This window comes from Perissodus microlepis, chromosome 19, assembly GCF_051167445.1.
Source record: "Perissodus microlepis isolate ML-2025 ecotype Zambia chromosome 19, ASM5116744v1, whole genome shotgun sequence".
In the NCBI taxonomy this organism is placed as follows: domain Eukaryota; kingdom Metazoa; phylum Chordata; class Actinopteri; order Cichliformes; family Cichlidae; genus Perissodus; species Perissodus microlepis.
Window position 1 is genome coordinate 30,203,541 of NC_140479.1, and position 142,082 is coordinate 30,345,622.

Consider the following 142,082-nt stretch of genomic DNA (forward strand, 5'->3'; position numbering starts at 1 on the left):
TAAATATACAAGTTTGTGTCCTTTTTTTTTTTTTTTTTTTCTCCTTCCCCCCCCCCCCCCCCCCCCTTGATGCAGTGCTGAAACACTTTTGTGCAGGATCTCACGTCAGCTGAATCGTGCAATAAAAAGTGGTTGAACATGTATCCGCCGTCTGCTTTTTTGTTTCTGTGTAACTGAGAGAAATAAATGTACGTCTGTTTTCACCGAGACACCAGTGTGAGATGGCACGCCTCCACAGAATTCAGTCAGGAGCCAGAATAATTGCTTTATACAGCATAAAGTCAGTTGTGGTTTTGTTTTTAATAAAGACGTTCAAATCACAAATCATCTTTGGAATTTTCTAGTTGTGATGGAATTTTTTTTTTTTTTTTAAGCTGCCAACGAGATGAGTCAAATTTCCTCAGTGTCCAGTGTTAACGAGGAGGTTCAAAGGAATTTTGAGGTTCTCATCATGGGCTCGTCCAGTCAGAATGTGAATGAACAGTCATCTGTTGCTGTAAAGGACACACGTGGGCTGCTAACTCTCAGCTGCTGCCCCATGTGGGAGTAAAAAGAGTAAGTGCAGTCCTTATGTGACAGGTGAATGCGATTAAGGGCGAACTCCAAAGGTGAGAAAAGGAAACGAGGTGAATCAGGTGAGGGATAGTGAGGAGAAAAGAATCTTGACAACATCCAGGTATTACAATGCTACATCCCAGTGCTGCAAGATGATTTGCATTAACAAGCCTCTGATGACTCTACATGGACCATGTTGACCTTCATTCACAGAACCACACTGAACTCCACTGTAGTCTGTGGACCAAGAGATAAGTAATCTGATTACTGGCTTAGTTCTCTCCCTCCACCAAAATGAAGATGAGATGCCTTTGATGCCTCTTTGAAATCAGCTGTTTGTCACTTTGAAACTTATGAAGCACCTTTAGCAGCGATAACTTGACATAATGTTTTTCAGTGACTTTGTCAGTTTCTCACATCATTGTGGAGGAAGTTTTGGCCCACTCTTCTTGCTTCAGTTCACTGAGGTTATGCACAGCTCTAAGATCCTAATCACCTCTCCCTCAACAGCCATCATGACGTGTTTGTGCTGATGTGGATGTGATTGGTTTTCACCAAACGTGGCGCTGACTCATTACTGAACATCTCCTCTTTGGTCACCTGTTCAGGGGACGTTGTTCCAGAAGTCTCGTGGTGTGTTAGATGCAGCTTTGCAAACATAAAGCTCAGCAGTCCTCAGTCTTTAATGGTATTGTCATAAACTTGCTGAGACCTGTAGAGTCTGAGCTGTACCACACAGAGTTCTGTGTGACCCTACAAGGACATCCTCCTAAAACCAGCTCTGACCAGTCACACTGGAGGACGTTTGAAGGCAGCCTAACATTTGCCAGTGTCTACAGACTCTTCCACACCTGTAACCTGCATTCAGGGCACCCATAAGTGGACCTGGCACTCCTGATGTTCTCAGTCAAGCTGCAAAGCGAGTAGAAGTCCCTCTGCAGGGCAACAGGCCCTCATGGAGTCAGACATGCACGCAGGTCCTCCTCACACATGAACCAACTACTCACACCAGAAAAAAAGTTAATGTATTTTATTTTATAAAGAGATCTTCAAGATGAGAGCATTTTAACATATACCTTGAATGACTGATCAGTTACTGTATCTCTACAACTCATCAATGAGACACAGAAACCATTTTTCAGTCCAGCAGAGTTTTTATTCCTCTTTAAGACAACAACAAAAAAATAATATTTTGCATAACAGTAGTACAGCAGCGGCCAAGGGTACAAAACGCTTTCTTTTTTTGTTTGTTTTAATTATTCAGTGTAAAAATAACTCTACTCACACCTGTGCCGTCCTCTCGTAGTGCAAACGCTTCAAATAAAAGTTAGGCACATGATGGATACGATCGCAGTTCAAATTACACTTAAGTGCTGATGACGAGTAAAACATCATTCTGAATTCCTGTTTCAGTTTGCCAACCCACCCCCACCCGGCGTCATCGCGTAGGACAACCACAGACTGAAGAAGTACTCCGTTTAAACAGCGTTAAAAGGGCAGTTTGACCTCCTCTTTGAAGCGGTCGAGGTCCGATGAAGCCTGATTAATTAAAAAGAAGACCTACGCAGTCCTGATCACTGACAGTATGACTGAGGATTACCTGCTTCTGATTCTTCCACTAAGTGCAACTGACTCATGGCCGAGTTTAATACTAGAGACGAAAAGAAAAGACATAGCAAGCTTATGGTCCCAAGCAACAATCCCAACTTTGATGCTATTGCTTGTTTATATCTGAGCGAGCGATTAAGTGGCAACTTGACATCTTTCTATTCTGAGGAAAGGAAAAAAAAAGAACTAGCACAAAATAAAATAAAATATTTCCCAGTTTTACATATGTTACAAATAAAAAATAAATATCAGCTCTGTTTTTACTCTAGCCTTTTTTGTTTTGTTTAGGATTTAGAGAAAAATAAAGGTACAAAGAGCGGCTGTCGTTCTTCTCCGAACAACACAGTGCAGCTTAATTTCTAAGACTTGTTCCGTCATCAGGACGCCAGGACGCCCCGGCGAATGATGTCAGAGACGTAGCGGCGGCTGAGTGACGAGTCGCCTCTCAGCTGGTGTGAGTGGCATCGTTTCAGGCAGGGCTCCAGCTCGCCGTCGCCCGCCTTGGAGTCAGACGTGTAGTCCTCGTTTTCCGTCCCCGTGCGCAGTCGGGTCCTGGGGTATGACGGCTTGGGCGTGTTGGTCAGTGGCCTGAGCAGGGGCTTGTGTAGCTCCGCCTGCTTTTGCTCCATTATACTTGCGGGTTTCTCGCTCCTCTTTGGGATCCTGAACTTCCCCCAGCTTCTCAGCTGTGCAGCCTCGGGCCCGTTAGATGCGTGGGAGCTGTCGGCCGAGGCTCTCCTCAGCCAGCCGTTGGTCTTGGCGCTGGGAGCGGTGTCTGACACCGTGCTGGCTTTGTTAAATTTAGTGTTGCTCGTCACATCCGGAGAGCTTCTTTTGATCCCTTCATCTATGAAGTAGTTGTCTGAGTCAGAGTTTCTGATGTCTACCAGTCTGATGGACACAGTTTTCTCCAGATGCTTTGACCCAAACCTGTTCTTCCCCTGGCTGGTGAAGCTTTCTGTGGAATCATTCCCCTTTTTCCTCCTCCTGTCCTCCTGCTCATGCTCAATATCCCGTTTTCGTCTCGCTTCCAGTTCAGGCTCCGCAGCCTCCCTTCTCGGGCCTTTCCGGCTCTCATGCTTGGGCAGTTTGACGACGGCTGGTTCCTGAATGACCTCTGGCTTTGGGAGTTTTTTAAACAGTGTCTCCTGGCTGATGTGTTGGATTCTGGCCTCCATGGCTGCGGCCTCTTTGATCTGGGAGCTTTTGCTATCCCTCGTCTCCGATGCCTTGCTCAGATTGTCTTTCTTTTGAGTGTGCGGTGAGTTGGGCAGGCTTTTTCTCTCGCTGCTTTTCCTTTTTTCCTTTCGTTTGGTCTTCAGTCCAGAGGGGCTCCAGGAGGAGCTAGACTGGGAGCCCTGAGACGATAACCAGCCCAGAGAGAACAGCTTTTCCAGATCCTTTGCTGAAGGATCGCCTGAAACACACAAAAAACATACAGGTTTATTAAAACATGAAATTTGTTGCTTTTTCTAATATTTCTATCCTCATGTAAAGGCCAACAGCAGAACGCAGAGCTTTGCTGTGAGCACCAGTTCAATTTTTTTAGTATGTAGCAAACATTTGTAGTCTTTTGATACAGGAAGTAGCTTTAACATTGTGCTGACTTATTACTGAGCACGAATCAGACCTGGGAATAGGATGAGGAACATGACCTGTGTGCAAGTCACATCTTAATTTCTGCCCTTCTCTCGCTAAAGTTTCCACGTGCGATCAGCGACACCATCAAGGAAATCCAGAAAGATCTACTTGACGTAGCCTGTAACACGTCGCCTACTGATGGCCTTTCAATCAGCTCAGCAAATAGTTGCTGGGTGCAAATATACAGAAATGACCAAACCCCACATCAGAAGTCGTGTGTGCAGAAACACACTTTTATAATTCAATACAAAATATCTCAACACGTTACAAACTGCAGGCGGTTGCAGTTTAACGTGCAGCTTTCTCACCTGCAGACCTGAGAAAGCTGATGGGACACACCGTCTACTAGCTAGGTTTACTAACATGAATGGAAAGTTCATGTGGAAGCTACCACATGCAAACCTATTACAGTTTGTTGATCTCATGGACTCACCGCTGAGCAGCTCGTGGTCAAGCAGTCGGACCTGGTGCTGGAAGATCTGCTCCTGGACTTTCCACAACGACCGCTTCATCTTCTCTCTCCGAGTCACCATGTAGGTCAGGTTACGAACCTGTGGAGCATTAGCAGCTTCTTTAGTCACGCTTTTATCAGATTGCATCCTACAACTCTGCAACTACGGCTCGTGCTGTCTTTTCACTTCTGCTGACTTAATTGTCGTGAGCAAGTGCCTCATTTCTGCATTTCTACAAACAAACCTGATATCCCAACTTCAGAAACCTGGATAAGATTTCACAATTACAGAAGAAGAGGAAAACAAAAACAGGAAACTTGACCAAGTTCAGTCAAGTTATGTGATAGTAACACAAAATATATCTTTAATCCATTTTAGAATGATGGGATTAACCAGTTAAATATACTTTATCATTTTAGACGGAGACGTCAACCTGGTCATTTGTGTAAACAGGTTTCCCGACAGAGTGACTCATCCACAGCACTCTGTAACAGAGACTCTGGTATTTGTAACGTAACCTAAGACGTGTTGAACCAGATGTTTTGTGTTCGTGATAATGTAATCTGGGATCAACCTCACAGCACACAGCTAACTAACCAGACAGACTGTCAATATAAACACTGGAGCCATAACCAGCTTTCCTTTCCCTGACACAACTGAGTACCCCTGCAGAAAAGTACTAATGTCTCACCTGGGCCCCACCTGGCCCACAGAGAGCATAAACTTCTTGAATGTCTCACTTAAACTTGTCTTTGTTTCAAGGTCAAACAGCAACTAGCTTGTGTGTGTCTACCAGGACAGTTTTTAGGCTCAGCACTACTGGCTGGGCTAATGTAACACTAGCCAGTCCAAAAGTCTCAACAGCAGAGGGCAAGAGGGTGAGAAGGATTTACCCTGCTGTGTTTAGAAAATATAAGAGGACAGATATCAGCAGAGCAACTGAAGATAAACTATTTTAAGTCACGACACTTGAACTGTTTGTTTGTTTTTACTCTTTAGTGTGACTTACTCTGTCAGGCTGGATTTGAAATACAGCAGGATAATTACATCCATCAGCTTAGTGATTGTATTTGGTTTTCTAAAAATTAATGCTTCAATGTTTGGAGACCTGCAGGAGGTCGATTTAGGGCTGGAATATTTCACCACCAAACGTGGTAAAGATGGCAGCTCTCACAACCAAACTCAGCACCGAGAGCACATTTGTTCATTTAAAGCCTCATACAGTAATACTGTGGATCACAGTCAGTAGGCAAACCTGCTGATTAGATGTTGAAGAAGTATTATAAACCGCTCGTGATCGTGTAGTTTCATGCAGCGCAGGTCAGTGATGGTAAAGATTGTTGTTCCATGTTTTTTACCACAGAGCTGGCTCACAGTGCCAGAGATCCATTCTATATAACATCAATCATCTTAGAAGAGTTTTGTCCAGCTTTTAAAAGATGGTTATGTTAGAATAAATGTACCTATGCAAGCAGTTATGTCTGCTGTACTACTGAAAGGCCCTCTTGTGGACTTTATCAAGCCTGTTTGTTTTGGTTTTTAAATAAATAAATGACCAGCAGCCCTCCTCTCCTCTATAAGCAGCAGACTTTTATGTTGCACTGAGAATTTATTGAACTGCATTTAAGCGTTTCTCTCATCATCCCCTGCTCTTCATAACATTTCTCTTCTTGCCTCCGCTGTTGTCTTAGCGCCTGTGAGTCCTGCTGCAGGTGGAGTCAAAACCTACCCGCTCCAGATCTTGTCGGAGGTGTGTGAAGAGCTGCAGGCGGCGCAGCAGCACCTCCTGCTCACGCCGTGCCAGGCTCTCCTCTTCGTCTTTTTTGGGCGTGAGAAGCGGCTGGTTGAAGTTGGCTTTGCGTTTCAGTTTCCAGTACTGATAGAGAAAGTCCACCACCTCAGGCACCAGCTTCAAGTTACTAGTTACCTCCTCCACGTCTACAAACTGGTAGAACTCTTCTTCCATCTCTTGCAGCTTCAGTTTGCGGAGGTTGACTCTCTTCTCTTCCTTGCTGAGTGCCTCTGGGTTGGTCAGTGCTCTATCGATGAGCTGAGGGGCCACACAGGAAGATGAAGAGGGGGAGGCAGCATCTTCCTCCTCTAACACCTTCACTCTCCTCCTGCCCTTCTTGTCTCTGGCACTCTCCTTCTCCTCGTCACCCGAGTCACGGTCCCTGGACTCGTCACCCTCAAGCCCAGAATGTTTGGGGCAGTAAGACTTGAACTTGACCTCATCATCATCTGTGAGGATAGTGTTCATTTCAAGGTTGGCGTGGAGGCCGCACGTCACGTGGAAGGCAGTCCGGCAATTTTTTGCTGAACACTAAAGAAACAAACAGAAAAATGTTTACTGAAGTTCGTTTTTTGTCCCCCATTCCTACAGGAAATATAACATATAATTTAAAACAAACAAACAAAAAAAACTTATTACTTAAAAATGCCAAAACTGAAATGCTGTCAAAGATGTCAAATTCACCAAAGCACAGCCTGAGACACAAACCAAAAAGAATCTCTAGCATCAGAAACATCAAATTTCTTCTCTAGTTATTCTTTAAACCTGCAATTCTGTATTTTGCCATTTGGGGGCAGCAAAAACAACATACAGGTGTTTAATTGATCAAAATAAACCAATCAAATACCAAAGTAACACTCCAGCCCTCTACTTGCTGTGACTCAGGCTCTCATACAAACCCACTTCAAAGAAACAGAACTACCTTCAGCTTAATAAGAAGTGAAAACAGTCAAACAGTCTGGACTATCAAAATGTCATGAATGACATCACTAAGGTTTCTGAAAATAGTATCAGAAAGAATTTTGATGATTGTGCTATCTCACAGTGTGATGTACTTTCAGCTGCCCTCGTATTTCCTAAGGGGTTGCCACAGCGGGTGGATCCGCATATTTGATTTGGCACAGTTTTTAGGGCGTATGCCCATCCACACAGCGCTGATATCTCACACTACCAACACATATATCATGCACCAACATTCAGCCTAAATATACACAGAGATCATTTCTTTCTCCATATCACTCAGTCCAGATCTGCTGTGTGTCAAATTGTCTTCCTGCCTTACTTTTATGTTGTTACTGTTGTGAATTTAACATGTTTAACACAAAAGCTAAAACCACACACTAAAACATTTCACTGCTGGGTGATCTGCTGTGCCTTTACTCCTCCACCCTGCTGAGGTGTGAAGTCACTGCCTTGATTTCCAGTACATGTAAACTGAAGAACACTGACGCATCCTTTCACCCGGTGTGGATCAATAATGCCCACACTGTGGAAATCTCCTCCCGTAGTCTGAGTTACTGACACGTGCTGGGTGAGCTTTTCACATTAAATGAACCGTGTAACGTTAATAACCTGAATGCATGCGCCAGTCTTCTCTTTGCAGAGGCAGCAGATCAGAGCCCATCTGTTGCTGGGAATATGGGACACATTGGTGATCGGCTCCATCTTCTCTGGATTCCCAATGCTCACCTGCACAGAGGATTTAACACACAAAGAGGACACGAGTTGCTCAAACGTCAGTGCACATGGTGTTGACAAATGCAAGTACATGCAGAGTGGTCTTAGACACAGTGTCACTGCCATGTGTGTCAAAACGGTTACCAACATTTTAAACAAGTGGGATCAAAACCTCTTAACAAGACAAGCAGCTGTCAGGAGCAGCCAATCAGAAGAAGAGTGGAGGCTACTAGAGTCCCAGAATGACAATTTGATTAAAAAACAGAAATTGTGACTGATCTTCACCTCTGGAATCCACAAGGCACAGCTGACGTGGACCCACTTAGTTCCACTTCGGGTGGGCTTCATGGCTCCGCCCTTTTTGGGACACAACTGGCACTTTGGCAGGATGCCGAGGGCACAGATCCGACACAACCAGCTGCCCTTAGGGACTTTCTGGATGCCGTAACACGCCTGAAAAGAAACCCAAACAGCGGCTCAGTTTCCAGAAAGCAAGCAGAAATGACGACGCAGACAGGAAGTAGGTGTGTCACATGAAAAGCAAACCTAAAATGTAAGACAAGTCGCTTTTTTTGCCTCAGTGAGACGAATCTCTAAAGTCTTGCAACTTTCTTTTTTCTTTGAACAAGTTAACAAAATCCATCTTTTTCCCCTACAGGAAACATTAAAACTAGAAGAATTTTATTTTGAGTCCTTTCATGTACAAAAAGCTAAATAACTGTGTTGACGTTAGCAATACGCAGCCAGTTTATTCAATGGGAGTGACTTCATATATTTTTACTAGACAGGGAAAAGTTTAAAACTGACAAAAGAAAACAGATTTGACTTCATATCACACATTAACAGATTTAGAACAATATTCTGTGGGAATTATGACAGATTTGTCCTCTGTCTGCTTTGTTTTTTTCTCATTTTAAAGGGAGATGATCGCCGACCTGGTGAACGCAGATGTTGCACTTGTCACAGAACACCATCTCGTTGTTGTCCTCCCCGTCAGGTGACTGGCAAACATCGCACACCACATCCTCGTCATACTCGATGCCTAACCCCTCCTCGGTCTCCATGGCGTGCGTCATGTTTTCGTGGCAGCAGCGCTCAAACTCTTCCATCACACGCTCCATGGTGATTTCATCCAGTGGCGGAATAGCTGGGGAAAAAAAATATACATGAATAAAGATGTCCTGATCTATTATAAAGTTACCTTATTTGTTGATGCTCTCTTACACTTTTGGTTAGACAATATGATCAGACTGCAGTGATAAAAAAAAAAATCTGCCTCCTGCAGGAGAGTCTGGGTTTTATCATCTTCAATTTCACTATAATGTAAGCATCAATATTTCTCTGTGGGCTGAGTAAATGCTTTTTGTTTGGCTTTTAATTTGTAATTACACCTACATTTTCCATCCATCTAAAAGCAGACAGAAAACACAAAATGCTCAATAACACATACAACACAGAGTTATCAAAAAGAAACTGGAAACAGCAGTGCAGTACAGTAACACAAGAAGCCTAAAATAAAGCCGGACTCTTTACTCAAAATACAAACTGGACCCAAAAACCAAGTCTGTATATAAACACAGCTTGCAGCTGAAGGAGCACAGGAGAAGTTATGAGGGTGTCAAGGACAAGAAAGATGAACAGGACAGATTTCGCTGGCTCTCTGCGTCTCTCAGCTCACGCTCCTTCTGAAGAAAATAGCTTTGTGACTGCAAACCTGTACTGCACGTCTGTTTATACAACAAGGATTTATAATAAATACATACATAATAATAGTAATCTTTCAGTGAACTTCACTGAATACTGATGGCAAACAAGCAGGCTGACAGAGTGTAAAGCTTGATGTCAACATCTCAGACCTTGCAGCTGTGGACACAGCTTTAAAATGCTTTCATCTGCTCCGTTTCATTTCATTTGATACAACAAAAAACAAAAAAAACAACTATATTCAGTTCCTGAGCCTAAAAATAACTTACAGATTTAATCATCAAACAAGCAGCTACAGAACAAATATGTACTCAGTGACTCACCCATATCTGTAAACTCTTCATTTATGACCTGCAGCCAGGCCACGTCTTCCTCGTTCAGGTCGTAGCGACACATCCCCTCCGCCAGCGTGCGGATGTCCACGTAGCCGAGCGCTTCTGTGCCTGATGTCCGGATCAACTTCTTTGGCCTACCAAACATCGTCTCCTTTCCTTTCTCGGACAGCACCCTGCACAACCGAGACCTTCACATTCACTATCGTGCACATGCAGTACAATATGGTAACATGTTTAATCAAACTATACATTATTAACCAACAACTGGTGGTCTACTACAGCGGTCTCCAACCTTTTTTGCGCCACGGACCGGTTCATGCCCGACAATATTTTCACGGACCGGCCTTTAAGGTGTCGCGGATAAATACAACAAAATAAAACCAGTACCGGTACCGAGAAAAAGAAGCTTTATTCATAACACACGTGAAAAGACCCAGGAAAACAGAGTAAACGATCAAAACGATAACAAAATAACGCTGAAAACTGATAAAAACCCTGAAAACCATACATTTCACACCTGAGCCTCAACTCTCGTGGCCCGGTACCAAACGACTCACGGACCGGTACCGGTCCGAGGCCCGGGGGTTGGGGGCTCCTGGTCTAACATGTACGGCAGGCTTTACAGTAGCTCCTAGCCTACCCAAAAACACCTCTGGACTTTTTAAGGCATTCAAGGACTTTTCTTTTCAATGACACTTTCAAAAAGGTTGCGATTTCCTGAAATGCACTTAAACAGCCCTCAAATTTATAAAACATGTAATATTTACAATTCTGATACTGATGAACAGTAGACGGGATGGTAAAAGTCAGATTATCTTTCATGGTCATGTTACTAAATTAGTAACACTGTAACATTTCTCTGCTGTAATTTTGTTAGAAGGGTATTTCCTGCACGGCGGGATTTCTGGTGTCCCCTCAAAGAGGCTTTAACCAGAAACTCACCAGCATTCTAAAAATGTTTTGTTAATAAGGGTTTCGTTTACTCATGTTTTCTTGAAATGCATCAATGTCTGTTAGGCAGGATGATACAGACTCACTGCCTTTATCATACACGGACTGTGTTTGCTCACTGACATCCCCTAAAGGCAAATTCTGAACCACGAAAACCCTTCAGCAGTCAGTGGTTGACAGATAAAACAATACAGGTTTCCAAGGTGATATTTTAGCACCATCAGCTTGATATTTTGATCTACCTCTACCAGTGTTGGGTAAGTTACTTTAAATTAGTAACTTAGTTACATTACTAGTTACTTCCATCAAAAGTAACTCAGTTACTTCAAGTTACTCGTTACTTTCAGAGTAACTAGTTACTAGGGAAAGTAACTTTGGTTTTACTCAGACTTCTCTTGTTAATGTGTTGCTAACTGGATACCCAGCCAGCGTGCCAGTCTTCTAGCTTTCTTACTTGCCACAGTGCACTGTGCCACCTACCAAAGGAAAAAATAATGTGCATATTTCCACGAGAGAAATCCCACGCCTGGACCGCCGTTGACCGCCGCCATGATTCTAGCCTACGTCACAGCGTCATGTGCGCTTTTTACATCCAACACAAAAACTGCAGTCGTGGTGCTTTGATTGTACTCAGAACTCAGAAATTCTGCCTTCTGAATAGGAAGATGTAGGTAACAGGCTGCAGATGAGCTGCTTACAGAGCTGGACTGGGACACAAAATCAGCCCGGGCGTTTTGACTAAAGACCGGCCGCCATTATAGCAAATATCATAAAGGCTTTGAATGAAAACAAACGCTGTTGTGACAGTGATGTACACTGTTCTGATGGTATATATGTATCAATCTATCAATCGTTTGTTGTAAGACTCAGATAATTATTTATTAAAAGCTAGACATTTGAAATGAGAATAAGAAAGTATTTCTTTGTGCCCCCCTCTCCCTGTTAATGCCCTACCTGCCCCCCTGGCAACACTTTGCTAGACCCGCCCCTGCACAGTTATCAGCTGTCAGCTACTTAGAAAAGGATCCTGGTGTTATTTGTCTCTCAGAAACAGTTCATAACTTCCCTTCAACTCATTCATGTCACCTAAAAGGTAAACCTGTTTCTCCATCACAGCTCTGATGATCCAGTAAGGACATCTCCTGGTTTCATCTGCATGTTTCCCTCTCATCACATATCCAAACCGATATCATGACCAGCAGCTTTACAGCTGTGGCTCCAGCCAACATCAGCTGTACTAGAAAGTAATATTAAATAAATTCTAACAACAGCTGATCAAGCTTAAACGTGCTGCTGTTGTTTAGCGCGACATCCGCTGGTTTCCTCTTTCTGGCGCAAAGTGGGCGATAAATAAACAAGAGAGAAAAGCCGATCAGCTGATCATTGATCAGTTTCATGATTGAAGTAGAAACAGGAGAGGGAGGGGAGAGGATGAGAGAAGAAGAGGCAGCTGTGCAGCGTAAACACAGAATAACTCCAGCTTTGTGTCTTTTTCATTGTAGCTGAAGTCCGGGACAAACTGTTCCTTTTCACCTCAACACGAAACCCGTAATAGTTTCTCTGAATACGAGACGATTCCGTTTTTTACGGGACGGTTGGCAACTCTAATAATTAACCGTATGAACAAAATAAAGTTCAACATCATTAACATCATAGCACCACCCAGCTGTATAGAAACTCCGTCATGCTAGCTAGCACGCAGTACGAAAAAGTCAGCATAATGAAAATAAACTCCACCTAAACTTGGTTCATATCTGACCCAGATAGACTGCAGGTCATAACTTCTTACCTGAAGTTCAGTTCACCTGACACTCTCGGACCAGCGGCCGCTTCGGGTCTCTCCTCCTGCCTCCCTTTTCCTTCATCCACCTGCTGCCTCCACCACTTGCTAATGTTATTGAATCTGTGGAAGCTCCGCGATGCCACCACACGAAGTAACGAATAACGAGCCTATCTAAATCCCAGTAACGAGTAACGCGTTCCCGGTTTTGGCATAATAACTAGTTACCGTGCTCGTTACCACAATAATAACGTAGTTACTGTAACGCGTTACTTAATAACGCGTTAGTCCCAACACTGACCTCTACACAGGCTGTGCTAAATCACTTGGAGCCTCAGCTTGACTCGACTCGGTTTCAGACGTTTTCCGTTACAGCCGAGTACCACCTAATGCTGGGTTGTTATAGCAACGTGGTCTCGTGACTTCATTGTACGTCACACAAACACCACAGCAATGGAGAACGTCAAGGCGATGGCATACCTGCTGCTCGGTGTATAGCTTTTTGTCACTCTGGGACCACTGTGGTTTTTTTGTGTAGCCATTTCATTTGTTGCTCGGTTTCAAAAATGGCAGTTTTGATTTTCGTAAAGGCGTGCACTCATGACTCATTGAGTTACACCACTGACTAGCCAATTGACGCGTTTTTGCACTGCTCAGAAGCCCAGTCAAGTAGGTATTTAAAACATTTTTTTTTTAAGTACCCAGTTTCAGGTTCTACCACCTAATCGAAAACCATAAAAACCGAGGCAAGTCGAGCCAACCCAAGTGGGTACAAGTGGGAAAGGGCTACAAGTGTCAAAGACTCCGTCAGCTACGCTGCCTCTTATTCACTGAAGTGAACTATGAGTGAGATTCAATGTGTTACTTTTATTTCCTACCTCACAACAGGCTGTGGGATGGAGTGGGGGCTGACGGGGACCTGGACGCCCTTCTCCCACTCCTGCCTCCATGGGTCAGCTAGGACGTAGTAGTCCTCGGTGTTCAGCTGATATGAGTCGTGCACTTTCATGGCCGTGATCAGGTCCGTCCTGAAAACCTGCAGCACATAACATGAACATTGCTAAGTGTATAATGAGATTTCAGAGAAAACTGCTGCAAAACAAAGCTCGTCTCTGCAACAGCATCAAGAACTTCAATCAGCTTAAAGAAGAAAGCTGAAGGTTCGCTAAATTACATTTTTGCAAAGCAACTGATAAATAAATATAGAATGTATGAAGACGTATATCACTGTTTGAACAGGTTAAAAAAAAAGACAGGGAAAAAAGAATCGACCACATTGACCCTCACAGCTAAAGACAGCAAATTAGGATCCTGCATTGGCTCAAGTCATTGTTTTGCTTTAATTTGATTGGCTCTCTAATGAAAGGGAGGACACAGTGGACTGCAGGGACCAAGTCCACAGACTGTACAGTAGATAACAGCAAACGTGCTTTCATCTCAAGGACACACTATCGAGTGTGGGTCCAAGATAGCACGTCTTTTCTTACACGTATAAACAACCACATAAACATTTATTTTACAGATGTGCTGCCAGCTGGTCCTTTCATTTTCACATTCATTTGTCAGCCACATATACACGTCTTTAGTTTAAATCTAAAGTACGATCTCAGAGCACAAGACTGACAAAAAAGAAGGGCCATTAATTATAATCTACACATTTCAAGTTTTACAGCAACCTTTTAAAAACCACAATAAATAGTTTGAGACCAAATGCGTACCTCAGAGGGTTTCTGCCCAGTCCACCTCCTGTGCTGCGATGAATGCTGGGACCAGCAGGTGGAATTACCTGAAACAGAAACGCCACAAACTGTTGTACAGACCCACATTTCTTCTTTGAGCATCAGCCCAAGTCTGCTGATTTTCTAATAAACAACTTCACACCATTAAATGCGTCTGGATTTCCCCCAATGAGGGGAAACTTGAGAGAAACGCAAGCGTGGCTCATTTGGATAGTCAAACTGGGGCAACTGACATTTTCTGTTTTCAATTTCATTTTATCAGCTAGAGTCGCCAATTTGACTTTGGGCCAGGTATGAAATTGATGACAAAAAGAAGAATCAAAATGGGGTTTTTTTGTTCTGATTTTTTAATCAACTGCAAGAACCACAATAAAAAGTGCTTGATCAGTGTGGTGTGCTTTATGGCATTAAATATTTTAACTTGTCTGTCTCATAAAACCCTAAAACAGACCAGGCTAAAAGCAATTTCCAGTAAGCGCTTGGGGTTTGTTTTTATAACAGATGGCAAAATGATACGAATGCTCAGTTATAATGAAGCATGTACTTTGCTTTCTGTAATTTACAGCTCTGGGCAGCATTTTAAACAATGTGGTAAAAGTCCAACCTCTGAGGGAAACCAACAACTGCAAGCTGTTCCCAGATTTGAGACCATCTGCCTGACCTGCCAGGATGTCTTTAAAGGTCCAAACATGCCTCCTGTCCCTACTCTGTCTCCTGTTTCTCGGACTACAGGACTTCTTTTGCTTTTCCTTTATGTTTGTCCATCTACTGCACTTGTTTCTCTTTCTTTTCTTCTTTCCTGAACATGAAAGTACAGACTTACTCTCACTGACACCAACAACATTAGAGATACATTTTCAAGTCTAACTGCAAAGCAAAACTGTCATGGTTATCAAGGAAGCTGTCAAAAGACTTTACTTTTACTTCTAAAAATAGCCAAACTTCATGAAGTCATTCGCTTTGTCTGAACTTATCTCGGTGCTTGGCACTTGTGCTGGCAGGGTTGTGCCAGCCCTCGTTCCCATCTATATGTGGACTTGGTATGAATGAGTCAGCAGAGACAATATTTTTGCTTACTTCCATTGTCCGAGTCATCGCTGCTGCTGGGGTGTCTGCTTCTCTTCATTGTCACCTGTCTGCGGAGCTCCGGCATAAGGGCACTTCACAAACAAGAAATGAGGTAGAGATACAGAATGGGAGGATGAAAAGGTACACGATAAACAACTGTGGAAAAGATTTGGTAGTAAGAATAATAAGCTGCCTTAAAAACCCTCACACAAAGAAAGTCGAGTCAGTTAGTAAATGCTACTTGTGGTGAGTGGCTTTGCACAATGCTGTAACCAAATCATGCTCAGTTACACCATTACCAAAAGCAAACATGTTGACCAAAAATATTCTTCTAGGTATTATCAATTAGCTGCAATTCACTGCAGCTAAACACGGTGGTATGATGTATTGATTATGCAAAATCTGGGAAAACGATCATGTTGTGGTGAAATATGTTCCCAACAGTAGTGGGGGGGAGGAGAGCAAAAGTGGATCAATCAATATTTACATCACCGCCATGCTAGTGCTAAATTATCACTTCTACCACATGAGAACGAAGCACAACAACAGTCCAAGAAGTTGTCACTATCCCACCGGTTTCCGTCCTGATCAGCCAGCAAGGCTGTGTAAACACACACGCACCAGTCACTGCTCGAGAAGAAGTTACCGCATGCTGCACTGACAGGAAGCAACGCTGTTATAAGACCAGGCTGCCCGTGCACGGAGTCTCAACTCCCAAGAGCACAGGAGGAAATTTCCCGGAATCCGCCGCCAACCCGCATAGGGAGAAAGGTGCTAACCCTAATTTAGCTGGCTAGGCTAAAAGCAGACTAGCCAGGGTCTGTGCGACGCCCCTCCTTTCCAGCAAGCAGGCTGCAGAAAGTACGAGCTAAATTACGAGAAACTAGCTCAAGCCACCAGCTGATCAAAACAACTGCTCCCCGGTGCTATTCAGGCAGCCTTGTGTTATAAGGATGCGGATGCAAGTTCTAAGCAGACCACAGAGCGTTGCATTTTTTAAGTCACATTGCAACTCTACATGGCTAATGTTAGCCTGGTTGCTAATCTCCTATTTCCGTTATGTAACATAAGGGCCCATCCCTAACCGGCGCCTCAAATTGGCATGTTTATATTTTTTAAGTTAGCAACAACATTCGCTATATACAAATAAGTTAATTTAATAAACAGAACATATGGAGGCTAATTCGTATCACGAATATTTAATTGTGTTGTCTAAAGTCATTGTACACCTTATGTTTCGCTGACGTTGTTGGTTAGCACACCGGCTAACTAGTTAGCTGGAGGCTACACGTAATGTAGATTGTGTTTAGCATTATTAGCCGATGTTGCTAACATAACACAGGGTTCTACGGTGCCACTCAGTAAATCCCACGGCACAGACAGCGCGCTGTCAAAGGTTAGGGGTCAATTCTTGTGCAAAACAAACTACACCAAATCAAAAAGAACACGTGAATTTAAACTCGACGTTAATACAACACTGCCTTTTCGCTACTATGCAGCTAACCAGCAGGGCACAGTGTGGTAGGTTTACCAGCGGTCCACTGGTTGAGGTTAATCTTTGGCGCCATTTTAAATGACGATGTCGTGTTTTCCTAGCGGACTGCTAGTACGTCCATACTAGAAATATAAACTCGCTCAAATGTCTAGATAAAATAATTCTGGTACATATGCACCTGAATTAAAACAGCGTAGAGTTTAAATAAATTGCATAGTACGTACAGAGCACGTCAGGCCGATGCGAGCCGCTGTTTTGAGTTTGAAGCGAAGCGCAGTTTTTGCCTTGAGTTCCGCTTGACCCGCATTCCACATACACAAACACAGTGGCGGCTGGGGAGGAGATTACTCTGCACACACGCAGCTATGTGCATCGGCCGCTAGAGGGCAGCAAAACCGAAACTGGTAGCACTAATCCGAAAGATCACTGCAGGAAAAAACAAGAAGTTTCCACAGCCTCGGTAACAACCCACGTTGTCCGGTTGCCAGTTTGAGTGTCAACAAACCATAATAATGTGTGCATAATTCTTTCCCAAGTGTGTACGACGGAGGGTTTCTACTGACAACAAAGTCTCTGCTTTCTGTCAAGGACACCACACACTACAGGGACAGACTATCAGCAACATAAAAACAAACATTTAGTGAGAAAAGGACACATTTTCTTCCCTTCGTAAAGGTTTCCTAGATCGATATAATCACTATGGATCCTTTCTTTACTGATACGCCCCTTTTTGTGTTTCTTTCTGTGCTCTTCGATATTATTTACAACATACTGTATCAGCTCATTTATGAAAGCAGTTTGATAATATCTGATTATTTATCCCAGAAGCTAGGAAACTTGCAAGTTACAGCAAGCAAAACACTGAAAATAGCCTTTAATAAAATAGTCCCGTTAACGCAGAATAGGTGAATAAAAGGCAAAAGAAAATATCTCAGTGAAATGAAGTATTTTATTATACTTTGCATAGTTTGCTCATGGATACACCATATTATAAATAAAAAAAAAAAACTGTAAGACTCATTATCTATAATTCTTGGATCCTCGTAATTTTTGCCAGGAGAAACCGAGACAAATGATCACATTACATATTGGATATTACTTCTTAAAATTGCTGCTTTGATAACAAAGAACAATTTAACACAATAGTAATACAATAACTAATGTGCAAACTGTGTAAAGTCCAGGCAAAAATTCAGGGAGGCTGTAAAAACATCAACTAATAAATATTTAAGACTAAAGAACTGTCACAGTATCAGCTACAAGGACAAACTCCCAACACCCCGTGGCTGTGTTTACATGCAAGACTTTTAATACAAAAAATTATAAACATAATATTTTTTGTTCAAATGAACTTTTTGTACAGAATATCCAAGATGTGTGTCTGAAGGATGCATGCTTACAGGAATGAGCAGGACGAGGAGGGTCCAGTGACTCAAATGCTCCATTTCTATTGCACATGTTGTTATTCTACATTTACATGTCATCAGTGACACACATGCTAATAAAACATAATCTCACAGCTCCATTAACACGTTTTAATTCACGTGTGAACTTATCAGCAGCTATGAGGAGCCGATTTGATGCGAGTCGGCTTCTGATGTGAACAAGAGCTTCAGTAACATCATAAAAAAATAAAACATAAAACGACAAAATGCACCAGACATCAACAAAGAGGGTTTTTTAAACAGCACCCAAGTGATTATTTTTTCTTCAACCAGCCAACACAGTGAGAACTTCATAATCATAATAGCAGCAGAGGAATGATGAAGGTAAACAGAGGTGATCATAATGGGTTAAATACAGTTGAGTCTCATCTTCCACTCGTCACAGTGAACAGGAAAGCTGGGAACACGCGCACGTTCACACACATCACATCACTTTTTTTAAGTTTAAAGGTCAGTATTTTTCCTATTTGAACTTTATTAGTCTGATGTGTCTTCCTGTGAGTGAAACAGAATCATTAAATACATGAAGACACACACATCTAGCACAGACTTGGTAAGATCTACAAGACAGACAAAACTGACTTTTCTACAGAGACTGAGAAATGACAGACAAATTGCAAGATAGACACAACTGAGAAAATATTGTGTAGAACAATGAAAGCAATGATGGCAGCAGGTTTACAGTCTGATTTTTGCATGAACAAATATTATAGGCTCAGTTTTCCCAACAGTGTGAAAATGACTTTTTTCTTTATCTGGTTAAAAACTGTTTATGATCAGATTATATCTGAAGTCTTGATGTAATTCAAAATTATAAAAATAACTTTGTGCAAAAATGTTTAAAAAGGTTTTGGGGTGCATATGCAGTGCCCACTATGATATACTGGTCTAATATTCTGGTTGAATAGGCATAAAAAATTGTCATAAAAGAGAAGAGAAACGTAGAGAAGCGAGCGTCAGTGTTGACATCAAATCGTCCACCAATTTGGATGTGTGATGATCACAGTGATAATGTAGGATCAAGTAAATAAAGCCCCAGTCACACAAGCCAGTGAAATGGCCTGTGATCATTTGGCAACCACTGACTCTGAGGGAAGTGAGTATACCCCAACCAGTTTCTTGAAGTTGATAGTAGTCGCTGGGACGTAGACAAGGAGCTTCTAAATGCCATAGGTACGAGTTCAACCAACTGGTGAGAACCTCTCGGTCATTGCTTTGGTTGCTAGCATGTTGCTGCTGTCCTAGTTTGACTGGAAGTGACAGAGTTGACTACAAACACTTCCCAGCCACTCTCCAAACTTTAGTGAAACTGCAAAAAGTCCAACACAAGCTAGAAATAAAGACTGTTCACCTTCAAAGTAAAAGTTGCAACTTGTGAAACATGTTTGGCTCCAGTGGTAAGGCACGGCTTCTCCATTTCCACTTTGCGTAACATTTTTACAAATTGTACAAATTTTTACAAATTGTAAAAATGTACTAGTTCTCAGCTAGATGAGTATTTGCAGACAACCACGAAAAACTACAAGCAATGTGCTAGCAACCAAAGCAATTTTGGTCCTGCACCATTTTCACCCAGCGAGAGCCAACCCATTGGGGAACACACATTTCCCATGCAAACACTTGTTGTGTCATCTTCAATATGGTGAACAACTCTTGAGCAATGAATTCATGTCAGAAGCCTCAACACTGAGCTAACCAGTTCCTTATTAGCTTAGTGTATTTATTTAGTTAAGGTAAATTAAACATATCTGCAGGTTAACCTAGTTTTGTCTTTATGCTAACTATGCTAAACAGTTACTTGTTAGCTTAGCTTAGCTTAGCTTAATGTTAAGTTATCAAGCTTCTGCTGGTGGTAGTAGCTTCATATTTAGCATACAACCATAAGAGTGGTATCAAGAGAGAAAATCTTCATCAAATGTTAAATTTGTTTTTTAATCTGAACCCATTTTTGAATCTTATTTTGCTTGGTGTAAGGTGAGAACATTACTTATAAAAGATATTATCTATCACAGCAGCAACCTCTATCCAGAGGTGTGGTCGAAAGACAAGGTGAACTGTAAGAAAAATTTTAAAAATAATAAATAATTGGTGTTGACGATAACATAAACTGGAGATCCATGTGGACAACTTTTTTTTTTCTCCCCACAGTTTACAGTTTGATGTTGACATCTGTTCCTTATCGAGGCCTTGAAGTTTCCACTTAACCTTTCTCTAATTTCCCAGACTTTTGACAGATGCTTTCTAAGCATCCCGCTGTCTGTCTGAGCTCATCTGATGGCCAATATGGCATCATAAGATTTGCCCGTGCGGCAGACCTGAATGTTCTTGAAGCCGGTCTTGTTGAACATGTGTGTGTACTCGGACGGTGGGCGCTCCCTGCCCTTCGTCTGCACCAGCATGTTGAGGGAGAAAAGCTGAGTCATGATGGGCCCTCGTCTGTTCTCAAACAGCATCGCTTCTACCAGCAGGACGCCGCCGCCTGGCAGGAGGACAAACACAGATACTGAAAGCAGTTTTTGTTTCAAATAGAAACAAAAACTGCTATAAGTATAATAGTCAAATGAAAAGAAAATATAGCAACAATGTGTACTGTACTGAGTGAAATAAGTGTTTGATGCCCTCAAAACACATGATTTAGTACTTGGTGGAGTAAACTAGTGTTGGCCAGCAGGTTTGTGAACATCTTACAGTGCAGCAGATAAAATACAGGTCAAATCATTAACAAATGGAAACAATTACTAAAACTGTTATTTATGCTGTGTTCCAGATACCACGGAAGTCGTAACTTGGGAGTGTCGGCAGTAAAGTTGCAAAAGCGAAAAAAAATGGGATTTGTTTTCATTATTACCAAGGTAGAGCTATTCATGTGTCACTAGAAAAACAATGTAATACTTGTTTTTTGTGCTTAAAAACACTGCTGCAGGGCATTCAAAGACAGAGCATGATGAGTGGGCTGAGTTACAAATACACAACAATGGCAGTACAGATGACAAGTTTTGCAGTTTTACTACTGTTTACATCTCAGCCACCATCTATGGCTGTGATTGTGATTACCTCGGGATTGGTGGGGTTGCTCTGACTCTGAGTTGAGGAGACGTTCCAGATGAAAATCGGAAATGTCAACTTCAAACTTGATCGCTCAATAATATACTCATATTATTCTTATTCTTTTGATTAAGCTCATTAGCAATGTGAAATGTAATAACAGTGGCTATTTTCAAGCTGGCCACTAACTCCGGTAAGAAAATGTCTGAACATAACTTGTCCGTTTTTGAAGCTTCTTCTCTATTTTCCCAGACTTGACAGATCTCACATTCAGTGGTTTGTCGCTAAAACAACAAACCCCCACATGTACCTGGTGTACTGACCTGGTGCACACATGTCATAGATCTTCTTCAGCAGCGTCAGGCACTTCTCTTCAGGCCAGTCATGAATGATTCTGGCCAGAACGTACAAGTCCGCAGTGGGGATTTCACCAGTGAAGAAATCTCCTGCACATAGAGGGTGCAGCAGTAATAAAGACGTATTTACCAGTTTATTTGTTACAGTGAAGAAAAAAAATGCTTTTTTCCTAACTAATCTCATAGGGGACCTATTATATCTACTTCCAATGTCATCTTTTTTTTATCATTGGTGTATACAACAGCAGCTATGCATGATTCAGATTTCAAAATAACCAAAACAAGATGTTTAAGCTCCTTTCCTCCTCTTTTTTAACCCAGCTTTTTTCTGATTGGCTGCACCTTGCAAACAGGAGGTTTTGAACATTTTTCTATGCTCTTTCTAGGGAAGTACTTTCTATCTAACATTCACACACATTCATACTCAGACGCAAGCATTGGAGAGCAACCTGGGGTTAGTAGCAGAGGATCATGAACCTACCAACCTTCTGATTAGTAGGTGACTTACAGCCACCCCCATGTATGTTTTTTCTTAAACATTTAAGGTGTTTTAAATCATCCATAGCAGACTTACCGGACTGAAATACAATAGCATCATTCTCCTGAGAGAAATGCTTCTGAGCCGCTTCCACGACCTGCTGGAGATCAAACACTGTGACGGTGGATGAGGGATACGCCTTTGCCATCTCACGGGCCAAAGCACCAGTACAACCTAGCAATCGTTCATAAACAGCGATCAACATTTATCAGAGGGAAACGATACAAGGAAGCCACGTTGGTCCTGTTCGGAACAACAATCCTTCAAAATGTTCATTTTTGGTATACATGAGTTTGAGGTATCTACACCAATCAGGTATAACGTTACGAGCACTGACAGGTGAAGTGAATAACACTGATTATCTCCTCTTCATGGCACCTATTTGGGTGAGATATATCTGGGACCAAGTGGACATTTGTCCTCAAAGTTGATGTGTTAGAAGCAGGAAAAAAAGGTGAGTTTAAGGAGATGAACGAGTCTGACGAGGACCAAATTGTGATAGCTAGACGACTGGGTCAGAGCATCTCCAAAACTGCAGCTCTTGTGGGGTGTTCCCAGTCTGCAGAGGTCGGTATCTGTCAAAAGTGGTCGAACGAAGGAGCAGTGGTGAGCCAGCGACAGGATGATGAGTAACCAAGAGACACTGATGCATGTGGGGGAGTGAAGGCTGGATAATGTGCCCTGCCACAAAGCAAAAATGGTTCAGGGAGCACAACAACGAGACTGAGATGTTAACTTGTCTCCGGTTTCCCCAGAGCTCAATCCAATTGAGCATGTGTGGAATGTACTGGACAAACAGACAAAGGTGGACATAATGTTATGTCTGATAGGTGTGTGTATATCTATTTGCCTTCTTGGGAAGGATAACAGGCCCTCTCAGATGTCAGAGCATCCCTGACAGCCTCTTACCTCCAAGATCTACTACGTTCTGGAAGCCGGAGAGATTGAACGCTGTCACAACGTCATGTCCATCCAGAACCCATGACGAGTTCATCAGACCCATGAATTTCAGCATGTCCTCTTCTGATCTGTGCGGTACAGTTTAGGTTCATATACTGAATCCTAACAAGCTCAAAGCCACACTTGAAGCAGCGGGATCAACACCAACCTGTAAATGGCTTGGAAGACCTCCTCTGCTGGAAGGCCGAATGTCTTTTCATTCTGATTCTTCCCCTCCCTGCATGATGACAGAGGATAAGGAACAATTCTTTGTGCTCATGAAAACAACACAAAGTGAAAGAGAATGGTTGCTTTACGTCTGCAAACATTTCTAAAAGCCCTGTTAAATCAGCTCATTTTGTGTGGTATTTTAGCCTGATGTGGTCCCATGTGAATACACAGACCTGACAGCATCCACCAAGTTGCTCCACAGTGGGTAGATGGTTTGGGATTGGTAGACGATCATGTCATGGAGAGATTTGGCGCTGCCTTTGGCCAGATAAAGATTTGCCACGTCGGTGCTGCTGTACAAAGCTGTTTTAATAGAAGAGAAAGAGCAATAAATTAAAATGAAAGCCTTAGAAGAGCAGCTAAATGTAACTGTTACACAATTATATACAATTTAATTATACCTTTTTTTATTATAATATTATTATGATTATAAATCAACCCTGATGTAGCTTAAATTTGACATGTTGGCTTTTTGGAATGATCACACTGGAGATCATTTTCATGCCCAGGGAGAAACCATCATATTTTTGTAGTTTCCTTCTCTCTGTACATCAAAAACTACTTTTGGTCACCACAGCGGGTAGCTCTGCAGATTTCCACCCCTTGTGCCCTTACTGACACAACCCCGAGGGGTTTGCATCTCTGCCCAGAAACAAAGCAGGGATCTTTTTCTTGCTACACAATACCCGCCTCCTCCTATTCCTCACCTGTTCCATCTGTCTTCTCAACCTCCAGGATCTCAATGCCCACCAATGCGTCCAGCAGCCTCTCCATCCCATCCAAGCTGGTGCCCAGCTCCTGAGCAACATGCTGGGCACTCAAAGGCTCCTGGGACCTGAGCAGCAGGTCAAATACTCCCAGCTCACAGGCTGAAAATATCACCTGCGGAAAGACTGTCAAGTTAACAACTTTGCACTGGTAGGCAGACTTTTAGTTAAAAAACTATGACTATAGGCAGATCCACCACCTCAGTCCAGTTTGTAATATTTCAACAGTTCCTGCATATAGTGGAGAAAATCTGAATCTACACACATTAAACCAGACTGACACTTCCCGAAGATAAACCCTGAAATGTTTACCTTGGACACTCTGAAGCCGTTAAAATACTCCAGAAGTTTGAACGGGTAATCCAGCTCACTCTGGGACATATGCTCTGCCATTACTGCGCTCCTGGTGGGGAAACATACCGACACAACGCCATCAGAGCCGGAGGAAAAACTCGCGCTTAACGTGGACAAACACTCTCCACGGGATCACCACTTACCGTCCGGAAAGCAGCCAGAAGAATCCGAGTCTGGTGAAGGCGGATGATTTTTATGATGATGGTTTTAGAGGGTGTAAGTGCAGCACGGTTAGTTTGGGTTTTAGATAAAACAGCCAAAATGTCGGCGGTGTGTGATGGAGCTGCAGCTGGGAAATGGTCGGCAGAGAATCAGCTAAGATGCATCCGTGATCCGTGATCTTGCTGAAAGCAATGGGAGAAACCCGCTTTGGCTTTACACAACGGCGACAGTGCATGAGCCACAACAGCCAACATCAAACTCACACTCACTCACACACGTTGTGATGAAGTTCCCGAATCAATCAGCGGCGGAGGGAGGCGCAGCTGAGTTGTTGATGTCAGAGATTTACGCTCCACGTGAATGAATAAATGCAGCTCTGAAATATGGATTAATGTTTATTATTGGTATTACATGTACCTAAAATGTTCCAGTGTCTCTGGATATGACAGCGAACCCGGGAGAAATTAATTAGCAAGCACAAATAATATTTACTCATTCTTTGTGGCTATGAAGGACAAGGGGGGTTGGGGGGGGAGCAAAGTGTTACCTTGTTACAACCAGCTGTCACAAAAACACACTTGTTCCGATTTCTTGACTTGAACCTATGAACAGTGTTGGGACTAACGCGTTATTAAGTAACGCGTTACAGTAACTACGTTATTATTGTGGTAACGAGCACGGTAACTAGTTATTATGCCAAAATCAGGAACGCGTTACTCGTTACTGGGATTTAGATGGGCTCGTTATTCGTTACTTCGTGTGGAGGCATCGCGGAGCTTCCACAGATTCAATAACATTAGCAAGTGGTGGAGGCAGCAGGTGGATGAAGGAAAAGGGAGGCAGGAGGAGAGACCCGAAGCGGCCGCTGGTCCGAGAGTGTCAGGTGAACTGAACTTCAGGTAAGAAGTTATGACCTGCAGTCTATCTGGGTCAGATATGAACCAAGTTTAGGTGGAGTTTATTTTCGTTATGCTGACTTTTTCGTACTGCGTGCTAGCTAGCATGACGGAGTTTCTATACAGCTGGGTGGTGCTATGATGTTAATGATGTTGAACTTTATTTTGTTCATACGGTTAATTATTAGAGTTGCCAACCGTCCCGTAAAAAACAGAATCGTCTCGTATTTAGAGAAAATATCACGCGTTTCGTGTTGAGGTGAAAAGGAACAGTTTGTCCCGGATTTCAGCTACAATGAAAAAGACACAAAGCTGGAGTTATTCTGTGTCTTTGCTGCACAGCTGCCTCTTCTTCTCTCATCCTCTCCTCTCCTGTTTCTACTTCAATCATGAAACTGATCAATGATCAGCTGATCGGCTTTTCTCTCTTGTTTATTTATCGCCCACTTTGCGCCAGAAAGAGGAAACCACCGGGTGTCGCGCTAAACAACAGCAGCACGTTTAAGCTTGATCAGCTGTTGTTGGAATTTATTTAATATTAATTTCTAGTACAGCTGATGTTTGCTGGAGCCACAGCTGTAAAGCTGCTGGTCATGATATCGGTTTGGATATGTGATGAGAGGGAAACATGCAGATGAAACCAGGAGATGTCCTTACTGGATCATCAGAGCTGTGATGGAGAAACAGGTTTACCTTTTAGGTGACATGAATGAGTTGAAGGGAAGTTATGAACTGTTTCTGAGAGACAAATAACACCAGGATCCTTTTCTAAGTAGCTGACAGCTGGTAACTGTGCAGGGGCGGGTCTAGCAAAGTGTTGCCAGGGGGGCAGGTAGGGCATTAACAGGGAGAGGGGGGCACAAAGAAATACTTTCTTATTCTCATTTCAAATGTCTAGCTTTTAATAAATAATTATCTGAGTCTTGCAACAAACGATTGATAGATTGATACATATATACCATCAGAACAGTGTACATCACTGTCACAACAGCGTTTGTTTTCATTCAAAGCCTTTATGATATTTGCTATAATGGCGGCCGGTCTTTAGTCAAAACGCCCGGGCTGATTTTGTGTCCCAGTCCAGCTCTGTAAGCAGCTCATCTGCAGCCTGTTACCTACATCTTCCTATTCAGAAGGCAGAATTTCTGAGTTCTGAGTACAATCAAAGCACCACGACTGCAGTTTTTGTGTTGGATGTAAAAAGCGCACATGACGCTGTGACGTAGGCTAGAATCATGGCGGCGGTCAACGGCGGTCCAGGCGTGGGATTTCTCTCGTGGAAATATGCACATTATTTTTTCCTTTGGTAGGTGGCACAGTGCACTGTGGCAAGTAAGAAAGCTAGAAGACTGGCACGCTGGCTGGGTATCCAGTTAGCAACACATTAACAAGAGAAGTCTGAGTAAAACCAAAGTTACTTTCCCTAGTAACTAGTTACTTTGAAAGTAACGAGTAACTTGAAGTAACTGAGTTAGTTACATTACTAGTTACTTCCATCAAAAGTAACTAGTAATGTAACTAAGTTACTAATTTAAAGTAACTTACCCAACACTGCCTATGAAAACTCACTAATTGTCAAGATGTCAAAATCTTTGACCTGTAAATTTGCAATTTTGTACATTTATATACAACATAATACAACGTCATACAATATAAACAATTTTAATATTACATATTCTATATTACCACTGTGACAGTTCTTACTACACCCACACATAAGCTACATAAGCACTTGTTTACTTTATTATTTTCTGTGCTCAGAGTTAAGTCTATTCTTTATTTTAGTTATTTGTTTATTTAATGTGAAGGGAACCTGCAAAGTAAGAATTTAATTGCTCTGCGTATCCACTTGTGTTTTGTGGTGTGTATGACAATAAACTTTCAGTTTGACAGGTTTTTGGTAAAAACAAGGTGATTCCAAAAGAGCTATCAGCTGTAACCTTGGCATGTCTCAGCATGATGTGCAATGTGTCCTTAAGAAATAAATGAAAATAAAGAAGTGGAGGAGAAAAGACGTGGCAGACCTAAAAATGATCTTTAACAAACGGACAGTATCTTAAAGTCTGTAAGAAACTGGAAAAATCATGATAAGTGCATCTGGACTATTAGATGATCAATCAGCTGTTTGCTAAAGACAATCAGAAATATTCTCTATGGAGGGGTTAATGTCAGGAAGGCGTTTTTAGAGAAAGGAAACAGGAAGAAAAGGCTGAAGTAGAGGAAATTACACAAGAAGTGGAGTAAAAATCACTAAAAACACTCATTCATGGATTGGCCTCCCCAGAGCCTGGACCTCAACATTATTGAAGCAGTGTGGGATCAGCTTGATAGAGATCAGAACGATATGCATCCAACATCCAAAGAAGAGCTTTGAAAGTCCTTCAAAAAGCCTGGAGAATTATTCCTGACCATTCCTATTCCTACTTAATGAAATCACAAGAAAGCTTGTCTAAGAGATTTCAGCTTCTGTTGAAGAAAAAAGGTCCTCATGCAAAACACCGACTTTCAAAGCTCATTAGAACTGTACAAACTGTTTTTCCTCCGATACAGGATCCAAAGGATGTTTCAAAACTTTTGCTCAGTACTGCAAATGTTTGCATACACAAGTCTATTAATCCAGTATGTTTATATATGCGTAGATTTCCAGTATGTGCAGAGGGTGCAGCAATGGGAGGCCGAATTTCAGTCTTTGCAAAGATTTGCATGTTATAAATGTTGATGCTAATGTACCAGCGAGCTACGGTATCCAAATATTAGTGTTGTTAACCCAAGTCATGTTTCAGTTTTATGCAAACACATTTTAACTACTTAGGATATCTTATGTATGGGTTGTCTTACGCAAGCAAATCAAACCTGTCCTGATGAGGCTGAGTGATTCATTCAAATCCTATGAAGTAAAAAATATTCTGTTATTTGCTCATTATTAACGTCACCCTAAGTATTTCCTACAACATATAGATTTTTAAAAATTATTGCAGTATCGAACAGTAATTTTAATTCCTAGTTAAACACAAAGGTTTTTACTCTTAAACTAGAGGCAGCTTCACATTTTGTCAAACTCTTAGCACATTTTTTTCTTCTTCTTAGTTACATTACAGAACTTCTAATTACTGCATGTGTGTGCCACCCAGCATGACTGTTCCCCCACCATCGCTGTCTGAAGAAAGCAAACAGGACTGATGGAAAGACAGTGATAAAACACGGGAAAACTGTGTTCCTGCTAGCGATCCAATCACGCATCTCAAATAAATTCCAGACATCTTCAATTATTAACCAAATTGATTTATTATGCATGAACAAATCCCTTCCTGCTTCTGTCACGCAGACACGCACACACACACGCCCAACATTTAAATACATGATGTGGTGGGAATTCAGCATAGCTCACTTTGTTGTTGCACATGCTTTAATAAAATGATAGATATATTTACAGGATAAGCAACGGCTCTGAAAAAATTTTTCTGCAATAACAGCTCCCGGTCCCACCCTGCAGCACACTGCAACGCTCCTTGTATTTTATTTTCCCCCCCGTTTGGAAATTCATCCACATTTAAAAAGAAGTTTAGAACGCAAAGAAGGAAATACAAAAAAACAAACCAAAAAACAAACAATGGAGGGGGGGTTTGGCCAATACGACATAGCATTATACGTATATGGAGTTCATCAACTACATAAATATGGCAGTAACACTGAGTAATTCATACGGACTATTTACAAAGTTTGTGAAGTGGGGAAATATTACAGTCTGTGCATGGACGACTGATAGAACATATGCCTTCTTAAAAGTCTGGGGGACCGAGTCTAGGAAAAGCCTACACCTCCATCCTTCTGCTTGCCTCCTCTGTTAGACCGGTCAGGACTGACACAACAAACAAAATAAGGCACAATTAATACTTGGACCATTTTCAGGGGAATCTACAGACTTGCAGCTGGCTTGTGAGGCATGTAAACAATTGAGTCGATTGATTAGGACTGCCCTGTCATCTTCCCTTTGTATTCCCGATCACTGATTCAGTCCGTCTGATGTGATTCAAAACAAGTTTCATATGGCGAGGACCTCTGACCCCTCCACCCCCTCCCATCCAAAATAAAAAGGAAACAAAAAAAAGAGAAAAAACAAAACAAAAATTTGCCCTCCCTCTATGCTACTCAACAATTACAATCACATGGTGACAAACAAAGAAAACTAGTAGTGCATACACTACAAACAACAGGAAAATGCGACGCCCTGCCAATTGCCTTTGGTTAGGCCACAGCACTGCCCTCTGAACAAGGGGAGACAATGACTTAAACACAAAAAACAAAAGAAAAAAAAATAAATCAAATGTTTGATTGATAAGCTGTCCGAAGCTGAAGCAGTTTCAGTTGCAATGTGACTAAACCAAAGATAAAAAGAGAGAGAAATCCGCTTCCCCATCCCAGTCCACTGATCATCTCAGACCAATGTGTTTCTCTGACTACCTCGGACCAGCCTCCACCCATGCCCTGCGGCGACCATGACGACCACACTTTACCCCTCCCCCAGACAAATGATTAAAATATTTTAGGGTTTTTGTTTCAGATACATCTAATGTCACGAGGCCTGTCGCCGCCCCCAGACGTGTTTGCTGTCAATAAAAAAAAAGCTCCTCGAAGGTTTTTGCGGTCAATCGCTTTCTGTTGGTGGTGATCTCTGTGGGATGGAGAGAAGAAGGAGGTCTGGGTGTTTACACTTGAATTCTGCCCTTCCAGAGCAGCCATGTCACCGGGCAGAATCAGGAGTGAAGATTTTGCCCAGTGGGGCAGGAGAAGGGAGTGGCAGGTAGGCCAATAGGGCAGGAGGAAATGGAGGAAGTGGTCTAGGGGGGCCTGGGGGGGCCCTGTCACAGCTGTTTGGGGCTCCTGGCTTTGGTCGGAGTGATGGAACCTCTCAGTCGTGTTTCAGGTGGTCCTTGATGTCCTCCTCGTCTGTGTACTCTGACGGCTCGTCGCCCGGCTTCAGTAACCTTCCGACGTAGTCATATTTTTCTGGAAGAAAGTGCAGAACAGGTTTAAAGCTCAAACAAAGGGCTGAGTGATCAATAAAATCACCTGACAGACGGCTAACCTACAAGTAACCGGACAATGGAAGAATTGTTTGGCTGGGTTTCCAAGTAAATTGTCAGACAGCTGGTGAATCCGACTTCTCAAATATGACGTCAGGGTACATTCAATTGTCTTACGTGGTCAATACATTTTGGAGATAAGGGATTGCATGTCTGATAAAGATTTGGCTTTGATTTGCTTTGCTAATTTTCTCTGGATTTATAAATGACTGTAGGGCAGAAACAGAAATCTGGACCTGCATGTCTGCTGGCTGCCCTAAAAGCCACACACACAAAAAGTGACCGTTGAACCCCCGAGGCTGAATCAGCAGACTGGTTTTGGCTGGTAAAAGCAAGACATCTGACCCATGTGTGAGACAATCAGCAACAGTCCAAAAATCAAAGATGCTCAGTTTTTAGGCTTAGTTTGGGAAGGCTTAAGTGTTTGAGGCTGGAACCAAAATTATTTGTTTTATGTCAGTAAATTAATCAACTCGTGATTTAAGCTCCCAAACCTCTCTCTCAATACTTAAGCAAATACATTTGCCCTCAATGTCAAGATACAACTTTGGGCTGGAACAGTGCTGAGCGTAAATGACATGCTGTCATCCTCTTATAAGAGTCAATCAACTGCAGTTTGGGATTCACCAACTCAGCCAAAGCTGCTCAGTCCTGCTTTAAAGTGTTATTTAAGCAAGCAGAAGCCCGGCAGTACTTCAGACGAGTTCCAGTCCAAAATTAGACACTAATACAGTAGATCTGAGGTAAATCACACGAGGAAAGTTTTAAAATGACAGACTGTAATAGGATCCAACACTGTGCTGCATGTACAGCGAGCACAGAATAATCCTTGGATTATGACGTGTCAGAAAATGAAGGCCTTTGTTTCCTTCCAGTTTCAGTGCTTCCTGTTGGTAACTGCTCTGCTGCAGATGTGGTGGCGGGAGATATTTTCAGGGTTTTTTATGTTTTTGTTTTTTTGCATGTCTCTTTCAAGTTCACTCCAAAGTTTCTTTCAACTCCAGACAACCAACAAACATTCAGAGCTGAAATGACTGAAATGACTTCAAGTCTATGGATAATCAATGAATAACAATAGTATAAATAATTTTGTAGCTTCAAATCCTTCAACACCTCCCTTTCTTAAAAAAAGATTTTAATTAACTGCAGGTTTTTAACTACAGACTGCAAATAGTCCATAGTGAAAATAACTGCTGATATAATTTGACAGTGTACTACTTCTGATCTTTATATCACACACAGTAATTTGTCTGTTTCCAGAGTAAATAAGACACTTTATGGCAGCACCGTAGGTGTATGGCAAAAAGCAAAAAAACCGCCCATATGGCATAAACAGTAGGTCACTTCATTAGCAGATTAATGAGTTATGAAAAGAGCTCTTAGCTACAGCTGCTTCTTCATATTTTCTACAAGAAGGGGCAAACTGAAGCTGCTGACCCATTTGGTCCACTGATGGTTTTTCCACCACTGACTCACCTTTAAAAGCCTAATAAGTCACTAACGAGTATTTAGTGAGGGTCTACTTACATAATGACTGCAAGTAGTGTTTTTTTTCCCCAAAATGACAGGCATGAGGGTCCAGTCGAGGAAAAACAAACAAAGCAAAAAAAACCTTGCTTTTTTTGGACAGTGAAGTAAACTTGAAATCAATACAAACAGAAGATTAAAACTCAGTCAGTGCTGTCTAGCTATTTGGATCCTCACTTAATGTGATGGGTGCTGTTGTGAAATCTGAGCTAAATCAATACGAGTGTATTTTCTCTTCATAAGCGTACCCATAAATTGCATCTCCCACTCTCTAACACTCTCCATCTGTACAGCACTGAGATCTGACAAGTCGTCGTACTCGTCCCTCAGGATGTCTTTCTCCAGGCAGAAGGTGGCCAGGCCTCTCGAAGCATCCCGGCCAGCGAAAATGCCGTAAGGACCATCTGAGAAACAAACAACAGCAAGAATGAGTAAGAGTTAAAGTACTTTCATATCTCCTTTAACTAATCAAATAACCAACAAAGTGTTTGAGCTCCACTGTGTGTGCAGCGCAAAAGCATCACATGGTTTTACTGAGAATAAGGGAAAGTATACAGATGAAGTTGCAGTAAAGCAACAAGTTAACCTTTTAACTCAGACTTGCATCTTGTGACTATAGCAGCTGCTGCACATTAAACGTTTTCGAGAACAGTAAATACGCATGAACGTGTTCATTAAGCTGCTAAATAAATACATTAAAAATAGTTTGTTTTTAAAATCATCCACATTGTAGATGCTGAATGAGCACTACTGATGTTTTTATTAGAGTCTGGAGATAGATTAGTATGATCACATTGTAATCTGAAACTCAATATCAGCAACCTAAGGAGTACATTTCCTGAGTTGCACAAGAGTTTAACTGGGGCTGCAACACTCTGTCAATTAATCAGTTACTCAAGCAGAAATTTAATCATGTCAACAGGCACTTTTCAAGCAGAAATGCCAAACATTCACCCGTTCACACCACTCAAAAGGAATGAGTCCTTCAAACTCTTCTGATTAGAAAGAAAAAATCATATCATGCAAATCTTCAGAGTTGCAATGAATAGGCAGTTGTTAGAAAAAGAACGAATTTTTTGTCCTGTAGAAATGTCACAGAAATGACAGGTCCCTGTTGTCACCTATGACAATTTGTTACTCTAAACCCGACCTGCAACAAAACTCACCACATTATTAGCACTGAGGGCTTTAGTCAAACAAACATTGTAATCTAATCAGATCACATCCAGTATTTTCCTGCCTTTGTTACAGCCCAGTCTTGTAACATCTGCCAGCAAGATTAATTTTTATAACCCTTTGACTGCCTGCTCAACCATTTGGTTTAGCATATTTTTAGAGACTATATATAATGAACTGGAGTACTTAGCTTAACTCAACCTTATTGAGCCATCTCTACCACTTGGTTGAGTTATGTTATCCTAAAAAAAAAAAAAAAAAAAAAAAAACACTAGATGGCACTGTGTCAGGATATGGCAGGCCTCATCTGCCACCCTCCAACCAGGAAATCAGAAAGCAAAAAAAATCACTCTGGACACATGGACTGTTTTGGCTAAAAATTTTAAAGGTAAGTACATTTTTCTGCAGTATAAACATGTCAGTCTTTACTGAACATGATTATGTCATTTGATACCAGAAAATAGCTGTAATAAATCCATAATATTTTTTTTAAAAACATGCTCAACCAAACGGTTGATTTGTCAATTGATGGTAAGAGTAGCAAAACTTAGCTAATGTTTAGAACTGTTGTTTTAACATATGAAATTGACTATTTACTATTGAATATAAATAATTTAATGATCTATACATGTAAATATGACATGTTTAAATTTTTCCATGACAAATACTGTATGTTACAAAATGTTCTAATGTTTAAAGATTTACTCACTTTCTGTGATTATTTTTTAAAGTACAGTTTTAAATGACACATGGAAATCAAACCAACTATATTTCTACAATTTTTTTTTTTTTTAATGTTTATTAGATGGATTGCAAATCCTTTTATGGAGCAAGACAACGCACCTACCTGGCCCTTGTACCTGAAAATTCTCAGGACTCCGATGGTGAACTGAGTGATGATGACCCAATAGAGGATCCAGATTTTCAACCCAATTTTGCAGATGATGGTGATGAAAGCTGCTTTGATGTTTCCCTGGATGAAGATGCTCCTTCAACAAGTAGATCTAATAAACTTTCGCGTAAAATGAGCAAAAAAGGGAAACCTATCCTAAAAACAGTTCCCTTGGATGAAGCAGAGGATACATTAGACCCATCTTCCTCTTTAGTCCCAAAAAAAGACACAAGAAGAATCTGGAAGCACGAGGACATTGAAGAATTTCAAATCCCATGCCCATCACTCATCCCTGCATACAATGAGCATATGGGAGGGATAGATCTCTCTGACATGCTGGTACACCTGTACAAGACCCCAGCCAAGTCTACAAGATGGTACCTGCCACTCTTTGGTTACATGCTTGATCTGTCCATTGCAAATTCCTGGCTGGTCTACAAGAGGGAATGTGGACAACTAAACCAGAAACCAATCACACTCAAAAGATTCCACCTGGCAGTTGCGCATAGCTTGAAACAAGTCAACAAGCCAGCATCCAAAGTTGGCCGACCATCATCCAGCTCTCCACCACCACCAAAGAAACGATACACCCCAAGACCCTCACAACCACAGCCAGATGTGCGATATGACTGCTTTGGGCATTGGCCACTTCACTGTGACAAGCGAGGCCGATGCAATTACTGTCCAAAGGGCGTCTCAAGATGGAAATGCCAAAAATGCAATGTTTTCTTGTGCTTGAATGCCAGTCAGGAATGCTTTGCAGTGTACCACCAGAAGATCTAATCATCAAGGGGTATTGGTGAAGTTGCATGAACGGCAAAAGAAAAGAGCCAGAACTGTTTCAGTGTGTTCTGAAATTTTTCAGTGCAAAATGGCAATGGTATATAATATACCACCAGAATTTTCTGGAAAATAAAATAAAAAATGTTAGTGCTGTTCCAACACTACAGTGAAAAGTTTATGTTAACAACAGGTCAAAAGTGAATTTGTATGTTTATGAATTTTCGGTAATTGCATATCAAGTTTTTGATCAAATTTACAATATTTTTGTGTTTTATACATTTTGTGGTTTGTTATTATAACGCCCACTGTTGAAATGGAATCCAACAATGTTTGATGTTTTACTACCACAATAAAGTGGGTCAAACACAAAATTGGGTAGTTATTGTTTTGCAAAATGAGTATAACCTTTACTTTTTTCTACTAGTTATGTCTGTAGAACTTTATGTAGTTGTACCATAGAGAGACATCTCAACCGTTTGGTAGAGGGTAATATTTAAAAAACTATAAGGTGTGTATAAATTTTTTTTTTTTGATTGTGATCATTATTGACCTAAAGGAATAGAAAATATGAACAAATAATTTTTTCATTGTATTTTTCTTGGTGAGGCAGTCAAAGGGATAAAGACATGTGTTACACTAAGGGACTTCTGCTTCTGATATCTGAGTTTATTATCACTCGAAAGGGACCAGTGATATACAGTCTCATGAAACTCCTGAAGTTTTTCTCCACGTTTTGAATCCTTCATCATCTTCCAAGAGGACAATCATCTGACTTGCATGTGAAAACTCTGCAGGCTCATATAACGGTGCAACCCAACACAGATCAATCCTCACTCTGGCACCGCTTAAGAGTTTATGAAGCAGAGCTAATCAGCTCAAAGATAAGGAGTACTCTTTACCTTTCACAACCAACCACGAGAATTAGAGATAAAACTCCAGCTTGCACTTCACACGAAACGTCAGTGTGCAACATAGACATTTACTAAATTTCAATCATGCTGTTTTTTTCATGTTGACTTGATGTGTAACAAAAAAGAAACGCTCACTGAACCACATTAGTGCCTGAATGACAGAGCAACAGCTGTGAGTGACAGCTACAACTGCAGGGATACAAGTGACTTAATATAATTTCTGATTAAAGGGTGGATCTATTTAATGCCACAATGAATGACAAATGCATCAGATCTGACAAGGAAGGTGGTGATGGAACAGCAGAAAACACCACCATTACCAAGTTGCACATCTTTATTAATTTTAATTTAGTATCGATTATGCCTTGTTTTACTTTTCTATCAACTGTTTCTCCAGCATTAAATCCAGTGTGACTAATATACACTACAGTTTATGTCACGGTCCTGCCAGCTCCACTGAGCCTCTGGTAGTGTGTCATAACTTGGTGAGGTGGACAGATTCAGGGCCTGCTTGGCTCGGTCCTCTCAGTGTGAAGTAGCAGACTGACACATGAGACTGCTGTTTGAATAATTATAGTTTATTGCAGAGTTGACGGCTGACTCAGCCTAGCCAGAGAAAATGCAGAGTAGCACGTTAGATGGCTGTGGGCCCGTCACATTCGTTTTGTCTAAGTGAAAGACGTGTCATATCTTCTTTTCGTGTTTTGCCATTCTCTTCCCTATAACTCCATTTAACTTCACACAGTGGCGCCCAAACTTGCTTTTCCCAATCGCAAATAAACATACAGTACGAGTACAGTAGTGCTGAGGTCATTTGAGGTGAAAATATTCATGCAAACTGTCCAGAATTGATGCATTGTGAGTCCCATCACTGTAAACAAGCGACGGGTCCAGTCCAGACACTCGCACATTGTGCACGTCGACAAGCTAACAGGCTAGCGTTAGCAGACTAGCATGCTAAAACGTAATAATCATCTCCCGGCTGCATAATTTAACCAGAAAGTGTCACAGGTTTACGGTACATTAATATATATATAAGGTTCAAACGTCTGCAACTTTAGTTGCAGTCACAACCCCAAAGGAAAAGTCGTGCTAGCGGCTAGCTAACAGCTAGCACTCCATTCAAAAACATAGACAAAGCCGAAGAGCTAGGCTAACCCCGACGGTTTGCGCCCAAATTTTGGTTCGGGACAACTCACCCCAAGCAGGGACACCTCAGCTTACTCACCCAATCGTAAAGATTGTCGTTTTCCCACTGCTCACTCACCTTTACCGTAAAACTTTTTTCCGCTGGTCACGTCGAAAACTTTCATGTTGACGGCCATCAGGATGCGGGGGTTCTGGATACCGTCGTACTCCCGCAGCTGCTCCAGAGTGAAGTCCCGTCTCCTCATCTTGGGAAGCGCCGAGGCCTCGTCGCCCTGGGCCGCGTATGAGTATAGCCGTTTGCCCCACCGTCGGTAGACCACCAGACAGACCACCGCTACTAGAACTAAAATACTGATATTCAGCAACATCCCTCCGAGGCCAAGCCCGTCCGACTCCTCCGCTGCCCCCTGCCCACCGCTTGTGTCAACTGGTCCGCTCGAACTGTCTCCATCGTCCGCCATACTGCACGGTTAGCGCCTACCCGCCCCTGGCCAATGCCGCGTTCACGTCCTGTCGGGAACCACTAGTTGAGCGAGGGTTCAGCGTTGCTGCTGCTACGGCTAGGCAAAAATGAAAGCGACTGCTCCACAGGAGCCCCAAGATCTTCAGTCTCCTTGTGTCAGCGGATTCGCCTTACACTGATAGAAAATATGTTTGAAAATAGTACAAAATTATCTATATGTATGTGTGTATAACAAAAAAAAGACAAAAACAACCATATATATATATATATATATATATATACACACACACACAAATTATAAGGCAACAGCAGAGCTTGTACAATTTTCATGAGCTTTAAACAGTACCTTTGCACAATGATTGAAACCAGCCCACTGAATGAACAATGGGCTGTGAGGTCAGTTCTCTCTTAGGCAGCTTTCTTGTCATTTCTTTAAGTAGTCTTCAGGAATAGTTCTCCTGGCTTCTTGAAGAACATTCAAAGCTCATATTTAAATGCTGTATGTCAATAAGCTAGAGATCCAGACTGTGGGGAGGCCTATCCATGACTGTTAGCAGTCGAAACTGCATGGGAAATGATTTCTGACAATAATTCCTCAATATTGGACTTTCTGACGTTAAGTCACAGGGTGTCTTTGGATTCCTTTGGAGCTGTTCTGTTTTTGCTTTTTCCTGAACCCATGCACACACTTTTCAGTATGAATTGCTTCTTTAGGCTGTTAAAAGGTGCGAGCTGTGATTTGACAACAAAAACTAGCTTATCAGGATAGACGACTTGGCAGTGGAGAAAAAAAAAAAAAAAGAAAAAAAAAAAAAAAAGCACAAACCCAATAGAGGTAGGGGAGTCGGAGAGAAAGTAGGACAGATCACACAAACACAATTTTGTACAATCAGTATTTTATATTTTTTTGCATTTTACAATTCATCAACATGCACTGCTTTACCCTAAAAACACACTCAACACCACACTACCAATAAAACAAATCACTTCTCAAAAATCAAATGAATAATGGCAAAATGATTTTTTATAGTATTTACATTTTTTTCCCGTTAAAGTCAGCTCTAAAACACATTTTAAGTTCATTGGTGAAATAAAAGGAAAGTGCTCTAGAGCACCAAGCCTCAAACAAAATATAAACTTCAAGCTAAAATATACTGTAGTTTTATGATGCTAGCTCACACCCATTATTCCAGCAGAAACTTATTTATTTTTTTTACATTTTTTTAAAACATTTTTATTTTATTCAATACCAAAAAGCAATTAAGAACTGCAATGCTTACCTAAGACTATTCCATCCATCAAATACATGGAAAAATAAAAATAAATTATACTACTTCTGGTTGTAAAATGGGACGTCAAGTGTCCCAGATGAATTTTTGCAGGCTGTAAATTAAACAAAAACTAAAACATTGTAGTTTAGCTGCAATGTCTGTCAGAGAGAAAAAACATTGTTATGGAGCAGCAGCTTTGGTGCAAGTCCTTCACTAATTTTAAGTGCCCCTATTATGTTTTTTTTTTTTTTTTTGGTTTGTCCTCTATCCTTTAGTCTGTAATAGTCCTCACTCCTGATGAACTACTTGAAATGCCTCTTTTACAGTCTAGGCTTTTTTCCATGACTTGTAACAATGTCCACCTTGTAGCTGTAGTCAGTCAACCCCCTCCCCCCAGTTTCCATTAATCTGACAGTATCTGAACATGTTAGCTTCATGTGTGAAAGAGCACCTTTTCACTTCTCAGTAAAATCTCAGACTAAAATCTTACAGGCGTAATGTGACCACACATGAGTAGCGGTCACTTTTAACGGACAGGCACGCACAGGTTATGACTGTGCACGGCGTTAGTGCATCTTTGTGAGTCACTGAGCACACAGTCAATGCCCTAAACGGCAATAGCATGAACACAACAACAGCATGAACACAACAACATTTGATCTCAGCCACTCCCTTTCTCAATTGCGATAACAATAAACATTTCTCCATGATGAATTTTTGCTATCAGAGCCTGTGTGGGAGGGGTACGAGCTCTCTCAGCAGCACCATGCAGCACAAACACAGACTGATGCCAATGAAAGACAGAGCTGAACATTCACAAGTATGATTACACTTTGCCAAACATCTCCCCAGAAAAGCAACAGTTCTTTTTAGCAGGTTTAATGTGGCTCTTTTGTCATTGTTGTGGAAGAGTATGAAGGAAGCCAGAAGAAAAGAATTCTAAGGGGACCTGAGTGTGAATGACTAACAGCCTGATGAAGCAAGCAATATTACTATGTGCACTGTGATGTCACCTACAAGTGAGCAAACCCTGGATAATCCTCCTTTCTGAAACGTAGCACCACCAAAATGTACAACAGTGGTTTACCTCATTTAACTAATAAGTGGAAGATCTCAGTTTCAATTGTGAGAGGAGACAAATCTCTTTGCGGTCGCTTCAGGAACGGCACCCGGTTTAAATATCTGTCAAATCAAACATTTGGAACGACCCGCTGTGGTGACACCTTGTGAATGAGTGAGTAACTTTATCACCTAATTTTGTATTCAACATGACCCAAAATAAACAACTGACACTGTGAGCTCGTCAGGAAAGTCCTAGAAAGTTGATTATCTTCATTCATCCAAGTGACTTTCTCAGTCCTGGATGAGACATTTTTCCCACAGAAAAAAATGCTACCTCCAGATGAACACATTCAACCTTCTGGGATTTCTTTAACTGGGTGACTGAGGAAAGTGTTTTCACTGGTCAAATCCAAGGGCTCTTTTCCATTAGACTTCTATAGGACCATATGTTTTTGCAGCCACAGGTATCGCCCCCCTGGTGGCTATTTAAAACAAATAGTTTTAGCTCTTTTCCTCATAAAGACAACATTTATCCACTTTCATTGTATCCTTAATGACGAGGTTTGATACCTCAGTACATATCAATAAAGACGTGGTTTGACGATCATTACAATAGTTTGCGGGTTTCTCCGAGGGTAGCTGCATAGGCAGAGACCAACCTCACTACCGTCTATTGCACACCCAGTCATCTTGTTCTATAAGCAGGCATGAAATATGATAGGAACCACTGGGCTCCGACAAGAGCATCAAGGGTTACTTCTAGTAGGCTTTAAAGGGGTAAAGAGATAAAACACTTCCACACTGGCTTCACTCTTTAGAGCTAAAAGTTGCATCCTTCTCTTATACTGTCTATGGTTTAGTGTTAGCATGGTGTATGTTACGATCACGCTTGTTTCTTTAACTCTCCATGATCACATGTACTGCATTAATGGAGCCAAATTCCCAGAGACTGTGCTTTTCCGGACAGAAAGGAGCTAAAAGCAGAGCCTTACAGACAGACGGTGCTGCAATAATGGACAGAATGGGGGAAAACATGTAAACCTAATCTAGCAGACCCCCCAAAATAAAATGATAATATGGGCACTTTAAGACTCAACTTTGATTGTCATGATAAAAACAGAAGTTTACATCCTCAGAAAAGAAAAGAAACAAACAAACCTGCAACTGTTTTCAATTTTAAACACATCTGAATCCCAAATAGTCAATTAGGAAGACTTTTAAAAAAGCAGAATGCCGACTATTTTACTTAATGAGAAAACGCCCGACATCCTGCTGTATCCGATTAGTTACACTGTGTGCAGTGTCTGTTATCTTGGCAAACTAGAATCACAGTTTAACAGCCCTATATAGACCAGCGCGGCTTACATATTGTTGAAATCAAAGTATTTGTTGAATAGTTTGGCATCTGAAAAGGCAAAATGCAGGGAATGCATTTATTTTTGTAAACGTTATGAGCTGTCAGGTGAACACATTCAAGCTCGCTGCCTATGCTTGCTTTTAAATGAAATGCACTGATAAAAACAATCAAATTGGATCAACCACGCTCAGTCTCTCTTCACACCCAAGCAGTTTGCCTCTGAAATGAATGAGCGCTGCAGCCGCCCCACTTTGCTTCTTTTCAAACCCACGCTTACGGGAGGGGAGCTTCATTTATTTGGTGCACCGCTTTCCTTCTTCCCAGCTCTGGCTTCTGTCTTCTTGCCCTGTGCAGATGTTGTCGCTGCCGCTTTCTGGGCTTTGTCTTTGGGTGTGGTCTGTGCAGCGGCGGAGGCTGAGGCAGACTCAGCTGAAGTGCTGGAGGATTTGGAGGCCTGCGCGGGCTTTGAGGTAGTGTTGGAAGGATGTCTCCGACGCCTCCCTTCATCCCCAGCCGAGGACGAGGTACGCCTCCTCCTGCTGCCATCGTCTCCTATCGGGGGCTGCAGAGAGTCATCACAGGAAAACAAAGCGTAACTACGCGTGGGACAATAGATCACTCACGAGAATTGTTTATTTTTGCTGAGACCAGATGATACAGTTCTATGACTGCAGGCGCAGACTGAGCAGCTCCGAGTCTGTTAGTGTTTCAGTATGAAATAATGATGTTAGAATAATTTTATATGAGGATATACTAGCTTCTCTTTTCGTTAATAATTCATTTAGCCCAATAAAACTTGCAGGTAAAGAGCACTCTAGTGTGGAGATAACATGAAGCATCCTTTCAAACTTGTAGCCAGCAGACACTCACCACCACCCTGAAGTCCTCCAAGTTCTTGAACTGCGAGAGGTGTTCCTGCAGCTTCGGATCAATAGGCTGGTTCTTTATCTTTGAATATTTCAAAAAGGCCCAGAACTTCTCTAGTCCATACAGCTGACCTGGAAAGGGTAATGCAAGGAAGAGCAGTTTCATTCAGTGTTGAATTCTAGGTAAAATTCAAATGCCTAAATGTAGGAGACATTTTTCTAGTCAACTTGTATCAAAAGAAGAAAAACAAAGGGGGGCCTAGCAAAAAAAAGTTTGGGAACCACTGGATTAACTGCTTTTCCATTCCAATTTTGTACCTCCTAATGTGCATGGTCATTGTCATAGCAATGCGTCCGAGTGTCCTGTGACATAATTAAATGCAACGTAAGTGCTACAATAAAAGTGGACGTCGAGGCAAGGATGTATCTGTATATATACTCTGTGTCTGTGGCTTTTCATCAGAATCGAGGACCATGCTGCCGGGTTGGAAAAATGGCGGTTTTGAGTTTCATGAACGAGGCGCTCTCATGATGCCACTGACCAGCCAATTGGTGACACGCGGTCCTGCTTGGATCGCTTGGCTGAGCAGGTACTAAAGAAGTACCAGGTACTATGACCTAATGCAAAACCCTTAAAAAACCATGGTGAACTGTGGTGAGGCGATCTGAGTAGGTACTAATGCAAAAGGGGCTTAAGAATTGGAGCCCTATTCTAACGCTATGTATAGCGTTTACTGCTACACTGTGAGTAGAGCAGTCACAGGAAATGGAGGGGGAGAAAAAACAGACTTAACAGTGAGATATCAGTTGGGTCTTTAACCTCCTTGCTATGTGGTTCCATCAGATATTTGATGGGTAAAGACGGCATGTAGGTTTTAGATTTTCATTCTGTATCTGTCTGTATGCAGACATGCTTGCACGCTCAGTGTAGCTTTTTAAACAAGGGCTTCTCTCATTAAATGTGTTGGAAACATGCTGCAGGTAAACTCATTTGTAATCACATTAAAAATTAAAAACTCTCTAAAAGACTCCAAAAGTCTTTGAGTAAAACTGAAGTCAATCTTGAGTGCTTGCAAGATTCGGAATCCAAACTAGCAGATTTAAACAGCTCAGATCTACTTTGATCTGAAAGCCAGCTCTTTTAATTTAGTCTGCTAATACCGGATACTTGCATTTTCATAAAATTAATATAACAAATACTATTAGGGGTTAGGTAAGAGGGAATACACGCCACATGTACTGTAGCAGAATGTTTTTCAAAGATTGGTTGAGTCTAAACAAAAACAACCACAGTTTGTTTGCTTCACTGAGTCAGTGTTGAAATGGACTGAGAGAACTACATTAATGCCCTCTTCTCTTTACACACTTCCACATTAAACTGAGAGGGTCAAGTGAACCAAAGCTAAGTCACATGTTGGCCTTCTTTAGCATTTTTATATTTAATTATATGTAAATACTGAATATATTAATAGAATATTTAGAATTTTGGTGTTTTTATGAAGCATTTATTAACCTGCTGGGGGTTTACAGTGGGAAGAACGGCAAAAACGGCGTTTTCTACGGACAGCGCTAGCAAACACTCTCCGCTTGCTAGTGAAAAAAGAAAAAGAAAAAACACCCCTTCCCTATTGGTGTTAAAGTTTATAATGTCAGCCAATCAAAAAAAGGTTTGGCAACATGTGGCACTTGGTTGTTTAGGGAGAAGGGGACGGGCGAGCGAAAGAAAGAGAGAGAGAGAGTTTTCATATGTGAGACATTAGTGACGTTTCGCGTGTTTGGAGGCTAGAGTTAGTGTGTTGTGTAGTTATTGTTTTGTATTGTGTGTCAGTTAGACTGCTGAATGTCACATTTGCTCCAAAAAAGCCACTAAAGGCAAATTCCAGTGTAAACGCTGTCTCCACATGGAAAACTGGACTGATGCACCTCCTGGCCTCCTAGGCCTGTGGTGTTCTCTTCTGTCTTATACTGAACAAAAACTATTTTTTTGGACTGGCACAAATAATTTGTGTATCTTCTTATTTGATGCAGAACACCTGATTGTTCTGTAAATAGTTTTAAATGGTTATATAAAAAGCGCCTGAGGCCTTGGCTGCATTTTTAGGTAAATAGTAGCATATAACTTTGTTGTTTGCAAAACTTGTGCATAATTTTTAGAAATGTACAATTTCTATTTGCATTTCAAGTTATGAAAATGATTCATTAAACATGTTTGTGGGTTTTACAGTAAAAAATAACTTTTTTCTACTCGGATTTTGAAATTTTTGTCTGAATTTAGATCAATTGTGCTAATATAGTATACCAAAATGAAAAAATAACTCAAATTTCAGATATTTGAGGTTGTGCTGAAAATAATGATACCAAACAAGGCAAGATAAACAGTTTTTAAAGGTGAAATATAGAGGTAAAATCAAAAGTACAAAAAAACGGCCAATTATACCCTGGACCCCAGAGGGTTAACTTCCCACACTCATACACTCGATCACTGAATATGGGATTTATTCAGAAGAATCTGCTACATTAGTGAAAGCAGCAGCTGACATTTGGGAGAGCCTGTTTACATTTCATGTTTATTACCTTTCTCAAAGTCTCTGAGGGTCTCTTCTTGAAAGTCTTTGAACAGATCTAATCTGAATCTCTTCTCCAAACCGTAGCTGTAGTATCTGAACAGACACTCCAATCCGTACCTGCAGGGACACAACAAACACTTCCTTTCACTCTGAGTTACAAGAAAACAAATATCACCGCGCTTCAAACCGTGCTTATAGACGTTAGTGTGTGCACATAATAATGCAACTGCTTCGCTGTCAGCGCTGCATTTTCACCCAGCCATTTTCTCACAGTGCATCTCCAACATTTCACATCAATGGATTCCATTCTCCCGTGGATTATTTACAGCTGTCAGAGGAACCAGACAGACAAGTATACTGGTTTCTGGTTCAGACAGGGTGAGCTCCAGCAGGAAGAGACATTGAGGCTGCTACACTCTTACACTACAGGCACTTTCACTTCAACAGGCAGGGCTGAGCTACCCACGTCTTTAAACAAGAATTTAGGTTTGACTGGTGTATAAAAAGCCCTTTAGAGTCACAACAGAAGCAGTGTTCACCTTTAACCTCATGCTATCGAACAATGACACTGCTTAAACCTGCAAGCGCTCCAATTCTGAAAGACTTATTGATGTTATTCAAATCTGTGGAAGTGGCTTGTTATTCCAGAGTCACTATCACCACTATGTGAGACAAACACAAAAAACGCTTCAGGGCGTTTTTTAGGGTGTGGTTGTAATTGTGGATAAGTGACACAAACAAAGCAGTCTGTGTCTGCTGTTTGCTTCATTAATGAATGACATTTACTTCTTATCCCTAGGGCACAGACACAGAGCTCAGGATTTAAATGTCCGCCTCACCTGTAGTTATCTTTGGCATCTTCCACAGCATACTGTTTGAACTCCTCATACATCTTCCTGTTGAAGTTGTCCCTGAGGAAGAAGGACCAGAACCTGAACAGAGTGTTCATCTCCTGAGATTGGCCGATCCCCAACCGTTTTCGCTCTGAAGGGAAAAATTCAAGAACAGGAAACAGAGAAGGTGACCATTTCATCTTGTTTTCGGTACTTCTTTCTCAAAGCTTTGAGTATGTGATGGTGTACTAGAGCTGAGGAGTACTTAGAAGCAGTATTTGTGGAGGTTTTTAGAGGTCTCTGTACCATTAAGGCACCGTCGGCGGTACTTGTGGTATCCCTGTTGAGTGAAGCCATTGTCCCTCAGCAGCTCATGGGATGGATGCCAAAATTTGGGCAATGACTGAGGGGTACAGCCGTAACTTCCTGATAGCGGGACTCCTTCTGATGGAGAGGCATTGGAGCTGCTGTGGAAGGATGGAGGAAAAAAAGATGTTTGAGAGGCAACGGGGAAACATTTAGTTGCCAGTTTATTAGATAAACCTTACAAAAACAAATCTAGACTAACAAAACAAAAAGCAGGATTTTTGTCTCATTTCTGTTTGAAGTGATAATGAGCCAATGGCAACAAAACCCCCAAAACAAAGTGTGGAATTAGGCTCGAACATTCCCCACCAAAAGTTGATTTTTTAAAAAACTGTGTAAATCACATTAGCACCAACTTCTTTTCATAAAAAGGATTATATGTCAAGCAGAACAACTGCTTGACATATAATGGAGAATGACTGGCAGGGCAAAATGAGGAAGTGCTCCTTGTGGGTTCTACTTTTTGCTCGACACCATCAATGCAGCCATAAAAAAGAAAATGTCACGAACATGGCAGCTCATCCGGCTCATGAAACACTTCTCTATTTAATTCCCACAAAACAACAAACGTGACTTTGACCTGGAGACCCATCAGGTGGCGATTGTAAATGGTAATGGACTGATTCTTATATAGCGCTTTTCTACTCTCCCGGAGTACTCAAAGCGCTCTATACAACATGCCTCATTCACCCATTCACACCCACTCATTCTAAACACAAGTGCAAACTAAACTACATTCATACTCCGATGAACACATCGGAGGGCAAACTGGGGTTAGTATCTTGCCCAAGGATATTTGGCATGCAGACTGGGGAAGCCAAGGATCGAACCACCAACCTTCCGATCAGTAGCTGATCTGCTCTACCACCTGAGCCACAGCCACCCCACGTTTGACTCAACTCTGACCGTAGGAGGAGCAGCGATCCTTGTATTGGGATGCTAACTGGTCCGTCGGCCAAATGAGCAAAAAACCAAATTACACTCAAATGAAAAAGTCAGACCTGATGGACGCAGAGCGCGGTCGGTGTTCGCGAGAGTCCATCACCCAGCCTATGTGAGCCTCCTGGGGAGGGTTCGAACTGTGGCTCGTCTTCTTCTTCCTGGGCGTCTGGAACAAACATCAGGACAGGACACTGGTTAAATGAGGCACAGGGCGGCTGTGCTGCCTGACGTTTTTAGTTTACTTTGTATGTTTCAGGAATGATATATTCATTCAGTATTTACATATTTGATCTTTTAAACCAATGTGATACCACAAATGGAAAACCGGCAGCCACTGTTTGTATTTGTAGGAGTGGCCACACTCTTACTGTTATGCACATGTGAAAAAAAAAAAAGAGTTGGGACAAACAAACAAACAAACAAACAAGGGAAAGGAAAAGTTTCACCAGCAGGCCTGCTGACAGACATCAATCCATCTGTTGATCTGTAGTCTGGCAGATAAAGAGGAGCTTTGCTACACCTTGTATGTACGGACACAGAGAGCTTACCTGTCCATCGATGGTGCCGGTCTCCTTCATCACGGGGTAGAAACGTGGTGTCTTGCTGGGGTCCTGGCGTCCGGGGGTGCGAGGGGTTCTGGGGGTCCGGGGTTGGTGAGCTCTGGGCGACTGTGGGACCGTTGTGGGCACAGAACGAGCCAACTCTGCTCCACTGTCTGCTGAGGAGCCCATCATTCCCCCAAAAAGTTATTAATTTATATTTACTGTCAGGCAATTATCTGAATATCTACCATCTTTATGTCTACAATGCACAAAAAAAGCCCATAATACAAACAAAAATCACATCCTACACTAGCACCGCAGTGTGAGAGGGGTGTGGTTTAAACTGCAGAAGGTAGCAGGATGCTCGCTCATATGAAACCTGCTTCACCACAACTCTACAAACCCCACCTGGCATGGGAAGAGATGGGACTTCCTGGTTTGGGTCAACGGGCGCTTTGGGGGTGAGAGTGTCGAACTCATCTTTACTGATGACGTTCAGCTTCTTGAAGTTCTCCACTTCCTGCTGGGGAGCAGAAATGTGACAAAAGGGGAAAAAAAGGAAAAGAAGAAGAGTTAGATGACCACTGATCATTACCATTTGCACTCCTTTAACATGGCCTTGAGATCATCATCTTTTATCCAAGCAGAAAAACAACAATAAATGCTGCAGTTTGAACTGAACACAGATAAAACAAATGATCCTGTTGATAAGGTAACAAAAAGCATAAGAGATGAGCTGGAGGCTGATATTTTTTAAGCTCTTAAACTAAGTAATATAATTACTGATCCAACACGAAGCAATTCACTGCAGCCCTGAAAACAATCTTCTTATTTAGTTGATTTCCTAGTGACAAATCTCAATTTTAAGTCAAATTAATCAATAAAAGGATTTCTGCACTTCCCCTCAGATACTACATTTGGACGTTACAGGCTGTTTAAACTGAGAACACTTCACTATGGTGGTAAAAAACACTCACACACCAGCAGCTGCAGCCATGCAGGCCTGTGTGACACACAGCACATGTGTCGCAGACTTTGTACTTTACACGTCAGCACCAGACAGAGGGGGAAGAAAAATATGCATGTGTCCTTGGTGCATGTGTGCTCAGGCAAAACATTTCCCACATGCTTTATTTATTGACCAACCCTTGAGCCCATGAATGAGCTGACCCCGTTGAAAACGTCTTCACAGAGCAGCTTGAATAAAGATTCTTATAGTTGATTCTGCTTTTGTGGTTGGCTTCATTTGTCATTTTGGTCACCGTTATACCAGCAAGCTTTCACTTCTGCTCTGATTTTACAGCCCCAGTTTGTTGACAGATGCAGGATTAAATGATTCTTGCTGAGTGTAACAGATATGTTTTTGTCTTTGTGAGTTGTAGACGGCTCTGACGCTGCCAGTGATGAGGTGGCAGTGTGTGAGAGTTCTTGATGTTTAACCTGCTGCTCTAACTTTTTGGTATTAAAGGTCAACTAATGACTCCTACTCTCTCCTTTCAGTTCCCCTTTGTAGACCTTCTGACCCAACACTTCTCCACAGCCCGTGCATCAACTCCTCATCGTGCTCTTTCTGTCCTGTTACTAATACTACACAAAGACTTTTCTCCACTAATAGAAATGTTGACATCAGTTTTTCTTGTAAGTGATTACAGAAAAGTCAATGATAATTTAATGCTCATTTAATTCAAATTTTACATACGCATGCACACAAATCATAGACCCACTTTCTAACATGCATCTCAAATTTATTTGGAACAGTTGACCTGATAAAATAAGCCTTTTAAACCCCCCTTACGCTCCAGGAAAGTGGCCGTGTCTCTTAATAGGCAAAACATCCAATCAAATAATGTATCAGTTCACCAAAATAACATTAACAAGCCTACTTCTTGCAAATTACAAACTAAATTACTTTGACCAGCATGCATTTTATATGGATTTAAGAAAACAATCGCACTTCTGAGTACAACAAGCTATTAATTAAGATTTTTTTAATGTGTTTCCACACTAAACATCTTCAAGTGATTTAAGTCTGCTTCTGTTTTTTTCTTCCACTACGAGAACACCCTTCATATGCTGGTAAAACACAAGCAGACATTTCTGTTCTGTTCTGAATCCATAAAAGTCTCTTTTCACCTACTGATCCACTTCCATGTAACTGAAGGTTACATCATCTATGCTGATGAATGGGATCAAAGTGTTTTAAACTGATGATGTGATTTATGGTGACCTGCTACTGAGGTTTGGCCATCAACATTATACGATGCTGTAGTGTTGTAAAACCTGAATATACACTGGTGCTGTGCTATAGTTCTGTTCTAATGTAAGGCTTACATAATGCTGTGTGACCTATAGTCAGAGTTTGTACATGCACTGTATCCACAGAAGAGGCAGCTTTCAAAAGGAGGTCGCTGAGCTCTGGAAGCAACTGTAGTCTGGAGGCTTGTATAGTGGACAGTAAATGGTGCATTTATTTTTGTCCCTCCTCTGCAGGGTGTGAGGTTTAACAGCTCTGTCACAATGTCTTCATGTCAAAGTGGCATGAGTGCCAGTAGTGCTTACGCTTTAAAGGAAACCTACAGTTGAAAGCAACCAAGGGCTACCCCAATGCTCCGGAGCATCATTCAATCATATACCGTCTATATATCCACTCTAGTATGTGCAATTGTGTTTCCTGCTGTATAAGAAAGAAATGTAAGACAATGCAACATCACAATGATCATCACTGAAGAGGTGGTGCAGACAGTAATGGTTATGAGATATGAGCACTAATGCAACCATAGCAGAGTGCTTTGTGTGGTTTTAAGGACCCTGGTCAAATGGTTACAATACAAGACTACACAGACTCATTTTTCAGCCCAGCATTAGATTTCTGATCCATCATGTGGCAGTCTGCTGTGTCATCTAGTACATTTGTTAGTGATTTCCATATCAGTGATCTGATCACAATACAATTTAAAACACAATTTAAAAGAACAATATGGTACATGTATATTGTGCTAAATGTCAGGTGTAGCTGTAACACTGATATAACTGCTAGAATTAGAACACAATGCATAAAACTCAAAAGTTAAAGCAGGACTTGTGAGCTGTGGAAACACAAGAAAACTCCCCTGGATAAATTCTTCAAAATCAAATCTGGCGGAAACGGAGGATTCGCTGATAATACAAACGTTTATGGTGATTTTCTGAGCCAGCACTTTGGACCAATAAAAACACTTCTGATCTCTTTAACTTATTTCTTCTTTGACAACTCCTCACCTATTTAAAAAATATAAAGGCTGGAAGTTAACAGAAGGATGCTGACACAGTTGTTTGTGCCTTTCGGGGTATTTTTGCTCCAACTACCTAACAGTTTATATCAAAGAAATCTGGGCTCCAGGTTTGCTGAGTCTATCGCTGGCCGCTGGCTGTGCATACGTAGTATAGCCTGATCTGTATTAACTTCTCAAAGACCCTTCTATTCCACAGAGCAGGGTGGGCGTACGTAGATAGCCTTCAATAATGCATAAATATGTCGAATTCCAAGCCATGAAACATTGTGACAGTGATGGTGACTGAATAACTGGATGGGATGGTGATGGCTTGATGCACACCAGGTTTTCTTACCCTTTAAAATTTGTAAATATTACAATAAAAGTTCTTATTTAATAGGGGTGGGGGAAAAAAATCGATACTGTGTAGTATCGTGATATTTTGTTTGCTAATAATGTATCGATACAGGGACAGCAGAAATCGATATTTTGTTACAAAAAAGGTTTTTGTGGACTGGAACATGCTCCGACTTCAGAGCATGTTGATCCTTTTTCTGAGCAAGAATCCTGACATTCCTTCACTGTCCAAATGTGTTTAACTTTTTTTTGGCAGCAATAAACATGACAGTTTACTTATTTTAATTTAAGACATGTTTTATTTTAATTAAGTTTAAAACTTTTTTATTTAATGTAAAATTATATTTTGTTTTAATTTACTTTCAAATTCTTCAGTTGCTGAAGGGGCTGCATAGTTTTCACAAATTTCATAGTTCAGAATAGCTATAATTGTACCAGATGGTAAGTTGGACTAGACTGTAATACAAACCGTTCAGTTTGACTGAAAACTGACTGAAATGAGAGAAAGACTGAGTGTGAGACTTTGTTATTAGAAATGTTATTAAAATGAATATTGATAAAGTTTACCTTTATGTACAGAATCTGAATATCGCAAAATATTTTTAAAAATTGCAATAATATCGTATCGTGCGTTAAGTATTGTGATAATATCGTATCGTGGGATGTATGGTGATTCCCACCTCTATTATTTAATTAATTCTCAGTTTTGGTAACAACCTCATTACAAAGTCCAATTAGACCTTTTGGACTCGAGTGTTAAGTCTAAATAATTTCAGACTATAAAGTTTAAATGTGATCACCATATAAAGCCCACTACACCAGTCAAAATTCAGAAGAATTCATCCATGCAACACCAAAACAGGCTTAGCACAAATCCTGGAATGATAATGAGACAGCTAACTTAGCATGATCCAGAGTATTGCCTAATAACTGCAAAGCAGTTTCAAGGTCTAAACTCAAGTTAGAGTCAATGTTTCCATGGATATTACGTTAGAACTGAAATATGCAAACACATACGAAACTTGAGCAATATTCTGTGAATAGCAGCGAGATGCAAAGGCTGGTTTGTTCAGGCATGATTTGCTACGCTGTGTGCTGTACGTGCATGTCTGTACTGGGTGTTCCTTTTCTAGTGTCAGTGCAGTTTTTTTTAACCGCTCTCTGGCAGACCTGCTCCAACATGCTACATGATGACTGTAAGACTTTTTTATTAGCTGTCAGTTCCAAGCAGAAAATGCTGTGTACTGATCTAAAAATGCAGGTCGTCTGTATGTCCAGCAGGTAAAAATAATTTTCCCCATATGAGAATATTTGATCCATACATCATCTTCTAGAAGATAATGACTTTATTTTGATTTTTTTTAAAAAGGGAGTTTGAGTATTTGGTGTGGTATTTCAGTCATCTATAAACTTTTAAAATAGATGAAATGTACAGCGCTCACTGATGCTATACGAGTGTATTACAGTCTAGCCTTTAAGACTTTAAAATCCACCATTAACGTAACGCGTACAGTATGATTTTCACGTTCATCTTACCTTGATGCACTCAATTGGCTCCTCCCCCTTCCACAGGTCCTGTTCGTAGTAGTACAGCCCGTCGTTGATGGCTTTGGCCAGGTCGGCAGTAATTTTAGCTCGGGACTCATGGTTACCTGTCCGATCCCCACCGGGATGCTTACGGATGTAGGGTGGAGTCTGGGTGACGATGAGGATCTTGTTCACATCCTGGTCATCCAGCTCATAGTCCGAGTCGTCCTCATCTAAACAGTCTGTGAACTTGTTCTTCCTGGCCGCCATCTGCTCCATTTCCTCATCGAACATGAAGTCCAGCTCCTCCTGGTCGGGCTCTGCCTGTGGAGGAGGCTGCTGGCTGGGAGGAGGCGTTTTATTATCCCCCTAGACAACACAGTGAATACACAGCCATTAACAAAGGAACAGACAAGACCTGCTGGAAACGAGGTGTAAACACATAATAAATGTGATTAAGCCATCCAATTATATTAGGCAAACAAACAGTCCAGAGTTATACTGATCCATCATTAATACAATGTTTCTTACACGCATTTCTATTATTAATGTTATATTAAATAACAGAAAAACATCTGTGAATAATCCAATTCAGTTCATCAGCATCACCAACTGCACACTCCAAAAACAACCACAAGGTTCATCGCCACCGTCTCTCTAAAGCATAAAATTAGAATTATAACTTTGCTGTAACACGGTATAACTAATCCCCTATCGAGTTCATTTGTGAAGTAAAGAAACAGACATGCAATATTTAAGTAAAAAAGAAGCACATGGAAGAAATGGCAGAGGACAAGCTTGGATGAGTGAGTGCTGGAGGAAATACTCAACTGCAGAGGAAAGGCAGTGAGGCTGGAGCGATGTGGAGAGAGAAGAGCTGGCAATGCACACTTCATCACTGACATACTGCCAGGAAAAAGATGGAGGAGATGGGCGAAAGGTGTTGACAGTAAACACAGAGGAAAGGAGAAGACAAGCATTATGACGTAGTAACAAATGAGAGACAATGGAAGGGATGAAAGATGGAAAATATGTTTGAAAATTTTTAATTTAATGACACCTGGTGAAGGAGTGAAGCATGCGTGCCCTTCTAGTTCGGATTGTTATGGCCATAATTTCTACTCAAAATTAAAGCAACCCCAGGCATGAGGGGAGTGGCCCCTTTTTGCACTCACTACCTTTGCTTTTGCAGAGGGCTGCCTATGACGTTTCTCAACCTGGATCCAGGCGTCAGGGTCGGGCTTGGGGGCGAGAGCATCTTTGGAGTCATCTGTGGCCGGTAGAGATTCCTGGCTGGAGGAGCCAGGGTCAGGGGAGTCCTTAGGCTGCACGGGATCAGGAGGAGTCGCCTTCACAGGTGATGAAGCTGAAAACCCCGACACATAACACAGACACTCAGTCAACCTTGTACAGAGTAAAAAACCAAAAATCTCAAAGCAACATAAAACTGTGCATTTAATCTCAATACCAACAACTCAACAATAACTGATGTTAGAGAAACTGAACTGTTTTTGATGACTAATGGCAGCTTTGTCAGCTTGTTTACAAAGAGGCCATCAAAACCTGTTTTTATGACTTCCAGACAGCGTCATCTTAATTATTAAATTAAAAAAAAATCATAAATATGGATGTTTAATTTAGCATGGAAAAATAAAATAAAAATAATTAGACTGAATTAATCATTCAAGCATGCAGATCATGCTTTTTTACACCGTCAACAAATCTCATGATTTCAAAGCCAGTCTGTCTACTGTCTCTCTGTCCACTGTGATTTTGTGCTTCTGCAGCCATTGCTCCCAAATATGTAGGCTCATTTAGTAAAATGTTCCAGCAATGTCATGTTTGTGGTGCCTTCCAGCTGCATTTAATCCACATTTGCTGCTCAACTGAATATTTGGGGCAGTAGGTTGGTGAAAACCGAGTCAAAATAAACTGTGTTCATAGTTCACCCAGTGTCAAAGGGGCCGCTTAGCGGTGCTCTTTAAATAGAACTTAATTTTTGTATAGCAAAGGGACACAACAGCCCAAAGTGCTAACATTCAATATATATGGGGTTTTGGATACACACTATGCATCTACATCATGAGATTTGCTGAGAGGATATCATTAGGATACTGACCGGAGTTTGTGGCATTGAGGGTCTGTCGAGGAACAAACTCAGGACAGTTAATGAGCTGGGAAAAGTCAGTGCGAGGGGAACCAACGGTGGTAGGGGTGGGAATCGGCCAACGCTCAGGGTCTGTTTTACAGCGGATCCTTTCATCAACCAGCTCCACCTCTGTGCTGCTCTTCAGAGCCTTCAAAATGCGAGATAGATACCAGAGCCCAGCATTAAAGTCAAGGTATGTAGTAAAGAATATAAGAACTTTTAGATTAGCATTGATAAAAAATAAATAATTACACACACACTTATTTTTAAAACATTTCATTTGTCATGAAAAGTAGCACTCCATGACTTCTCATGGTCCTTCACTGCTACCATCTCTATAAATGTCAAACTTAGCACGATTAGAAGATAAAAACTAACCGACAAAACAAACACTGATGTGACAAGAAACAAGCTTTACAGCCTGAGCACACGCAGCATTTACACTGATGATGTGATGCTACCTCAATGATGAGGCTGACGTCAGTGGTGAGGGCCTGCACTCTGTGGAAGCTGGCGATGAGGGAGATGGGGAGGAAACCCTGCGCGTCCATTTTTCTCCTCAGGAAGAAGTCTCGCTCCAGATTGTGGAGGCTAAAGTAGTACTCACTGAAAAGGAAGGACAACATAATACATTTAATCACCAGCACAAACAAAACAAAGTTGTTTAACAGTCCATAAAGGAGATCCGTAAAGGAGCAGATTACCCATTTTGAAGTATTATAGTGAAGCTGGCAAATTTGTGCCTGTGTCCCTGAGGCTCCATTGATTTCAGGAATCAGGAACTATTCCCAAAGAATTTACAATACTCTGTGTTACAGAAACATTTCAGTCTAGTATTGAGGTAGAAACCTGTAAGTCACCAATACAAAGAAGTATAAAAAAAATATATATATTAAGAAATCATAATTTCTTTTATAATCCTTACCAAAAAAAAGACATAGTCTGACTTTAGCACCATATCTAGACTGGAAGAGCTCCCTGCTGACTGCCTGTCACACTATTTGAAATCACCATGGCACACTTTAGTGCCCACCCTGCGGGCGGCAAGCAGCCAGAGTAACGTCGGCTGAGTGAGCAGCCTGAATAACGCTGAGTGAGATGAGAAAGGAGAAGACAAGAGTGGCCTCTCTATCCTCCCTCACCCGTTCTTCCTCCCCTTCTCACCCTCTAACAGTTTTTTCCCCGGTCACTCCTGGGTATAATTCATCTCCTGTCCCCTTCAAATCACTCAGACTATATTTAGCATTTCACCTCACCCTCCAGTCTGAACAGCAATGAGGCCAAAAGTGTCAGGCAGACAAGCAGTGGATACTGCCCCCTGCAGGCCACCCTGAACCCAGATCACTGCCTATCATACATGTACTGAGACATCCTCACCCCTCTTCTATAGACGTTTCTATCTCATCTCTTCCAGACGTTATTTTTGATCACACTGGTATGAAAAATGCACTACAGAAATAAAGACAGACCTTAATGAATTTATGGTCTTAAACTGAGTGACTTTTAAAAGGATACTCGAGGAAATAAGAGAACGACAAAATCAGAAAACACTTCACTTACTATGTTACACAAGGGAAGGAAGAACAGGAAATAACGGTGCCTAAAAGTCATTACTGACTATGAAAATGTGATTATTCATATAAAGACAGACAAACTGAAAAGGAAAATGTATCTGTATATAAGATGAAAATTAACCATGTTAATGTTGAGTAGAAAGTGGCTGCAGATCTGACACACATCTGTTTTGTTTAAGAGCTGAACATTATACTTCAGGAAAAACTATTCAAACTTATTTTAATTAATGGCTCTTTGTCAACAGATGAAGTCAAAGAAAAGGAATATGGACTCGCCCCAATTAATTTGTTGAGAATGGGACTTCACTAATAAAAAGAAAGATTCATCATCATCATCTTGATAGATCAACTCTACAGGATGGAGCCTGTCATGGCCCCTCACCTGAGATCCAACTCCACATCGTAAAGAAAGGGAGGAAGTTTGGAATATTTTCTTCAATCATCTGTATGCGTTTCACTGGAACAGCAGCAGACAAAAGTTTAGCATCATCTCAGCAGCCGATCATCACTTTCGTCCCATCGTCCACAGTTCATTCTCGTTAAACCTCCTGTCATATTGTTTTCTTCCGTTTAGGTGTTTGCACCGGTTTTCTTTTTGGCTTTTCCGTTTCGTTCAGCACATTCCTTTCAGTTCTGCCACAAACACTGCCTCGTATTTCTATCCATTTTTTTTTGTTGTTGTGCATTTTTCTGCGTTTTCTGTCCTGATGCTTTGGATTTCACTATGATCTACCCATGCGTGTTCCTCTTGTAACCTACCTACCCATTTTGTTTGTAGCTGTTCCAAATTTTAGAGGCAGCAAACATCTTTTGCCACACTCCATGTTGCATTCCCATCTTGAACGAATACTATTAGTTCAACTAACATGTCTCAGGTTGGGGTGCTAAAATTGGCGAATGGATTGCGCTGCATATTTGGACCTGCTCTGGTATTTGTTTGAGAAATGCAAACTACAAAATGACCTGATTTTTACACCCTTCTACTTAATCCAGAAAAAAATATGTCATTGCTTAAAATAACCAATTTTTTTTTTTTAATTTGAAGTATGCTTCATGAAGCTGGAACATCGAGCTATTAATAGTAAAAAGTAATAAGAGCCTCCAAAAGATAGGACAATATTTTTGGACAATATTTTTTCCAGGTATTAAATTCTTACATTTGCCGTTTGATGTATTCCTTAAGAAGCTTTTCATCCACCGTGTACATCTGGAATTTGTTGCCATCATTGTAGTAGTAAACCATGTTGGTGCCAAACTCTGCAGGGGCCTGAGCAGAACCATCAGATGACTGAGAGTCTCTAAAGTTGAGCGGGTATTCATATCGCCCTAAAAACAAAAGAACAGAAGGAACAAATAATGGCATATCAAGGAGAGAGAACACTTCAAAAAGCTGGATTTTCTTGTCTTTGACAGAAATTGCATTGCTGATGATTCTGCTTCCAATTTCTGTGTGGCAATGAATGAAAAACACTAGTCTGCACCTCGCCCACGACCTCTTCCGCGTCCACGTCCCTTCCCTCTTCCTCGTATTCCTCCACGAACACTCCCACCGTCGCTCCGAATGCTTGTAGCATCGTCGCCATAGTCCCGCGGCTCTCTTCGCCAACCTATGAACAAGAAAACATACATTCATGATCAAAGCCTACAACTTCTTCCATGTACCGCTGAAGGGCATTATTAAACTTTTAGATTTAAAACTACTAAGAAGTTGAGTTGAACAAGAAACTCAAAGTAAGTAAACTGCTTTTTTATTTAAATAGTACTCGTCTTTAAGTAAAATTTAAAGGATTGTAATCAATAACATTTTGTAACTGTCTAAAGCTTCAATATAAAAACAAGTTGTAAATAAACCCTAATAACAGCCAGATCATCTAAACTAGAAGGACTACTTTCAGCACAGATGATAAAAACATAAAAATGTCCACCAACATCCAGTTAGCTCAACAGCTTTATGACAAGCAGCAGCAGCCTGTTCTCGTTGCAGAGATCTGAAACCTTTTAATATTTGTTTTTATTTGCAGGAAAAATTACAAACATTTGGTTTTGTTGGCAATTTGTATGAGAATAAATGTCAAAGAAGCTTTAAATCATCCATCTGATGCAAGATATTCGCCAAATTAAAAAAAAGTCATGCTTTCATTGAGCCATGCAGTAGGAAAAAAGCCATGTGGACACTAAAGACAGATGGCAGCTTGCTGAGCAAATGTTAAAAAGATACCAGAGAAATAAAGAGCAAAGCCAGCCCAGCGAAGTGAGGAAGAAAGAAAAAGACTGAAGGCGTGAACAGTAAACAGTGAGCTCATGGCCACTTACTCCTGGTGCTATCATGCGCCCTGTTATTATGGAGCGTTTGATTAGGCGACGTGAGGTCAGACGAGTCATCGATGGGCTCTGTGTCTGAGCGTGCTGGGCCCCTGCCGGGCGTCTTGGCATCATCATCCCGGGACACTTCCTCCAGCGGCAGAGAAACCCACTTACGTTTGTTACCTAACGATGATTGCACACCAAAAACAAAGCTTGTAGAGTTTTGGTCCAAAAGGGGGGGGGGGGAATAAAAAAGATCAAATCCAGAAATAAAGCTCCATGGTGACTAAAACTGCAGCGTAAACCTTTCATCATAGCAATGAATGACTACTTAATCATATTCCAGGTTTGTTTAGCAAATAAAGGACTTAAAAGTCTTTGTTCTCATGTACCCATAGCTTCTAGAGTTTTTGTACTAATGCTCTGTATTCAGGTTTTGTAGCCACATAACTGCAAACCATGTGACATTAACTTGTTTGCCATTTTGGATGTGAGACGCTGTAGCTTCAGTGAATAATGCCTCAGTCACACAGGCCTAGAGACTAGTCGGTGTCCAGTTGTGACGTTGTGGCTGTAATGTCAATTCTCCAAGTACGTGTGGTCGCAAAACCCCCCAAAAACCAGGCAGGCATAGCCCATCCACACAGACCCTCACACTGACTGCCTGATAATGACATTTAGGTTACTGGGACTCAAGGAAACTGTAGCGGACGCACAGACGCAGAAAGTATGATCCCCACCTGCCAATTACTTTCTAACTGTGGAAGACATAAGTGCAACACAAACCGGGAACAGAGAGCGTTTGCCTTCAGAGTTTAAGTTGCGCCTCAGTGCTTCAACCAACAGGGTTCAAAAGGCACAGCTTCTACAAGGTTTTCTGTTTCTGATTTGCGTTGCACTTTTTCAAATTTTACTACTGATGGGTTAGCAAGTTTTTACAGACCAGCATGCAAACTATGGACTACTGATCAAAGTAATCAGAGTTAGGTTTTGGGTGTTATTAGGTATTATTAGGGTGTTAACCGATTTCACCTAGTGACTGCCAGGAAACTCCAAGGACCACTCACCATTGGATCGGAGAATCCACATTATTCCCTTGTGACCGATGGTCATCAATCATCCAATATGATGAAACAACTCTTGCAGAATATGTGCATGCAAGACATTATAAAGTTTAGGATTTTAGAGAAATTTCAACTATAGCTGTTCATGGAGTAGGTATTTGGTCTCTAGGCCTGTGTGACTGGTGCTTTAGCAAATCGATTTCACAACAATGGCAACTGCCATCAATCTCCAGCAAGCTCTAGTCAACCAGATGGGGGAAAACTGTTTCCCTTGCAACTGGTGGTTGCCACACAGTCACTGGTTTGTCTCTAGGTCTGAGATTTTGTTGCTTCATTTAGCAGCTTTTTGCATCTCTATAGAACATTTGTGTCAATTACTTCTACATAGTCTTGTAAAGTTCTTATTAACAATGTGATTCAGGCATTTTGTTTAATGTTCACTCCTACACTACACTTTGACAGTTCATTACTATAAAGATTTAAGCCCAGATTCAAATTTTAAATTATTAAAGTTTGGCAGCTGATTTAAACGCTATATTAGGTCAAAACATAGTTTAAAAATGTCTTTTCTTTTATTTAGAAACAAAACTTTTCACTTCTTGTTTAGACATCGAGGAGTTAATGAAGGTGCTTATCTCTGAATGGCTTCCACAAAGATTGGTGCCTGTGATGTTTACAATGTAGGAGTGGATCATTGGAAGAGAAACACGTAAGATAATCACAGCAGAGCATGCACCAGTCTTCACCAGCCAGCAATTACCGAGTTAATACAGTTACAGACATGCTAAAAAATACAAATCATCACAGTCGAGTGAAAAATATGCATCTCCAAATTTGGAACTCAAGAAACATCTGTATGAAAAAAAAAAACACATTCTGGAGATGAATAACTTCACAAGACGGTGATGAAATGTGTGTGAATCAGAATCAATCAGGATTGTAGCCGCTGTCATTAGCCTTATCCAAACCATTTAAGAGAGAGAGAAAGAGAGAGAGACAAAGCTTCATCTCATCAACGACTTGCTCTCCCATACCTCCTCTCTTCCTCAGGTTGGCACTCTTGGCGTCCTGTCCTGCTTTTGACTCTTCATCTTTGGTCAGCTCTCCCATCGGCTCCACCTGAGCCTCCTGGTTCTCTTTGCTCTCACCTCCATCATGGCTGCTCTCAGATTTTCTCTCTGGTCGCTCTCTTTTCTTCTCCTTATCTCTGCGCAAAGAGGGAGGCTTCTTTCCATTGTTGTTGAGGACATTTTGTTGTTGCTAAAATTTTAAAGGGGGGAAAATACCAGCTGTTAGTCACACCTTTATAGAACAATTTCAATTTTGTGGGCTTTTACTAATATGTTTCCTGCTCTGTGGACTTGAATTCTTTGCACAAGTAAGAAAATATACAATACATTCTTTTAGATGCAGATCAAGTTTAATCTTAAGGCTTAAAAAAAAAAACTACACAACTGGCACAAACAAGCACCTCATTTCCAACACTGTGACAATGACAACATTTTTAATAACTTAAATATTCTTCGTGATGAAAAACACATCAGGTGCTTCTCCAGTTAATCAAACTTTACATTTGAAGATTTTTAAATATTTCCTGATATTTTTAACTTTTCTGAATTCATCAGATCTTGAACTATACTGAAGATTAAGTGCTGGAGAATCAGCAGAGATTGAGGAAAAGGAAAAATCTAGAGTCCCTTTAGTTAGTTATATTTTCACCGCTGTCGCCTGTACCTTACAAAACCTGAAGTAGTTGTTAGAAGAACCTGAGGTGAGTTTAAAAATGTTCACAGTCAGCTGAAGACCTGTTTCAGCTTTATCAGGTTCTGAATAATCCCCCCCCCCATCACACATCTGACCATGTGAGATCAAAACCAGAATACCTTTTTACATTTTATAAGACTGCCCCTTTTTAAAAACCTGCAGCAACCCTCTGCAAAGCTACACCCTGAACACTTCAGAATGCTTCTAGCGCTCCACCTAGTGAGCAGAAATTGGAAAAATAAATCCATCTTTGACGCAGCTGGTAGAAGCACCCGAAAACAAGCTCTCATTACTTGTAAAATAAGTTGCATTCACACATATCATACCTCTTTGGCCAGTTCTCCAGGCGTAGGCCAGTTAGTGATGTCACTGAAGTCACTTGACTGTGAAAGAGGAAGAAAGACTGTCAGGTTTCAAAGGATGATATAATGATCAGGAATCTTTTCATTTGCTTTTTGGGTGAGCAGGTAGCACTGAAGTGCCCAGCGTAGAGAAAACGGAGGTCAGTGCTCTGTGTGTGTGTGTGTGTGTGTGTGTGTGGGGAAAAACTGCAAACAACCGTGATAAACATAGTGAGTCAATTTTCCACTGCTGAAAATTCCATAAATTTGGGGAAACTGATATGGGATCAAGGTTAGGCAGACAAAGGGTACACACTCCAGAAGTGATGAGTATGGTGGGCAGAAAAAATAAACACAAACTCAAATGCTGATTTCTCTAACCATATCCATTCTATGATATGAAGCGCATCAAACAGAAAGTCAACTAACTTTATCCTAAAGGGATTCAGGCTTTTAAACAACCCCTGCTCTAAGTACTGACCGAAAAAGCTTCTGTTCCAGTTCATCCCAAATTATTGTTTTTCAGACATGATACGACAAAAGGAGTAGCAGTCATTAGAGGTAACAGATCATAAGCACAGCAAAAACAAAACACAGAACTCTATTCATATGTAAAGAGTGGTGAATAAAGAAACCGAGCGTGCAAGAAATACTATTTAAAGTTATGAAACTACTTGTTACATTTTTCTAAACACATATGAAGGGACCTGGCTTGGGGATTCAATGTATTTAACATCAGTTTGCTTATTATGTGTATGACTACCAGACAACATTCAGTAACTGTGTAGTAATGATAATATGGGGTCCTGTAGAACTGTGACTATGACCCTGATGAGGAAAAGTCTGCAGGTTGCATTATAATTCCTCAGGTTACATAAAAGCCCACAATATGTGGCAAAAGCATGACTAGATAAGATAGTATGTCACACTTTAAGCACATAAACTGGGTATTAAAAACACAGTGTATTAATCCTCAGTGGAATTAAAGATCCACTGAGCGGATGCACTACTAAACGCTTCCCCTGCTTAACAATCATAATATGTATTTTTTTTTGGGTCAATAAACATGACCATTTTATATACGATATTATCTTCATATAATCCAAATCCTTCTAAATGTGAACTTCAAGTAACTGCAGTGGAAAAACTGGTTGGAAAAGCAAACAAAAACCACAGGTCAGCAGCTTAAACCGGCTAACAGTCAGGCTATCAGCAGATGGTTATTTCCCATTCTAAATGTCAGTACCTACGAAAATCCACAGGCAACGCAATGTGAACATGTGGTGTGGTTTATTTGCCAGGAAGAAAAGACTACAAGCAAAAACATCACTCTTTATATTAGCCGAGACATTCAACAACACTTTGTGGTTACTTTGCTGTGGAAATAATTAGTAAGATGTGACCCTTTTTGTGCTAACTGTTGACGTATATCTCTTTTGTGACATTTTCAAGACTTACCTGAGCAACTACGGACATTAAAGAAAAGGATAGAAACGTAAAAAAGGATTACCTTGCTGGTTTTTCTCGTTCTGGGCTTGGTGGCGCGGACGACTTTCGGAGCATTTTGCTGATCTGCGGATACACAATCAATAACCGAGAGTGAGGTCATTATGTTTGACAGACAGGACAGGACTAGATCCAAAGGGGTTCAGTCCTTTTCAACTCTCTGAATTTAAGAAGAGCTTTGAGGAAGTTTCCGATTGTGAAAGGTTGCTCAACACTGCAGTTAAAAAGTCAAGTTATCTACTCTTGCATGCGCTGCTCTGCTGTGTTTGAACACCATCGGATATTTCTGTCAGTACAGAAAGAATAAATGTGCTCCCCCCACGGACTAAGTGACACGACTTGTTGAGGGTGTTTTGTGCACAGGCAGCACCAGCGGTATGTGGCTGCGTCTCTGCAGGCTGCTGCGTCCTGGGAGTGGCCCACTGCAGCCTGACAGCTCCTATCAGCTCGACAGTGGATGGTCAGATTGATAAGAGAAACAGGGACGAGGCTTCCATATGAATGGGTGTATGCCTGAATGAGCCTTCAGACATCACCCACGAGACTGGTTGTACAGTGACGCTGTAAAATGATGCCTGTGGTCTTGCAAGAGTCGTGCGCTTAAAATATAGCTCCCTCCTGGTTGCTCTGCGCTCTGAAACACATTCACAACTCAAATTTAGCTGAACGGTCTGAACTCAAGAAAGCTGTATTTCAGAGTCGACTGTCACGTGTACGATTAAATAAATGCGATCACTCAGTGACCAATCAGCAGCCTCGTGAGTCAATCAAATGAACTGTTGATACTGAAATGATCAACTGATTATATATTATAGATAGAAAGGTATTGCATTCAGTTGTGATATCTGATTAATAGAAGACAGACTTGTGTTTAATTTTACTCCTCATTGCCGGCCATGAACCCTACATCCTACATATCCCACAATGCTTGATGGCTTCTTTTAACTAAACTTTTCCTACCTTCTAAACCTCCAAATATCTCAAGCTTTACTACCCACACCCATTTTTAATACAGGCTTTCAGCATCAAAGTTGATGTCTCCAGGTTAATTTATTACTAACACTAAGAGGAATCAGTTAAACCTTATGTGTGCCATCAGTGGCCTGCTACTTCAGTATTGTTATTCGTCAACTAAATGTCTTTTAGCTGTAGCTTTAAATGCACAAAAAGATCACTGTCTTATAAAGCTTAAACTCTTCTGTGCATTTTTAGGGTGTTATTTGATTCTGTATTTTGCCTGAGTATGGGTTTTCTTTCTTCTCATTGTTTTTGTGTGCCCTGTACTGTGCACAGTTATGTGTACTTGTTATGGTTGCCACATTACATGAGTAAATTAAATAATAAATACGAAACAGATTTTAAGAAATGATCAGCAATCAGGCAAAAAAATTCATGACACAAAAAATGACCCATTTGTGTCACTATGAAATGAATAGGAATGAAGGAATGTTTAGATTTGTTTTAATCAATTGACAAATTAAATGTAGCTCCATTTGCAAACCTCACTTTTTTTCTCCATTATTTTTTAATATCGAAAATACTTGAATCTCATCAATGTTTTCCAGACTTGGCTCAAGTGACTTATTAAGTCAATTTCTTTTTTACTAAAACAAACGATTTACTGGTTTCACTCATAATTGTTCGATTCTTTCAAAAATAAATATAATCATTAGATTACAACCCTGTCCCGTTTTATCTTATCCACCTGTTCAGCCACTTTATTCTGATACTTTTACTAGTGACAGCGAGGAGCTGGCTGGCCGGTGGGAGGAACTGCAGACAGCCAGGCCATTGGACATGCAAAACGTGCTGTAGAGCAGCAGGAACAGTTAGCCAAGCTGTCTTGGCGCTTACTTATTTATTTGTTTGTTTTTACAGTGGCAAGCATGTATGCACGACATTAAGAATGATTACGTCCCACATTCAGGTTTTCGTGTGCTTTCACTTCACAGACACCAGCTCTGACCCTCGATCAAGAGGGGGGAAAGCAGCACGAGAGTTAGCTGGTGGTGGCTAAAAGAAGTAGCAGTTGTCAGCAATCAACACGTGGTGCTACGGAGCAATCCGAGCACAGAGGGGGATGGGGCAGTGTGCTCCCATCAACATCTCTCGACCGCTCTGACATTTAAGTTATGCACTCCATTCAACTCTAAATAAGCCTAAATGAGATATGTCAGGGATGTGCAGCAAAGATTAATGTTGATTTCCCTGCAGTGAAGCTGCTAAAATGCTGCAAAGCAAAAAACGTGTTTAATAGCTGCGGCTGCAGAGGGAGCTGTGTGGCCAGCTGTTACCATATTGCAATGTTGAATCTGTCTTAATACATGATATTTTTTCAAATCCGTCTCACCTTTGTCTTGAGAGCTAGAGTTGGTACTGCTGACCGGCACTCTGCCCGTGGTCCTTTTAGTCCACGGGTTGACTTTCGGCGGAGGCGCTTCAACAACTTTCTTCTTCACCGTCTCAACAGCCGAGTCAGCGTTACTACTTTGGTCGTTTTCTTTACAGTTTTCTTTGCTTTCCTTTTCTATATCCGCTGGGCTCTTGGGAGCCCCGGAGTCGTGGCTGTCCGCTAGTTGTTTTTCCAAGACTTTCTGCCCCTGATCTTGTCCTTTGTCCAGGTGAGCACCCTGGGACGTGTTTTGGTTCTTCTCCACCACTACGCTCGGGCTGGCCGCTGTCAAACCCGAGTCAACCTGAGCACACTCAACCTCTGTGGACATCCTGCTAGTTTCCTAACAGCGCACAGTGTTAAATCCAGTGTGAATTGTTAGTCCTTGCTCTCTTATCCCCAAGAAAAGTCGTGAAAAGCTCAAGGGGTGACCACATCCACAAGTTGAAGTAAACAACTTCTGGGCTGGACCTCGCTAGCCAGCTAGCCAAGTAGCTCTTGGAGCTAAGTCCTAGCTAGCTAGCGACCATGCAGAAGTCAGCGAGCCCGAACTAAACGTTGTTGTTTTTCACTCTAATTGACTATTTCATATGAACAAATAATTACCTCTGAGTTTGTAGTTTGTCACCATGTAAACCACTCACACTCTATTCTGTCTCCAACGAGTTTCTGTAACTTTTTCTTTAAAACAAAACTACTACAGCGACCTCCTCTCTGGTTTCAACTCCACGCTACCAGCCAGGAGCTCGTGGAGCTACGCTGTAAACAGTGACTCTGGTGCCCCCAGCGGCTACTTACTGGTAATGCAGCAAATTTTTTTATCATTAATTTATGTCACTTTAAAAACGGTATAATATGGAATAAATGTGAAATGTTGTTGGTTTGATCTATTAAATCAAACCATCAAGGGCGACTATGTCACAAAATAGCAGTGATGGATTTAGTTGGGTTTTTTTCAGTGAAAAGAATCTACACTTGACACACTTGTTCAAATATTTATTGAAAAGAACATGAAGGTAAAATGAAAGTAGGTATTATATCTTTAGAAAAACTGTATAATTTCTTTCTTTCTCTCACCGGCATTCCTGTACTTTACTGTTCTGACATAAACTGTATAGCAGGTTTTGTTCAATCTCTTTATTTTGAGTGATTTGGTGTCTTTATTTTTTGCCAATCATTTTACAACAATTCATAGTTTTTTAATTATTGGATCGTTTCTGTAGCTCGGTGGGCATTAAACTTCCTGTCCACGTTCCAACTTGTATGAAATGTGCTTCATAAATAAAGTTTGGGTGATTGTTTTCTATTGATCAGGTGACCGTGGAGGCCATTTGATTACAGTAAACTCATTGTCATGATCAAGAAACCCCTTTGAAATCATCTGGGCTTTGTGATATGGCATGTTAACATGCTGGAAGCAGGCATCAGAAGATGAGACACTGTGGTCATAAAGGGATGGAAATGCTCAGCAGCAAAACTTGGGCTGTGGCACTTAAGCAATGTCCAGTTGGTACTAAGGAGCCCAAAAATGCACACACCACCATATCACCATCAGTCAGAACCACTGCTGCAGGATGAAATGCTGTAAATGCCTAATTTCTGAGCCTACCATGTGAATATTGCAGCAGAAGTCAAAACTTGTTCTTGTGTGACAGGAGTGGTTTCTGGTGTGGCCTTCTGCTGCTGTAGGCCATCTGCTTCAAGGTTTTACATGTTGTACATTCAGAGATGCTCTTCTGCATACACATAATCTTTGGTTGGGGCTGCTTTACTATGCATTACTACATCAGTGTGGTGTGGCATGGGGACAGTTGATAGTGGCCCTCAGCTCAGTTGTATTATTGGTTGGGCATTTCTCATATTCCTCTTGTCAATGCACAACAGTTTCTCTATTGGCAGTAACAGCATCATCGGCAAACCATTTGGCAGTAGTTTTGGCTATTTAGTTTTGGCTCTGTAGGCAGCTGCAAAGTCCTGATGTAAAAGAAAATTGGCATCTCCATGAAGCACAAAGTGTTCTAAAATCTTCTGGTTGACGGCAGTTTTGAGTTTGGACTTTATAAAACACAATGGACCAACCATCACCAGCATCAAGCAATTGACACAGTACCCCAAATCATCACAGAGTGTGGAAACTTTACACTGGGCTTCAAACGGGTTGCATTTTCAGCCTCTCCACTCTTTCCACAGACTTGAAATGAATTCCAGTTCTTTTTCTCCTTAGCCCAGGTAAGACACTTCTAGCTTTGCTTCTGGTGGCTAGATGATATAAAACTAAATTAATAAGTCAGAAACCAACTGAACTGCTAACACGGATCTTGGTGGATTGAAAGTGAGCAAAAGTTAAGGCCTTGCGTTCACATTTCCTGATTTTTGCATACTCATCACCTGGAAAGAGGAAAAAGACGATGCAGGAGGAGCTGTAACACAGGATGTATGAATGCACTCTCTTCAGAAGTGTTTTCACCTTCAGTGTATGAACGAAGTGTAGCACACAGATGTTGTTTCAATTATGTAGCATGACCAATCTGTCTGCCCTTCACTGTTTCTTTGTGCATTAATAAAAAGTGGCATGTCTTTTCTAATTGCACTGTGCTGTGAATTGAATTGAAAGTTGCCCAGAAAATATAACACCCTATTAACATTGCTACATCATAAAATGCAGATGTAGTTGGGCTAATAAAATAAAAAACAACGACAATAAGTTATAATGCAGTTGAGCCAAAGATCATATTTAACTGAAATTGCTTTAAAATGAAGCGTTGAAGAGAGGTGCTCTCATTTTGTCAAAGGCCTGCTGACTCCACTCCTCTATCCTCTGCCTGCATCACTGGTGGGAAGTACAAAGGGGGTTAAGGATAGGAGTCAAGGAGAGGAATCCAGTATGGGCAATCTGAGAAATGTGAAAGGACTAAGATAGCCACTTCTGAATGGGCCGGGTAGACTGGCCTGATGCTCCAAGATGCACTGACTGAGCTCCACGTGTCAGGGTCCTGCAAACCAACACAGAAGCCTTTTTTTTTTTTTGTAATTTCTCTTGTTTGTGTCTCGAGTACTACGACTATTCCACTGAACAAAACTCAGAGTTGTGGGATTCCAATCCCTCTGTCGAGTCTTTATTCTACACAAAAGCTGTCCACCAGGTGGCGTTACATAACACCCACTACTTTTTCCATTCTGTTATGATGTGCTATGAATGTATAATGAACTCAGCACTCTAAGCTGGCTAAATATGCCAGATATTACTATTTGTCATGGTCCTGGCAGGTCTGAGTTTATTTCTCTTCTTTTCCCTCTCTTGTATAGTCAGTGTTACAGTTACAGTGGCTGTAAATTCCTCTCTGTGGAAAGACTCAAGTTGATTCCTTGAGGGGAAACAAAAACTCAGATCCCCACCTGCAAGATTCTTAAGTTCAACCCTCAAACACACTGGAGGCTGTTTTGTTTGCTCTCCCCGCAACCACCATAAATATTCAATGCCATGCACCTTTATCAGGCAGTGTAACTGATTTTAATGTTGTTAGGCCACACTTCCTGAATTAGGGTTGAGATATTTATCTGCACGTCTCAGCAGAAAATCAATCCCAAGTCTGCAACATGCCAGGTTGCAGGGCATTTTATGGGCTGAGGGGCAATGTTATTTTATAAGAATGCAGTGAATATTAATAATATTAATAATATTATCCTTATTATTCTGTTCATCTGGACGTAGCATTATCTGCACGCTACGTCCAGATGAACAGAATCAGCTTTTGGAGATTTACTTACCTGGATGATTGAGAATGCATCAAGATGCAGTGAATATTATTTTTAATTTTTTTTAGTTCACTCATTAATGGCGAGGCAGTCACATCAGCAGAAAATTGGATTTATTTGTTTGACTGCAGACGGCCTAAACCAGGGGTGTGAAACATAAGGCCCGAGGGCCAGAATTGGCTCAGGAATCTGGCCCATTGGATAGAGTCAAAAACTGTAAAGGAGGGCATAAACTTTGGACTTTTAACTGTATTTTCATACCTTTTACAACTTTTCTCTGATAAAGATCTCACACATGGCAATTCATACTATACCAAAGTAATAAATAAACAACATTCCTGTTTTTTCAATACCTACAATTCTTTTTTCTTTTCTTTTTTCTTATTTACAATGACTTTACATTAAAAAAATATTTCTGGGCAATGAGCTACCATGAAGTTTCTGTAATTTTGCAAAAGAGTTGTGTAATTTCTTTCATTTACTTCAGCAGCATTTCTTTGTCATTTCGATAATACTTAGATTTACAGCTGAAATTGCACTTTTTCTTATATAATTAATGTCAGGGATTAAATGTGTATTTAAACTTCTTTACACTGACAGAAAGGTGAGTTTCACTTGTTCAAACTCAAAGTGGGCTGACTGTACTGTGTGTGGCCCACGATCTAAAATGAGTTTGACATCCCTTACTTAACCTTTATATTCTTATGATCTAAAAATGTATGTAAGAAAAGTACTACAAATAAAATGCTTAGAAGCAGAAAGATGCTTTTATTCCAAAATCCTGTCGATATATTTGAATTGAAATAATGGCTGGTTATATTTTTCTCCTTTTCTGTAAAGGTGCTACATGAAAAAAAAAAAAGTCCCAGGTTATAAAAGGTTCAAATCTAAACTAGTTGAGACTAGAAGTGTTGATGAAAAATGCACCAATTACCACCAGTCGGCACAAATATGTTTAAAAAAAGAACATGCATGCATAAAGTAAAGATAACAGTTGTCCTGCTGGTGTCGATGCTTTATTAGTCTTACATAATCTTTTTCAGTGAGTACTGATTAACCTTATCTGATTAACCTTTGCAGTCATTAGTGAAGCCAGAGTGGTCCAGGCAGAGTGATACTCTGCTGAAGATCAATATGTCACCACAAGCAAATGAAAACATCAGTGTTTTCCGGGTGGTCTTCAGTCCAGCAGATGGTGCGTGAATGAAAACAAAAACTGTGTGAAGTATAAAAAAGCAAAATGGCCAGCTTTAAAATGTGAACTTATGTAAGAGGACTTTCAGTGTTAAAAATATCCTGTGGCCACAACAGAAAAACTTGAAATCTTCTTATTTAATAAGATGTATTTCTTTATTTGTGTACTTAACATGATTAATGTGGATGTTTTCATGCAGTAATATAGTAAATGCAAAATTCATACATCCACTCATTTTCTTAATCGCACATAGTGGTGCAGGGGAGGGCCCTATATATGGCCTAAACGCTGCAAAATCTGAAAAGCAGCCTACAGGACATGCTTTTATTTTTTAATTTGTCATGTTAGCGGTAGGTCATATTAATGAATAAATAGATGAATTCCAATATAAGTCAAATAATGGCTATGTTAAGTAACAGTAACATTGTGAGGAATGTTGGAGTTATTGCTGACAGGATATGTCCTTTAGGCGTCATTTGTCCCATTATACATTTGTCCCATTAACCTGACAGTCTCTGTCAGGATAATGGGAGGCAGCTTTCAGGCCCTCTTCTGTTGAACCAGCTTCCAGTTTGGACTTTTTGGACACCCTCTTTACTTTTAAGGTTAGGCTTAAAATTTTGTTTTTTGATAAAGATTATAGTTAGTGTTGGATAAGGTGACCCCGAACCATCTCTTGATTATACTGGAATAGGCCTAGGCTGCTGAGGCCTTCCCATATCCCATGGATTGAGTGTTTCTACTTTATTTGTCTTTCTTCCCTCTCCAAGTGTTTATCCAACTTGATTGATTTGATCATTAGCGATGATTAAACTCTGGCTTTTTCTCCCATGTGTGTGTTTTGTCCTGTTTCACGCTGCTCTTATCTCTTTCCAATCACCCCAACCCCTGAACCTGGTTCTGCTGGAGGTTTTGTGCTTTTAAAAATGAGTTTTTCCTTCCCACTGTCGCCAAGAGCTTGCTCATAGGGGGCCATCTGATTATTGGACTTTGTTTCTAATATTGTAAGGTCTTTACCTGACAACGTCAAGCGTCTTGCTGAGAATGTTGTTGTGAACAGGTACTATATAAATACATTTGAACTGACATTAATGGTATTTAAAGTCCTAAATAGTTAACGTTTTGAATTTTTTTAAAACCATTTTTAGCATATGAGTTGTTAACGCGCCAGTGTGATGACGTCATTGTCGGGGTCAGGACAGGTTGACCTCAGGTGTGTGTTTTTTCTTTTCTGGGGCATTTTTGCGGGGTTCTTCCTGCTGAAGGTAAACATATGGACGAAGCAGCGATTTGCGGTAAAAATATGAAAACTGTGTTCGAGCGGCGCGGATTAAAGCCACGAAAATGCCCGGACAGAAGAGAAGATATAACATACGCTTCCCTCCTGTGAGTAAATGTGGAATAATGTGGAAAATTAAAGCTGCCAAACGAGCTAACGGGTAACTGTAGTCGTGTGACAACTGTTGCATTCAAAGACTGCTGGAAATCATGTTTATTAGCGAGCTAGCCTAGCAAACTAGGAGATATATTAAAAATGCTTTAGCTCTACTAGGCTAAATTACTTACTCGTTAAAAAACAACAACAAAAAACAGTACCATTATAGAAGGTGTTTCGATGTTTTTTCAATGAATACGAGTTTGCAGGACTTTGTGCTTTCTGTTCCTTCCATTTTTTATGTTCTGGTTGGGAAACTTGTTTTCCTTTTTAATGAAATGTATGTAGGCCTATTTTGTAGTATAAATAGTTGGCACATACATGTCACACATTGTTTTTCACATATGAACAATTAAAAAAAAACACCTTCAGCTGCTATTAACAGTTATTTCATCAGTTACACGCAGTTTACTCAGTGCTCCTTAATGCACCGTAACTTCCATTTGCTTGAACAGCTGTAAACTCTTTGATATTGTTGCCAGAGGCGCATCAAAAAAATCATGCAGAAGGACGCTGAGGTGGGCCGGATGGCGATGGCAGTTCCTGTAATCATATGTATCCTTTAGGAGTCAAAGCTCAGCGCTTTGCCGAAGCAGCATCTTCTTCCAGCTTCTCCTGAGGCACTTGCTGGGAGTTAAAGTCAGTTGCGTTCAAGTGCCAATCGCTTAGCAAAATAAATAAACTGTCCTAATGAATCTTGTTGTTTTAGGAATTGGATATTGGGTAGACTGAATTAAACATTAATTTAGGCTGATTAAAGCGAATACACACAATGCCTCAACAATAAATTGTTCAGTTTATTGCACTAAGATACATCCCTCCAGGTGATAGGAACTGTTTTCTGCTGTGATGGTGTGGATATTTGATGTTAGCCAGTGTTAAATTGTAACTGTATTATGTCAAAGCAAGTATGTAAATACATGCTGAAAGTGTTGTAGAGCTGTGAAATCCCATACTGCATCAATAAGCTCGGGCCTTGGAGATATTCCTGAAGTCTCTGCTGACAAAAACCTGCGTGATTACAGAGTCCAAGCTCAGCACTGTTGTGTCTGTGGCTCACATGTAAGTAAGACTTTGTTATTTGAGCTCAAGTATATGAGATTATGAATTAATCAAGACTAATCCATCCATGATGCTAAAATGATGGTATATGTAGACGTAATTAATGAAATCACCAGTGTTGTGCCATGTGCGTAAATGCATGCAACACTCTATGCTCACAGAAGAACATTTAGATGAAAGACTTCCAAAAACAGCTGGAAGCAATAAACTAAAGTCAGCTCCTATTGTCAGTGAGTCTGGTTCACATGACCTGTTTCACTTTCTGTCCTCATCTCTGAAAGCAGTGCTTTAGGGTTTCACACTGGAAGAGAAATATTATGAGTGTAAGTGAGGCAGATATTTTCACAAGATCTATGCGCACCTTCGACTGCTGCAGGCGTGCAAACTGTCTTTTGTGAAGATGAAGAAGACATACGTGCAATTATAATCTTGTTCATATCTAACTGAATATGACAGCATTCATTCAGACTTACTGCGCTCGAGGTTCCTCACAAATTTCAACTAAAAAAATGACTGAACAGGTTACAGTACTGTGCAGCAATCTTGATCCACCTCTTACTCCTTTATACTTTGGTAGGAAAATGGAAAATAGATGCAGCGATTTATTGAAACATGCACCGAAATACTTATAAAACATAGAGTTTGTACATTTTTAACAAGCGTGAAAATCGATATTTGGTACGAGGACCTTCATTCTTCAACACAGCCTGAAATCTCCGTCTTGTCATTTCATTAAGTGGGAATAGTTCTCCAGGATTTTTGAAGGACATTCAAAGCTCTTCTTTCGATGTTGGCTGCCTTTTGTTGTGATCTCTGTGATGACAATCCAAGATTGCTTCACTGATTTTGAGGTCCAGAGTCTTGGGAGGCCAATCCATGATTGATACTGTCCCACTGTGTGTTTTTCTGTCCAGGTATGCTTTTACTGCATTGGAAGTGTGTATGGTCATGCTGACAAATGAAATTCTGCCAATTAGATACTTTATTTTTGCATGGTGGATCAAAATCTGATGGTAGCTTCACGTGTTGGTAGCCAGTGATGCTGGGGATCACATGATCCTGCAGCCAGTGATGCTGGCATTGCTTTTCAAACTTGGCAGAACCTCTACCATGTTTTACAGATGGCTGCGAACAGACATGTTGTGCCTTTCTCCTGAACTCTTCCATACTGCTTGACAACAATTTGAACCAAAAATTTCAAATGTTGTGTCATTTTGCCATTGTTGCCTCTGATTTTCAGTCGAGTTTTTGTATATTTTGGCATACCTCAGCCTTTTCCCTCTGTTTCCCTTCCTTACTAATGGCTTCTTGACAGCCACCATTCCACTGAGATAATTTCTGATGAGGCTTGAGCGAAACAGAGATGGATCAATTGAAGGTTCAAATGCATCTTTTAGGTCCTGTGCCAGGTCTTTAATGACCCCCACCCCCCACCACCCTATTTGTTAAGGATGAGACAAAAAGGGGTCGTCTTACTTTAGTTAGGTGGCCTTTTAAGGTTCATAGGTCAATGTTAAGTAGCATAAACAAAAAACATTCCTATAAAATATTCAGGTACAAGGACTGGACTGAAAGTTAGTGAAAAAGAGGCCAATGTTTGAAGAAAAACTTTGAAAGACCTTCAGAAAGCTTGGGGAGTTATTGTTCTGGACCATTTTATAAGAAATTATAAGAACGTCTGTTTTGTTTTGTTTTTAATATAAAGAATCAGCGGTGGCTCAAGAATCAAGAATACTGTATGCTGTTGTTTTTAAAACAGTTCCTAGGCCGTTAACATTAGTTATCCCCAATAAAATAAATTGAATATTTAACAAAAAAAGCAAATTAAATCAATATACTGTCAGTTTGTTTGCTTTTTTTCTCTTTAGCATGTCGTTCCCATGCATGTATATGAAAAGTTGGCATATAATGTATTACATTTTGTGCTTTTATAGGAAGCAATGCATAGAGTCTGAAAAGCTCTTCCATTTTCTCAAAGACTTGGTAGCACAAACCACGCCTACAAGCCAGAAGGACAACAGAAGCATGAGTATGTGGCCTTTATACAGGTAGAGAGTGTACCTTTAATGTCAATGTAACTAATTCCTTCTTAAAAAGCCTCCAAATGCCCTCAACATTATTAAATTCTTATGATAATTGACCTTTTCTTTGTTTCAAGGAACAAACAGCATGAAGTTTCTGTTAAAAAACCACCTGAAGTGGAGGAAATGGCTCCGCAAGGTAGCCTCGACTCACTTGACAACGACTCGAGTGCCAGCGTACGTAGTAACTAAAAACGAAATCTTACTCCAACTAACATGCGAACCGAACCAATCAGCTCTCAGAATGTGTGTACTTGTGTTTCTGACACTCAGGCAGTAGTGGACACTTTTGTGTTGCATGCTAAAAGCTGCAGCAGCGCCCCCTTGAGGCCATAGTGATAATTTTACTCTGTGTGGCTGAAAAAGTGTAGAGTACTTCTTACCTCAGCAGTGTTTGTCTTGTCTAGAGAACGGTTGTGGTGATCCGTGGGTGAAAGGGTGAAGACGGAGAACAAATTCTTATCAGTTACCTTGGTTACTAAGAGCTTATCAACTTTGCGGACATGTTAATACCCCTTCTGGTTTCAGTTAGTCAATCATTTCCTCTCCTTCTTCCAGGAGTCGGAGCTCTACATCTGCTTATGACTGTGCAACCAGCGGAAGCTGCTGTGAAGTCACAGCAGCGCCTCATTTCATTATGTCACTTCTCCTTACATTTGTCTTTTGTCTCTGCTGTCCTGGATCTTGGTCACAAATAAGTGAGGCTAAGTAATCACAATACTTCAGCTGACGTCTACATACAAGTTGTTTCGTTAGCTCAAGTCCAGCTTTTGGGTAAATAAAGAGTTTTTCTTGGGAGGATAAGGGATCTTTGTTTGGAGCAGATATATTTTAGGATCACTTGAATCTTTTGTGGAATTTTGCACTGAGTTGCTGATTAGGAAATTGTGTTTGTAGAGCAGTACATGCTTGTATAATGATGCTATTTAGATTACAATATTTAGTTTTGAGATTATTCTGGAACACTTTTAGACAGTGTGCAGCTTTTTTTTTTTTTTTACTGTATTTTGAAGATGTATATTCTTTGATATGAATTAGATGCTTTCACAATGTATTACTTTATTTTTTGCTTGTTTTTGTTTTCTGGTAGGACTTGTGGGATGTGCAGCAATCTTTAAAACCAAACTAAGTGCTTATTTTAAGAAATAGTGGCCTTTGTGGTGTCTATTTTTAGAGCACTTGTAAATTAAAAGTTTTAAAGATTTTTGCATATATGAAAATAAATAACGTATGTAAATAAATAATTGGAATCTCCAGATAGTTCGAATGTAAAGAAGTTGAATAAAAACAAGTCGCAAGCATATAGGGATTGGTTTATTCCAGTAAACTAACCTTTTTACACTGTGATGGCGTGAAATGAGGAATAAATAGATGCACTCTGTTCTGAAAGGTTATTTTTACTGGATTTTTTTTTTTAACATTTTGAAACCAAATAAAGCAAAAACATCTCTCTTCAGTTGCTACGCAGTGACCTGCATGAGGAGGTGAGACGGTTTCCATGTCCCAGCACCGATGAGGTTCGCTAACGTTCCTCCTGCTGATCCACGCTGGCAGACGCTACACTTGTAATGAGCATCAAATCTAGTCTCAGAGGAACAAGCTGGAGTACAGTCCTGCTCGGCTGCAGGTGATCGGACGTCATTCTTCCACATGGGGGGCAGTTTGGAATGAAAACATGCATCTTCACTACAATGACTCAAAATGAGCAATACAAGTTAAAAAATAAACATTCATTTTTTAAACATTGTTTTTCAAATAAAAGAAAACATTTCTCTTTATCTCCTGCAATAATTACATATTTATAGACGTGGAGGCCAATTTGAAGTAGTGGTGCGATAGATCCCTTTGTTTTATTCAATCCATTATTTATCCCGAGTCCCAAAGGCACGGTCCATTCATTCTCCTTTGAACAACTGATCCAAATACTGAAGGAGATGGAACAAAAACAAAGATTGATTTTAAATATGCTCAGAAAAGAAAACATTTACACACAGAGGTGATGGATTGGCCTCACTTATGCTGTCTCTTCTGTTAAGTCGTGCTCTGAGTTTACAGTCGGATGTGCCAGAGATCGAAGGACAAAAGATTAAAAATCCAAAACTGGAAAGAAACCCAAAACAAAACAGCACTACAGTACACCGTTTTCAGAAGAGCCGTGCTCCGTAGCCAAATGTCTGTTTAATAGATTCAAAGTAGTATCTCTTCCAGCCCTCTTTCGTCTGCTCCTCCTGGCTGTTTGGGACGCCTCGATACTCCACCTTCAGCTCTGTCTCGCTGCTCCGGTCCAAGAACGTCATTGTGATCATGGCGTAGTGCTCTGTGGCAAAAAAAAAAAAAAAAAATCCATACTTTTAACTATAAAAGCACGATAGCATAAAAGGAAGAGAGATCCGAGGAAATTATTTTTGACCCTGAAGTGAGCTACAGATGAGGATAAAATTATAGTAGGTGAATGAAAAGCTGACCTTTTTATTGAGCCATAACACAAACCACTGCTGTGCAATTATTATTTCACAGTTTATGTGTTTGAATTCATCTATACTAGTACATTTTTTCAAATTTGAATTTAAATGGTCCAATTTGTTGTATGATAGTAAGCACTGTTCCCACATACTGAAAAATAGAAAGAAACCTACCACAGGGCCAGGTGTTATACCGCCACTTCATAACTATTTTCTCATCTGGAACCTGAAAGCAAGAGGACTTGTGTTAGAATTTACTCAGGTAAAGTGATGTTAATGTGGTACAGTACAGTCAAGTAAATAATTCATATACACAAATGCTTATTTTTAAATGTCATAGATCAGACTCACCAGCTCTGTGAACTCGCCCAGAATATTTCCATCTAGCAGACGAAACTTTCCGCCCTTCTCTCCATCCACTGTGGCTGAACCACGCGTGAACGCCTGAACCATCTGTTTATTGACAAGAAGCCCCAAAATCAAAAGAAGCAAAGTCCATTTTTACTGAAAGACTTAACAAGACACAACCACAGCCTGGGTTTCCAATCAAACACACAGCTGAGGCTCACCTCTTTGTTCAGAAAGACCCTGTAGAGTTCAGCTGGTGAGGTGAGAAACGTCTCTTTCAGTGTAAATTTACAGGTGGGGATCTTGACGCCGGTGTTGACAGGAGTGGCTGTGCTGGCAGAGGAGGAAATCTGTTCCACACAACCATAGAAGTCTGGTGAGCACGGATCAGTTTATGTGCCATAACTAAAGCCTGGTTTAGACTTCTGCAGAAACGTCATAATTTTTGACGTAACTAGAAACTGCTTTAAACCTTCCACGTAATCTGACATGAACAACAACTGAATGGTGGGAATTCAACTACAGAAATCAGGCTTAACACTGCTTCGGGTATCAGAGTAAATAAAATGGGGACAAAGTGAGGGTCAAAGTCCAAAATCTTTACTATGTGATTGATGTGCACCAACCTCAGTTTTATCCAGCTTAGCTTTGGACTGTGATGTGGACTGTGGTTTGGCCACACCATTGGCTGTGGGTAGGATCATCCCCTGTGTGAATTCTGCAATTAAAAAAAGAAAGAAGAGTTTGTATAAATATAAGCATTTGACCCTTTTCTTTAACCTAATCTGAATCTGGCAAACTCTTAACGCAAATTCTACCCAAAAAGAATTTAACGATTTACAATCATGCATAATCTCAATGTGTTCAGCAATTAGGCTCTGGGAGAAATTTGCTATTCGTTAGCTCACCTGTTTTTAAGAACCCAACGTAGCTCTGCAGTGCGTCGCGGAATTTATCCACTCCTTTCGTTTTCATCAGGTTCATCAGCAGCGTGTCGGGTTCATCTTTGTTCAACGATACAGAAATCTGGACACGACACAGGAAAGTAAACTCAGTAAACTCTTCCTCCACCTTCCAGCCAGCCTGAATCAGTGTGCACATGTGCTTTGGTGAAACTTACATCAAGATCCTCCATGTCATTTTCATCAGACAGGTTTGGAACTTCAATTGTTCCTTTATACTTGACTCCTTCTTTTGACTTTCCTGTTCAAACAAAAAAGAATAAACATGTCAGCAAAGATTCAAAGCCTCTTCAAACCTGCCTCCTATTTTAGTAATGATAATAAAAATGCAACATATTAGCTCAGTCACTCTTCTCTATAAGCCACTGAAGCTTTTCCCCCCTATTAGATATAAAAATCTACCTGTTAAAGGCTGAGCTGTAAAACTTCAACATATAAGAGATCGTGCCCTGCATTCAAGATGTTTGCAAACAAGCTGGCACAATGCTGATTAAGTCTCAGTGCCTGCTAAATTATAGTCTGGAAGCAATGACGGTAACTGCCACTGTTAGCAGCCAAATGACCAGTTTCAGAGATGCAATTAAAACCAAACTACTGCCTTAAATGAAACAAACAATAATGCTAGTTTTCTACTTACCAGTCCAAGTAGCTTTCACGTTCCACTCATAAAAGAAAATAAGTTTCCCTTTGCGGTTGTTAATTGAGGCCTCTCCTTCCACCTTGCTGACTTCTGTCACTTCACACGTTCCCTCCTCATTCTCTACGCTCAATCCAAGAAGCAGAGATTTTAACTTATCTGATGACCAGTTTGTTGCATCTCTTTCCGTCCTGCAAAGTCCAGCGGAGACCACAAAGATAAGTGAGCACATCCGAACAGGGAACAAAAAACCCCAACACCTTAACTAAGGATTGTGCACTTTACAAGCCTTCTTCTCAATGTATTTTCAAAGTGTTTGCAGTCATACTCAACTGGGAAATTTGTTTTCTGAATCCCAAACATGAGATGCACTGACATGTCATCAAACATGTCTGTTTGACACTGGTCGTTTGGCAAATGTGAGGCTAGACTGGCCAAGATTTACCTGCTCAGTCACATCAATTGTAAACTAGCAAGAGGAAGATCATGGTACTTGGATCTGCTCTCTTATTCACAAGGAGTTGCCACAGCGGGAAGCTCGACATGTTTAATTTGGCAGAGGCTTTACACCAGATGCCTTTCCTACTGGAACCTCTCCTCACATGACTGAATCAGAGATTCACCCTATGTGGCCACTCATTATGCACTAGTTAAATGTGTTAAAAACAATATATAGTGTGATGATGAGGATTAAGAATGTAAAACATTAAAATGAAGGGTTCTTTATTTTCATAACACAAAAGGGGGAGATCAAACAAAAAACACCCAAGGACAACAACTGTGTACAGTTGTAAAGTGTACATTACTGGTTACTACTCAGGACGTCACAATTGGACCACCCAGTCAGATGGCCTCTGACATCAGCTTTCTAATCCTCTGCTAGATACAAATGTATTTTAGGAGGTCACCACAGCTGGAAGGTGGGCACAGACCGGCTTAAGTGACAAATCTGAGGAACCACATTCTAGTTGACTGGTGACAGCGCCCCTTGAGTATGGCTGTTACAGAGAAAAGCCTGTAATCAAATGCTCCGGGATCATTACAGAAGACGAACAAATGCCATATTTACAAACTATGAATTCATTCGTATTATTTTGCGTAGGGCAGTTATAAAAAGTGCAGTCACGTTGTAATTGGGGCTACCACACGTGTTCTGGTGTAACCGATGAAACATTGGTAACCGTAAACTTACCAAAGGCGAGAGACTATAAAGCTTGTTACTACACCAGAATACTGCAGTAGATACAATTAGTCATGCTGCATTTTAACGCTACTGATGTTAAAAGCCGTTACACATGCATTAGAAGCTTCAGCGGCTAGCTATATGCGAAGCTAACTTAAGAACGCCTGCAATGTTAGCTCGCCTAATTGTTTCAAACTTTTATATACCTCAATACTTGAGGCCGGCTACAGACAAAATAATGACCTAACCTTACTTGATCCAAACCTAAACATATAAACTACAGTTTGATACTAACAGGAGCTCGGTGTGTCGTGTTAGCATTAGGCTAACAGCTAAAAACCAATGTCCTTTCATTAGATCTTACCAATGCCAATTGTTGACATTAGTCGCATCAGCTCTCTCCTCTACAATCCAACGAGGGTCTCCTTCTCCCCACTTCGCCATTTTGTTGAATAAATAATAAGAAACGTTTAAATGTGTAAGGTTAAAAGCAGAGAGCAGGTGTCTGCCGGTGACTATCCACCGATGTGCACGCTGTTTCTAGAAGCCTCTGGCTGCTGCGGGCTCTCAAGCGGTGCTCCTGAGTTTATTCGCCGAGCACAGAAAATGCTGGAAACGGAACGTTGTGGAAGGAGGTAAAAAAAAAAGTCCCCCCCTTGCCGGAAGCCTGAAGAATAGTTCCGCGTTAGGAATGCAGACTTCTGGAACTACAAAAATAAAATAAGTAAGTAAGTAAATAACTAAGTAAATACATACACAGATAGATAAACTTTGAAAAGCCTTGTTTTTATTTTCCATTTCAAATGTTTGTTTTTTCCTAAAGAAAGCGCTTCATTCTGCCAGGCTCACATGAACTACTCATACAAATTACTTTTACAAGTATTTTTTTTTTTAAACCAGCCACACAAAATTTGTAAATGTTCCATTGTTTTTGTTTTTGTTTTTAATTTTAAGGATGTACTTCTTTTGTCTGTTCTTGGCTGTTTGCAAGGGGAAGACAAATTAAGGCCTCACCCTCAGGTTTATGAAAATGGAGACTTTTCACAGCTATGGGGCAATTTTTGGACAAAATAACTGATTAATTATGAAAACAACTCTTAGTGAAACTTCTGATGGCATGGCTTAAACATTTTACATATCTTGAAGAAAAAAACCTGTGATATTAGACAGTGATTATAAAAATGAGTGGAAGACCGTGAGGGATTAAGCCCATGTCAGCAGATTCTCACCTAGAGTTTGAGTGAGTATAGCATGAGCTTTTATTTAGGTATGTTCCCTTTGCTGTGAGGTAAAAAGAAATGGCTGGTGTCCACTCACCAGACACTTCACCTGTTGACCACTGGTGGTGGTCAGAGGGCCCGGTGGCACCAGTGTCCAGCAGCCTCGCCTCTGTCAGTGCGCCCCAGGGCAGCTGTGGCTACAATGTAGCTTGCTATCGCCAGTGTATGAATGTGTGTGTGAATGGGTGGATGACTGGATGTGTAAAGCGCTTTGGGGTCCTTAGGGACTAGAAAAGCGCTATATAAATACAGGCCATTTACCATTCAGCTGCTCAGTAACATGGCTATCTAATCACATAGCAACTCAATGCATTTAGGCATGTAGACACAGACTGAATATTTCATAAATTTCATAGCAGCAAGAACAGCAAACTCAGGCTACACACAGGTGCATCAACAATGCACAATTAAAGATTGGAAAAATCCTGCCTGGTCCGATGAGTCTCGATTTCTGCTGCAACTTTCAGAAACAACATGAATACATGGATCTGTCTTGGAGGTCTAATGGCATGGTGCATAACTTATTGGCACACTTTGGGCCCCTTAATATCAGCTGAGCATAATGTAAAAGTCACAGCCTACCGGAGTATTGTTGACCATGTTCCTCACTCTATGACCGCTTCTGGCGGCAGCATCCACCAGGATCATGAACCATGTTGCAAAACTCATCTCAAACAGTTTTTTTTTGTACGTGAAAGTGAGTTCACTGTACTCAAACGGCTTCCACAGTGACCAAATCCAATAGGGCACCTTTGAGAGGTGGTTGTGGTGACACGCAGCCGATAAATGAACAGCAACTGTGTGATACTGTCACTTCAATATGCACCAATATCTCAGAGGAAATTTTGCAGCACCATTTTGAATTAGTGCCACGAAGAATTAAAACAGTTTTTATAGCAAAAGGGTGCTAACCTGGGACTAGCAAGGTGTACCTTGCTAAAGTTGGCGTTTGGTATGTAACTTAATAATAAGTTATATCCTCTAATAAGTTAAATTAACTCTTATTATCTGTCTTATCCAAAAAGTAGCCCCACCTTCTGTTTTTTGTGTCAAGTCTAATAATTGTTCCAAAAAGGTTACAGATCAGTAGCTAGATGTTGGAGGCTCGAGGATTTAAAAGTCTGTCTAGGTACTGGTAACAGGGACGTAGATAAGCTAATTACCATTGCTGCAAATGAAAACATCCAGAGGCAGAGGTAATAAGCATCATTAGCGATGATAATTACTGGTAATTACACCAATCAGATTTAAAGAGTCTTATAAAAAACACTAATGAAAAGCCTCCAAAGGTGGCTGCTACTGATTTGGGAAGATATAAACAAAGTGCAGTTTAACTTCTTATTAAACCTGCAGTTTAGAAGCTTAAAAAACAACCATCAATGAGCAAAATACACAATTCTAAAAGACTGTTCATGCAGCTTTCTTATCAAAGTGATCAAAATTGAGATGGAAAATCACATGCGATCATATTTGAACTTGACTTTATTGTCTTTTTCTGGACTTAGTATGGATTTGTAATCATCCATCCATCCATCCATCCATCCATTCGCTTCTGCTTATCCTTTTCAGGGTCGCAGGGGGTGCTGGAGCCTATCCCAGCTGTCATAGGGCGAGAGGCGGGGTACACCCTGGACAGGTCGCCAGTCTGTCGCAGTTTGTAATCAGATCTCTGATTTCTTTAGTACACAGGGAAAGTGTAAAACTCAGTGTTCTTTGCATCTGTCTGTCATTGCATTACAATTTCCAGTGAATGGAAATATTTCCACAGGTTATCAATACAATATATTACCAAAGACATTTCTTTTAAGTGTCTGTCCGCATAAACAAGACAGAAAAAGGTGAAAATAAGAAAAAATGTTGCACTGAGTTAAGTTAGACCCAACTACAAAGGGTTAAAAGTGGTTCGATCAGCTACTGAAACCAGCTGACTTCTTGTTACCCCACCAGAATGATTTCTTTACCATTTTAAGAAAATACGAGCATAAGCAAAAGCAAGTCCTTTTGTGCCCCTCACCACCAAAAGGAAAAAGCTTAGACACATTTTGTTTGTTTGACTTGTTGAAAACAGAGCATGCAGTGACTCAACAAGTATATACCTTTTTTGCCATGTATTAAGTGTAAAACTATGGTTTCTGTTATTTTACTATCTAAAAACAGTTGACACCATTTGAACTTTATTCAAAGGCTTTATTCAAATTTGACTCATAATGGACCAGTGACATTCAAAATAAAGCAGAGTAACTGTTCGGGGTTGAGCAAAATGATTTTATTATTGCGGTCTCAACAGACATAACATGTATAAACCATGTTTACACCTCACTGTGTAAGATCCACGCACTATTACCCAAAATGTGGTGTGTTAGTTCTGACCACAACTACCAGAGGCTCAGTCTGCATGTGTGGCAGTGTTTTTAAACCCAGTCATGTTACTGACCCGCTGCCAACAAACCTAATTAGTATAGAGAGATGTTCCACCAGGTGCCTTTAGTGGCTGTTTCACAGCTTTTTTCAGTGGCATCAAATTAAAAAAGAAGAATTATTTAAAAAATAAATAAATACAGTACTGTGCAACAGTATTGAGCCACCCCTCATTTCACTTCCAAGAAGCCAGACATTCTTGTTATTTTCATAAACTGGTCTTGAGCAATAGTTCTTCTGACTTTCTGAAGCAAATTCTTCTTTCATTTTCAGTCCGTTCCTTGTACCTGACTATTTTCAGAAGAATGTTTTATTCCTTGTTAAGGTGCTTAACACCTGACTTATTATTTGACAAGAAAACCGAAAATTCAAACATATAAACCCATCTAACTCATGGGCTCAGCCACTGTTTTCTATACACATAACCAATTTTACATGGCAGCTTTAAGTGTAAAATGCCATAGTATCATACAGTATCACAGGCATTAAAAAAGCATTTTTAGCTAAAAAGGTGGCATATCAAAGAAGTGACATTAAAATATTTGAGGAAACTAGACAAGTGGAATATGAAAACAAAAAAAGAAGTGTCAGATTGAAAGAAATAGGAAAAAATCAGCAAAGACATGACAAAGGACCTGAGAAACATATCTGGCACTTTAGTTGATCCATCTACAGTTTGCCAAAGCCTCATCAGAAACGGTCTCAATGGAAGGGTGACAATCATGAAGCCATTCTTAAGGAAGGAAACAGGAAGAAAGGGCTAACGTATGACAATTTACAGAATAATTGAAAATCGGTGGCAACGCACTGTGGAACACTATCAGTGCTGGATTGGCCTTCCCAGAGCCTGGACCTCAACATTGTTGAAGCAGTATGGGATCATCTTTACAGGAAACAGAACGATAGGCAGTCAAAGAAGAGCTTTGAGTATCCTTGAAGAAGCCTGGAGAACTATTCCTGATTATTCCCATTCCTACTTAATGAAATCACAAGAAAGTTTGCCTAAGAGATTTTAGGCTGTGCTGAAGAATAAAAGTGGTCTTACCAAATATTAACTTCTAAGTTGATTAGGATTGTGCACATTCAGTTTTTGTTGTATGAGCTATATTTGTATTTGCACAATTTTCAATAAATCATGTCACCTATTTCCAATTTCCCTAACAAAATATAAAGAAATTAGGAGTGGTTAAAGACTATTTTTTAATATTATATAAATAGAACAATCGGTTTCTTGTTACAATTTTCTATTAAGCATTTCCTATTTTTATTATTTATTAATAAACTGGGTTGCGTTTTGATATTTGTGTCAGTGTAGAACTGTAGTATTACTGGAGGTTGAATCCACAGTGTCAGTGCTCATAATTCATACAGTGAGTAAAAAGGTTATAAGATAATTAACAAAGTACAAACACAGAAAAATGATGTTTTGCTAAACAATATTGCATTCTCTTGTAGGGATTTCGTTCTAATTTATGTTTGTTTGAATAAGTATTATGTCATTTTACCTCTTAAAGTATTAAACTAATTCAGTTAAACAACTTAAGATCATATGTGATTTCTAACTTCCTGCACAATAAAAGCCAAAAGGTTTGTCGCCAGCCAGCCTTTTATATGTTTCAGTAAACTGGTAGTTGCAACTGTCAGATAAAGACAGTGAAATCAGAAGTAAAATAATTCGCTATAAACAAAAGGCATAACACCGAAATGTCACGATAACCTTATACATAGTAGTTACTAGGCACGTATCGGAGTAAATTCGTGTTTCTTAGTCACTTTCCATGACTGGGTATAATTCCCCTCGCCACAGATTGTTTTTCTTGTTAAAAAGGCCAGCGGTAAACGCAGCGTCAATAAACAAAGAGTAACCAGAACATCATCAGATCTTCTACATCTTGTTCTTGAAGCCAGCATCGGGCTTTGGCTTGTTTGTTAAAGCATTAGTAGGAGAGAAAAGCAGGGAGAAATCATTAGAGAGGAATCCCAGGCATATGGCTGGCTTTTGTCGGCTCCCCTCCCCCTCCCTTCCTTCCCCTCCTGTCGTCCGCTCCGCAGCAGCAGCAGGACAGAGGTAGTTCAGTTTTTGAAGCCGTGGCATGAATGATCTCATCTGAACCTGATCTCCGCTTTCTCTGCTGTCGATCCTATGACCGAGACGGGAATTAAATTAACACAAACACGAGGTGAGTACGGCTACTCAAGCACCCGACGATAGTGTTTTTAACTAGCCACCCGGGTGACCGTGTGTTGTTTTTGGGGAACTTAACAGCCCCGCCGTGGCGAAAACTCTTGTTTTTGGCTAGAAAGGAGGAAGGACCGCGGACTGTGGGTGGGTGGGCGCTTTTAGCTAATTAGCTTTACGTTCGCTAGCATTCGTTTTATGTAAGAGGAAGTTTCCAAACGAATGCCGAGGGTTTTGTGCCTCCGTGGAGGCATTTTTTTTCACGGAACATTTTATGCTAGCTAGCGGCAACCCAGAAGTGTAAATTCCGTCTGTAGCATAGCCGGCCGGCTAACTGTTAGCTACTAGCGCAAAATGGCCTCATTGTCGCTCGGTAGCTCTGATGCCGAAAAGACAAAAGCATGCGGTAGTCACGGCCAGAAGCTCTCCGTCGCTTTTTACAGCTATTATAGCGGTTTTAATTTGGCGACTGGCAGTGGTAGCACTATGTATTTGTGAGGGAAGTGGGAGAAATGTAAGCAGTGCTTTTTAAAAATGTGTTTGTTCATTTAGTACGGCAGGCTGTGAAAGTGGTGGGGGATGGGCCATGCTAAGAACCATTGACGTAAAACGGAGCTGAATTTTGTTTGGCTTCTGCTTCCTAGCAAAGTAGAAAACACTTAGTTTAGTGAATGTATTTAAACTGTTTTAAATCCAGTTTAGTGACACTGTCTGTCTGACGTAAATACAACTGTAATGTCAGCATCAGAATAAAGTACTGATTTACACGAGGTGATTGTCTCCCCCCCCCCGCACTTATTTCCTGATATGTGAGAAGTTTTTGAACACCACATATGTCAGCATTTTTGTGAAATCGTGTTTTAAAAATGTGCAACTAAGTTTAATGCTCAGAAATACATCAACACTAATGTGCAGGTGTAAATAAATACTATTTAACTGAGTATGAGCTCGATATCAGTCATTAAAATTAAGCGTCTGTAGCAGATCACTTTGGGTTTTAAAATCAATACATTCTTATTGGTAAAGTAAGTAAATCTTTTTAAAAAATGTTCACTTGCAGATCGAGATGTTATTATCATGAGTTTGGTTGTTATTTAGTGCTCATGTTAGGTTATCTGTCAATATTATCTTGATTGAAAGTGTTTTAAGTGGTTAAAATGTAAGAACATTTAGGGAATTGGTTGTATGAGATTGTAGTTGTTTACATGTCCCACAGTGGAAAAACACAACGCACTGTGTATGTTGCCTGCTACAGATGACTGATCAGACTGGTTAGGACATAACTCGCTTTCAGTCTTATTTTATATATGACCTATATATGAATGGCTGTTTTTCTTATTGTTTTCAGGAATGTAATTCTAATTTCAGAGTAGAATCCTTAAGCTTTAAAAATGCTAAACTATAGGGTGTTCGAAAACAATTATCAGTATAAATGTTAAAAAAAAAGTTGTCATGTCCAAAACTGTTTTCTCTTCTGTGTGCAGTGATCCGTCTCTCAGGTTGTAGTTCTTCCTGTTTCTATTTAATGTCTTTTTTTTTCCTTTCATTTTTCTACTTTTTTTTTTTTCTTTAAGGAGGTAGTTCTCTCTAGTGTCTCTTATTTAACAGGGGCCAGTATTATTGCACCACATAAGAAGACAACATACGTCCATAATCGTTTTCTCACCCTTTTCATTTTAGATCTCCGGGTATCTTCATAAATTACCTTTTCCCCCCTTTATTCTGTCCACTGTCAGGAAATGTTATTCTATGATTACGAGGACTCAAAGACCTCCAGGCTCCCAAGCCTTTAATTGTACTTACGAGCCACTTCTCTTTATTTTTTCCTTTTGGCATGGATTGTAACTTTTTAAAAATGTGGTGATCTGATTGATCAGCAATTTAGATGTATACTTTTCTATTAAATGTGAACTCACAAGGTGTTGACTTGTTTTACTAGTTTTTGTCAGTATGCTATTGCACAACACCCCTGACTACACACTGTGTCAATGTTAAAATATGTAATTTGCACAGATTGTGGGCCTTAGTTTGGCCTGGCATCCTAAAATAAAAATGATAATTTGGTGTAGAGATGATTTATGACAGTAACAGCAGTGTCTTGGGCATGGTAGTTTCTTTTTGATTCCTAGTTCCTGAAAAACAGGCAATTTCTGTAAAGTGATCCAACCCTCTGTGATTTGTGCCCTGTGAATCCTAACGCTAAACATGAATCAGTGTTGTTTTTCATTGTACTGATTTTTAAAATTTTGTGTTTTCTTTTTTTCCCTTTTAAAAAAATGTATATCACAAATAGAAATTTGAAGCAACTGGAATCATTGACCCAAATGCCCTGCCCACAGGTTTAACACAGAGGAGACAGCCGGACACTGCGCATACTGTTTTTCTGTCTGATGGAAAATTAAATGCCACAGGCTGCTGTTTGGAGCTCAGTCTCCTATTCACTTGCATCCCATTTATTTTTGGGAGTCAGAGGGGCCTTTAACATTAGCGGGAGTATTGTTTTGTTCCTGTAAGACATGTGTGTGTTGAAGTGGTATTTAATGAGGAAGTTGACTGTGCTTTTCTTCCCCTCCTCAGTGAAGAGAAAGTGAAAATCTTGTTCTGCTAGTTTTTGAAGCGTCGCGTGCGTAGACCTGGAAACCTGATATCCCTTGTAAATATTAGTGGCTCATGGTGGTACATTGTACTGTGAATTGTAAATGCTGTTACTTTCCATATCCTTGTCACTTTTACCCCCTTGAAAGCACCCTTATTGATTAGGATATCTTTTTGATTTTCTTGATCACAGGTGGCAGTGGGGGAAAGAAAATAAATGCACTAATTAACTTGAGTGCTGTTTTTGTTTTCTGACAGAGGTCTCTGTAGTCTGTGCTTACTTTGATGCAGTGTCCGCATTTAGTCGGTAACCATGCTATTTTCGGTGGCTCAGTGGTCTGTTAAAAGTGTGGTTGTTCCGCCCAGCAGGAGTCTTGCCTCAGACTGGCCTAAAATGGGCAGAAATGGTGCTGAACAAAAGCTGCTTGTCGCTCGTACAAAAGTACTTGAAGCGTTGCAGCCGGGACCAAGCTGCATTGCTATTGCCTGTGCCTCTCAACAGGAAAGGTATAGCAAACTTTAAGAAAAAAACTACAACAATTATTTGTTTACTGTAGAGTAAGCCTGTAGTTTATTTGTAAAGTCACAGCTGCAGTTCAGCAGATTGTAGCCCTAGCTCCCTCATGTCCACACAAATGTTACACCACATAGCCTCATGACATCACACATTTACATAATTAATTACATGGCACTTAATCTTTTTAACTATTTTAGCTAGTGACATTGACAGCAGTACACATTTTGTGTTTGTCTGTGTGGCACATTTCTTAATATTTAAGCAAGTGGTGCCATTGTGTTTCTCACTGATTTTTTTTCTTTTTTTGTCTCCTCGCCTTCACAAAAGAGAGACAACATGTTCCCGAAGGGCACCAAGCGCAAGTTCTCAGACTCTGGGGAGGAGGCCGTCTCCAGTGGCGACCAGGGCCCCGCAGCTCCTTCGGCGGCAGCTCGGACGCTGTCTTCCTCTTACAGTCTGCAGCGGCAGTCGCTGCTTGACATGTCGCTCATCAAGCTGCAACTTTGTCACATGCTGGTAGAGCCGAACCTTTGCCGTTCAGTTCTAATTGCTAACACAGTGCGGCAGATCCAGGAGGAAATGACCCAGGATGGCACCTGGCAGATAATGACGCAGGCCCTCGCAGCCGCCCAGTGTCCCACCGACCGCCTGGTGGCCACTGAAGTGCTGTGCCGACAGACTGATCCAGCAGCCCAGGCAGGGCAGAGCCCAAAGCCTTACTCAGTGGTCGGTGTGGAGGAAGGCTACCACTCTGAAGAGGTGGTCATGGAGGGAGATGTGGAGACGGATGTCACCATGTCTACTTTGTCACCCGTCTCCCCTCAGCTGTCCTCGGCTTCTTACCTCGCAGGTCCCTTTGGCATGGGGCCCTGCTGGGAGGAGGAAGAGGAAGACGGTGAGTGCGAGGAGGAAGAAGAGGAGGACAGCGAGGAGTGCGTATCAGAGGGAGAGGAGGGAGACGGGGACCACCTAAGTGCAGACTCCAGGACAGGGGAGCAGGTTTTTGGGACTTTTGAGATCAAGCACCCAGCGCCGCCCCCTGACCCTGCGCTCGAGGAACTGTTTTCAGACGTGGACCCGTCTTACTATGACCTCGATACGGTGCTGACAGGCATGCAGAGCGCCCCGAAAATGGGGCCTTACGATCTGCTCGATAGCCTGTCCTCTCATGGGCCCACGGCCCTGAGCTCCAGCTCAAGCTGCAGGTCAGACCTGAACGAACTGGACCACATCATGGAGATCATAGTGGGATCCTGAAACTCTGAACATTCCTCTGGTCTGTACTGATGCCACAGACTCTTTCCAGACTATGCACAGTACACGTGTGTGTTCTGTATGTGGTATTGTTACATATAGAGATTGTTGGAGGTTTTGGATCAAGATGGGAAATTAACAGCAAGCCAAGTAGATTTGGGGTTGGGGGTATTAGAGATGTAGTTGGTCTCCTGTAACAGCCACTTGGGCAGGTTAACATCTGCTGTTGTGACTTTTTGTATAAAAAATAAAATGAAAATGTAATTGGCAGTTACAATTGTGATGGTAAAATTAACAAATCTGGGGATTTAAAAGCTATGCTGGTGAGTTGGCAAAGCAGTTAGTTTCCCACTTTGGTTCTGAAATCCAAAACTCAACAATATCTGTGAGAAGGCAAAGATAATTACCTTATAACTACCATGATGCATTCTTATTTAGGTGTTTATGTCCGTCATTCACTCTGTCATACTAGCTCCTTCTGGCCGTATTCTCTGCCATTTCATCAGTTCTATTTATTGTTACATGGACTGAGAAACAATTCCTCACACTACATGCATCAAAAACCAGAACAAATTGTAAATCCAAATCTATAAATCAATGCATATTTTCCTAGAGATTTGAGCAATTATGAATGGAATTTATGTATATGTACGTATGTGTATATAGAAATATATTTTTTGCATTATACAGCTGGGGGATTTTGCAGGCATCATTTGATATTATTATTTTTCCCTCCCAAGCGGTTTTTAAGATTTTAATAGCCAGTCTCAAGACGGTGTCTTCCCATGGTTTGGTATAGTCGACTGTAACAGGTGTCAGGACTGGCATCGTCTCACTTTATAGGCGCTGTTCTTTCATTTTCTTAAAAGCTTTATGCAGAGCAGGAAAATTGCTGCCAGTCAACAAACAAGGAGCAAGAGTTGTCATTTCTGGTAAGTTTACAGTAGCCAGGAGACAAATGAAGTAATTTTCCTGCTCTGCTGTCATTATGGATCCAATATCAGTAATAAGCAGCTTTTTCCTCACGCATTTTGGAGAAACCCCGGGGTGATAACTGCATCGAGAAGCCATATTTCTTTCTCTCATTTGTTATTCCAAGTGAAGAATTCTGTGTGTTTAACCCATCTAATTTATTGTTGTTTTATTTATTGTATTTATTTTATCAAGGTACAGACATGTCATGTTGACCTATCAATTCAACCATGAGGCCCGATGAAATTGTATTTATCCAAATTGTGCCCTTCGTTTCTAATGCAGTACCTATTTATTCCTAAGTTTTCTTTTTAAGGACTATTAGTAATAACAACAACCGGGTTACTATTCAAATTACTATGCAGCTCTGTCATATGTGTTTCAAAATGACTGTATACAAATCAAATGTCCTTTAATTCCTTTATGCAAACAGTTGCCTTTCTCCTAAATATGTGGAAAATCAAATGCATTCTTCAAAATTGTTCCTTATCGTGATGAAGAGATTAACTCAGGCAAATAAAATGTATTGACTAAAATACAGTATTACGACACACTTAATACCTTACCACAACACTCCTGAAGGATGTCACTCTGGTCTGAATGGGAGCTAGAACTTCAAAGACTAATTATCGTTGTAAAATGTATGCATTTTTTATATTAAGACAAAAACATTGTAGCATCTTTGTAAATATTTTTTATAATAAAAGGTGCAACTATTGATTGTGTGTGCTTGTTTCCCTTATTTTACAACAGGGCATGTTACTGTTTAACTCTTTAAAGCCGGTCGGAGCGGGCGCGCTCCGTTTTGCGTAACTATTTTTAAATCCCTGTAGAACCAGAACCACGTAAGCTAGCGCAATAATTTTTTTTGCATATTAAACCGGAGGAGTTGTACTTACATCTTATGCCATCAGCTTGTCCTAGGTCACGATTTCCTTCCACATATAGCTTTGCAAAAATTGCATAAAAAGCGCTTGCAGGAACAAAAACATAATATTCCAGAAACAGGCTTTGCTGATCCGATCAGCTGTTCGTAACACTTCCTGCATTTTTTGCAACTTTTTTGTATTTAAAGTTTTGAGGGATAAACCTCTTAAATTTCTCCAAGTAGAAGTATATGTAAAAAAACAAACAAAAACGATTTTCATTTTTTTTTTTTGTAGTTTATTGCACTTTTTTGCAATTTAAGTAGTTATTATGGACTTAATGCATACATATTATTAAAATTTGGGCTATAACAGTTGTATTGATGTATAGCAACTTGAAATGCTCCCAAAAATGGCACTACAGCATGTAAAAATATAAAGTAAGCTCTGGCGGACTTGGTTCTATGGTAGGTCTTAAAGGTTTAACTATTTGTCATGGTTTTTAAATGGATCTGAAAGAAGACTTGTGCTTCTCTGTTTGTTTCTGTTATATGAGCGCCACTGTAAAGGATGCATATTAAGTTTTGAATAAAGAAAGCATATGTAAATAAGCAATTCCTGTGAGTGAAAAGCCTAGGCTCCAGACAGCATCATACTCATTTTTTTTTCCCAGTCTTGGCTCTGCGTGATGTTACTGAGAGTGGACATCTTTTTAATATCTTGGGCTTAAAACTCTGTAAGCACTGAGGCCCCACTCACCTCCGCTCCATGACATGGTGAGTTATCCAGTTGGAAGAAACTAGATGTGGTCGTTAAGAGACGGCCATGGACAGCAGCAACACTCAGGTAAGCTGTGGTGTTTAAACTATGCCAAGTTGGTATTAAAATGCCCAAACTGGGCTAAACCACCAGCCTTTTTCCAATCCTTAAATGCCCAATGTTGGTGTGCCTGTGTGAAATGTAGCCTCAGTTTCCTGTTAGCTGACAGGAGTAGCATCCAGTGCAGTCTTAAGGTTTGACGTGCTGTGCTTTCAGAAATGCTCTGCATACCCTGGTGTCTGTGAGTGGTTACTGTTGCCTTCTTGTGCGTTCTCCTCTGGTCTATAACATCAACAAGGCATTTCCACCCAGAGAACTAATGCTCGCTGGATATTTTTTCCTTATCGGACTGTTCTCTGTAAATACATTCAAAGCAGTTCAATTCTATTTTATTTATACAGCGCCAAATCACAACAACAGTCGCCTCAAGGCGCTTTATATTTTAAGGTAGACCCTACAATAATACATACAGAGATAAACCCAACAATCATATGACCTCCTATGAACAAGCACTTTGGCAACAGTGGGAAGGAAAAACTCCCTTTTACAGGAAGAAACCCCCTGACAGGACCAGGCTCAGGGAGGGGCGGCCATCTGCCATGACCGGTAGGGGAGAGAGAAGGAAGACAGGATAAAAGACATGCTGTGGAAGAGAGACAGAGGTTAATAATAAGTATGATTCAATGCAGAGAGGTCTACTAACACATAGTGAGTGATCAGTGTTGGGTAAGTTACTTTAAATTAGTGACTTAGTTACATTACTAGTTACTTCTATCAAAAGTAACTCAGTTACTTCAAGTTACTCGTTACTTTCAGAGTAACTAGTTACTAGGGAAAGTAACTTTGGTTTTACTCAGAATTCTCTTGTTAATGTGTTGCTTCCGTAACTGGATACCCAGCCAGACTGCCAGTCTTCTAGCTTGCTTACTTGCCACAAGTGCACTGTGCCACCTACCAATAGAAAGGAAAAAATAATGTGCACATTTCCACGAGAGAAATCCCACACCTGGACCGCCGTTGACCGCCGCATGATTCTAGCCTGCTTTTTACATCCAACACAAAAACTGCAGTCGCGGTGCTTTCGATTGTACTCAGAACTCGGAAATTCTGCCTTCTGAATAGGAAGATGTAGGTAACACCAGACTGCAGATGAGCTGCATACAAAGCTGGACTGGGACAAAAAAATCGTCCCGGGCATTTTGACTAGAGACCGGCCCACCATTATAGGAAAAATCATAAAGCCTTTGAATGAAAATAAACACTGTTGTGACAGTGATGTACACTGTTCTGATGGTATATATGTATCAATCTATCAATCGTTTGTTGTAAGACTCAGATAATTATTTTTTTTTAAAAGTGAGACATTTTAAATGAGAATAAGAAAGTATTTCCTTGTGCCCCCCTCTCCCTGTTAATGCCCTACATGGACCCCTGGCAACACTTTGCTAGACCCGCCCCTGCACAGTTATCAGCTGTCAGCTACTTAGAAAAGGATCCTGGTGTTATTTGTCTCTCAGAAACAGTTCATAACTTCCCTTCAACTCATTCCTGTCACCTAAAAGGTAAACCTGTTTCTCCATCACCTGTTCAGCTCTGATGATTCAGTAAGGACATCTCCTGGTTTCATCTGCATGTTTCCCTCTCACCACATAACCAAACCGACATCATGACCAGCAGCTTTACAGCTGTGGCTCCAGCAAACATCAGCTGATACTAGAAATTAATATTTAATAAATTCTAACAACAGCTGATCAAGCTTAAACGTGCTGCTGTTGTTTAGCGCGACACCCGGTGGTTTCCTCTTTCTGGCGCAAAGTGGGCGATAAATAAACAAGAGAGAAAAGCCGATCAGCTGATCATTGATCAGTTTCATGATTGAAGTAGAAACAGGAGAGGGAGGGGAGAGAATGAGAGAAGAAGAGGCAGCTGTGCAGCAAAGACACAGAATAACTCCAGCTTTGTGTCTTTTTCATTGTAGCTGAAGTCCGGGACAAACTGTTCCTTTTCACCTCAACACGAAACGCGTAATAGTTTCTCTGAATACGAGACGATTCCGTTTTTTACGGGACGGTTGGCAACTCTAATAATTAACCGTATGAACAAAATAAAGTTCAACATCAGTAACATAGCACCCACCCAGCTGTATAGAAACTCCGTCATGCTAGCTAGCACGCAGTACGAAAAAGTCAGCATAACGAAAATAAACTCCACCTAAACTTGGTTCATATCTGACCCAGATAGACTGCAGGTCATAACTTCTTACCTGAAGTTCAGTTCACCTGATACTCTCGGACCAGCGGCCGCTTCGGGTCTCTCCTCCTGCCTCCCTTTTCCTTCATCCACCTGCTGGCTTCCACCACTTTCTAATGTTACTGAATCTGTGGAAGCTCCGCGATGCCTCCACACGAAGTAACGAATAACGACCCTATCTAAATCCCAGTAACGAGTAACGCGTTCCCGGTTTTGGCATAATAACTAGTTACCGTGCTCGTTACCACAATAATAACGTAGTTACTGTAACGCGTTACTTAATAACGCGTTAGTCCCAACACTGTGAGTGATAAAGGTGACTGAAGAAGAAATACTCAATGCATCATGGGAATCCCCCAGCAGTCTAAGCCTATTGCAGCATAACTATTGGAGGATTCAGGGTCACTTGATCCAGAAATACATGTTCATAGTAATTTAAATCACCTTTTATCTCCATCCGGATGTTCAGTTGAAGTTCAGCAGCTCGTCTTGACAACGTCTACATGCCTAAACTGTTGCAACGTGATTGGCTGATGAGATATTTAAATTATTAAGGAGCTGAAGAGTTGTAGCTAACGAAGCTGCTGGTCTTGGCATATCTCCAAATCACAAGGGTAGCTTTTCAGAAGCTGAGCATTTAAGTTCTATGGGGTCTTTTATTTTGAAGGCTGGCTGGATTCTCTATACTATCCCTGCCCTTCTCATCTGTTCTGTGCAGGTCCACATGGTTACAGCTTAAAACAAACAAACAAAAAGCTCTCACATACAGAAACTGTAAAAAATTTCAGTTTATTAGGAACAGCTGGCTAAAACTAACAGTCCAGTGAAACTATCCTGCAAGAACTACCTGTAAAGGTTTAGTTTTTGCTGAACTGAGACGGGTGCTGAAACATTCATGTTTCGCAAGAATTCTGAAGACCACACTTTGAGGTGCTGTTGACCTGTGTTGCAGTTAACAGCTGTTTAGTTAATCTATCTGTATTTACCTGTTAACAAGTAAAGTGGAAACACGCTATAAATCAATGCTTAATTTTAAATGGAGTTGTACTGATATAGAGCTTTCCTAATGACACTTGTCTATACACACTTGTTGGTCATTTCGAAATCTAGAGGTGCACCTGTGGTGTGTGCAAAAACACACGCCACAGGTGCTCAAAATCATGCTCAAATCATGCACGATTCATTCAGTGCTCTTCCACGTGTGACCTGCTAAAAGACGCCTTGAAGGAGTTTTCAGTTGAGTCTGTATATGTCCCCTCAAATACAGGATTTTTTTTAATGACACTAAAATAGAATTAGATGTTTTGCAGCTGCAGTCTGGCCGCAGAGAGACCTTTGTTCTCACGTGCTGTCACATGATGATATTGGACCGTGAGATCCTGCGTTAGATATGTGGAGAGAGTTGCAGTGGTTTCAACATAACAGCACCATTGTGTGTTCGAAACGCAACTTGGAGCAAACCTGTTCAGAGTCGAGCCACATTTTGTCCTTTTCAAAACGTGAGCTTTTTCATATTCAGAAAACTGCATATTCACAAATCTGAAGGAAGTTTTGTCTGATCCTGACAAAAGCAATTTCTTCATAAAATTATAGCTTACTTTGCAAGCTGGACTGTCGCCTGGAATTGGTTAGCTTATAGTTAAAGATTAATGGCCTCTCAGTGAGTCAGCAAAAAGGCAGCCTAAGGGGAAAAAATCCAGTCATCGGTGAAAGAGGCTCGAGTGTCTTAAAAAGCAGCAAAAGAGGGGGGAAAATAAATAAATGTGAAGCAGAAAATCTGAGCTGTTTCAGAAATGCTCTCATAAAGTTAACATCATGTGATGTTAAGAGAGCAGGTCTGAAAGATGCTACTCTGACCTTTATTGTAAATACACAGCACCATGCTTAAAGTACATGTGCCTTCTGCTGTCACAGGGCAACACTTCCTTTAAAAAACGTGTGCAGTAGTGAGCTTTAGTCCACCCCTCCCACGCTGCTTTCAGGTTCCTCTCTTAATCTAGATAACCGTTGATTACACATTCAGCTTAAAAATGTAATTGGAAAATGCAAAAAGAGTAAAGTGTACATCGGTGTTCGAGTAAAAGATGAAATACTATGAAATCTTGGTTCTGTTTTATATAGCTGCTTTTTCTTCTTTACTAATATATCTTTCAAGCGCGCAAATGTACGATTTCAATTTAAAAAAAGACAAAACTATGGGGCTGATGAGAATGAAAGAAAGAAACAAGATGAGGAAACAAGCGTAACTGATTTAGAAGGAAGAGATATAAGGTGGAATAAGACCTTCCTTATTTGGTATTTGCCTTTCCTGTCTCTCTGGTCACGTCCTTCCCGTTCCGTCTGAGTCATCTTGTCCCTTTAAAATGCTGCGTTCAGGTACGCAATAAAGCAACCTGGGGATTCTAGATATTTCCAGCACGGGTGCACTGGTGTCTGTTTGGTAAAACTGTGTTGATTAAATGTTGTTAAAAGAAATGTTCACTTCTTTGTTAGATGTAAATTCATGGGAGAACTTTATGAATCAATGTCTGAACATTTGTGGCATCTAAAAGAGAAAGAATTGTCCATAAAACAGCATAATGTTTGGCACCTTTAATGTCCTCTTACTTCACATTATGCGGTACGACGCCACAAAGTACTCATAAGTTACTTTGAGTAGAGGCAACAGGTATATTACTGATTGGCCAATAATCTAGTTTGAGTATTATTGACACTTTTCTTCTTTTATAGAGACACAGTGCTGTTCCAAAGCTCTTCTACTGTAGCATTTTGCTTGTCACCATCTTGGTTTTTGGGAACCAGAATCGGCCCAGAGGAGAGACTGGTGGATCTGAAACTGAATATTAAGTAGGTCACATGTGGCAGAAACAAAAACAGACCACATGTATGTTAGTTACATTTAGCCTTGAATCAAACTTTCACTTAATAGTTGCTATTACATTAATGCATACCTTAAAACCAGGACCTAAAACCTGGGTAATGCAAGTAACTAGACTCGAGGAGTAAAAGTAGTTTTGACAATATGAAAAAATAATGGATGGTACAGAAAAAGGTGACTTCTTGGATTTCCTGTTAGTGCAACCAAATGCTGAACCGAATCCTTTCAGGTGACCTAAATAAATAAATAAGTAAAATAAAAGTTAGAATTAAAATGAATTAAAAAACAACACAGTACCACAGATAAGCTTTGCCATTGCCATATCCTGACTAAATGCCATGGGCTATATGCATTGTGCTGCACTGAAGACTAGCAATAAACCCATTCTGAGTGATTACTGGGGTAATAAATCAACTGAGAAGCAGGGTCACTTTGTCACACACTTCTCAACAAGTCACTTCTTGCTTTATGTCAACAACTATAAGGTCAGTGCAAGAAAAATCGAGCTAAACACTACTTAAACTGGACAATATATATAACTGTACTTAAACAGAAAATTTATGCAGATAGTTAATGCGTGAAAAAAATAATTAAAGTTACATTACTTTGCAAATGCAAAGCCAGAAGTTCCAAAAATACGTCAAACGGAAAAAGGCAAACAAGTTTAAAGGGTTAATACTTAGTCCGCCATGGTCAATAACAGCAGTGGTTACGCTCTACCAGTGATTTCATATTTAAAAACATGCTCAGCTTTTATTATTTATACTTGACCGCTTACAGGACAAAACAAGCCCACGTCCTGATAAATTCTTTTCCACCGATCATAAAGGCCATTATCGCCGCTCACGTGTATTTCGTGTGCTCCGACATGATTTCCAACTGTTACGAGGTGTTCTTAAACGCAGCGCCAGATCGCTGTCGGAACAAACGACCGCACATTCGCTGCCCCGTGAGTGGCGGAGGCGGAGGTTTGATCGTCGGGTGAACGGACCAATCCCGTGCGCCGGTGAGCTCCCGTGCCCCTCCCCCCTCCTCCGCAGCTCCGCCGCCTTCCCCCAGCTGCTGCGAGCGGACAGTACATTCCTCACACTTCGGCCGTCTACAGCTCAGGAACGGGACACTGAAACGAAACCAGCCGAAGACTTGACGGATTCATACCTCCCATGACACTTCCCAAGGGCACGTAAGGTTGGTTTTTCTGTCGTCTTTATGTCATTCTCTTAAATTGAACTCAAGTTTGCCCTTTAAACTTGGTTCAAATTGGATCTTAACGTTCCCGCTGAAGTACGGGAACCGTCACGGGGTTAAGGGGTGTTCTCGGGGGTCCTGAGCTAAATAAGTAGGGTAGAGTGACCATATGATCGTAGTTAGCGATTTAAAAAGACTGATTTTTGCTAACATGTTTGTTATCCGCGTATTTTACTTTGTTGAGGCTTCTACCGACATATTAAATTAGACCAAGCAGCTTTAATCTCTCCGACGAGGGTCAAACTCACCAAATGGGGCTTCGTGTGTCCTCTTTACTTTTGTAAAAGGATCAGAGAGAAAGTGATCCATGGCGCTACCCATCCCTGTATGGATGAGTAAAGTCTGTAAAGCCTGCTGGGGTGTCTAACAGTGAGTCATAGTTGGTAAAATGCGCTCTTTCAAATGTCTTAACTCAGGGGAGAAAAAAAATCGACTATGTAAAGGTGCATAATATATTCAATATCTGCAGCTTTATGTGTTTTCTCCTGATTTGAAAAGGCTCTGTGCCTAACAGTGTCTCTGAAACTAATCATGCTCGCTTGCTTTGTGCTCTTACATAAATTGAATGCAAGGTTTATTGCCATGCCGCCAGATCAGAGATCCCAGCCCTAAAAAAAAATAAAGAAAGAATAGACACACCATCTCAGCGACTGCTGTCAAAGGTTTGTGTCTCATTTTCTTTCACTTCAACAGGAGGAAATGCTCCGATTGGTGACTTTAAAAAAGACAAATGTTTAAGACCAACAGTCAGTTCAAGCTCTGGGAAACTAGCCTCTCTACCTAATTTAGTTTTGCAGAACTATTTGTTGTGTTTTGCCATGTAAATGTAACGCTTCATTACACGTTGTACCTTATTGCAACCTAACAAATGGGCTCTTTATCCCCTGATGCAGGCCAATGTTGGGTCGAGGTGTGAAGCGGAAGTGGAGCTGCTTGGAGGAGCTGGAGGCTGAGGTGGTCGCAGAAGCCACTATTACAGAGGAAAAGGAGCAGAGTGGAAAGGATGGCCAGGAAGACGAGGCCGGGCTTCTCATTGACCCGTCCAAATCGTTCATGAGCCACATGCAGCAGCGTCAGCGGGTGCTCGGCCTGTGCTTGGAGAAGCTCCAGCGTTATCAGGCCGGGATGGAGCTCAGCCTGCGCCGCTCCGTTCTGCTCATCAATACTCTCAGGCAGATTCAGGAGGAAATACGGAGTGACGGCGTGGGAACCTGCACCTCAGATTCACGTCTCAGCATCAGCGGCGTTCATACAGATGACTCCTGTCTACTCAGGGACGATTTCAGAGAGGACGTGCCTGTTACGTGCCCTGGGTGTGCCGAAGGAGATGGGGAAAGCCTGTCTCTGTCTCTCCCACTGTCCCCCGAATTCCCCTCTCAGGAGGCAATTGACTTCCCCGACCAGCAGAAATCTCTGCCCGCTGCAGCCATTAGTACTTTCAGCGATGCAGTAAATGCCATGGGCTACCTCAGCGACCTCGCCCTGGATGATATCTTTGAGGACATTGACACATCGATGTATGAGACTTCAGATCTGCCGTCGGCCTGGGCGGCAGGTTCTCTGTGGCCAGTCAGCGTGTCGCTATGGCCGGACGAGGACGTGAAATTACGTTCTTCCAGCCATTCCTCAACGGGGAGCCTCCAGTCTTGTCTCGTGGACCTGAATGACCTGGACCACATCATGGAGATCCTGGTAAAGTCCTGATCACCGAGATGAACTTCTGAACATTTCCTGTCTTTTTTTTAGGAGCTGCTTCGGCTGAATTAGGGCTGACAAACTCTTTCTGATGAACTCTGTCTTTTTTTCCCTTTTTCTTTTAACGGTCTATCTGATAGTTTGGGTGAAAAAATTTCTCAAGGTTGAGCCAGTTTAAGGTGGAATGAAACACTAATTCTAATATGCACATGCCTCTTATGAGGACCTAGTTATGCACCTATGCTTGTGCCTCAAGAGATATGAAATATTTATTATAACAGATGAAGAATAACATTCAGAGCATCTTATAAAGTTAGACATCCATGGTACAACTCTTTTGCACTGTTTTTAATAGTTATCAGTCCAAAACTGCTATTGACAGGAAAAGTGAAGATCGAAAACTTGACACGTCAGTCGAGCAAAAATGGAAAGAAATTATTTCTGTGTTTGTATTTTATTAAAATTTTTTTAGTATTTTTATTCTGGGGTTTTGGTTCTGTCAGAAAAGTAGCAATTGAAGAGCTAATTTATGACATTTTACTGGCAAACAAAACAAAAATGCAAAAAAAAGATGTACCTTTTATTTGTGTAACCAATCAATATTAATCAAAGAATTTTATTTTTAGCTGAAACTTGGTATATAACAATGCTACAATCAGAAATGCATTTTAGAAGGGACAGGAAGACCTGGAATCAAACCGGGCAGCGCTCTAGCTTTCCAGCTGGTTGTATTATGAGTAGGAGGTGAATAATCTCTACTAAGAGTAGATCAGACATGTTTAGACAAAGTTGGCACACCAAAAGTATATTGCAAAACTTGCAAGAGAAGTGTTGCAATGGGTGGTACTGGACATGAAAAACTGATGGCATACGGCAGTGTTTAAGGTGAATTTTCCTGGACGTGGATCCTCACGTTTCCAAGTATTTGTCACTTTGCTCTCCTGCTTCTGTAACTGCAGCAGTCGTCAGAAGAAACCTGAGCTGCCGTGCTTCGTGCGGTACTCTGACTGTTAGATCAGGTCTGGGTTGATTATTAATTGAAATCCCTTCAATTACTTAAGAGAGCGTGCTTCTGCCAGCCAGGAGAGCCCAGGCCCAAGTTTCTTTTTTCAGTTGTAGGACCGAGCAACTCCTGTTGATGAAAGTCTTTGTGGCCGTACAGCAGTCAGAGCATGGACTATCTAGCTATCTGTATATTTATTTCCTTAGTAGAAAGGAGAATGCAGCCGCTTGTGAGCACTATATTGAAGTTGTATAGAAAGTGTGTGTGTGTGTGTGCGCCGGGGTGGGGTGGGGGGTATAGAGAGGACATCTCAATGCTTCAGTATAGAAAGGGTAAATTGTTTTTCTTGTTGCCTTTTTATCTAATTTTATTTTTTATTTGTGAATGACAACTGAACAGCAAACCATATTACTGTTCTTTCTACATAGAGTCTATCGGTTAGGTGTGAGTGTAACTTATAATTAAGGTTCTTTCTAATCTCGGACTGTCAGTGTTGATGCACTTTGTGACACAAAATGGGACAAACAGTCAGCACCTGTATGACAAATAAGAGTTTTTCCTTCTTGGCAGCTTTTTTTTTCTTAGTATAGTAAATCCAACATGTCATTAACTCAGCATACAATATGTATTTTTAAATGGTAATGTAATCCCAGTCTGGTTCTGACTGAGGAGCCAATCACATCAAGTCAATGGTCAGGGCACCTTTGCCATGTCTCAGAGTTTAACCTGAAAACAGAAGCCTTTGTATTTTGATGGGTTTTTTGTTTATTTCAATTTTTACACGCAATGTGGGAGTTGAGCAGTTTTATACGCGTTTCTACCTGAAACCAATTTCCTGTCTAGTAGAAGAAATCCAGTGAGTGAAAGGTCACAGGGAATATGACGCCTGACCTTCGCTGTTTGTGGTTTACTCCTGTTCTACCTCCTGATGTCTGTCTGTCTGCCGGTTTACCTGGAACACTCCTGTTTTCACCCAGAGAGCCGTGTGTGTTTGTCGCTGATCGAAACGGTGTGGTTTATATCATTTTACTTGTGCTGAGAATCTAACGCTTTCCTGTCAGACCAAAGTGATCCGTCCTCATCTCCATCTCATTTCATGTTGACAACGTGCCTTACTACTGATTCTAATTTTCAACTGCACTGAGGTGTTGTGTCTGTGTGAGCTCGAGCTTCATTGATATTTTTTGTTTTTTGTTCTGTTTTTTGTAAACCAAAGGACTGCAGAAAGGTGTTACGTAAAGCACTCAGAAGCCACGGCTGTCATGGTTTCTTCCCTTTACTTGGCCTTTTTCTGTGCTCGCTGAACACTACAGGCATATGAGCTTAATGTATCCTGACGGGCTGACAGTGAACTAGCTGAGGAAGGAGGTGGCAGCCAGAGCCAGAAGGGGGAAAATAAGAGGAGGAGGAGGAGGAGGATGAGGACGTGGAGGAGGGTGGGAGGAAGCAGATTGCGTCACATGTTCAGTAGGAGGGGTTTGGAGCTTGTTTTGCCCAGACTAAGACTACAGACCAATCACATGAGATGTACGAGCAGCGCACTGCTGCTCCAACAACAACTTGTTTTTGCTCCTGATGCCTCTGCACAGACACAGTGTGAATTGGCTGTACTTCAGCCGGTGAAATAAAACCACTTTTCTGTTTTTTATAAAATAATTTTACATAATCTGTCTGACAGGATTGAATATAATAAGCAGGAGGTTGCAGTGTTATTTATAATTGTGTGAAAGCACAGAGTGTCAGTAGGTTTTGCAAAGCACAAAGTGTATGTTGTCAATGCTGAACATGAAAAACAACCCCCCTCCAATGTAACTGAAGGAAGACTTTGTTCAGTGAAAAGATGATCGTTCATAATGTATTGTATTTGTTTTTGGAATATTTTATAGATTTTATCCAACAATAAAGAGAAAATGCTCTAACTGCTTTGTGCGAGTCTTTTAATCTTTCATTACAAAACAACATGCAGACCTGACTGTGTCTTTGGCACAAAGACACAAACGTCACATCTCTATTACAAAAACTGAACATGAAGTATTTACTATACAGACATTCCTGCCGACCTCTGCACACCAACCACGTACACACAACAGGACATTACTCAATACGCAACTGACTGCATGTGGTCTGTGGACCTGCAGGAGTATTTTGTCTTGTGTGTTGCCTCCAAGGCAACAGTCCCTTTTGAGCTCAGCCAAAATCCTTCTAACCTTTAACTGCTTAACCTCAGTAATAGTATACATGTATAAGCTAAAGCATGTCAATGACACATCATGCAAAAGGGCATTGCAGCCTGGAAAGCAGGGCTGAGGGCAAAATTTCCTTCAGCCCATATATATATATATATATATATATATATATATATATATATATTTCCCAAACGTGTCTAGAGAGTTAAATGGAAGCCAACACTTCCCTCTGGTGGTCATTTGATAGAAAAGCAGATGTTTGTTTATGATGAGAATGACAATGCACATTCAAAAAGATTGGTCCTGCAGTGTTTGTTGGTGTTGTAATCAGGTCTTTCTGCAGCTTCATCACTAAAACTTGGTGTCATTTTCAGAAAGCCTGATCTGTCTATGAAGCCAGTACAGTAAGTATCAGTGTTTCTCACAGCAGGGGACTAAACTTCCTGTGAATCTCACTTAATTCACTGGCAACTCTCTTAGTCATGGAAATTCTGGACAGAGAGGTTTAATCTCACGTTTCACCTTTACCTCTGCAAATGCAGTGTAGATCTCTATAAAGCTGTATATGCAACATTACAGATCAATACTGGTGTAAAAAAAGGAAAACCTTTAAAGCCTTTTACTTATGTAAAAGCAGCAATATTATACCAGAAAAATATAATCAAAAGCACTGCTCTTCTCCTCTGCCTCCTTTTCCCCTCCCTCACCCTCAACTAGGTTGCGTGGAGGAAGAGCTCCTGTTAAAAAGGAGTTCTTCCTTCCCACTGTCGCAAAGTGCTATCAAATAGTGAATCAATGGGCTTCTCTATAATCTATAGCAGGGTCTTCACCTTACATTGTACAGATCCTTGAGAAGACTTCAAACATCAAAAGTTTTTCAATTTCAATTTTCAAAGAAAAATGAGTTACATTATTTTTATTAGGTATTTTCAAGAGAAGAAAAGCTAAAATTACTGGAACCGAAAAGTCTTACAAATGAGAAACAATTACACAGCCTGTCATTCCATTAAACCTGACTATGAGTACTTTACTATAAAGCGAGTTCTCAGCCTCCTTTGTTCCCTGTCAGAGAACCATCTTTTTGCTTGGGATCAAATATAATTACGCATCACTCCATGAAGTGCCCCTTTAATGGCTTGTTGATTTATTACTTTCGGTATTCATCTGTTTCCATATTAGTTGAACTATAACGATAGAAGACAACACATGGAAAAAAAGAAAAGCAACATATGTTCTATATATGGCAACAGACTCAAGCTTAATTTTAGCCTCTAGCCCTGGATGGATCGAAGGACAAAACGTCACGGCATACAAATGGATAAAACCCACGATGTGTCAGATTAAAATGCAACACAGTATGGATATTCTGCTACATTCTTCCCTCTCTCAGCAAAATTATGGGTTTGATCTCAGCCCAGGGGAGAAAGCAGTAGAGTAGATGTTGTGAGCGAGAGGCCTCTGGTGCAGGAATTCAGGGAGTGGCCACACACAAGGAGGAGCAACACGTGCACCACTGCACACAGCCACAGCCAATACTACCATTTTAACACACCAGAACTGCACATCCATCTATCTATCTATCTATCTATCTATCTATCTATCTATCTATCTATCTATCTATCTATCTATCTATCTATCTATCTATCTATCTATCTATCTATCTATCTATCTATCTATCTATCTGCCTGTCTGTCTGTCTGTCTGTCTGTCCACCAAACCAAAGATTTTGTGAAAGTATAACTGTGTATCTATGGCCCAGCAGAGTGCTGTGGTGTGTCAGTCTGGGTTTAATGTTTCTCTGCAGGCAGGCATCAGTCTGCTGCGGTGCAGTAAAGCCAGGCTTTGGCTCAGAAAGCCTCGGTGTACCAGGCTGACTCAGCACAAACACACATACACTTACACACATTTGCACAATAAACAGCCTGTTCTGCTACAAAACAATGGGATGGATCAAAGAGCGATGGGCAGATAGAGCCAGTAGCACTTCATAATTTATTTTCTTTTCTTTAATGCAAACCCCCCCCCCCAAAAAAATCAACAATTTATGTGAGGTATGAGGTGCACAGTGGGACTGCATCTACAGTCTTCTCTTTTATTCTCAGCACTTAAAATGCATAATGGAAAATGACTCAACCAGCAAAAGGCTGTAAGTTGTCCAAAAAGCTGTTAATGCTTGTATGTTAATTAGTTTTTACTATCAACACAGCAAAACAGTAAGCTAATAAATAATTATTATTCAGTGACATTCAGATATTTTTTCAGAAAGAATGTGGTGTCTAGCGGTACATTCCTCATATTGTAATTTTACAGACGTATTAGTCCTATATGTTTTCACTGACTGCACATGCTCACTCTAGCAGAATATTATTATGAAGCTAACTGACTGCTATTTTTACATCAAAGCTCATACATCAGATGATAACTTCAAAAGAAAACAGTTCTCTATTCTACTTTGTGAATTATACTTTGTATCTAATATGTGAAAAAAGCTTATTTTTCTCCAGGAGTCACATGGATCAGGACAATTTCAAATCATTTTATTTATACAGCACCAAATCACAACAACAGTCAAAGCGCTTTATATTGTAAGGTAAACCCTACAATAATACGTACATAGAAAAACTCAACAATTATATGACCCCTATGAGCAAGCACTTTGGTGACAGTGGCAAGGAAAAACTCCCCTTTAACAGGAAAAAGCCTCCAGCAGAACCAGGCTCAGGTTCAGACAATATAGTAAACATAAAAATGAAATTTAACTCTTTACAGAAGAAATGTAGGCTATCAGTTCTAAATGACATAAGCTGTGAAAAAAAAACCACATGTGCCTTGCATATAATTTGGCCCCAAAATTCTCATCAACCACACGTTCCCTCTGGGAATAAGTGAAATAACTAGCACGTATGCTGCATCAGTCCTCTGCACTCTTGTGCACCGTCACGTTCTGTTGCCTTCTCCTTGCTACACCACCGCACATGGTTATTCCCCTTACTCTTCCATCAGCAGACCACTCTTCCAGTTTTGGGGTTACACTTCCTCATGCTGCTGTGCCTACTGGGATCACTGGGACCGCCCACCTCTGCTCCAGTTGTTCCTGGTACTTCTCTATTTTCTTGTGCTCCTTCTAACTAATGTTGGTATTCCCTGGGATCTTCCTTGTCAACCACCACTATGTCTGGTTTGTTGGCCAGCAGCTGCTTGTTTGTCTGGAACTCTCTCATTGTGTCTCCCATTGGTACTTGGGACCTTCTAGTCCAGTGGTTCTTAACCTGGGTTCGATCGAACCCCAAGGGGTTCGGTGAGTCAGTCTCAGGGGTTCGGCAGAGCCTCCGCCTTGACATGCACGGCTCATTTTGTGCACCAGTAAAAAACATATCTATGTCTTGAATTTGAAAAAAAAAAATCATATTTTGCAGCGCATCTGCAACCGGAAGGTCGCCGGTTCGATCCCCGGGCTCTCTGTCCTGGTCATTGTGTCCTTGGGCAAGACACTTTACCCTACTGCCTACTGGTGTTGGCCAGAGGGGCCGATGGCGCGATATGGCAGCCTCGCTTCTGTCAGTCTGCCCCAGGGCAGCTGTGGCTACAACTGTAGCTGCCTCCACCAGTGTGTGAATGCGAGAGTGAATGAATAATGGAATTGTAAAGCGCTTTGGGTGCCTTGAAAAGCGCTGTATAAATCCAATCCATTATTATTATTATTATTATTACTTTGTACTGCATAGTCTCCGGGGCACCAACTTGGGTGCTGTTGGCTGTGGTAGACTCCTGTCTCTATGGATCTGGGGCTTACGGCCTGTTCTTGTGCTTTCATGATCAGAGTCTCTGTGCTGTCCTTTATAGCAACTTCCTATATCTGTTAAATGTACATCCCATGCAGGGGCTTGGTCATAATGATAATTCCTTAAGCTTCCGTGTTCCTGGAAGAGCTCATTTTGGTGGGAGGGGGGATCTGTTAATATTTTCTTGATAAATTTATTGTTTAAAGCATAAAATGCCAGGAAGCAGTGAAAACACTTTGTTTTGACTAATAAACATTGGTAAATCACGTAACTGAAAGCAAAACAGCTAACTCTTAAGAATGGATAATGGAAAATGGATAGTTCTTTTGTTTGCAAAGTGACTTAAACATCCATACACATATTCAAAGACACACAATATGCATGCTTACACATAACACTGCATATTCTTAAACATATTTTTTATTTTGCGTAGGAATGTGGGGGGTCGGAGTAAATAAGTGATTCGTGTGCTCTGCTTGAGCAATACTTGTTTAGATTCAGCCTTAGTGTTCAGCAGAAGGGACAGACCCAAGTAAGTAAAGTAGTTACACAGGCTGAAGACCAGCCTGCTAAAACTGTATCAAAAAGCTCTTTTATTCAGCTCTAAGGATGTAAAGTAGGTTTGTTAGTCAAAAAAAAATATTAGTACAATATTACTACAGCAATTGTTAGCAACTATTAACATTTAGCTACAAGCACCATTGTGCTTACAAAATCAGAGATGTGTGTTACATTGTTAAACCTATTAATAATTATCTTTAAGCAGTTTCAGAGAGTCGGTGCTGTTGAACTAACAACTACCTTTTTTCAATAAGACCTTGATTTGGCTCAATACTTAAAGGGATACAGATGCACATTACACATCTCTACTGCTCAGTCTAATCAGTGCAATACATTTCACTGAGCAGGAAATGAATTATTTCTTAATGCACACGACATGACTTCATTCTCCAAACACATAAAATCTTAACTGTGGAAAGAAACATGGTCAAACTCCTGCTGTGTCATGCATGATATGGATTGGTATGGCGGTGAAAAAAAGTCAGATGGTTTCCTTTAAGTATTGTTATTTTATAATATGGTTTGTAATTAATTAGCAAATATGATTTCTAGTATCTCAAAATATTATATATTGTCCTAATTTAGTATAATAATCAATGATTTAAAGTTCTATAATAGACTATTAGCCAAGTCAACTTTTTTATCTGCATCAAAGGTGAGCTGGCCACGACCATTTTATACAGATTTGCATTCTGAGAGCAGCATCTTAACTTTTCTAAAAGGAAAACAGTGACTGACATCTTTTTACTTGCCATTACCTCTGCAGGCGATTTGAAAAGGTTAAGCATTTTATGCCGTTATTGTTGACTGCATTCAGGTTTTATTGACAAAGAAAGCTAGACAGGTGCACAGAAAATGGTCCAAATAACTCTTTAACAGCCCCGCAAAGGGTGTAATGACTTCATTTTAATGAGTATAGTCTGAAAAATACTCAACCTGCAGTCACTTTTGTCACCATCTCTCACGTGCCTACTTTATGTTGGTCGGTGACACATGCTGGTAAAAACCCCAAACATCTGTTATATGAATGTGTCTCATCTGCATGCGACCACTGGCAGACATGGGTAATAGCTTCTACTCTGCCTTTAATTACCCACATTTATAATTCATTTGCAGCTAATTAAATTGAACTGAGTAGCGAGTAGCAGGCATGCATGCAGCACAGTGTCACTCTTGTTCATAGACTTTGGTTGATTTCCAGTCAAGACCTTCTATCTTCATCATCATTACTGTCATCATGTGAAAACCATATAACTTGATTCTTATGGATTCTTATGTTGTAAATTTGAGAAATCCTACAGCTGTTGGTTTAATTAAAATTAAAATATCTTAAGTTAAGTGGAAAACAAGTCAATTTAGAGCAAATAATCAAATAAGTGAGTCGCTGACTGAAAGAACATTAACTGGAAACTATTTAATTAACCCTTGAAAATACATCTTCAAACAAAATTACCCCAAATTTGCTTGATAATTTGAATTTTATTTTATTATTTTATAATTAAAAATGAAATAAAACAGCTGACTTGTGAGTTTGTAGTCTTGTAATCATGTTTGAACCTCAGGGCTTTCATGTTGTAGCAACAGTATTGATCAGGGCTTAAAGTAGTTTATGTTGGTTTATATTAACTAACCTCAAAGGACTTCTGTCTGTGCTATTAACACAAAACTAATGAGATCTTATACTTAGACGGTGGTAACAGTATGTCAAGTTTAATTTACTTCATTGTGAGTGTAAGTCCTACATTTAAAAAAAAAGAAAAGTAAAACATAATTATACTTAATGACACAACTCTTAAAAAATCTAAATGTACACAATATCCAGTTGTTACAACCAATACAGTTAGTAGAGACAAAAACCCATGGGGTCAAATTTGACCCCATGGTTTCCCTAGTAAACCAATGGGGTCGGATCTGACCCCATTGGTTCTCCAGGGTTAAATGTAAAATAAGTATAAGTATAATCACCTACAATTAACGTAAATAGTTGGGTAAATGTAAAACATCATAAACTGAAAATCCAACAATAAAGCTGTATTTCTTGATTTTTGTTTGTCGAAATGTAAATACTTTCTGGCAGGAGTCTTAGTGACTGACCGGGTCACTAACTTCTCCTTATTTCCTGCTTTTCAATTAGCTGGTCCACATGGTCTGAGGTCAAAACCTTTCCAAAAATGCCCTGTTACAAATCACCACAATCTGTGCTCTGTCTTACAGTCAGTATGTACTGGTAGTCTAGAAAAACAACATACCAGCAGCTAATTTGTTTCCCCGTGAAAAATGAATGGGGGTCTATTTATTGGGACGATACCCTTTCAAATGAATTTCTACTTAAACACGAAAGGTCATGTTGCATCTTGGGCCTATGCTTGAATCAGCGCACTGTCCAGAGGACCTTGGCGAATAAGCAAACAAAGCGGAGTTTATCCTTCAGGGACATGAGGTTTGTAGACACATTCACATTGGTCTTCATCTGGAAAGAAGTCAAAAGTGAGGCATTACCAAGCGGGTCACAAGATTTCCGCTGTCACATACGGATACACTTGTTTCATCTCAGACTGGTCACCTGATTAGGTTTTAATGTTTTCCTGTTTTTGAATTTCTGTGACCATTTAGTGAGTCGCTTTATTCATGTCACATTTGAAACCTTATGTATGTGTGTAAATGGATTTAAACCACATTTAAAAAAGAAAGTGGAGGAACGTTTCTTGAACAATGCATTTCAAAGGTACAGGTGCAAATAAAGGACAACGGGATGAAAACATCTGGAAAACTATTAGTCAATCAACAAACTAAAAGCAAACAAACTACTACATGTGATGCTGGCTTTCTCTGGTATCATCAGGTCTGCATTTCACACTAGCAACATGTTCTTCTATGGGAACTGAAATGCACTCAGTTTTTCACAAAATTGCTCATTAATTGCATCAAATCCATAAGCACAGCTTCAAAACAAGAATTTGGCGTCTTGAATGTGTCATGAGCCCAACAGAATGTGCTATTTTTATTTGTTTTAAATGTTTAAGATTCTAAAGTTGTTACATTTTCAACATTATCACTTGAGTTTACTTGGAAATACTCTTTTAACTTGCACTTTAAAGCAGCTACAGTCATCAGCATATTAAGCTTATACTATACAAACAAATTTTGGGCCACTGTAACAAGGGCGGCTTTTTACGGCAGGATTTACAGTGAGGCATTTATTTGCACATATAACTCTACAGCTATGACAACGACTCGCATGTCAAGCCTTCTCACAGCACAAACAATCACTCCTTCTAATGACAATTGGCAGCCTTAAATACTCTCAGCTGTTAAGGACTAACCCATTATTTTACTGTCAGGTCAGTTCACCAAATTCTAACCTTCCACCAACATTCTACAACACACCATTTTATTAAATAAATATATACATACATTTGACCATTTTCATATGATTAAATATTTTACATTTAAACTTACACCTTAACAATTATTTTAAAAACACCAACAACCCCATTCACAGAGATTCCCCCACACCCCTTAACCCGTGGTTCTCCTGGAACCTTTAAATGGTGTCTGGATCCCTGGGGGGAAGCATTTGCCCAAACACCCTGGAGAGGGCACAGAAACAACAGGTGAGTAATCACATTTCAACGGCCACTTCTTTGCACCACCTTTACCTCTCGACTTTGCACACTTTCTCCCTAATGGTAAACCTTATTTGCTCCCAGTAACAATTCTTTCCTCCTCTCAGATGACCACCACATTTCTTGATGAGGAGCACCTGTGCAGGAACTGGAACAAAAGGCTACTTCCTAATTATTAAAATACTCAATAAATATGCAATAAACAATTAAACCTCTAGTGTGCAAATATTATTGATGTGCAAATCTATGCTTAAAGTGCAATGCTAAATAATTGCTAGTTAAAGTGCTTTTAATAAAGTGCAAAGGTGCTCCTAAAGTGCTGTACAAGTTATAATACAAATAATAGTAGGTAAGGGAGTCCTCTTCCTTACATCACCTGCACATTACACCTGTGGGATCTGATTGGCCATGGAAACCCACACTATGAAGCTCCTGGTGCAGAGTTTTTGTGCTGAAGTTAATGTCAGAGGACGTTTGGAGCTATGGTGTCAGAAGAGCATTGGTGACTCTGCCCACTATGCGCCTCAGCACTCGGTGACCCTGCTCTGTAACTTTACGTGATCTGTCACTTTGTGGCTCAGTTGCTGTGGTTCCTAAACACTTTAACATTCAGTAACACTACTTCAGTAAAACTTCTTATAAACACTCATCATATGTCTTTTTTTTTTTTTTTACAACTTACGTATTTTTTTTTTTGTAAAATATAAAATACAGTAGTTACATTATGTGATTGACCAGTAGCACCTAGACTGCTTATAGGTGTCAATGTGTCTCTCTACGTTTGAGTGATATCATGTCAGAGTGCATCTCTTGTTAAAATGCAAGTTCCAGCTCTAACCACGACCTTCTAAAGGATAAGCAGGTGTTTATGTACGGATGACTACAAAATAAACCATGGAACTGCAGATTTATATTTCATTTTTGTCATTTGTTAATAAGGACTGCCAGTTTAGAGAAGTGCCAGTAAATGTAATTTGTTTTGCTTTTTTAAATGTATTTTTGCTGACCTACAGCTTCAGGCTGTTTACATAAAATCAATACTGAGTGTGAATGCTGAAGAGATTTCCAATAAAGTTGAATACTACAATCTGAGTGGTTCATCAGGTAGAGGTACCTGCAGTTTGCCTGAACAGACAGTTAAACTGTACAGTGCGTAACAAATTTATTAGACTATAATCCAATAAAGCCACAGCTGAGCAAATTAGCAGCACTGATAATTAGCAAAACCATGTTTATGCTTCTGTAATTATTAGTCCAGCAGCATGCATAAGGACTAAAATATATTCAGTGCTAAAGTATAACCCTTGTTGTCATGCACATATTTTAATAATAATAATGATGATAGTCATCATCATTATTATTATCTGTTAAAATTCCAAATGACATTTACTTGCAGTCTTGAACAGGAAAAATAGTTTTAGTGGTCGGACGTTATGGTTGATTAATTTATGACTAATTTATCGTTCCGTCTTTTGCTGCTAAAACCTGCCTGTCCTGTTGACCCCTAAAGATGTGCTGTGGTATCAACACCAAGATGCTAGCAACAGATCCTTTAAGTCCTGTAAGTTGTGAGATGAGCCTCCATGGATCAGACTTGTTTGTCCAGCACGTCCCACAGATGCTTGCTTGGACTGAGATTTGGGGAATTCGGAGACCAAGTCAACACCGTGATTCATCAGACCAGACAATGGTCTGATCCCCTTATATTGGGAGTCAGCTGAAAAAAATGCAACACAAAAAATCAGCTGGACCAGGAATCAATGAATCCCCTTGTACATTATAATGTTATGCTTAAAATAAGAATTGGGATGAATTGTAAAGGTGATTACCTGATGTGTTATGTAAACAATGACATGGTCTGACTCTCATCTTTATGTCTCATGTAGCATACTTGAGACGTATACTAATACATATCTAGAAAATAGACAATAATCCTGAATGTGGGGGCTCATTTTCTTGGAAATGACAAAGAAGACTGCAGCTGTTTAGCTTGTGGTGAAGTTGTTTTTTTCATCTTCTCTGCAACCAGAAATTGATTTAGGTTTGGAAATGTTTTTTTGAACGTGAGCCAAAGCTAAATGCTGTGTCATTTTGGCTGCTCATAGCCAAGAACACAGAAAAGAGATGCAGAAAGATTATTCCTCTGTCTGAACTTGCCCTGACTCAACTGTAGATTCAGATTTAAAGAAGAAAAAAAGATAAAATGATGAAATAAAACGAAACCTAAGCTACAATCAGGAAAGGGGAACTGTATCAGATACTTCCCTATTAAATTAGTTTTAGTGACCAGTGCTAAGTGGGATAAATTAATGGCAATTATTGTTGCTCAATCGATTCATTGCCATGTGAAGTAAATGCATTCAAAGTGAGCAAAGATTAAGTCTGCACCTAAAAATATTTGTCCTGATACCTGATATCTTTGTTCCTTTGCTGGAGGAGACATGCCTATCCAGACGTGTAGACACTGGAAGCATGATCTGGAAATATTTCTGCAGTCTTCGTTTTCTACTTGTTTTTTCAAACTATTCCCTTTCAGCTATTTTGCACATATGTAAAGCTGAGTTCTTTGGCAATGCACATGAAAAATCACATATCTGACACAGGACCCGGACAACCTAAGAAACCTGATACCTGCACTGCCAGTCACACAATAGTGCTGCCTTGCATTTCTGTAATATCGATCTGACTGCTTGTTCCAACAAGGCTAATGCACCACTACCTTCACTCTCAGGTCCAAATGTCGCTTAGTGTTGACGATCAAGCACAAAAGCACCCAAGCAAGGGGTAAAAGCAGAAGTCCTTTGGTCATATTTGTATGATACTGGCCAGCAGGCCGGTGAAACGTCCAAAGAGTCCTCATAAAAACCTGATGCTGACACAGGGGATGTGTGCAAATTGAGGGATGTCAACCTCTGACGCACTACCTGGGAAAATATATGACCACATTAGCAACAACCTCCTTCTCCTAAGGGTAAAGGTTTCTGGACAGCAGCCATGTCTTAATTGCCTCGTTTTAAAAAGCTCTTAACCTGTGTCTTCTACTGATGTAATATCTCAATCTCAGTCACAAAAGGGGCTCCTGTTTTCACCTGAATTCACATGTTCAGTTTATATCAGGGTGCGACTTTGTGCTCTAATGGTTAACTGAACATCAGTCCTATGCTACAACCCCTCCCCAAAACAATGCAACACTAGCAAAAAACCAGGAAGTGTTTCTGCTATCTGATTTGTTCTATACAGTGGATAAGTGACATTAAATAACATCTTCATTATTTATAAATCTGGTGATTGTTTTCCAAATTTAATGACACAAGATGGTATGAAATAGTGATAATGCCAAACTTTCCTTCAGCCTAAGGTGATTTATTACAACCTGCTATGAGCCACCAATCCAGTGCTTCTATTAGAAGTAACATTTTTCACCTCAAAAAATGCATTATACCAGCGATAAAAATGCACCTACCCCCCCCCCCCCCCCCCCCCACACACACACACACACACACACAGAATATAGACACTGATGTTGTTCAGATATGCCTGCTTAAGAATGTCACATGTATTTGTAATTGCATATTGATGAATGATTGCTTGCTGACAATAAAAAGGGCTGTAGCGAAGGAATCAGTCAAAGTTGGCTAAGTACAGGTGAAGGCCTGGGCTGACTTCCCTCACGAGCCACAAAGACAAAGAGCTCTGTCTTGTCTTGTTTTGTCGTGCAGTTATTGAGTGTCTTGTGTTCCAGCGGGGTTTGTGCCTAGATAAACCCAACAATTTTCCTTCCTAATTTATGTAATTCTCATGCTTTTGCACTGTCATCCTTATAATTAATAATATGACAAATGATAAAGGGGGGCTTTATATTTCCAGAGCTCACATTTTTCAATCTTGAAACATTCTAGAAACATCAATCAGAGGATGCTCAAAGTCCTCCAAGAACAAGTTTTACATTGGTAGTTATTTTGAAGCATGAATCTCATTAGGTGTAATTCCAGTAGTCACCAGGACATAAGCGCTGCATGTATAGCATCACCAGTCTGATAAGAACTGGTTCAAAGGTTTTCCAGTTTGGCTCAAGATAAGGTTTTAAAAAGGATTTACTCCTTTCACTCTGCTTTTGTTTCCATGCATTTCAATTCCAGATTCTTAGAGCCACATCTCATTCCTATCATTTCTGGAATGTGTGCTTAGTTATTATTATAAGTTGACTAGGGACTCAATGTTGTACAAAAATAAAATACAGAAAAGGTCTTGAGCCAATCCTTATTTATTTTCTAGAAAAATGGGAAACAGATGCAGCAGTTTATTGAAACGTGAAAATATACATGCAAGTACAGTATGAAAGGCAAAAACAGAGTTTGTGAAATTCTAACGATCATGAAAGTGAATATTTGGTATGAGCAGCTTTATTATTAGGCAGCATTTCTTCTCATTTTCTTTTCAGCATGATTCTTTTTTGCATTCATGATTTCATAAATTTTGACAAGATCCCAACACCAAAATTTAAAATTTGGATTTATCACTCCATAAGACCCGTTGTCACTGATTTTCAGTGATTTACAGTTCTTGTATAATTTTGCATACCTTAGCCTTTTCTCACTGTTTCCCTTCCTTTCATTTCTGATGAGGCTTTAGTAAACAGTAGCTGGATCAACTACAGGTTCAGATGCATCTCTAAGGTCCTGTGTCAGTGCTTTCCTGGATTTCTTTCCTTATATTGTTTTTCTAGGTGTCCTCCGTTTTTCTAGATTCCTCCGTTTTTTTAAGGACACACTGCACATAATGCCAAGATATGCCAAGTTTCCAGCTAATAGCTTTTTGGGAAAACTGTGTTACCTTTGATATCCTTCACAGATTCTACTAAAGAAATGGGAACAAATTGTGTTTTTATGACAGGCTGCAAGTAACAAAGTGTTTAAAGATACAATTTAAAATTGGTTCTTTGCTAAGTTGTCTGGCTAAAGGAGTGAGCCAGACAACAAGGAGTGCCATTAGGTGCCAGTTTTTATGCTCGAATGACTCATGGGTCAGTGCTAAGTGGCTTAATAAAAAAAATCCCCAAAACATTAATCTGAAAATAGTCAGTTACAAAAACTGATGAGTGAAAAATGAGTGGAAAGTATTTATAAAACCTTGAAAAAGATCAGAGAACTATTACTCAAGACCAGTGGAAAATATAAGAAATACATTTAGACGTGTTTTATAATCACTTTGTTGTTTGAATCAATTAAAGTCACACTACACAAACCAAGCCTCCGTATTTATTTGTGTTTGGATGTTCTGAGCAGACAGCTGGGACTTCCACTCAGCCTGACCCCTAGTGGTTGAACGATTTCTCAAGACCACTTTTAAAAAATAAGAAATAAAGTCTGTCTCCTTATAAGCAAAATATAAAGAAATGAGGTTTGACTCAGTGCTTTTGCACAATATTATACTAAGAAATCACAAGAAAAAAATAGCAGCTGCACAGCTAGTGATTGAATTTGTCTCATATTCAATTCTTAATTGAATTTATCACTTGAATAATCAGTCCTGTAAATACCTCCTGTGATCTATTTACAACTTGTTCCGACCTCTCATCCACAGTTTATCAGCCTGGCAGACCAACATGACAGACTTTGGCTACATGCTACCATGTTCTGCTTTAAACTCTACAGTTTCCTGTCCACAAAAAGGGGTTTTAACTCAGTTATGGCTCCCTGGCAACTGTATGACCCCCCCTGTTATTGCTGGAACCAGAAACTAACATCGTGATGGTCCTTGTCAGATTAGGCCAATCAATGACACACTGACCAGAGGACAGCGGAAAAAGAGAAAGAGGAAGAGGAGGAGTAGAAGGAGAACTGAGGGATGCGCGTGGATGTGTGTTTGTTGAGGGAGGGGGGCAGCTCCTCCCATAATTAAGTTAGTGTGCTGCGCTGGAGGTCCATGTTTACAGGGCAGGCGAAGGAGTTTCCTTCACTCTGTGGAGACTGCAGGAGAAGCTCTCTCACTCTCTTCTGTCTCTTGTTATTTCTGCATCTCATCCCTCACTGCGCTGCGACTGGCTGACCTACACGAGGACAAGGCGGGGGGTGAAGAAGCAGCAGCAACACCTGCCTAACCCTTCACTGCTGCCGCCATCCCTCCGTCCGTCCCCGCTTCCTGCCCAGTCTTGGACCTCGTCTCCACCGATCTCTCCGCCACCCCCGCTGCCATCATGTGCGACTGTTTCCACCTGGCCTTTCCCAACTGGCACGCTGCCTCCTCTGGGACGAGTGGGTATCGTTATCTTTACGCTCTCTGCTCTCCTCCCCCCCCTTGTTTTTTCTCCGTATGACTTTGCCCGTTCTCCCCAGAGCAATTCGCTGATTGAGCAGCAGGGTTCAGTAGTGCAGTGGGAGAGATTTTGTTTGCGTGCGTGCGTGTGATGGAGAGAGGCAGTGAGCGACTGTAAGGCGGTTGGTGCTGATGCTGAGCTGTGTTGCTGACCTGCAGTGAGTGCTGGGTGTGTCTGCAGAGCGCAGGGGAGTGTTTGAAGATGTCATCATCGAGAGGATGTCAGGCAGCTCTGCGTTTCTCTCCTGCTCTGTTTGAAGCGCAGCCTGAAAGGCAAACAGACCTGATATTTTTACCGTGGCAGTTCAGCAAATCAGGGTTAAAAATAGAAACATGACAACTTAGACTGAAATAAAAAAACAAACAAACACTGAAATGTGTACAAAAAAACATGCCCCAAATTCCCAGGAATATCTGTGATGAAAAATGAATCCGACAGCTCTGTATAATTTAATCTTGCATCCTTTTTCCTACTAAGTTTGTTACCATTTGGAGTTTAAATTAATCAGATATAAATTTGTTTGGGTCAGGGTTAGTGGGCTTGGACCATATATAGTTTATGTGCACATGTGATATATTATTAACATTTTGTAGGAAATAACCCTGTTACACATTTTCAACATGTATGAGTCATTCTGTGTTTTGAGTTGAGTGGACGTTTTCTGGTGCACAGACTTTCTTCTTAAAATGTGCCTTACAAGCATAATTAGGGAAGGTGTTCTTACAGGACATAATACAGCAACATAAAAGGCTGATCAGATATTCAGGGTCAGGAGAAAACGATAAGCATGCTATCTGAAGTTTCTATCCACCGAATTATGAAAAATGTGTTTATAATAAACAGGAAATCTGTGTTTTTCATTAGTGGACATCCACGATTACACGGTGAAGACATTCCTTACTGTCTTGAAAAATGATGAGTTAAGGGCTCAGCTGATGCTTGCTGTAAAAAGGAACATGAAACATGACATTACTGCTCCCCCTTTCTATTTCCCACAATTCTCCTCATTTACTTCCATCTCTACTCTGAATTAAATCTCCCTCAAAATGATGCGAGGTTTGTTTTGCTTTGAGAAGCTTCAGGCAACGCTCAAGGTCAAAGAGAGAGAGAAATAAAAAAAGAGAGACAGGGAGGAAGTTATCCGGATAAGTGGCTGATCAACAAGACACTGGAAGCCAAAACGAACGATCCTGATCCATTAAGGAGTATCACACCTGAGTTGGACAAATTCATTTTTAATATTTGGCTAAATACAACAGTCACATTCTACCTCACATCAGATCATTCAATCAGCAACACCACTCAGTGATCCTGTCTGAAGTGGAAGTTATCTCGTGCTCACTGTTGTATATAGTATATGTATATAGCACAGGTGTGGACTGTTCCCATGTTTATTTTTGTTTAACAGCATGTCGTGGGAACACAGGCAGATTAGGATGCAAATTCCAGAGCTGTGACGAAACTCGCTGTAAGTTTGAAGCAGATTAATAGATTGAAAGCATGCGCTTTGGAGTCTCATGTTAATATAATCCATGCAGAAAATCTAATTCAGCTTTTTTCCCCTCCCTTGACTAAAATCCTATTATAATTTGGATCCCAGCAAACTGCTTCCAACTAAAAGGAGCTTGTGTCTGACTGTTGCACAGGAAAAAAACAAACAAAAACGGAGCAGAATCCAAATCCACGAGCACAAATAATGAGCTGTATTACTTTATATTAGTTTAGTGAAGACTTCAGGGAGCTTTTAAAACAGGAAACACAAAGTAGAGCAGAGGATGGTTATGTAAGAGATGAGCTGAGGACAGGACAACATGATGCAGTTAGGATTTGCAATGCAATTCTACAGTTTAGATTTTTAAGATCTTATTTGAATCTTTACCCACATAAACAAGAATATGTAGGTTTATATGCCATTGCATTGCGTTATTTAGTTTAAGTGCTCACACATCAGTGTTGCTTGAAAGCAGACATGCCGGCTTGAGCCCGCAGAGATCAGCCACACCCAAATCCAGCACCAAATCATGCAGGTTCTGCACCACAAATGGCTTACTCATCTATGGAGGGTGCTTTGAATCTGATAAATATAATAGAAAGTCAGATTGAAACATTAGGCTTTGCTTTCCTCTAACTTCTGATAAGTCAAGCAAAAAACAAAAACTGTGCTCTGTGATTTTATTTTGACATTTTTAGTTGCAAATGTTCGGCGAATATGTGGGAAAGGAGTTTCTAAGAGTGCAGTGCCCGTAGCAGAGGCGGGAATAAAGAATATCCACCTTAAGTGGTGAATAACATAAGGAATGTATCAATCTGTCATTTCAGTCCCCCCGTAGTGTACAATGCACAAACACATCGCACACCATCCACAGTCAGTTACAGTTTTAACTGTGGATAAAAATCCAGATCGGAAATACTCCACAACACCATCACTGTGTTTCTGTATAATAACAGGACCGGGCTCTAGCCATGCTGGCACCTAAAGGCTGTATATTAAGGATGTAAGTTAAGGATGTGTATAAAGCTTACTTCTAGTGTAACACATGATGCTCACAAAGACAATTAGATTATGATGCTAAGCAAGCATCCTCTGTTTACCATCCCAGTTTTACATGTTTGTGTGCTATCATCTGTTGGTTAGCACTACAGTCAAACTGCAGTCAAGGTTAAAAGGCAGTCCTTCTATTAGCTGTTCAGAAAGTATCAGACCTAAACTGGTTGCCCAATGATGGATGGCACTAGATGGAAACTTCAGGTACTGCAAAACTTAAAATTAGCTGTGCCACAGCAATGAGAGCTCTTTTATGTCTTTACCCAAAAATCTGTTTACAGAGGCTTCAGTGATTAATGGATCTTTAATGTGTTTGTGCTTAAGTTTGTTTACAGAAAAGACTCAATAAGAACTTATCAAGAATCTACCTAGTAACTCTTTTAACTACTTTAACTAATTCTTCTGATTTGTCAGTTTTTTTTAACCCACAGCTCTGACCAAACTGAACTTACACCTTGCAGTTTAATACTTATCACTGTTATTCATTTATTTACAATTTCTACCTGCGTAATGTGCTCTTACATAATTACAGAATTGTGATTTTTTTTGTATACATCATGCAGTGTCAATAAACAAATCTTAATCTTCAGGATCTATTTCGTAAATCTTCGATGATTAGCAATTAAACGTAAATTAAGTTTATTAAAGTACAAATGGTCTACGTAGAGTTAGTGCATTACATATTCTCAAAATCTCCTTTTTTCTCTGAGTAACATGCAAAGAGTTAAATCTCTGAACCAAAGTTGTCTTGGGGGTTCTTGGAAAACAATATAGAGTGACACAACTTGAGGAAAGGTGTGACTGCGACCTTAAAGTGTCCCGCCTCCTTTGTCCATCTTAGGCTGAAGAAATCATTTTATCCACTTTAGCAGCCACACTCACACCAGGAATGGTTAAGAGCAGTTTGGAGCTTTTCTTACTGACACAGTTTACGTTCAGGAGTTCAGCAAACAGCAGCTTAAGGTAGGTCAGCTGCTTGCTGTAACATAATGGGAAAATCTTTACTATTTTTGCCAGTCAGACCTGGTCTGAAAAAGAAGGATGTTGATGAGTGCATGAGAATGATTCTTCTCTTTCACTCGCTATTTCAGGTAATGGTGTAGGCGGCTGTAAGGACTCTCACATTTTTATGTTTTTTAACATGTCTAGACTGTGTTGTGCTCACTCACTGAGTTCACAGAGAAAATCTTTTGAGATGAATAGATATATGTTGATAAATGTCCTCTTATGCTATTTCTAATCACATGAATCCACAATGACTTTATCAGACGTGAAAAAAAGCTGAGCTGGATTGTCTTTTCATTGCTCTTAAACTGTCTTGAAGGCTTAACCTTGAGGCAGCAACACATCCTGATGCAGTAAGAAGTTTTTAAACCATCACTCTCTTGCCCGAACTTTCTTCTAATGCACTTACACAGGCTGTGAGAGCTCTTCACATGACATACATTACTGTAATGCAGCGGGTGGGGTGTCAGTGTGATGGTGAGTTGAGAAACTATATGGATCTACCATATACACAGGCCAAATGTTGCACATATTTCTGTTATTTTAAGTCATTTTGTTTTTCATTGATGGCTTTAAAAGAAAACTTACTACAATAATTAGTTTTTACTTCAAATGAGACTTTTGCTTTTAAATTACAATGTGGTGTTTGCACTAATGAAGTTGACACTTTCATTATGGTTTTTTGAGCTCCAAATTTAGCCACAGTTTAGTGTTTTTTGAGTTTTTGTCCTGCAACATATCAGCTATGCCCAAATAAAACACCTAAAGCAGCTGCGCATAGACCAGCATTATTCCTGCAATGAAAATGATTTGTTTGTCCATGTAGCATTAATTTATTCAACTTTAAGTTCTACTGACGGTACTTTTTTTTTTTTTATCAGTATTTACATTTTTTAGTCAACAATACTATAAATCTACAAAAATCATACTGTATGCCTGTGTAATTCTCCACTCGACAAGCCTTGTTTTAAATGTACAACATCCCTGAAACAAAGGAACTCTCAAAATAACGTTAACGAATGGTTTATTTAAAAAGGAATTGACTTGAATAGAGCAGGTAATAATTATAATCTGGTTAACTTGATTAATTTGGAGTCAGACTTTCCCTTTTTGGCAGCCTTGATGGGCTAAGCTGAGAGGTTGCAAAGTCCAATCTGTGGGTCAATACAGTGGATCACTTAACAGAGGCAGCAGCTCCCTGGAGGGAATTATTGCCAGGAAGAACTCTAAATAGTCTAATCATCGGCTCCAGAGTCTCCGAGCCTCAAAACAACTGCCAGGGGTCAGACTGGGTGGAAGTCTTATGCTTTGTCTTTGTGCAAATCATTTCTGTGTTTTTTTAAATTCATACAACAAAAGGATTATAAAACACAAGTGTGAGCTACTTTTACATGGTGTCATTTTCATACTAATAGAGGACAGAGGACAAAGGACAGTGATCCCTCTTGAATCATCCCTATTTTTTTTTATATTTTTCACTTTATGTCTTTATATCTGAACATTTTCAGAGGCATGTCTTTTAATTGTCTTTTAACATGTCTTTTAAAGCCACTTAACACTGACCTATGACTTATTCAATTATGAAAAGGGACCCAACTCAAGAGATGAACCAGTGTCTTGATACTTAGCAAAGAATCAGTTCTAAATCCTATCTTTAGGCACTTTGTTACAAAAACACATCATGTTTTTCTGACACCTGTCAGAGGATATTTCAAGCTATGTTTAAGAGTAAAGGTGGTCATACCAAATATTGAGGTTCATGTGCATTAGGATTGTACACACATCTGTTTTTTCCTTTTATACTGTATTTTCAATATATGTTTATACAAGTTTCAATGGATCTCTGCAGCTATTTCACATGTTCCTAGCAAAATGTAAGAAATGAAAGGTGGCTCAAGACTTTTGCACATTACTGTATAATCTGCTACAATTAAATAAATTTTAATATTATGAATCGTGTTCAGTGCATTTTATTTGCTGTTTTTGTAAACGGAGGAGTGTGATTTTTTTGCAAGGTGCCTTTTTGCATGACATATTTGTGGTTTTGTAGTAACAGGACAGACTTTGTTTAGCTGCTGTGTGACCGGACTAAAATCACTTAATGCGATTTTCTATTTATTTAGGGATTAATATGCAAAATATTTACGCAATAAACTTGTGCATGCAGAAAATGAAGCATTAGAGGTCAACAGTTTATGTTTAAAGTATTGCAATACACAGATGTCATATCAGATACTATGTTATTGTGTTTTTTTTTTTTTTTTGTGAACAGGACCTGGGCGACGGTTGCAAGGCCCAGAGCCAGCCACAGAGGACTCAGTAAGTGAATTTACTGTGACACCAAGTGACATGCTTGTTTTTTCTTCATTTCATTTCTTTGTTACTGAAAGTTTTGTGCTGTGACTTCATTTCATTCATTATTAATTTGAGCCATCTGCAGCTGGTGATATTGTTTACTTTAGTGCAGCTTTATATAATGATGTTGATTTTTTCAACACGAATACCGACATCTTTCCATGTGTCAGTATTCCTTCAAATTTTTGAAACCGGAGGGAAAAACTGTCACAACATAACATAACATAACATAACATAACATAACATAACATAACATAACATAACATAACATAACATAACATAACAGTGAATGAGTGACAAGGGAGTAGGTGGTCCTACTGGGAGATCAACACTGGAATAATAACATTAAAGCTGTTAAATCAATAGTTCATATACTTCAGACTATAAAATTTTACATTTACAGATGTGTGTACTATGTCATTACTGTTTTTGTCCTGTTTTTATATTTTTCTTTTCATTTTAATGTTGTCATATGTTTTTAGGATTTTGTATTATACAGTGACAACAGACTGTATGAAGTAATGCGTCTAGATCACCAAAGTGATCAACAGTTCAGTTTCTGTTTGAAGGCGGTCACATATTCCTGTGCCTTAAAACTGGATCCACCATGTTTGATTGATAGATTATGATGTTGATGTTGGAGTCTGAGCTAATAAATACTGAACAACAGTTATTTTAACTTTACAGCAAAGACAAGACTTAGTGCTAATGGAGACTATGCACAGATAGGCAAATAACAACAACCCATTACAACTTACACTTTTTATCAGAGAAGAAATTTGTACAAATCAGTGTATAGTATTTATACAGATTGGCTGACTAATATTTGTGCTGCACTGAAAAATGATCACATCAGTCTGATATAAACAAGGCTGTCACCGATCATGGGCTAGCAGCTGAAAACCAACAACTTTTGGTTACTTCTGGTTTGGATGATGGATGATGAAAATGAGAATCTACACTTCATTCACACACACACACACACACACACACACACACACACACACACACACACACACACACACACACAAAGTACACATGCACAAAGTATGTTGCTCAAAGTGTAAGTGTTGGCCTGACAGACTAGCCAACGCTGCCATCTCAGGAAACACACCAATAATGTGACAGTTTTTAAATGCCAAATAGCTAAACACCCAGTCAGTGATGCTTTTGGCTAAACAAGGTGCTATCGCACTATCTGGGATCCAATTTTCCTCCATATCTTTTTTTTTTTGTTGTTTATGCTGCAGGTGCAGCTGCATGAGTTTCAATAAGAAAACATTTTATATGCAGCTCAAGAAAATAGATGCTTTCTAGGCTTGATAATATCCAAATGAAATGATATGAAATCTCTTAGGGGTGATGATAAAAACAGGTTTGTTTTCATGTTTACTGACCTTATGTCCATGCAGATATGTGATGAGCCATCTCAGTTCGCAGAGAGTGAGAGACCACGGCCACAAGGGTCATCTCCAGTTGAGGAGTATCCTGAGACTGAAAAATACAGTGACAGTGATAAAGAGGTATAGAGAAACACCACACATATTTTAAGTTACGTGTTCGCTTCATGTTTTAAGGTCGCACAACATCACTCGATCCCCTATGAGTAAGCACTTGGCATGAACCAAGCTCAGCCACCCCCACCCCCAAAAGCTTTTAGCTTGTTTAGTCTTGAAAATCCAGTTAAGACAATAGAACAAAACATTGTTTACAATGCAACCATGTCCAAAAAAATCTGGCTTCTCTGGCAGAAATAACTGGTTTTCTTTTAATTCTTCACCTCAGCTGGGAAATTATAACGCTGCTACTTCACTGCATGTAAACTCACAGTTATTGAATAGTCTGCTTGTAAGTCAATGGTCTATTTTTTAGGCCAAAAAATAAATGAAGTTAGAAAAACAAACTTGTGACTAAAAGAAAGAAGTATGTGTATTCGACTCAGTTATACTCACACGGCTGCATGTCCTGAAATGACAAAAAAAAAGGTGAAACTGAAGAAGACTGTTTCTGGACAGCATCCACATGAAAATGTAGAAACTGTGAAAGATAACATTGTGTTTTTATTAGTTGTTCTATTACTTACTTACTACGAAACCTTTTCTCTTTACAGATTTGTGTGCTAATGTGTGGTCCAAGATGAGCTCTGCATTGTATAATATTGCAATAACTTGGCTACTCCCCTGTATAAATGAATGTACCCTCCTGATCTAAGATTACTTTTTAAACCCCTTTGCTCCTCTTAAACTCCTTTTAGTGTGAAGCAGAGCATGACCCACGCCACAAAGGTGGGACTGGAAAGAAAACTAAAAAGTCTGGGCTTGGGTCCATGTTTGAAAAGCGCTCTACTCCAAAGATGAGTAAACTCAAGGTGAGACATTTCTAGCTTTTCCTCTGTGTACTGCATTTGTAAATCCTTCCAAGCTATGCAGCTGCAGAAAAAAAAAATCTGTGCTAAAGGTAAAATGACTGTCCTTTTTTTGTACTGGCAGGAAGCTGAGAGCCCTGAATCTGAGGTGATAGTGAAAACGGCCAAAGATGGATGTGCAGAGGGTCTCATTTATGGTGGAGGGGGAAAAGAAGGAATTTTCATTAAGGAAGTAGTGCCAGAGTCACCAGCCTCCAAAAATCTAAAACTGAAAGAAGGTAAACCTGCGGCTAAAAATTAGTCTCATTAAAATTATTATAGGTTTAAAGCTCCTTGTTAAGTCTCTATATTATTACATTACATTACTATGTATTATTACATTCTGTATTCTACTTGATTTTATGTTATGCTATTGTAGAATTTTTAATTTGCAATATTCAATTGACAATTACACTGCTCAAAAAATTAAAGGAACACTTTTAATTAGAGTAAAACATCAAGTCAGTCAAACTGCTGGGATACTGACGTGGTCAGATATGTAGCAGAGGGGCTTGCTAATCAGTTTCAGCTGCTTTGGTGCTAATGAAATCAACAACAGGTACACTAGAAGGGCAATGGTGTGACAAAACAGGAATGTTTTACAGGTTGAGGCAACCGAGATTTTTCCTTCCTCATCTTTTCTGACTAGTTTTGTATCTGGCTAGGATCAGTGTCACTACTGGTAGCACGAGGTGATATCAGGACTATGCAGAGGTTGGAGAAATAGTCCAACTTCTCCAGGATGGGACATCAATATGTGACATTGCCAGAAGGTTTGCTGTGTCTCCCAGCACAGTCTCAAGAGCATGGAGGAGGTTCCAGGAGACAGGCAGTTACTCTAGGAGAGTGAATGGGGCCATAGAAGGCCTTTAACCTATCAGCAGGGCCTGTATCTGCTCATTTGGGATAGGAGGAACAGGATGAGCACTGCCAGAGCTACAAAATGACCTCTTGCAGGCTAAAAACAAACTTGCCAACATCTTCTAGTCGGTCCTATGCTCACTGCCCAGCACTCTGGAGCCTTATTGTCATTGCCATAGAATACCAGAATTGACAGGTCCACCACTGGCTGGTGTACCATCTGTGCTTTTCACAGATGAGAACAGGTTCACCCTGAGCACTGGTGACAGACATGAAAGCATCTGGAGAAGCCATGGAGAACATTATGCTGCCCGTAACATCATTCCACATGAATGGATTGGTGGTGGGGAGGCATATTAGGAGGAACAGGATGAGCTACAAAATGACCTCCAAGTAGGCTAAAAACAGATTTACACAGGACCTTATAATAATAATGGATTGCATTTATACAGCGCTTTTCGGGGCCCTCAAAGCGCTTTACAATTCCACTATTCATTCACTCTCACATTCACACACTGGTGGAGGCAAGCTACAGTTGTAGCCACAGCTGCCCTGGGACAGACTGACAGAAGAGAGGCTGCAATATCGCACTATTGGCCCCTCTGGCCATCACCAGTAGGCAGTAGGGTAAAGTGTCTTGCCCAAGGACACAACGACCGAGACTGTCCGAGCTGGGGCTCGAACCGGCAACCTTCCGATTACATGACAAACTGCCAACTCTTGAGCCACGATCGCCCTTATGCAGGTGCAGTTGATCCTGGGTTCCTCCTTGTAGGCAACGGTACCTGGAGGGTGAATGAATTGATACCATTGACTGGTTCCTACGCTCATCTGACCTAAATTCAACAGAACACCTCTGGGATGTTATGTTTTGGTCCATACAATGCTACCCCGTTGCTACCCCCGTTGTAGGAGACCCCCGAGGACACCATCTGTTGTCTCACTGGAAGCATTGCCTGAATTTGTCATGCATGAATTCAAGCACAAAATGACACCCAACTACAACTGGGTGTCATTTTGAGCTGCTGCAATGAAATTTTGGCAAAATGGACTAGTCTGCTTTTTGAATTCAGCCCCCTGTAAGTTGATAATTTTTATTTCAATCAAATGATGAGGCCATTCATTCCTAACACATTACCCAGTTCTTATCAGCGTCGATATCCAGCATGATTTTTTTCCTCCCATTGAGATCTTACATGTTTTCAAAGTGTTACTATAATTTGTTTTAGCACTGTACGTTGAACACAAGAAAATGTTAATTTTATTCTTTATTTGATTTTTTATTGAACACTTAAATTTTTATAAACTAAAAATGTGACTTAAAGTCTGCTCATCTAAGTCCTTTTGAAATATTTTGTCTTGTCCACACAGGTGATCAGATTTTGAGTGCCACTGTGTATTTTGACAACATGTCATATGAGGATGCCATTCAGATTCTGGAGCATGCTCAGGCATATAAACTGAAGCTTTGCTTGAAACGCAAGCCAGAGATCACAGAGACCGAACCAGCCATCGAATCTGACGTTATACCTGTAACTATTCTCAAAGTTGTCTGCTCAAACTCTTTGTTAGTTATTTTTATTTGTTAGTAACGACTTACCTTTAATTTTTATGCTTCTTAACAGGAAGAAGACCTCCACACTCCACAGATGAGAGAACAAGGAAAAACTAAAAGACGCGGAGAAGCTCGCATTTCGTGGCCCAAGTTTTCATCCTTTGGAAAAGGGCGAAAATCACGTTTTACAAGGTCTCACAGTTCCTCAGAGGCTGAGGAACAAAGAAAGCTTGAACTCAGCCCAACAACAAGCGACACAGAGTCACCAATAAAAACTCAGGATGCTCTCAAATACAAGAAAAAGCATAAAATAAAACTACCTGGTCTGACAAAGAGAGGCCGGATAAGTTCATCTGAGGAGCAGGACACAGATGTGCAAACTGGACAGATCAGTGGTGACACTCACCACACACAAGAATCTGATATGCTTTCACCTGAGTGCCTTGAAAGCCCCTCAGGAGAAATGCCTGAAGCCTATGTGAAAAAAGATCTGAAAGTAATGAAAGATGTGCAACTTGAAGAAACCAATCTAACGGTCCGTGAAGCTCAACCTATTCAACATAAGGTGGAACTTATCAGTACAGATAGCACTTTGAAAACAGCAGATTTAACTGTGGCTCTAGCAGATCAAGAAAGCCCCTCTCATATCAAGTCCCCTGAGGGGAAAAAAAAGAAGAAAGAAAGGTCTGAATTAAAAATTAAAATTCTGGGGAAGGATAAATCACACAAGAAAGAAGCAAAAGCAAAATCGTCACCAAAAAGGCTAAAAACACTAGGGGCAAGTTTTGACTTAGCTGATCATCCTGAAAATGAAAAATCTGACTTAATCCCAAACTTTGAGTCACACACAGAAGATCCTGCTCTTTATGCTAAGGTGGAACATGATTTATCTGATGTTGCAGTTTCACAAAAATATCCACAGAAAAGTGAAGCAAAAAGGCAGAAAGGCAAAGAAATCCAAGAAAAACACGAAGACAGAAGAACAGGGGAAACTGTCAAACTGCCGAAACTCAGTTTGGGTGACGTTGGTGCTGAGGAAATCACAGATGATCCTTATAAGAGACTGGCAAAAAGCAGTGATTTCAGAACCCAACTTCCCAAACGGGAAGAGATTGAGATACCAGGTATGGAGGATAAGTCTGTGAAGACGAGAGCAAAAAGAATTAAAGAACCTAAGGTAAATTATACAGGACAGAATGGAGAATTTCAAGCGGAAACTGTGCAACTGTCAATTGATGTTGACAGTGTGAAAGAGGCAGTTTCTAAATTGCCTGGATATAAGCTGCCTAAAGTTGATACATCTGGCATGCCTATTCCAGAAGAAATTACTGTGATAGATGCAAATGCTCAAAGAATATCAGTGAAAACGCCTACAAAAGTGGTAGACACCAAAACAAAGCATGGAGCAAGTCTTACAAAGTTTGACACAACTTCTTCTCTAGAAATTTCCAAGACTACAGTTAAGCTGTCACAGATCACAACCGGTCAATTAACCTCAGAGGATCTTTTAACTGAAACAACAGTAAAAACTGAAAAGGAACATGAAACTAAGAAAAAACAAAGCAGCAAAGAGATTAAAACTGGGACCTATAAAAGAGAAGATATTATAATACCGGGAAAGGAAAGTTTAGAGAAAGTATCTAGTCTTCAGGCACATGAGGCTGATGAAACACGAGGAACAGAGGGTATCAAATCTGAATATGAATCAGATAAGAAATCAAAGAAGGCAAAGATGACAATGCCTAGCTTTGGGATAGCAAAGCCAGACATAAGAATCCCTAATATTGGAATTGTCTTGCCAAAACAAAATATCTTTCAGCAAAAAGGGGACACAACAAAAGGAGAAAAAGCTGAATTCCTCCGAGAAGTAACGACATCAAAAGATGAAATTAAAAAAGACAAGGGGCAGACTGAAGGAGTTGTATGTGAGGTTGTGATTCCTGAACTCGATAGCATTGAATACATTGACTCAGTAGATGGTTCACCAGCCAAAAAGGACAATGGCATTAGGCTTACAGGTTTTGATGTAAATCTTGAGTCAAAACCAAACGTGGATATTTCCCTGAAAGAAATTAGAAAAGAAGCAAAAAGTGCAGAAACTGAAGAGCATGCAGTTAAATTACCTCAATTTGGAGCTATTTCTACATACATCAGTGTAAATGTGCCCGATGGAGATAAGCCTATAAACACTGATGAAGCTGAGACAAAAACTCTTGAAAGAGAGGGAAAGGGTAGCAAGTTTAAAGTGCCAAATGTTGGTATCTCCATGCCAAGGGTGAAAGGAATAAAAACGGATTCAAGTCTATCAAAGAAAGGTGTAGCTGTGACACCACCGCCTGAGACCGATGTTACACTTGGATGTGTAGATGTTTGTATTGCAGAACGAATAATGGAGGCAGAAAAATATGATCAGGAAATAAAACATCCTCAGGCAGAAGGTGAATTTGATAGGCAAGGAGGCAAGTTCAAGATGCCAAAGTTAGGAATTGCAATGCCGAAAATAAAAGGGTCTGAATTTGACTTCAGTGTATCAGAGAAAAATGAAGATATGAAACTGTCAGAAACAAAACGGAAGGTGAAACCCTCTGATGCTGAACTAAAGAAAACCTCTGATGCCGAAATTAGAGCTCCTGAAATGAAAGTTGTCGAAAAGTATGTAGACGAATCACCATCAAAATTTAAGATGCCAACGTTCAAGCTACCTAAATTTGGATCTCCTATGGCAAACACCAGTCATGAAGTACATGATAAATCAAAAGACATTGAAATTTGTGAAACACAGCTGAAATCAACTGAAGGTGTCAATGTTAACATTCCAACACCAAATACTGATATTGTGGGACCATCTAATGATGTGAAAACAGTTGATGTCAAACCACAGACTGAAATTAAAACTAAAATCGATGTAAGTCTTGGGAGTGCAGAAGCTTTCTTTCCCCAGGAAAAGACTGGAGATGAAATCGAAGTACATGAAAGCAAGTTCAAATTGCCAAAATTTGGAATAACAATGCCAAAAGTAAAAGGACCAGAAGTTGATTTTAACTTATTGAAGAGAGATGTAGATGAAACACTTGAAGAAGCCAAAACTGATGCTGAACGTAAAAAACCCTCTGCTCAAATGGAAACCGAAGATCCTGATATTGAAGATCTGACAAAGGACAATGAGAACTCACTGGCAAAATTTAAGATGCCCACATTCAAACTACCAAAATTTGGAGTTGGTATCCCAGGTGCCACAACAGAAACAGCTGATTTGGACACAGGTATCAAAATAGAAGGTGCTGATATTAGTATCCCTGAAGAGGTTCTTAAAGTGAACATAGCAGCACCCAGCATTGAAGTAAAAGAACATGAAGGCAAAGGAAGTAAGTTCAAATTGCCAAGTTTTGGATTTTCTGTCCCTCAAACAAAAGGACCGGACATTGATTTAAATTCCTCAAAGAAAAGCATATATATTACTCTTCCAGAAGCTGAAGTCAAACTCCCTGATGTTGAAGTTGAAAAAAATTCTGCTGAGGTTGAAATGAAAATTGAGACTAAGGAAAAAAAAGAATCACTATCAAAGGTTAAGATGCCAACATTCCACTTACCAAAACTTGGCATTGGTATCACAAGTGCAACAGCAGAGGTACCGGATATGGACAAAGGTATCAAAATAGATGGTGCTGATATTAGTATCCCAGAAGAGGTTCTTGAAGTTAACATAGCAGCACCCAGCACAGAATGGAAAGAGCCTTCAATCTCCTTGAAAAGCAGTGGATATGAACATGAAGGAAAAGGAAGTAAGTTCAAATTACCAAGTCTTGGATTTTCTGTCCCTCAAGCCAAAGGGCCTGACATTGATTTAAGCTCATCAAAGAAAGACATACATATTACACTTCCAGAAGCTAAAGCTGAAGTCACACTCCATGATGTTGAAGTAGAGAAACCTTCTGTTGATGTGGAAATTGAAGCTCCTGAGTTCAAAGTTGAGACAAAAGACAAGAAAGGATCACCATCAAAGTTTAAGATGCCTCCATTCCAATTACCCAAATTTGGCATTGGTATCACAAGTGCAACAGCAGAGGTACCGGATATGGACAAAGGTATGAAAATAGAAGGTGCTGATATTAAGATTCCTGAAGAGGTTCTTGAAATTAACATTGCAGCACCCAGCACTGAATTCAAAGAACCTCCAATCTCCTTGGAAACCAGTGAATCTGAACATGAAGGAAAAGGAAGTAAGTTCAAGCTGCCAAGTCTCGGATTGTCTGTCCCAAAAAGAAAAGGGCCTGACACTGATTTAAGCTTATCAAAGAAAGATGTGCATGTTACACTTCCAGAAGCTAAAGCTAAAGTCACACTCCCTTATATGGAAGCGGAAACTGAAGCTCCTGAGATCAAAGTTGAGACAAAAGACAAAAAAGGATCACCATCAAAGTTTAAGATGCCAACATTCAAATTACCCAAATTTGGTGCCCGTGTCACAAGTGCAACAGCAGAGGTACCGGATATGGACAAAGGTATGAAAATAGAAGGTGCTGATATTGAGATTCCGGAAGAGGTTCTTGAAGTTAACATTGCAGCACCCAGCACTGAATTAAAAGAACCTCCAATCTCCTTGAAAACCAGTGGATATGAACATGAAGGAAAAGGAAGTAAGTTTAAACTGCCAAGTCTTGGATTGTCTGTCCCTCAAACCAAAGTACCTGACATTGATTTAAGCTTATCGAAGACAGACGTGAATGTTACATTTCCAGAAGCCAAAGCTGAAGTCAAACTCCCTGATGTTGAAGTAGAGAAACCTTCTGTTGAAGTGGAAATTGAAGCTCCTGAGTTCAAAGTTGAGACAAAAGACAAAAAAGAATCACCATCAAAATTTAAGATGCCTACGCTGAAATTACCCAAATTTGGCATTGGTATCCCAAGTGCCACAGCAAAAGTACCTGATTTGGACACAGGTATCAAAGTAGAAGGTGCTGATGTTAGTATACCTGAAGAAGTTCTTGAAGTTAACATTGCAGCACCCAGCATTGAATTCAAAGAACCTTCACTCACCCTGAAAACTACAGGAGCTGAACATGAAGGAAAAGGAAGTAAGTTCAAACTGCCAAGTCTTGGATTGTCTGTCCCTCAAGCCAAAGGACCTGACATTGAATTAAGTTTATCAGAGAAAGACGTAGAAGTTAACCTTCCAGAAGCCAAAGCTGAAGTCAAACTCCCTGATGTTGAAATTAAAAATCCTTGTGTTGAAGTGGAAATTGAAGCTCCTGAGATGAAGATCAAAACAAAGGGAAAGAAAGGATCACCATCAAAGTTTAAGATGCCAACATTCCAATTGCCAAAATTTGGCATTGGTATCACAAGTGCAACAGCAGAGGTACCAGATATGGACAAAGGTATGAAAATAGATGGTGCTAATATTGAGATCCCGGAAGAGGTTCTTGAAGTTAATGTTGCAGCACCCAGCACTGAATTTAAAAAACCTTCAATCTCTTTGAAAACCAGTGGATCTGAACATGAAGGAAAAGGAAGTAAGTTCAAACTGCCAAGTCTTGGATTGTCTGTCCCTCAAGCCAAAGGACCTGACATTGATTTAAGTTTATCAAAGAAAGATGTTGATGTTACACTTCCAGAAGCCAAAGCCGAAGTCAAACTCCCTGATGTTGAAATTGAAAAACCTTGTGTTGAAGTGGAAATTGAAGCTCCTGAGATGAAGATCAAAACAAAGGGAAAGAAAGGATCACCATCAAAGTTTAAGATGCCAACATTCCAAATTCCAAAATTTGGAGTGGGTGTCACAAGTGCAACAGCAGAGGTACCGGATATGGACAAAGGAATCAAAATAGATGGTGCTGACACTGAGATTCCTGAAGAGGTTCTTGAAGTTAACATAGCAGCACCCAGCACTGAATTAAAAGAACCTTCAATCTCCTTGAAAACCAGTGGATCTGAACATGAAGGAAAAGGAAGTAAGTTCAAAATGCCAAGTCTTGGATTGTCTGTCCCAAAAACTAAAGGGCCTGACATTGATTTAAGCTTATCGAAGAAAGATGTGCATGTTACACTTCCAGAAGCTAAAGCTGAAGTCAAACTCCCTGATGTTGAAGTAGAGAAACCTTCTGTTGAAATTGAAATTGAAGCTCCTGAGTTCAAAGTTGAGACAAAAGACAAAAAAGGATCACCATCAAAATTTAAGATGCCTACATTCAAATTACCCAAATTTGGCATTGGTATCCCAAGTGCCACAGCAAAAGTACCTGATTTGGACACAGATGTTAAAGTAGATGGTGCTGATATTAGTATACCTGAAGAGGTTCTTGAAGTTAACATAGCAGCACCCAGCACTGAATTCAAAGAACCTTCCCTCACCATGAAAAGTACAGGAGCTGAACGTGAAGGGAAAGGAAGTAAGTTCAAAATGCCAAGTCTTGGATTGTCTGTCCCTCAAGCCAAAGGACCAGATATCGATTTAAGTTTATCAAAGAAAGATGTTGATGTTACACTTCCAGAAGCCAAAGCTGAAGTCAAACTCCCTGATGTTGAAATTGAAAAACCTTGTGTTGAAGTGGAAATTGAAGCTCCTGAGATAAAGATTGAAACAAAGGGAAAGAAAGGATCACCATCAAAGTTTAAGATGCCAACATTCCAAATTCCAAAATTTGGAGTGGGTGTCACAAGTGCAACAGCAGAGGTACCGGATATGGACAAAGGAATCAAAATAGATGGTGCTGACACTGAGATTCCTGAAGAGGTTCTTGAAGTTAACATTGCAGCACCCAGCACTGAATTCAAAGAACCTTCAATCTCCTTGAAAACCAGTGGATATGAACATGAAGGAAAAGGAAGTAAGTTCAAACTGCCAAGTCTTGGATTGTCTGTCCCAAAAACCAAAGGGCCTGACATTGATTTAAGCTTATCGAAGAAAGATGTGCATGTTACACTTCCAGAAGCTAAAGCTGAAGTCAAACTCCCTGATGTTGAAGTAGAGAAACCTTCTGTTGAAATTGAAATTGAAGCTCCTGAGTTCAAAGTTGAGACAAAAGACAAAAAAGGATCACCATCAAAATTTAAGATGCCTACATTCAAATTACCCAAATTTGGCATTGGTATCCCAAGTGCCACAGCAAAAGTACCTGATTTGGACACAGATGTTAAAGTAGATGGTGCTGATATTAGTATACCTGAAGAGGTTCTTGAAGTTAACATAGCAGCACCCAGCACTGAATTCAAAGAACCTTCCCTCACCATGAAAAGTACAGGAGCTGAACGTGAAGGGAAAGGAAGTAAGTTCAAAATGCCAAGTCTTGGATTGTCTGTCCCTCAAGCCAAAGGACCAGATATCGATTTAAGTTTATCAAAGAAAGATGTTGATGTTACACTTCCAGAAGCCAAAGCTGAAGTCAAACTCCCTGATGTTGAAATTGAAAAACCTTGTGTTGAAGTGGAAATTGAAGCTCCAGAGACAAATATTGAAACAAAGGGAAAGAAAGGATCACCATCAAAGTTTAAGATGCCAACATTCCAACTGCCAAAATTTGGAGTGGGTGTCACAAGTGCAACAGCAGAGGTGCCGGATATGAAGAAAGGTATGAAAATAGATGGTGCTGATATTGAGATTCCTGAAGAGGTTCTTGAAGTTAACATTGCAGCACCCAGCACTGAATTCAAAGAACCTTCAATCTCCTTGAAAACCAGTGGATCTGAACATGAAGGAAAGGGAAGTAAGTTCAAACTGCCAAGTCTTGGATTGTCTGTCCCAAAAACCAAAGGGCCTGACATTGATTTAAGCTTATCAAAGAAAGATGTAGATGTTACACTTCCAGAAGCTAAAGCTGAAGCCAAACTCCCTGATGTTGAAGTAGAGAAACCTTCTGTTGAAATTGAAATTGAAGCTCCTGAGTTCAAAGTTGAGACAAAAGATAAAAAAGGATCACCATCAAAGTTTAAGATGCCTACATTCAAATTACCCAGATTTGGCATTGGTATCCCAAGTGCCACAGCAAAAGTACCTGATTTGGACACAGATGTTAAAGTAGATGGAGCTGATATTAGTATACCTGAAGAAGTTCTTGAAGTTAACATAGCAGCACCCAGCACTGAATTGAAAGAACCTTCACTCACCCTGAAAACTACAGGAGCTGAACATGAAGGAAAAGGAAGTAAGTTCAAAATGCCAAGTCTTGGATTGTCTGTCCCTCAAGCCAAAGGACCAGATATCCATTTAAGTTTATCAAAGAAAGATGTTGATGTTACACTTCCAGAAGCCAAAGCTGAAGTCAAACTCCCTGATGTTGAAGTAGAGAAACCTTCTGTTGAAGTGGAAATTGAAGCTCCTGAGTTCAAAGTTGAGACAAAAGACAAAAAAGGATCACCATCAAAATTTAAGATGCCTACATTCAAATTACCCAGATTTGGCATTGGTATCCCAAGTGCCACAGCAAAAGTACCTGATTTGGACACAGATGTTAAAGTAGATGGGGCTGATATTAGTATACCTGAAGAAGTTCTTGAAGTTAACATAGCAGCACCTAGCACTGAATTCAAAGAACCTTCACTCACCCTGAAAACTACAGGAGCTGAGCATGAAGTAAAAGGAAGTAAGTTCAAAATGCCAAGTCTTGGATTGTCTGTCCCTCAAGCCAAAGGACCAGATATCGATTTAAGTTTATCAAAGAAAGATGTTGATGTTACACTTCCAGAAGCCAAAGCTGAAGTCAAACTCCCTGATGTTGAAGTAGAGAAACCTTCTGTTGAAGTGGAAATTGAAGCTCCTGAGTTCAAAGTTGAGACAAAAGACAAAAAAGGATCACCATCAAAATTTAAGATGCCTACATTCAAATTACCCAGATTTGGCATTGGTATCCCAAGTGCCACAGCAAAAGTACCTGATTTGGACACAGATGTTAAAGTAGATGGAGCTGATATTAGTATCCCTGAAGAGGTTCTTGAAGTTAACATAGCAGCACCCAGCACTGAATTGAAAGAACCTTCACTCACCCTGAAAAGTGCAGGAGCTGAGCATGAAGGAAAAGGAAGTAAGTTCAAACTGCCAAGTCTTGGATTGTCTGTCCCTCAAGCCAAAGGACCAGATATCGATTTAAGTTTATCAAAGAAAGATGTTGATGTTACACTTCCAGAAGCCAAAGCTGAAGTCAAACTCCCTGATGTTGAAGTTGAAAAACCTTGTGTTGAAGTGGAAATGGAAGCTCCTGAGATAAAGATTGAAACAAAGGGAAAGAAAGGATCACCATCAAAGTTTAAGATGCCAACATTCCAACTGCCAAAATTTGGAGTGGGTGTCACAAGTGCAACAGCAGAGGTACCGGATAAGGAGAAAGGCATAAAAATAGATGGTGCTGACACTGAGATTCCTGAAGAGGTTCTTGAAGTTAACATTGCAGCACCCAGCACTGAATTAAAAGAACCTTCAATCTCTTTCAAAACCAGTGGATCTGAACATGAAGGAAAAGGAAGTAAGTTCAAAATGCCAAGTCTTGGATTGTCTGTCCCAAAAACTAAAGGGCCTGACATTGATTTAAGCTTATCGAAGAAAGATGTGCATGTTACACTTCCAGAAGCTAAAGCTGAAATCAAACTCCCTGATGTTGAAGTAGAGAAACCTTCTGTTGAAACTGAAATTGAAGCTCCTGAGTTCAAAGTTGAGACAAAAGACAAAAAAGGATCACCATTCAAATTACCCAAATTTGGCATTGGTATCCCAAGTGCAACAGCAAAAGTACCTGATTTGGACACAGATGTTAAAGTAGATGGTGGTGATATGAGTATCCCTGAAGAGGTTCTTGAAGTTAACATAGCAGCACCCAGCACTGAATTGAAAGAACCTTCACTCACCCTGAAAAGTGCAGGAGCTGAGCATGAAGGAAAAGGAAGTAAGTTCAAACTGCCAAGTCTTGGATTGTCTGTCCCTCAAATAAAAGGGCCTGACATTGATTTAAGTTTATCAAAGAAAGATGTAGATGTTACACTTCCAGAAGCCAAAGCTGAAGTCAAGGTCCGTGATGTTGAAATAGAAAAACCTTCTGTTGAAGTTGGAATTGAACCACCTGAGATAAAGATTGAAATAAAGGGAAAGAAAGGATCACCATCAAAGTTTAAGATGCCAACATTCCAACTGCCAAAATTTGGAGTTGGTGTCACAAGTTCAACAGCAGAGGCACCGGATATGGAGAAAGGTATGAAAATAGATGGTGCTGATATTGAGATTCCTGAAGAGGTTCTTGAAGTTGGCGTTGCAGCACCCAGCACTGAATTAAAAGAACCTTCAATCTCCTTGAAAACCAGTGGATATGAACATGAAGTAAAAGCAAGTAAGTTCAAACTGCCAAGTCTCGGATTGTCTGTCCCTCAAACAAAAGTGCCTGACATTGATTTAAGCTTATCGAAGAAAGATGTAGATGTTACACTTCCAAAAGCCAAAGCTGACAAAGCTGGTAAGGCCCCTGAGGAAGATATCAACATTGATGTTCCCAGAGTATATGTCATACTACCAGAAGTCAAAACAGATGTACATCTTCCAGATACCGACCTTAAAGAATCCTCACATATTACCATAGAGGGGGGAACCGATACAAACCTTGAGGCTAAATTGAAAAAGCCAAGATTTTCATTGCCAAAATTTTCATTTTCCAAGCAAAGTGTAAAAGACCCTGAAGTCGATATCAGTCTCCCAAAAACTGATGTTATTTTTCTGCAAGGTGATATAGTCAAACAACCTGACAGTGAGTTCAGTATGGAAGTAAGTGATGTGAATAAAGGCATTAAAATTGATGCAGCACCCGGCATTGACTCTGAAGGTGTAGTTGTAGATGTGAAAGCTAAAGGAGGTGAGATATCTGGAAGCAAGTTTAAAATGCCAAATCTGGCCATCTCAATGGCCAAAGTTAAAAGTCCTGAAACAGATTTAAGTTTATCAAAGAAAGATGTTGATATTTCCTTACCAAAGGTAACAGCTGACATCAAACTACTCCATATTGAAGGCAAAGAAACTGAGGGTTCTACTTCATTACCGGAAACACCTACAATTGAGGCCGAAGTCAAGTCAAAACGACCAAGTTGGACATTTCCAAAATTTTCCTTTTCAAGGACAGCCGATAAGGCCCCAGCTATTGATGCCAAAATTGAAACACCCAAAGCTGAGATTATATCAAGCAAAACAGAAGTCTGTCTAGCAGAAGCTGAAATCAAAGGACCTTCAATGGAAGAACCACCTGCTGAAGAAACTGAAACAAACTTGAAAAAAACTAAATTTTCACTTCCGAGATTTTCTTTTTCAAAGTCAAGTATTAAAGAATCGGAGTTAAGTGATGAGCTTCCACAAGCTGATGTTTCTGTTTCAGAGGGAGAAATAAAAGTTAAACAACCTGAAATGGAAATTAAAGCTCCTGAGCAAGAAGCTGGGCAAGGAAGCCCATTTAAGTTCCCAAACTTAGGCATTGTACAAACAAAACCAAAAGGACCTGAAGTGGATTTAAAATCATCAATAAACAATGTTGACAGCAAACGGCCAGAAATAAAAGCAGAGGTCAAAATCTCAGAAGAAGTCAAACAATCTTCATCTAGTTTGGGAATCAAGTCTTCTGAAACTAAAGCAAAGTCAAAAGATGCTGAAGGATCCCCTTTAAAACAAAAAATTTCACCACTGAAAATGCCAAAATTTAGCAGTGCTTCCTTTGACGTTACCATGGAAGCACCCAAAACAGGAAAAGTAATTGACATTCATGGATCTAAACCTAAGGAGGATATTTCTGTCACTGACAAAGATTTGATTGTTAATATTAAAATGGATTATTCCAAAGGTATAATATCAGAATCTGAAACACCCAAGACTGAGACTGATGTTGTGGGTCTTCCATCACCAAGTAAATTCAAACTACCATCTTTTAAAATGCCCAGGCTTAGCTTCTCAAAGTCTAAACCTGAAGAGGAACAGCTTCCTGCTGAAATAGAAGATAAAGAAGCTCAACTGGAAATGGAAGTTGAAACAAAAGGAGAAAGTAAATCACCAAAAATGATTCTGACATCATTTGGTGAGATCCTAAAGACTATTGATGTTGAATTTGATGTTCCAAAAGCAGACCAAGTTGAAGAAAATCTTGTAGTCTCAAAAGAAGTTCAAGAAATAGGCGAACATGCTGGAAAGCAATTAGAAGCAAAGGAAAAAGGAGCAAGTACCATACAAGATATTTCCAAGAGTCCTGAGAGGACAGGTTGGTTTAAATTTCCTAAGTTTGGCCTGTCT

General features: G+C 40.3%; 9 protein-coding genes and 1 long non-coding RNA gene across 21 annotated transcripts in view; 5 read left to right on the forward strand and 5 right to left on the reverse strand.

Moving 5' to 3' along the window:
• Positions 1 to 1,570: 1,570 nt before the first annotated feature.
• On the reverse strand, positions 1,571 to 17,140 carry jade1 (jade family PHD finger 1). Of its 3 annotated transcripts, XM_084914379.1 has the most exons (12): positions 17,022 to 17,140; positions 15,312 to 15,394; positions 14,896 to 15,033; positions 14,214 to 14,281; positions 13,374 to 13,531; positions 9,753 to 9,937; positions 8,661 to 8,872; positions 8,011 to 8,178; positions 7,621 to 7,737; positions 5,986 to 6,579; positions 4,238 to 4,355; positions 1,571 to 3,580 (listed from the first exon to the last, which is right to left on the reverse strand). In XM_084914379.1, the coding sequence occupies exons 2-12, from the start codon at positions 15,385 to 15,387 to the stop codon at positions 2,541 to 2,543; spliced, it is 2,874 nt and encodes a 957-aa protein (XP_084770505.1). In that variant the 5' UTR covers positions 15,388 to 15,394; positions 17,022 to 17,140; the 3' UTR covers positions 1,571 to 2,540. The 3 variants fall into 3 exon arrangements, with proteins under 3 accessions (XP_084770505.1, XP_084770503.1, XP_084770504.1); XM_084914377.1 differs by lacking the exon at positions 14,896 to 15,033 and having other exon boundaries at positions 17,022 to 17,139; XM_084914378.1 differs by lacking the exons at positions 14,896 to 15,033; positions 17,022 to 17,140 and adding an exon at positions 15,924 to 16,993.
• Positions 17,141 to 17,728: 588 nt separating this feature from the next.
• On the reverse strand, positions 17,729 to 24,978 carry asmt2 (acetylserotonin O-methyltransferase 2). Its single transcript, XM_084915845.1, has 9 exons — positions 24,616 to 24,978; positions 24,431 to 24,521; positions 24,059 to 24,233; positions 23,525 to 23,654; positions 23,290 to 23,358; positions 23,091 to 23,209; positions 22,218 to 22,355; positions 21,611 to 21,733; positions 17,729 to 20,721 (listed from the first exon to the last, which is right to left on the reverse strand). Exons 2-9 carry the CDS (start codon positions 24,509 to 24,511, stop codon positions 20,510 to 20,512), a joined length of 1,047 nt encoding a protein of 348 aa, XP_084771971.1. The 5' UTR covers positions 24,512 to 24,521; positions 24,616 to 24,978; the 3' UTR covers positions 17,729 to 20,509.
• A 174-nt stretch (positions 24,979 to 25,152) lies between these two features.
• LOC146366333 (uncharacterized) lies at positions 25,153 to 57,343 on the forward strand. Of its 2 annotated transcripts, XR_014798726.1 has the most exons (4): positions 25,153 to 25,533; positions 32,435 to 32,572; positions 53,649 to 53,813; positions 56,425 to 57,343. It is a non-coding gene; the product is annotated as an uncharacterized LOC146366333 (long non-coding RNA). The 2 variants fall into 2 exon arrangements; XR_014798725.1 differs by lacking the exons at positions 53,649 to 53,813; positions 56,425 to 57,343 and adding an exon at positions 34,123 to 35,605 and having other exon boundaries at positions 25,163 to 25,533.
• On the reverse strand, positions 28,792 to 37,599 carry pgrmc2 (progesterone receptor membrane component 2). Its single transcript, XM_084915846.1, has 3 exons — positions 37,171 to 37,599; positions 32,390 to 32,545; positions 28,792 to 30,537 (listed from the first exon to the last, which is right to left on the reverse strand). Exons 1-3 carry the CDS (start codon positions 37,511 to 37,513, stop codon positions 30,440 to 30,442), a joined length of 597 nt encoding a protein of 198 aa, XP_084771972.1. The 5' UTR covers positions 37,514 to 37,599; the 3' UTR covers positions 28,792 to 30,439.
• Positions 38,383 to 66,327, reverse strand: larp1b (La ribonucleoprotein 1B). Of its 6 annotated transcripts, none has more exons than XM_084915841.1 (20): positions 65,509 to 66,327; positions 63,163 to 63,224; positions 61,638 to 61,694; positions 60,582 to 60,807; positions 58,493 to 58,666; positions 57,661 to 57,786; positions 57,337 to 57,505; positions 55,067 to 55,211; positions 54,576 to 54,753; positions 53,635 to 53,822; positions 53,288 to 53,362; positions 52,466 to 52,825; positions 47,730 to 47,841; positions 47,328 to 47,497; positions 46,839 to 46,945; positions 45,778 to 45,938; positions 45,478 to 45,622; positions 44,646 to 44,755; positions 42,076 to 42,203; positions 38,383 to 41,767 (listed from the first exon to the last, which is right to left on the reverse strand). In XM_084915841.1, exons 1-20 carry the CDS (start codon positions 65,879 to 65,881, stop codon positions 41,495 to 41,497), a joined length of 3,339 nt encoding a protein of 1,112 aa, XP_084771967.1. In that variant the 5' UTR covers positions 65,882 to 66,327; the 3' UTR covers positions 38,383 to 41,494. The 6 variants fall into 6 exon arrangements, with proteins under 6 accessions (XP_084771967.1, XP_084771965.1, XP_084771966.1 ...); XM_084915839.1 differs by having other exon boundaries at positions 47,730 to 47,844; XM_084915840.1 differs by having other exon boundaries at positions 47,328 to 47,494; positions 47,730 to 47,844; positions 65,509 to 66,326.
• Positions 66,328 to 71,573: 5,246 nt separating this feature from the next.
• LOC146366336 (dr1-associated corepressor) lies at positions 71,574 to 76,281 on the forward strand. Of its 2 annotated transcripts, none has more exons than XM_084915209.1 (6): positions 71,574 to 71,887; positions 72,419 to 72,491; positions 72,905 to 72,998; positions 74,933 to 75,027; positions 75,157 to 75,256; positions 75,638 to 76,281. In XM_084915209.1, exons 1-6 carry the CDS (start codon positions 71,846 to 71,848, stop codon positions 75,789 to 75,791), a joined length of 558 nt encoding a protein of 185 aa, XP_084771335.1. In that variant the 5' UTR covers positions 71,574 to 71,845; the 3' UTR covers positions 75,792 to 76,281. The 2 variants fall into 2 exon arrangements, with proteins under 2 accessions (XP_084771335.1, XP_084771336.1); XM_084915210.1 differs by having other exon boundaries at positions 74,933 to 75,046; positions 75,638 to 75,761.
• Positions 76,282 to 76,374: 93 nt separating this feature from the next.
• On the reverse strand, positions 76,375 to 81,288 carry ahsa1b (AHA1, activator of heat shock protein ATPase homolog 1b). Its single transcript, XM_084915208.1, has 9 exons — positions 81,036 to 81,288; positions 79,489 to 79,679; positions 79,010 to 79,092; positions 78,798 to 78,915; positions 78,516 to 78,607; positions 78,111 to 78,239; positions 77,893 to 77,994; positions 77,716 to 77,767; positions 76,375 to 77,396 (listed from the first exon to the last, which is right to left on the reverse strand). Exons 1-9 carry the CDS (start codon positions 81,113 to 81,115, stop codon positions 77,224 to 77,226), a joined length of 1,020 nt encoding a protein of 339 aa, XP_084771334.1. The 5' UTR covers positions 81,116 to 81,288; the 3' UTR covers positions 76,375 to 77,223.
• A 4,998-nt stretch (positions 81,289 to 86,286) lies between these two features.
• On the forward strand, positions 86,287 to 92,606 carry cdca4 (cell division cycle associated 4). Of its 3 annotated transcripts, none has more exons than XM_084914929.1 (2): positions 86,287 to 89,650; positions 89,988 to 92,606. In XM_084914929.1, exon 2 carries the CDS (start codon positions 89,997 to 89,999, stop codon positions 90,915 to 90,917), a length of 921 nt encoding a protein of 306 aa, XP_084771055.1. In that variant the 5' UTR covers positions 86,287 to 89,650; positions 89,988 to 89,996; the 3' UTR covers positions 90,918 to 92,606. The 3 variants fall into 3 exon arrangements, with proteins under 3 accessions (XP_084771055.1, XP_084771057.1, XP_084771056.1); XM_084914931.1 differs by having other exon boundaries at positions 86,288 to 86,549; positions 89,513 to 92,606; XM_084914930.1 differs by having other exon boundaries at positions 86,290 to 86,549.
• Positions 92,607 to 99,759: 7,153 nt separating this feature from the next.
• Positions 99,760 to 104,564, forward strand: LOC146366339 (SERTA domain-containing protein 2-like). The gene is made up of 2 exons (XM_084915436.1): positions 99,760 to 99,887; positions 100,841 to 104,564. Exon 2 carries the CDS (start codon positions 100,845 to 100,847, stop codon positions 101,649 to 101,651), a length of 807 nt encoding a protein of 268 aa, XP_084771562.1. The 5' UTR covers positions 99,760 to 99,887; positions 100,841 to 100,844; the 3' UTR covers positions 101,652 to 104,564.
• Positions 104,565 to 118,660: 14,096 nt separating this feature from the next.
• Positions 118,661 to 142,082, forward strand: part of LOC146366340 (uncharacterized) — a 25,090-nt gene continuing 1,668 nt past the window's right edge. Inside the window, exons 1-7 of the mRNA XM_084914671.1 lie at positions 118,661 to 119,054; positions 124,939 to 124,985; positions 126,434 to 126,544; positions 127,276 to 127,389; positions 127,511 to 127,664; positions 129,658 to 129,818; positions 129,912 to 142,082. The exon at positions 129,912 to 142,082 is cut by the window's right edge and continues 1,668 nt beyond it. Coding sequence (XP_084770797.1) covers positions 118,997 to 119,054; positions 124,939 to 124,985; positions 126,434 to 126,544; positions 127,276 to 127,389; positions 127,511 to 127,664; positions 129,658 to 129,818; positions 129,912 to 142,082 — 12,816 coding nt within the window. The 5' untranslated portion in view covers positions 118,661 to 118,996. The remainder of the gene's footprint in view (positions 119,055 to 124,938; positions 124,986 to 126,433; positions 126,545 to 127,275; positions 127,390 to 127,510; positions 127,665 to 129,657; positions 129,819 to 129,911) is intronic.

Coding starts and splice junctions, on each gene's coding strand:
- jade1 (XM_084914379.1), bottom strand. CDS start 15,387: ATGCCGGAGCTCCGCAGACAGGTGACAATGAAGAGAAGCAGACACCCC. Junction 7,738..8,010: donor GTGCCTTGTGGATTCCAGAG/GTGAAGATCAGT, acceptor TCCTCTGTGCAG/GTGAGCATTGGGAATCCAGA. Junction 3,581..4,237: donor TGACCACGAGCTGCTCAGCG/GTGAGTCCATGA, acceptor TGTGTGTTTCAG/GCGATCCTTCAGCAAAGGAT.
- asmt2 (XM_084915845.1), bottom strand. CDS start 24,511: ATGGCAGAGCATATGTCCCAGAGTGAGCTGGATTACCCGTTCAAACTT. Junction 22,356..23,090: donor GAACGTAGTAGATCTTGGAG/GTAAGAGGCTGT, acceptor AACGATTGCTAG/GTTGTACTGGTGCTTTGGCC. Junction 20,722..21,610: donor CTATGACATGTGTGCACCAG/GTCAGTACACCA, acceptor TCCTCCTGCCAG/GCGGCGGCGTCCTGCTGGTA.
- pgrmc2 (XM_084915846.1), bottom strand. CDS start 37,513: ATGGCGGACGATGGAGACAGTTCGAGCGGACCAGTTGACACAAGCGGT. Junction 32,546..37,170: donor AAAAAAGTTTTACGGTAAAG/GTGAGTGAGCAG, acceptor TTTGTTTCTCAG/ATGGTCCTTACGGCATTTTC. Junction 30,538..32,389: donor GTGGGAGATGCAATTTATGG/GTACGCTTATGA, acceptor ACTTTCTTCCAG/AAAAATATGACTACGTCGGA.
- larp1b (XM_084915839.1), bottom strand. CDS start 65,881: ATGTCCACAGAGGTTGAGTGTGCTCAGGTTGACTCGGGTTTGACAGCG. Junction 61,695..63,162: donor GAACGAGAAAAACCAGCAAG/GTAATCCTTTTT, acceptor CCTCTTTCACAG/TCAAGTGACTTCAGTGACAT. Junction 42,204..44,645: donor CCTCAGAGACTTTGAGAAAG/GTAATAAACATG, acceptor TACCCTTTCCAG/GTCAGCTGTATGGACTAGAG.
- LOC146366336 (XM_084915209.1), top strand. CDS start 71,846: ATGCCCGGACAGAAGAGAAGATATAACATACGCTTCCCTCCT. Junction 72,492..72,904: donor GGCAGTTCCTGTAATCATAT/GTATCCTTTAGG, acceptor TGCATCAATAAG/CTCGGGCCTTGGAGATATTC. Junction 75,257..75,637: donor ACAACGACTCGAGTGCCAGC/GTACGTAGTAAC, acceptor TCCTTCTTCCAG/GAGTCGGAGCTCTACATCTG.
- ahsa1b (XM_084915208.1), bottom strand. CDS start 81,115: ATGGCGAAGTGGGGAGAAGGAGACCCTCGTTGGATTGTAGAGGAGAGA. Junction 78,240..78,515: donor CTAAGCTGGATAAAACTGAG/GTTGGTGCACAT, acceptor TGTGTGGAACAG/ATTTCCTCCTCTGCCAGCAC. Junction 77,768..77,892: donor TGGGCGAGTTCACAGAGCTG/GTGAGTCTGATC, acceptor TCTTGCTTTCAG/GTTCCAGATGAGAAAATAGT.
- cdca4 (XM_084914929.1), top strand. CDS start 89,997: ATGTTCCCGAAGGGCACCAAGCGCAAGTTCTCAGACTCTGGGGAGGAG.
- LOC146366339 (XM_084915436.1), top strand. CDS start 100,845: ATGTTGGGTCGAGGTGTGAAGCGGAAGTGGAGCTGCTTGGAGGAGCTG.